This window comes from Amborella trichopoda, chromosome 11 (genome assembly GCF_054954075.1).
Source record: "Amborella trichopoda isolate Santa Cruz 75 chromosome 11, AtrichopodaSantaCruz75HAP2 v2.0, whole genome shotgun sequence".
In the NCBI taxonomy this organism is placed as follows: domain Eukaryota; kingdom Viridiplantae; phylum Streptophyta; class Magnoliopsida; order Amborellales; family Amborellaceae; genus Amborella; species Amborella trichopoda.
The window spans coordinates 547410-686955 of record NC_142346.1 but is presented as its reverse complement, the minus strand read 5'-3'; the positions used below and the strand labels follow the sequence as shown (position 1 = coordinate 686955).

Below are 139546 nucleotides of genomic sequence, written 5' to 3'. Positions count from 1 at the left end.
TTTTTAAATTTGGAATCCCAATTTTTTTTTCACAACCATAATGTCCAAGCCGAGATGATCGATTTAAAGGATTTCCAGCCCTTCGATTAGAATTTTTGATGAGTTATGCGGTAAGACTTTACTTATTTTGATAGGGTAGCTGTTGGAAATGTGGCCCATTAGGCCCTTTTATCTCGGGAATTTTTTTTTTTAATAATGGTACAAAAGCCATATTGAATAGTATATGTAAAATCCCATGTAGTGACATGAGGCAATGTCATATACTAGGATCCATTTTGGAGCGTTTATAGGATGTTGCACTGGAAGGAAAACCTAGTGATGTGTTTGAATTCTTTTTAAGAATTATTATTTTTATATTATAGATGTACAAAATTATTTAATTTCTAAATATCTTTTATCGTGTTGCAGGAATTCTTGGATGATATTCTATTATGACAGTCATTAGTGCACTAATGACATGTTTAGCTCATTGTATATGATTAATAATTTAATGACAACTTGTTAATCCTAATTGGTTACACTTGAGGAAATTAAGACATGAATTATATTTGGATCTCAACTCCAATAGACTATAAATATGAGAGTTACAAAATATGGTTATCTATAAAAAGAGGTTAAGAATATTTTGTTTAGATTATATATATTATATATATATATATATATATAATGATGTATTAGATTGAATTATCATATTGGTGATAGTTGTTCATTATATAGTGTAGTGTATGACCACTCTGGTAAGATATATGAGAAATCTCATATAGGTAGCATGAGGCAATGTCATATACAAAACCATTGAGGCCAGAGAAATCTAAGTGTGGTGTATGACCACATTGGTAAGGTATATGAGAAATCTCATGTAAGTAGCATAAAGCAATGCTATATACAAAACCATAGAGGCAAAAAAATCCAAGTGTAGTGTTTGACCACATTGGCAGAGTATATGTGAAATCACGTGCAAATAGCATGAGGCAATGCCATATACAAAGTTATTGATGTCAGGAAATCTAAGTGTGGTGTATGACTACTCTAGTAAGGTATATGAGAAATCTCATGAAGGTAGCATGAGGAAATGCCATATATAAAACCATTGAGGCTATGACATCCAAGTGTGATGTTTGACCACATTGGCAAGGTCGATGGAAATCTCATGTAGAAAACGTGAGGCAATGCCATATATAAGACGTCAAAGAGCCTTTAGGTTGGGTATATAGAAATCCCATGTAGAAAGCATGAGGCAATGCCATGTATAAGAAGTTAAAGGGTATTCAGGCCAAGTGGAAGATGTTGAAAATATGGCCTATTAGGCCCTTTTATCGCGGGATTTTTTTTTTTTTCCAATAATATTTTTGAATAGTATACATGAAATCCCATGTGGTGACATGAGGCAATGCCATATACAATGATCTATTTTGGAGCTTTTATAGGATGTTACACTGGAGGGAAAACCTAGTGATGTGCTTGAATTCTTATAAGAATTAATTTTTTATATTATAGATGTACAAAATTATTTGATTTTTAAATATCTTTTATCAAGTTACAAGAATGCTTAGATGACATCTTATTATGAATCATTAGTGCACTAACGACAGATTTAGTTCATTGCATAGCATTAACAGTTTGATGACAACTTGTTAATCATAATTGGCTGCACGTAAAGAAATTAATGCAGGAGTTATAATTGGATCTCAATTCCTATAGACCACGAATGTGAGAGTTACAAAATATGGTTATCTATAAAAAGAGGTTAAGAATATTTTGTTTAGATTATATATATATATATATATATATATATATATATATATATATATATATATATAATGATGTATTAGATTGAATTATCATATTGGTGATAGTTGTTCATTATATAGTGTAGTGTATGACCACTCTGGTAAGATATATGAGAAATCTCATATAGGTAGCATGAGGCAATGTCATATACAAAACCATTGAGGCCAGAGAAATCTAAGTGTGGTGTATTGGTAAGGTATATGAGAAATCTCATGTAAGTAGCATAAAGCAATGCTATATACAAAACCATAGAGGCAAAAAAATCCAAGTGTAGTGTTTGACCACATTGGCAGAGTATATGTGAAATCACATGCAAATAGCATGAGGCAATGCCATATACAAAGTTATTGATGTCAGGAAATCTAAGTGTGGTGTATGACTACTCTAGCAAGGTATATGAGAAATCTCATGAAGGTAGCATGAGGAAATGCCATATATAAAACCATTGAGGCTATGACATCCAAGTGTGATGTTTGACCACATTGGCAAGGTCGATGGAAATCTCATGTAGAAAACGTGAGGCAATGCCATATATAAGACGTCAAAGAGCCTTTAGGTTGGGTATATAGAAATCCCATGTAGAAAGCATGAGGCAATGCCATGTATAAGAAGTTAAAGGGTATTCAGGCCAAGTGGAAGATGTTGAAAATATGGCCTATTAAGCCCTTTTATCGCGGGAATTTTTTTTTTTCCAATAATATTACAAAAGACAATTTTGAATAGTATACATGAAATCCCATGTGGTGACATGAGGCAATGCCATATACAATGATCTATTTTGGAGCTTTTATAGGATGTTACACTGGAGGGAAAACCTAGTGATGTGCTTGAATTCTTATAAGAATTAATTTTTTATATTATAGATGTACAAAATTATTTGATTTTTAAATATCTTTTATCAAGTTACAAGAATGTTTAGATGACATCTTATTATGAATCATTAGTGCACTAACGACAGGTTTAGTTCATTGTATAGCATTAACAGTTTGATGACAACTTGTTAATCATAATTGGCTGCACATAAAGAAATTAACGCAGGAGTTATAATTGGATCTCAATTCCTATAGACCACGAATGTGAGAGTTACAAAATAGGGTTATCTATAAAAAGACGTTAACCCCTTAAGTAAAATAAGGAAGGATAGAAAAGAGGTGAAGAAGATTCCAAGATGACTCTCAAAGTAGCTTGTCACCGGATGGTTTGGACTATAAGTTGTGATATAGAACTTTAAGTCTTTCATGTGATTTAAAGATAAATCCGAGTAAATTATTCATTTATTTATTAATTTTTATCGTTGAGACTAATAACAATATCCCAATCAAACCATTTTCCAACCTTGAAAAGGTCGTCCCTCATGGTTATGGGGCTATGGTAGAAGGTTACCCTTGGATATATAGGTAAGATTGATAGGTATTTTATATATGGTCTCCAAATAATCGGGCCAGTCCGCAGTCTGGTTGGGCCAGTCTGGTTTCAGAGTTCACATCGAACCTGGTTTTACCATACTTCATAGACATACATCGAACCTGGTCCTTCTCTCTGTCTCTCCTGATTTATGAGACCAACACTGCATAGTGCATACACATCTTGTGAGGAATTTCAGAGTTCGAAGATCAATGAGAAGATGACTACCAATGAAGAAAAAGTGAAGGACCTTGACGCAGGGGCACTTTTTGTTCTCAAATCAGAAGGTACCTTCCCTCTCAATATTCAACACTGTCTCTCTCAATAATCAACTCTCTCTCTCTCTCTCTTGCTGAGACCCGCACCTTAAAAACTGCTATCGGTCTGTCTCTCTCTCTTACTGAGACCCGCACCTTAAAAACTGCTATCGGTCTGTCTCTCTCTTGCTGAGACCTTAAAAACTGCTATCGGCTGTCTTCCTAATTAAATTACCAAAAAAAAAAAAAAAAAATCGTTTCAAAAAAAGGTTGGGTCGTGGTGGTAGCACCCTCACACCTAATTACCCCGTTGCGGTTTACAATCTTACGGTATCACCACCCATTAATACCTTTAAAAAAGCCAACTCTCTAATTAATATGAAAAAAAACTAACTCCTTAATCTATATAAAAAAACGGATAGGGCCTCTCTTCCCCCCTAAATTACCCAAAAAATAAAATTAAACAAAAATAAAATAAAAACCCCTTGCCTTACCTTTTGTTTGGTTCTCTCTGTCTCTAACAGGTTCATGGATTCATTGTGGGTACCACCTAACGACCTCCATTGTTGCCCCTGCTCTATTGAGCCTGCCTTTTGCACTTGCTTCTCTTGGTTGGGTGCTCGGGCTTTTGTGCTTGACAATTGGGGCTTTGGTCACTTTTTATTCATACAACCTTCTCTCTCTAGTGCTAGAGCACCATGCACAGCAAGGCCAGCGCCACCTAAGGTTCAGGGACATGGCCCATCATATTCTAGGTAATCATTTTCTCTCTCTAAGTTCAAATGGCTTGGACAACGGCGGTACGATCTTTGATCGGCCGGCGGAGAGTCGAGCACCACCAATTTAATCAATGTCGTATTTAATGTGTGATGTTACGGTTGACTTATTCTATGCTGTCCGATTAAGATTAGGTGTTTGTTGTTCTCCAAATATATTTGTCTCATCTTTAATCGGATAGGTAGGATTAAGGCAACAAAAATCCCACACACTAATGTTATTGAGTTTGTTGTTCTATACGTACTAGAATTAACATATGCGACCTTTGTCGATCTGCCCTTAGCAGTATTGTAAAAATAGATGACCGTCGGTTTCCAGACACAAATAATATATATGTTAGTAGAAAGTTTGCCACTAGTTTTAGGCCCTTTTGGAAATTTGGTTACCGAGACCTGAAACAAGTTATGGACCAAAGGTTTTGGGGATTATAGCCATAGATCAATTTGATAGCTCTTAATTGTGGTCTTGGGTTGGAACCCAGCTGGTATGTCCTTAAAATAATTGAAGTTTTGGTGCAATATTTTTTCAGCCTTCATGTACAAAATATTAAAAAAAATTACAGGTATTTTCAATCTAAGAATAAAAAGTTTGAAATTTCATGACTAAATTTGTGGGATTCAGTTTTGTAAAACCATAGAGGCTTTTCTTCTTCAGTGAGCACTTGTTTATGGCAAAAATCTGATTTTGCTGGGTTATTTGACCCATGATGGTCAAAAAGGGGGGCGGTAACTTTGAATTTTTAAGATAGGCCTGCAATTTAAGAAAGAGAGAGGGGGCCAGGGATTGAAAACTTGTCTTTTTGTTTTTTTTTTTTTTTTTGTTTTTTTACAAATTCAATGGAGATGTAAGGTCCCTATCTGTTTTTTTTTTTTTTTTTAAAATAGTCAGTGGTGTTCAAAGCTAAGCTGGAGTGTACTACCACTGTAACCTCAACCCATTTTCCAAAAAAAAAAAAACTGCTATCTTTTAATGACCAAAATTAAAAAATGCTATTTTTGAGGGGAGAGATCGAAAACGAATGAGAGAAATTAAGACTAAAAGCGAATGAGAGAGAATAAAAACTTCTATTTTTTAACCAGAGAGGGTAAAGAGACTGAGCAGAGAGGAGAGGAAGAGAGGGTAAAGAGACTGAGCAGAGAGCAGGAGGGATAAAAAACATGTATTGAGAGAGAGAGAGAGAGAGAGGGTGTCTGAAAACTTGTGTGACGTGAATTTGCAGGACCTAGATGGGCTCGATATTTTGTGGGTCCAATTCAATTTGCGGTTTGTTATGGTGCGGTCGTTGGTTGTACCTTGCTCGGAGGCCAAAGCATGAAGGTGCCTCTCTCTCTCTCTGTACCTTATTTTATTTACATAATATAGCTCTAACCTCTTTCCTCTCTATTTAATTTTATTCTATAAGAAGTATCTAATTGATTAATTTTTATAAAGAGAATCGTCAAAGTCTTTTCTTAACTAATTAGAGTCAGAAAATAATTTTTTATTATGTATATTGCTCTCTCTCTACCCCCTTGCCCTCGTTTTCGCCCCCCAAATTTATTTATTCTATAAGTACTCTCTCTCACGAATCCCCTCTCGAAAGATTACATATCTTTAAAAGTTTGGTCTGAAAGTCAATATGAAAAATAAATTTTTAGGCATCTACTCATTTCAACTTGGACTCATAGAAACCATATCCTTAAAAAAATGAAGAGACATCAACTTGGACTCATAGAAACCATGTCCTTAAAAAAATGAAGAGACATCAACTTGGACTCATAGAAACCATGTCCTTAAAAAACATGAAGAGACATCAACTTGGACTCATAGAAACCATGTCCTTAAAAAAAATGGAGAGACATATATCATTTGATGAGTCGGCCATCTTTGGGAGTAGACTTCTATAGAAGATCTCCTTGGATGAAGGAGAAAAAACAAAATAAGTCAGGGGAGGGAGAGAGTTATTTCTTGTCCTTTTCTCCCTTTATTAATGGAAGAAAATGAGGGAACAATAATGCCGTTCGGCTAAAAATTTTGGTTTCATGGTTAATGAGAATTTGAGAGGGGGACCCGTTTGCCCAAAATAGTTACATTTAGTTCATGTTTTATAAGATTGGAAAGGCGTAATATGAGGTAAAAATATGAAAAAGTATACACAAAGATTTTAATTTAGGTGGTTGTAAGTATGTCGTTGAATATATTCAAACTTAAAATAAAAATTTTCGATTTTCACCCAAGCTTTATCCTGGTCATGCTTTATCTTGATCATGGATAGATCACCTAGGTTCGGATCCATATGTAGTGACAATTGCCTTATGAAGACTTGCTTTCGCTACGGCTTCAATGGGTTCTCTTAACCAAGCTATTGCCTATGAGTCGTTGGCTCATTCTTCAATAGCCATGCAGCCAGAGATCAAATTCTCCTCCCACTGCTTGGAAGCTCATAATTTCATGTTTTATTTCACTCCCTGATGAAGGTTCTTTGCACCTTTCTCTCACGGTACTACTTTGCTATCGGTTACTCAGGAGCATTTAGCCTTATAAGGTGGTCATTGCTGATTCACACGGGGTTCCACGCGCCCCATGCTACTTGGGTCAGAGCGTAAGCAAATAAGGCTTTCGGCTATTAGACTCTTGCCATCTAGGGTGCAGTACAGTAATGCTTGTATTGCTTTCCCACAACCCTATTTTCACGGTTTAGGCTGCTCCCATTTCGCTCGTTGCTACTACGGGAATCACTTTTGCTTTCTAAGATCATGGTACATCCCAAGCCATTAAATTTGACATCTAATGACTAAGAGTGATTGTAATCTTTTGTAACAATAATAAATGTTCTTATAATGTACAATCCCAAAAAATCATTTGGGTTTAATCCTCCATATTTTTCTAAGGGAAAAAAAGTGCCACATTTTTTAAAGGGATTCTCTACAAAGAAACCATTTATCTTTTGTATATAAAAGTCACAATCATTCTTGTCCCTTAAATTTCAAAATGGGTGGTTGTAAGAATGACATTGAATACACACAAAGTTCAAAACATAAATAAAATTACCAGACTTCATGACTCATCCCAAGCCATCCATTTTGACATCTAATGAATGATAATAGTTGTAACCTCCATACACAAAAGATAAATGTCTCTTTGTAGACAATCTATTTTTTAAAGCCCAAGCTTATAAGTTCTTGACAAAAGATTGATGGAATGGTCTGATTGGTTGTATCGTAGTCATTAAGACTAGATCAAAACACTAGTTTGACCATCCAGACCATTAGATAGTGCTTTGGCCTGCCGATTCATAGCAAAAATCGGATTTAATAAAAAATTAGTCAAAATAAATGTTTGACTAGGTTTGGTAGATTGGACCTACCAATTTTCAAGAGTCATACTAGTTAAATAAAGTTGGGCATTGGTTTTTATAAGGGATTGAATACAATAAGACCATTTACTTTTGATACAAGATGGTCATAATTATTTACAACTATTTGATGTGAAATTTGATAGCTTGCATGTGTCACAAAGTTCGATAAAATTTCTTTTGAAGTCTCAGCTTAGTCAATGGAATAATTGCACCCACCCAATTTCACATCCAATGGTCAAGATTAATGTGACATACTTGTATTACATGTAAATGATCTCATTCTATACTTTCCCTTTTATAATATAATTTATTTTTTAAATTGTTATTCTATTTTTTTCAAATCAAATCAGCAATTGAACCGCTTTTAACTAGACCGGTTCGGTGGCCAATCCAATCCTAACAAGAGTGGTCCATATATACTTCGTAGCTTAGGTTTTCCACTGCTGATGTTAAATGGACCAAATTCTAGAAAAATAATTTGGTGATTGAAAAGTTAAAATAGATCTCTTCTATATTGATATGATATAACTTTGAGAAAATTTTGCAGTCCATATACTTAATCAACCATCCAAACGGGGGAATGAAGCTATTCGAATTCGTAATGATATTTGGATGCCTCATGTTGGTGTTGGCTCAAGTTCCCTCCTTCCATGCCTTGAGACACATAAATTTGGTTTCCCTAATTCTCGCTCTTGGTTATAGTGCATGTGCCACTGCTGGATCCATCCATGTTGGTAAGCATCTTTGCTCATTATCGATCGGGATTTTAACAAAACGGATCGGTGACTCGGGTCGCTTATCCAAATAGCCAATATGGATCAACAGATTGGTGGTCTGAATAAGTGAAATGGCCAAGTGAATCAGCCACTAAAAGAACAAAAAAAAGTAGAATAAAATAAAAAATTGAAAAAGTAATAAAAAATAAAAGATGTGGCTGACTTGACTGGTCCCTGACAGAATTGAGAATCGGGCGGTTTTTATCGAGAACCAAACAATTCCTGATACATGGTGGAAATCGGACTTGTCCCACTAATAACCAATTCAGATCGGGCAATTCTGATCCGAATCAGCATTTTTTTAATATGATGTTTTCAGTGGATACTACAAGAGGCCCATGGGACAAACATTTCTACTATAATTTCCAAGATGTAAAAATGTCTAAAAAGTTATTTTTTAAAGATATTTTAAAATTCGGGGATTAGAGCTTGGGCTTTCGATGAAAGTAATAATCCTCAAAGCATGAGAGAATTTTTTAGAATTGACAAATATGGGGTGTTTATAGAGGGAGGATTTGCTTCTCCAATTTGAATCCCTGTTACATGCATGTCACTAATTAAATTTCTATTTTGTGTTTATCATTGGAAAAAATAGATATTAAATTGGAGTAGGAAGCAAGTTACCTTAAATTTTCATCATAGGGTCATTATTTTTCCAAAATTACTTTTACAAGCTCAAAACTATTGCTACAAGATAAAAAAAAATCCACATATGTTGTTGATAACAATCTTAATATTTGTGTATGTAATTATCAACATATGAGGACAAGTATTTGCTTGGTTGTGAGGTAACATTACTACAATGTTTAATCAATAGGAAATTCGAGTGATGCTCATAAAGACTATTCTCTCAATGGAGACACTGCAAGTCGCATGTTTGCAGGATTCAATGCCATGGCCATCATAGCAACCACCTATGGGAATGGTATCATCCCAGAAATACAGGTTTGGAAGATTTCACATTTTCTCTCTCTAGAAAGAAAACTCATTTTCTCTCTCTAAAAAGAAAACTCAAATTTGCGTGATATTGTTTGGGACACTTTTTTATGTCTCCGACCGCATATATGATATGAAATACAGATCATGGAGTGGCACAACAGTTTGATTTTGATCGGATGGGTAGGAATGAACTGCCAACAATGTCAAAAGATAATGACAATTATTGTGTTAAGTTATAGTTAATATATAACATTATTGTTGGCTTACTCTCATCTACCTAGTCAAGATCCGATGGCATCTTATGTATGTGTATCTCTAAACAACAAGAAATATATGTGATAGAGATATGAACAAAGCTTGCCCATACTTGCAACTTGTTCCTTTTATTTACAAGCCATGCTTTTGGTTGATTCACATGCATGATTTATATGTATTTAGGGAAAAAAATGGATGGCTAGGAGTGAATTAGCGACAATGTCAAGCATTAGTTATGATTGACAAACACATCTAGTAAATATCGTTGTTATCTTTCTTAGAGCAGTCCCATCAAGATCTAACAGTTGTGGGTCTCCACACGCATAACTTATGTGTCTAGAGACAACAACTGTTAGACTTTAATATTGCAGCACGCCACACATTAATTATTACGACATATCACTAGCCTATTATATTTTTGTCAGCTCACTCCTAGCCATCTAATTTATATCAGATAGTCGCGAGTTCCCCTTTTATACATAAAGCCTATATTTCGGGAACATAAAACACTAATAAAAACATTTCATAAGGCTTTCATATTACATTTGTTTTTTCTTTTTCAGGCAACATTGGCACCACCAGTGAAAGGGAAAATGTTTAAGGGACTATTAGTTTGTTACAGTGTGGTCTTTGTTACATTCTTTAGTGTTGCCATTTCTGGGTATTGGGCATTTGGAAACAAGGCAGGGGGTACAATCCTGGCCAATTTCTTTGTTGATGGAAAAGCCCTTGTCCCCAAGTGGCTCCTCGTCCTCTCTAACCTTTTTGCACTCCTTCAAGTATCAGCTGTTGGTGTGGTAAGTTAATTTTTTTCCAACATTTATCTCTCTTTTTAAAAATCACTTTGTTCAGATACTTCTTTAAAAGCTTTGTTAAAAATTATTTAGTCTGTCTTTGTTATGAGTTTCTAACTATGACCAAATAGAAGAAGTATTGTCGTAATCGAATAACTTAAATACCCCTCTTTGCTGTGGGCTCGAAATCGAGTTTTTTTTTTTTTTTTTTTTTTGTTTTTAGAAAAACTTATTTTATGAGTTGAACTTAGAACAATGCTATATAAACTTAACCCACTTAAGTCATTTGAACCACAAGAAAAGATGCAAGGAGTTCTTCGAGTACAAAATTTGAAATCCAAAATGAGGACGAGTTAGACATTTTTTAGTGTCATGGTTGGAGAGGTATGCATTCACGTAATTTAATAATTTTTGAGGTGGTTTTACTGTTATTTTTGTTTCTTTCATTTCCATCGGGCATATTGATTTTTGAGAAATTGATCAAAAAGCGTACGAAATATCAACTATTTAATATATAGACGCGGTTATCATGCGGTCAAACCTGCGCATGTAGAAGTGTGGGCCCATAATAAATTTAATTTTGAAATAGAATTTGCTCTTAATTTTTAGAAAATATGTAATCTTTAACATGGAGATCATGAATATGAGAAAATAAATAAAATTTGAAAACTACAATTAATAATTCTACTAAGGAAACATTTGGACAGTTAGTTTCAATTGTTTTTAGATGGACCACCAATTTGCATCCATCTTTAAGATGAATGCTTCATACCTCATGACCGCATATTGTACAAATGCAGTCCAACCTTCATGAAACAATTGTTCTTAATATTTTCCCCATTTTCAATTATTCGAACTCACGATCATGTGTTTTATTATAGGTTGTTTAAAGTGGGATAAAAATAAACTATTAAATAGTTCTCTTAAGTGCATTTCTATAAGTTTCTCTCATTTTTTATCTTTTGATATTTAATTAATATTTCTTTCTTTCTTTTGATTAGCAAGAGAAAGGGTCCCTAGTTTTACGTATTAATGAAGTTTTTATAAGCCCTAGGCTTTAGGGAAACAAAAGAAAGACTCACCTCAAATCATCGTCCGGATAACACTTTCGGTAATAAAAAATACCATGATAGCTCTAAAAACAATCTCCAACACCGACAATAAAATTTGACATTCAAATAATGGTATAGATCTTGTGAATCTATAAACACTTATTTTTAAGATGAAATGGACGGTTTAGATAATCTGTTATAAGATGAACTATTTTTAGAGCTTCAAATCTTTTTTTTTTTGACATCCATAACGTTCAAAACGAGATGATCGATATAAAAAATTTTCAATGCTTGGAATTGTAATTTTCAATGAGTTATGAGGTGAGGCTTTATTACTTTACATGTATTGAGGGAATAATTCATTTTGGCAGGTGTACTTGCAACCCACGAATGAAGTTTTGGAAAGAAAATTCGGCGATGCTATGAGCGCCGAATTCTCGCCCCGAAATGTTATTCCCAGGTTAATATTGCGGTCAATTTCGGTGGCATTGGCCACCTTGTTGGCCGCAATGCTACCCTTCTTCGGAGATATCAACGCATTGATTGGGGCTTTTGGATTTATCCCCTTGGACTTTGTTTTGCCGGTTGTTTTCTATAATACCACATTTGCCCCATCAAAGAAGAGCTTCCTCTTTTGGGGAAATACCACAATTGCCCTTGTTTTCTCAGCCGTTGGATTGATCGGGGCAGTGTCTGCAGTTCGTCAGATCTATTTGGATGCCGATAACTATAGATTGTTTGCTAATGTGTAAATAATAATCCGATTGTTATATATATATATATATATATATATATATATATATATATATATATTCTATTTTGTACTGTACTTTAGGGTACAAAAAAAACAAGAGGTAAACTTAAAAAGAGATGGTTAGAAGTAGTATAGAGAGATCAGATTGACATATCAAGATTCATGTAGCCGACCAATTAGTTAGAAAAAAGCTTTGATGATAATGATGATAAATATAATTTGGGGGCATGCCAAAACCCTTGGACATGAAATTGACTTCCTAATTATCCAAATGAAGTGTATGTATATTTATTTGAGAAGTAGAGAGAAAAGTTATAAGAATTCCATGGAACATAGGATTTCCAATTGGAGATAAATTTATTTGAGTGAATATTTGATAACTTCTTTTGAATAAGATTTTCTCGTGGTATATTTTTCATATAAAATTGTAAAAGCAAGAGAAACATAAAGAGATTACACATGAGATGTTTGCATCTCTCCAAAAAGTTTCTTTCTTTATAACTAAAAGCTCCCCTCTCTCTCTCTACTCTCTCTCTTTCCTGATTTGCTCTCTATAGGAGCCTAAGAATTAAAACTCGATCCAAGAGCTCTAAAGCCTTCTATCGAACACTTTGGATTTGCAATGTATATAAAATAATGTCGATTCTAGTAATCGGTTGTCAGCTTTGAGAAGAGAGTATCAAACTCTCGAACCGGAGTACACCCATGTAAATAAGCATATTAGGGTAGCTTTAAAAAATATTTTTGTCCCTATTAAAAAATTTTAAAATTTAAAAAATGGTTCTAATTAAGTAGATCAAAAAACACTCAAAAATATTGAATTGCAGCGATATTTTTTCATTGGATTTTGCGACAAACATCGCTTGGGGATTGGAATTTTCTATGAGCAATTTTATTCTAGAGTGATTTACGTACGGACTTTAAAATTTTAGGTAAAATACAAAATGTTTCACTTAGAAGTGGATATTACAAAGAAGGTCGGATGACTGGGGTTTATTTTTATTTTATTTTTTCAAAATTTCCCCTCAATCAACCCGAATTTTATTTTATTTTTTAGTTTTTTTTTATTTTTTTCTTTAGTAGGGAAGTGCCCCAAACTTTAAGGCATTGTCCCATTAACGAAAAAGCTAAAAATGATTAAAAAACTCGGGATGACCGAAGAGAAATTTTGATCAAAATAAAAAAAAAGTCACTGACTTCCTTTGTAATTTTCGTACATAAGGGGGAGCATTTCGTATTTTACCTAAAATTTTAAGATCCGTACATAAATCACTCTTTCGTCTAAAATAATTTACTAAATAGTGTTGCTGTGATTTACATACTTATACTGTAGTAATTTAAAATTCCAGTTTCTATATACATATATCATGTGATTTAGATTGCAGCCCAATTTTACCACTTGCGCCTATTCAAGGAGTATTATCACTTACAATACAAATTCACTAATTTCAATGTTAGATTGGAACTATTCATACATGGAAACAAAGAAAGATTATGGATATATAAGTTGGGGAGAAAAACAAAAAACATAGGAACCGGATCAGACCAGTAAGATCGATCAACCAGACCATCAATTGGTATATTGGCCAGTTTGGTCTAAAGTAAAAAACTTGGTTTTGTAAAAAATTTGTCAAAAATAGTTTGATCAGTTTTGGCTGATCGAACCATCACGTTTTGACTTATTCAACCACCTAAATGAAGTTAAAATAATTTTTTCTAGTATATTTAATATTTTAAATTATTATTCACATTCTAGTTATATTTTTTTAAAATATGATCCAACAAGTTTGATGGGCGATCGAACTAGTTTACTGCACACCCTACCCGAAAAAAAAAAAAAAAAAGGAAAAAAAAGAAAAAAAGAAGAAGAAAGAAAGCATGTCCATATCATGATCCGTGAAGTTTTAAAATTTTAATGATTAAGAGATGTTTTACTACAACAATAAATGCAGCTTATAGTAGTAATTCACTTTAAAGTGTGAAACCTCTCATGAACAAACAACCCCACGCAAAAGGGGTTAAGAACCAAAACTGCACCAGAATTGATACTCTCACTTACCAAGCAAACTATGTATATGAAACCCACATACAAGAGTTTTTAAGAACCCTATAAATAGGGTCCCCTGCCTCCCCTCAGCACAGAGCAAAAGAAACTCTTCACATAAAATCATAGATAGAGAGAAGATTCAGGATGAGCTCAAACAGAGTCTCTCCTTTTCTTCTGATGACCCTGTGCATGCTCGGCCTGTTGGCTGCAGCACGCGTGCATGCAGAGGATGAGAACGACAAGGCTGCGGGGCCTGTCACCGCGGAAGGGCTCGGTGCGGTGCCCCCCTATGTGATTGCCATCTACAAAATGTGTTGGGAAGCTATGATTGACTTCAACAACGAGTTAAATGCGATTTTTGTTGATGGTGTCGCTCCTAGCAATGCATTCTGCGTGGCCTTTGAGAAGCTTGATCCCTCTTGCTTCTTCTCTATGTTCAATTTCTTCGGCTTTAATGTTGAGCAAGGCAAACGGCTCAAGGCTTATTGTGATGTTTCTGCCCATTAACTGGGCTCTTAACCATATTTGGTGCTACTTCTCTTATATTTTATGTTAGTTTTGTTTTTCTTTTTTTCCTTTTTTTTTTTTTAATTTTTTTAACTTGTTATTTGTTAACGGTAACCCACAAGTACTACTATACTTTGTATTAATATAAGAAGGAAAACGTTTATATAAGGATGCTACCTTACCTTATAACGTAGAACTACGGATGCCCCTCAAAAAACCATCAGAAAAAAGGTAGTTTTAATTTTGAAAAACCCTTTGATTAATTATCTCGACATCGAGATGTATGACTATGAAAAATAAAAAGATTTTAAGTCTAAAAAATAGTGCATTTTACAGCATATTATCTACACCGTCCATTTTCAAGATTTTCATATATTTATAGATCTACTTGATTTAACCATTTTTTAAATTAAAAATTTATAATTAGATATAAAAATAGATTTTGAGATTATCCTAAAAACATTTTACATCAAAATTATATACCATGATAAAATTTGAAGGTACACCTTACCTCTACACCTACAAATGCATTCGTATGCAAACTGCACCCTTATAAGAATGATAGAATACCAACCCAATTAGTTGGAAAAAGGCTTTGAAGATGATGGTGACAAGCATGATAAAATAAGGCAAGGTAGGTGCCGGGTCTCTATGTGTTTGTGCCCCCTTTCAAGTTGGAGTTGCCTGTTTATTGATTTAGGAAGAAAAAGCTGCTCTTCTTTTGGGGAAAAAAATGTGTTATCATCCGTAAGGATCGGGCTTGAGCTTGAGTGGTTATTTGTTGTTGTTAGCAACACTACATCTCAAGTTTGATTCATTTGAACTACTCAAAAAAAAAAAAAAAAATGATGGATGCTCTATAAAAGAAAGATTGACCAACCTAAATTGGGATGGCCCAAGTGGCGCATCATTACTCTATCCATCACCGTCCATCTGTTGATTCGATGGTGATTGACACTTATGACCACAGCTTCTCCATGTGTGTATGGATCATGGTATACTACTGCAAAAAAAAAAGAAGAAAAACCCAAATAGAAGATCGCTTCTTTGGAGTTGGTAACACTCAATTTTCATTAAAAAATAAAATTAATATTTGGGAAGGCATTTCATAATCCTCATACCCACAATGGATATGTGATAACTGTTAAAGGGGTCATTACTGCCAGATGAATCGGTTGGAGGGTGATCGAGAGAATGTATGATGCAGAGAAATTATTATTATTGTTAGGAATTTTGAGTTTATCTTTAACTTAAGAATAAGAGGTGTGTAGGGATAATTAAGTGGGAGTTTATTTTGTACGTGAATGAATTGATATTAATCAATTGGGTGGTTAGTTTAGGAGTATAAATAGGATAAGTTAAAGGGAAAATATCTAAATAGGATAAGTTAAAGGGAAAATATCCTATTATCTCCTATTTTTAACTTATATATTTCATTAGACTCAAGAATTGAAAATATTACTTGTAAGCAAAAGGACTCTATCTTCCAAACCCCTAAATCCTTTTGACGATGTATTATTGACCCCAACAACTTATGAAATGACTCTATCTCTCTCTCTCTCTTTAAAACTCCATCTCTCCCTCACGTCATCGTCTCTCTCTCTCAAAACTCCATCTCTCTCTAAAACCCAAACTCCATATCTCTCTCACTTCATCGTCTATCTCTCTCTCACTTCATCGTCTATCTCTCTCCCTAAAACTGAAACTTCATCTCTCCCTTTAAAACTCCATCTCTCTCTAAAACCCAAACTCCATCTCTCTCTCTCTCTCTAAAAATCCATCTCTCTTTTACACATAAGAAGTCGTGCTCATGTTCGAGCTCAAGCTAAACCCCTTGGCTGGTAAACTCATCGAGAAGCGACGAGAGAGAGAGATGGAGTTTTAGATTGAGAGATATGGAGTTTGAATATGGTGTCATTTTAATGCTTGTTTGAGTAAAAAATTTATGGTCAAAGGGGTCCAGGGGGTTGTAAGATAAAAAAGATAGAGACATTTTACTTATATGTAATATTTTCAATTCTTGGATCTCATGAGATATGGAAGTTAAAAATAGATGATAATGAGATATTTCCCTAAGTTAAATTTAAGAGGTTTATCTTTTCGCAACGTGGCTATCTATTGAAGATGGTAGGCTATGGGTAAAACGTGGCCATCTATTAAAGGAGAAGGCTTGGGATAAAACGTGACGATTTTAAGAGAGAGAATATAGGGGGAGAGATAAAATAGGAAAGTCCACATATATTTTTCTTTTTTAATTTTTTTTCGTCTATTTAAAGGGATATATCCCTTCACTGTAAAGAGGTGAATGAGTTAATAAAATTTGATCTCGATTTTGGGGTAGATTCTATCACAAACATTGAAAGAAGGTATATTCTCTCAACTTTTTTTTCTTTTTATTTTTCCTGTGTTATTTTCTCCCTACGTCAATTGGTATCAGAGCAAGTTAGATCTATAGAGAGCAAGATAAATATAAGCAAGTGAGATCTACTTAGATCTACAGAAGTTCCTGCTATGGATGATCGTTGGATACAAGCTTTAGAAAATTTGACTAAAGCTGTAGAGGAATTCCGAACTGAATTACGTGACATGAATCAGGAAAGGAATCAAATGATGCATTGGTTAGATCACAGGTTGCAACAGTTGGAGAACAAATTTTCTTGTGAAGAAGGTACTCACAACCACATTCATCTTGCACCAGTAATTCCACGACAAATCCAGAATGTTGATTTCAAACGTAATGAAGAAATTTACAGGCCAGATCCGCTTCCTATAAAGTGACCATGAGATTTAGTATTAAAATCAATCTCCCAAAATTTTATGGTCAAGGGTGTTCATTAATTAAATATGGTGCTTCTTTGGCGGTGGACCTATTCTTAGTTAGGAATAGTCATAATCAGCCCAAGCTTGTATTCAACAATTACTCTTGGAAGGCAGTCGTAGGCAAAAAGTCTTACATTAATCTTGAAGAAATTGAAGAAAATGTGCTGAGGAGCACAGTGGGATTACATCACCAATTAGCAGACGGTGATTGGCTTCAAGCTTGAAGTCGAGCTTCTCCCAACCCCAGGAGAATGATGCAGAGAAAAAAATTTAATTTATCTTATTAATAAGATTTTTGAGTTTATCTTTAACTTAAGAATAGGAAGTGTGTAGTGATAATTAAGTGGGAGTTTATTTTGTACATGAATGAATTGACATTTATCAATTGGGTGGTTAGTTCAAGAGTATAAATATGATAAGTTAAATTTAGAGGGTTTATCTTTTAGCAACGTGGCTATCTATTGAAGACGGTAGGCTATGGGTAAAATGTGGCTATCTATTGAAGGGGAAGGCTTGGGATAAAACGTGGCTATTTTAAGAGAGAGAAAATAGGGGGAGCGATAAAATAGGAAAATCCATTGTTTATCTTCTTTTTTAATATTTTTAGTCTATTTAAAGGGATATTTTCCTTCATTGTAAAAACGTGAATGGGTTAATAAAATTTGGTCTCATGAAGATATTATTTTGGGGTGGATTCCTTTACAGACTTTAAGAGATGGCATATTCTCTCAGCCTTTCTTTTTTATTGTTTTTTTTTTTTTTTTTTTATTTTCTCTCTGCATCAATGTGCCTAACATCATAGTCATGACATGTATTCTCGAGGCTATCAGCCATCGTCTTGATTGGATGGTGATTAACCTCGTGCCCACATGTCCCTATGTTCATGAGGATTACAGTTTCTACTTTCACATGAACGAACTCACCCTGTCTGCTATACAGGAACTAGGACAAAATTTATTACAAGTGAAAATGGTTCTTTTCAAAAAATTAAAATGGGCAACTTCATTCCTCTTCTTTAGGAAAAATGATGTCCATGCCATAAATAAAATAGAGAATTATGTGGACTTGTAAAGTTTTGCAAATTTTATGAGGAGTTAGTTTTCTTTATAGTTTCGTCCCTTTGTTCAATGTTTCAAACATCTAATTATTTGTTTTTTTTTTTTTTTTTTTTTTTTTTTGATGCACAAAGACCATTCTGATATCTAGATCTTTAACCCTCTGGGCTTTTGTGAGGATTGTGCAAACCTAGCGCGATGAGGTTCCAAACCTTGGACGGCTTGGCTTCTACAATATTCACGCAGGTTAAGCAGTACAAGGATTGGAACCTGTGCCTAAAATTCAAAAAAAAGAAAGAAAGAAGTGGTTCCATATTTGAAAACATCAGATAGAGGGGTAAAATTGGAAAAAAAAAAAGATAAAAAAAAATAGCGGTCCGATGTTTAGAACATTGGACCGATGGACATCATCCTAGGTTGTTATAAATTATGGACCTCCGCATAATTATAATATTTAAATATGGTACTTTGGACGTACTTTTTTTCTCTTTTAGTACCAGGGTTGAAAGATTGAAAATATCATTTATACTTGCCAAAATTTGTGACTCCGTAATGCCGAAATTAGTTTACATTAATAAGAGATAAGGAACTCAAATCCAGACTAAAATTGACACCTTATATAAACTTTTTCCTTTATAGTGAGGTCAAAATTTTGGGTTTATTTCTTTCCCATTTTACCATCGCACCCGTTTGAATGGTTGTAAACACAAAAAACTCTAGGGACCATTTGAAGGTTGAACTTTCGAAGTTGCCTAAACCCAAAGAAAAGAAATAAAAAAAAAAACTGGGGCAACTGTTCAAACCACCTTCAACTCTTAAAAAACATATGTTTCAATGGTTCAAAAGCCCAACTTTTGTACCACTCTAAACCCAAAAAAAACATATATTTGATGTTGACAATTATAGAAACCATATATTGAGTTTCCTATATTCAGTTTAGTAGCCAAATATTGAGTTTTTTATATTCAGTTATTTTGTGGGATTACTATTGTAATGTGATTTATTTCTTAAAAGGCAAGAGTTGTAATTCTATAAATCTCTGGTAATCTAGAGTAATTCCTATAAATGAGATACTGGTTTGTCCTTCGTGAACGTAGATACTATTGCCGAACCACATACATGACTTATTGATCTTTCTTTCTCATCGCTATTTCCTTATTGCAAACTCTACATGGTATCAAAACAAGCTGATCCATCACTATCAATTGCAACTCCTCGAGTTGTTGCCGATATTTTTTCTTGCACGAGCTTTGTGCACCATTGCTATTATTGCACTCATGAAAAGTCCTCACCGATATTGTTTCTTGCACAAGCCTTGTGCACTCCGTTGATTGCTTCATCTCTTAAAGTTTATTGATCAAATTTTATTACTGCTTTTTTTTCCTCACCAAACGGTGAAGATCGGAGTAGCATTCCTCATGAGAGTTTTGTGCGAGGTCAACGTATACTTGCTGTGATGAAGACAACAATGTTGCTGCTTGCTATTTAAGGGAGGCATACCTTGTTGGGTTTATGTGGCCTTTAAAGGTCTTATGAGGGTTTGTATGAGCATTTTATATAGTGGAACGTAAACTCAGTGGGAGTGTGGTTCTTTTGTGGACCATACTAGGCAAATGATTTTTGCTGATACTCGGACTAAACTCGACGAGCTAGGCCAGCCGAGGTTTGGAAAAACCCAAGATACCTGGGCATAGGGATCTACCGAGAAAGGTTTTTGTGGGTTATCCCTTGATGAGGTCGGAGTATGCCCAGATAAGAGCCAAAGGACTTTGTGGCCCTTGCGTATGATGAATATCATTTAAAGATAAGGCTAAAATATCATCGTTATATCATCACATGACATGTACATAGATAGCTATTTTTAGATTCACCAATGAGGGTGAGACGTGTACATGTGCGAGTGATTACCCTTATGCACCATAAAGTCATAGTTGCATCATGGTCTGGAGGATCATGATTTTTATCTCTAGGGGAGAACCTGAAATCCATAAATTGGGATTGCATCCATTAGTCTATTGGCTGACTTTAGTGGTCAAATCATGAACCCCTGCAATAGATTGTGGGTCATAGGAACTGCTGAATCAGTTTGAGAAAGCTAGGCGGATCGTGATTGACATTTGAAGGTGGAGTGCTCCCATATATTGTTAATTTTTTAGATCTAACAGATCTGATTCCCATCAAAATTAATTAACTTTACGTTATGTGATTTTTAGAATGCTTATTTGAATTTTTGTGAATATTCAGATATTTTATTTTTTTCATTTGAATTTATAAATTACGAAAAATTAAATTTTCGATGTTTTAAATAAAAAATAAAAATTAAATCTGAAGTAAAATACTTTCTAAAATATTTGAGACCTCTATAAAATATGGGGCCCAAAATTTAAAAGGATGTGGATTAGGTGGGGACACCAAATGGATGGCATGCCTCCACCCATTCTCGTTTTGTTGGCTTATCTTTTTAGGTATAGCTAACTTATGTGATAAGGTTGAACATTGAGATATTTACTAATTCTTTGAATCAAGATCGATCAAATAATTAAGGATTTGATATATTAAAATATAAGTTTTTCTTATTTGGTGGGAATAGATTGAGGAAAAGGAGGATAAGGCTCCAGCTCATCAAATCTTGATAGTGGATCAAAGAGATGGATGACTCAAATCTCTCACCCCACAAATCTTTTTAGATCGATGGTTGAGATTTGACCCTACGAATTGAGGCAAAATCTATAAAAAGAAGTGTTCCTTATAAAATGATATACTTATCCTCTTCTCTCTTTTTAACCATTCTCTCTCCCTAACCAAAATTCGCCTCTCTTTCAAAGGGGAGGCATGCCCTAATTTTATCTCTCTCTAAGTTGCACTATGTTTTGGTGGCATGCACCACTTTTGTTCTCTGTGGGTAGCAAAGGGGTGAAACCCCTTGCTAGTGGATTTCTCCTTCTCTCTTCATATTCATCTCTCATCTCTCTAAAATCAAGCTAAGAGGCTTGATGAAGATTAAGTCATCTCCCTCTCTCTTCATATTCATCTCTCATCTCTCTAAAATCAAGTTAAACGAGATTAAGTCATTGAGTGGATTTTTTCCATAGTAGGAAAATCAACATATCGATCATAGGTCCCGAACACCATCAGAAAGAGGAGACTCGGCGTGGGGTGTATTAAGCCCGGTTGAGGTAATATCCGGCAATTTTACCTTTTTAAATATTTACTTCTCTTCCCATAAAGCAATAAGTTCTAGTTTTATTTATTGAATAAAAAATTGTATTTCAAGAGGTAGCAATTGTGAACCGATTTTATTTTTATTTTATTTATTTTAAGAGTGGTTTGATTATAATTGGACATTGTAAGTGATCTTGCCGGTGTAGGGGTAAATAATTTTTTAAATACATATAGATCATGCTTTATCATAAAGTCCTTTCATACCCCTCTCCAATTTCCATTTTATGTGCAAGGACTCGGAAAATTAGAGAATTTGTTTCAATTCTCCTCTCTCTTAACGGCATAATGGGCTGACATTGTGACATGTGATTTATGCACACATAGGTTATTGTTTCTAATTGAGGCATCTTCTACCATTTAATTACCTTTTACTGATCATGTCATTTTTTTGGCTCTTTTTCTCTCGTCATAATAGTAGATTTAGAACCTAATTCCAACGTGAAACTTACTTTTGTTCATTTGAATGAATTTAATTATTTTGCTTGGTCGAAAGCTGTTTCTCTTTCTTTCTTTGAAAAATCTAAACTTGGATACATAACCAGGAAGAAAATCGTGAATCTTGATTTCAAACCCTCTAAAGAAAGTGTTAAGAATGAGAAATATAAAACAAAAATGCCTCAAAATAGCGGTAGTAGGACAACAAATAGATCTATAGCTCAGTCTGCAACCACTCAAACCCATCACTGCAGTTGTGATCATTATCAGTAATCAAGTAACAATGATCGTTCTTCCGCTACACAATATCCTTATTTATTCCCATATACATCTTATGCTTCCATGTCTTTCTTTGACATTTTTTCTTGGATAATAAACTCATGCGCCACATGTCATATGACTGGTAATTTACAGTGTCTATCTAACTTCAAAAATAATGAAAATATGAACCCCATGTCTGTTACTATGGTTCTTTGATTCATGTCCATAGTATTAGTAAGACTAATTTCTTATCAAAGTCACAAACCTCGAATGTTTTTTTTATGCCATCATTTTCTTCGAACTTGATATCTGTTAGTAAAATTACTTAAAGCATAAATTGCAATGTTATTTTTTCTCCCAACTCTATGACTTTTCAAAACCGGGCCACAGGGAGGAAGATTGGTGAAGGAAGACTGCCTCATTTGCTATATTTATTCAATCAGGAGAATAATGCTTTGATTGTTAGTCAAGATAATTATGATATTAACCAATTATGGTATTGAAGATTTTGACACCCTTCATATAAAGTTTTTAAAAATCTTAATATCATCTCTATCTTTAAACTCTCATTCTTGTGAAGTTTGTAAATTCTCAAAACAGACAAAACTTCTTTTTCAGTCTTCTATACATATTTCAAAGGAACCATTTTACTTGATACATTCTGATGTGTGAAAACTAGCCCTAGTTGATTCTTATGCCGACTTTAAATATTTTGTTACTTTTATTGATGATTGGTCTCGTGCTATTTGGGTATATTTATTGAAATAAAAAATAGAAGTTTTTCCTATGTTTAAAGAATTTTCCAAACTGCTTTCCACTCAATACGATGGTGAGATTAGAACTATGTGGACTGATAATGACACAGAGTATATGCACAAAGCTTTTTTTGACCATTTATTGAATCTTGGTATTATACACTAAACATCGTGTGTTTGAACACCTCAGCAGAATGAGGTTGGTGAAAGAAAAAATAGACATTTGTTGGAAGGTACAAGATCTTTGATGTTTTAGATGCATGTCCCAAAAATTTATTGGTCTGAAGCTGTTTTAATTGTTTGCTATTTGATTAACACACTTCCAAGTAAAATTTTTAAAAATAAATCTCCCCTTGAAATTTTGAAAAATAGAAAAATTGATTTGTCTTATTTGCGAGTATTTGGATGTATATCTTATGTTCATGTGGTTGGGTACAACCAGGATAAACTTGATAAGCATTCCAGTAAATGTATCCTTGTTGAATACTCATCTACTAAAAAAGGATACAAATGTTATGATCCCACAACTAGAAAAATGCATATTTCCTAAGATACTCAATTTGTTGAAACAAAGTCCAATTTTCATGATACATTGGAGAGTAGCTTGGAAAATAGGACTCAAGAGAAGTGTTCAAGAGGTCGTTTTCCTTTGCTAATATTAGTACTAGTGATATGTCAAACACACCCGAAACAAGTCATGATGATAAAGTTGAAGCTAGAGATACCTCTGAAACTCACCAAACTGATTTAGAAGAAGAAGACCCCGCCATGGCCGTGGCCCCACCTAATCCCCCATTACGCAGGTCTTCTCGTCTCTCTCAACCTTCTTCTGGACTTCAAGATTTTTATACTTATCATGTTGTTCCTTATCATGTTCAAAATCATATTTCCTATGAAAATATCTCTTTTGACTATTTTGTTTTTTTGAGTTCTAATTCTAATAATTATAAACCAACCAATTTTCAAAATGTTATTTCTCAACTTGTGTGGAGGAAGGCCATGAACGAGGAACTTCAAGCTCTTGACGAGAACCATATGTGGGACATTGTCAAGCTACCTAAAGGGAAGAAAGCAGTTGGATGTAGATGGATTTATAAAGTTAAATATAATAGTGATGGGGCTGTTGATAGACATAAGGCCAGATTGGTGGCCAAAGGATTTGCCCAAACTTATAGAGTCAACTATAAAGAGATTTTTGCATCAGTTGCCAAGATGAATATTGTTCCTGTCATTTTGTCTATCGTAGTTAATTGTGGGTAGTCTCTGCATCAGATAGATGTTAAAAATGCCTTCTTACATGGTGACCTTGAAGAATAAGTCTATATGGGTCTTCCTCCAAGCCATTCTAAAGAAAAAGATAAAGGTTTTGTATGCAAGTTAAATAAGGTTTTGTATGAATTTAAAGAATCACCTTGCGCATGGTATGCCAAACTCAGCACAACCTTAATAAGTGTTGGGTTTCTTAGAAGTTCAGTTGATTATTTGATGTTCACAAAAATGGGAACTTTAGGTACAACAGTTGTACTGATTTATATTGACGATATTTTCATTACAGGTAATGATAAAAAAAGCATCACGAAGTATAAAAGTTATCTTCACAAGAAATTTGACATCAAGGATATTGGTCAACTAAAGTATTTTCTCGACATTGAAGTAGCACATTAAAAAAAATGACTCTTCATTTCTTACAGGAAATATATATTAGATATGTTGAAAGAAACCGGGAGTCAAACCCTTTGACACTCCTGTTGATATTAATTGCAAGCTTAATTCAACAAATGGAAAACCTCTTGAAGATATGGGCCGCTTTCAAAGACTTTTGAACATATTGATTTATTTAACTGTGACACAACTAGATATAATGTATGTGGTTAGCCTTGTGAACCAATTTATGCATGCTCCTAAATCATGTCATATGGAGGCTGTCGATAGGATTCTCAGATATCTTAAGTTGTCACCTGACATAGGCGTTTGGTTGAAATCGAATAATCACACAAATATTATTGGTTATTTTGATGCTGACTGGGCAAGTAGTCCAATTGACAGGAGATCAACTACCGGCTATTGTATATTGGTCAGAGGAAACTTAGTTACTTGGAAAAGCAAGAAATAAAATGTAGTTCCTTGATCTAGTGCAGAAACTGAATATACAGCTATGGCTTTAACTACAAGTGAATTGATGTGATTAAAATATCTACTTCAAGATATGGCGTTCCTAACGGTCAAGCAAATGAAGATATTCTATGATAATCAAGTAGCTGTGCATATAGCCTCTGGTCAAGCAAATGAAGATATTCTATGATAATCAAGTAGCTGTGCATATAGCCTCTAATCTAGTTTTTCATGAAAGAATCAAGCACATAGAAGTTAATTGTTACTTTGTGAGAGAAAATGTTCAGTAAAAAATTATTAGTACTCGTTATATTCGAAATGAATACCAACTTGCAGACATGTTTACCAAAGCTATTGTAAAGACAAAAGTTCCATCATATACTATCCAAGTTGGGCTCCATTGATATCTACGCACCAACTTGAGGGGGAGTCTTGACAATTATAGAAATCATATATTGAGTTTCCTATATTCGGTTTAGTAGCCAAATATTGAGTTTCTTATATTCAGTTATTTTGTGGGATTATTATTGTAATGAGATTTGTTTCCTAAAAGGCAAGAGTTGTAATTACAAATCTCCGATAAACCAGAGTAATCCTTATGAATGAGATACTAGTTTACCCTCCGTGGACATAGGCATGATTGCCAAACCACGTATATATATCGTTAATCTTTCTCTCTCATCGCTATTTCCTTATTGCAAACTCTACATTTGAGCATGTCAATTCAAGCTGCCCACAGCTTCTCTTGTGTTTAGAGTGTTTTGAAAGTTGAACCATCGAACCAGGTTGAAAGGTGTTGAAAATGTGGGGGGGCTAAAAAATTTGTTTATGAGATTATTCAAGAAGTTTAATGACATATAAGTGGATATTTCTATTTTTACTCATGCTAAGGCACTATTGCCAAACAAAATTTATCCTCTACTGATTCAAATCACGTGTAGATAAACGAGCAAACCAGTCCTCTAGATACATAAAAATAGAAGGTCACAATAATCTCATGGACTTAATCCAATAAAATGGCGATCTTTCAAAGCACCACAATTTCCTTTAATTTAGAGAAAAAAAGTAAGGAAATTTTATATAGAGAAAGTAAGTAGGAGTGCAAAAAATAAGAAATAAAAAGTGTTTTAAAAGTGATAGAACTCCTTCTATTTATAGAGTTAGGAAGTGACATTTGAGTAAAGAGATGTGACTATTCACTGGGTAATTATGGTAGTTCAGCTACCCAACAACTGTTAATGCTAGAACACCCAACAATTACCTCCCAACAACTAATAATATAATCACTAACCCATTGGCGCGCCGTCAGATGTGACTTGGAAAATGAGTCTACGTTGCGACTTGTAAAAAGAGGGCGAGCCATGAGTTCGTAAAGTGCATCTCAAGCACCCTTGTACCCCAATAAGAATTCCCCTTTGTTCCACCAACATTAAGCTAGAAAATGTTTCCATATAAATTACTTTCTTTTATCTTTTCTTGAATATAGGACTAAAGGGAAAGGTTTCTAAGATTTTGATGCAGATCAAGATTTGGTTGTTCAATATTTTAATTTTATTTTTAGTAGAATTTTTATTTTTATTTTTATTAAGGTTAATTTGTTAGAGATAGGATTAGTCTAGAATTCTTTGGGTTAATTGATAAAGTCCATCTTAATAGATTGAGTCCATGCGTTTTTTGGCAAGACAATCTTTAGTTTGATAAAGTCAATCTAAAGTTTGATAAGTGGTTATATCGATTGTAATAAATCTTGTAGTAAATCTTTGGATCAGTTTTAGAATTAGCTTTAAGATTAACATGGGTAGGAAAGTAGGTTTCTCTTTAGTAAGCAAATATTTAGGAACATAAAGATTTATTTTAAAATTTTTTTAGAAAGAATATAAAATAGATTTAGTTTAGTTATTTATTTAGTTTTTTAAGAAGATAAACAAGTCCATCTAATTTGATGGAAAAAAGAGGTACGTACAATGCAAGGTGGATAAGTTTTGTTTCTTAGGAAGTATGATCTTAGTAAATAATGGTATTGCTTAATTATTAGAAGATAAATACATGATAAGAGAAATCTTTGTAAAAGCAAGTTACGTGAATAGGAGAGTCTTAGGAACTGTAAATGTGTTTTTTGTTTATACCTTTTATATTTGCTCCTATCTTGAGATGGAGGCATGGAAATAGGAAGTTATGGTTTATCTTTTAGACCTAATAGATAATAGTTTTTAGTAATTATCTTTAGGGGGTTGTGAATGCAAACTCCATTAAAAAGAAGCGCATGAATTGTAATTGGAGATGGAGTTTTGATTAAATGAAAAATAAGTGATCTTTACAGATCGTATAGAGATAGAAGCCCATTTGTGAATGTTGTTTATTCTCTTGTGTTTATGGGCCTGTACCGAAATACTCGTATCTGCGCTTTTTGTTCTTCTTACTTGTGATTTCCTTCACGACTTTTATTTCTTTCTTAAATGCGATTGTTTTTATTGGCGTTGTTTGCCGATAAACTTTATACTGCGTCAGGTGGTATCAGATTGTAGATTCTTGTGTGATCGCGTGCTCTTGACAAGGCATCATGGTTCGTAGACGTCCTTGACAACAAGGTGCCGAGAATGAGCCGATCCAGCGAGAGTGGGACCTTCGTGAGAAAGAGTTCAAAATTTTGAGAAGGCAAGCAGATGAACTGACTCAACACTTGGCGCAAAATCCAGCTCTGACATACTATGATGACAGTGGTGAGTCGAAAGCTGCTTTCGAATACTCATTCCATGCACATGCTCCGTGTTAGGAGCCCCATGTTCGGGATAATAGATCTTTGGATCTAGGTATTAAAGTTGATATTCTATAATTTGCAGGAGAATTGCAAGCGGAAGAATTTATTGATTGGATTGATTCTATCAAATGCATCTGCGAATACAAAAATTTGCCCGATACGATTACCCTCTAATCAATCATCTCGACATCAGGATCTATGAATATGAAAAAAAAAGTTTTTGAATCTTAGAAATAGTGCATCTTGCGACACATTATCTAACCGTCCATTTTCAAGATTTTTATATATTTATTGATGTACTTGATTTTAACCAATTTTGAAATTTAAAATTTTATAATTAGGTATGGAAATAGATTTTAAGATAATACTAAGAATTTTTTACATCAAAATTATATAAAACTTTAAGCTGCGCCTTAATTGGATTGTATAAAGGTGCAACCTTGAAACCAAACCCTTTCAATAATTATTGGCCTCATTTATGCAGTGCATATTCATATAAGATAAAAAAGCAAAGTGGATAATTATTCATGGATCTCATATAAGATAAAAAGCAAAGTGGATAATTATTCAGGGATCTTAAGTTCATCAAACAAATTTTGGAAAGTTTATGATTTTTTCAAGAACAGGAGACAAGTTTAGATTGTGCATACTTAAATATGCAAATAAAAGCCATTTAATCAAAAATTAATCGCAGACCTAAAAATACCATAGGGTTTAGGTTTTTTTTTTTTTTTTTCTTTTTGTAATTATAGGGTTTTGGTAATTATAGGGTTTATAGAAAAAGGCAGAAGAAGCTTAAATTATAATTCTACCCCTGAAAGAAAAGTAATATCACAATCATCGCTCTAGTAATTAGAACTGAGGTCAGTGGTATTTTAGTCATATTCATTCATCAATCCCACGCAGTGGCTACCATCATCTAAGCAAAAAGAAAAGCTTATTTTAAGGGCTCTATAAAGGAGAAAAATAAGTTGCAATCCTAAACCCTAAATGGACAACTAATATCAGAAGAACCCCTTGGCAATTTTGGGAAGCCTATTTTAAGGTTTTATAAAAGAGAGAAATGAATTACCATCAGAACCCTAACTAATATGAGAGGAAAAAGTTTACCTAAGGTGTCACCATCATAACCCTACCTAATATGAGAGGAAAAAGTTTATGTAAGGTATCAAACTGTATGAGTAAAGTCCATCTAGAAAATCCACTAGAGGAAGTTGTTTTTATGCTGGAAAACTCTTAATTCGATCATCTCGACCTCTACAGTTATAGACATGAAAAAAAAATGATTTCTAGTCTTGGAAATAGTTCATCTTCTAACACATTATCTGAATCGTCTATTTTTAAGATTTTTAAGTGTTTATAGATCTGTTTGATCACTGTCATTTATGAAACTTTAAATTTTATAACTGGGGCCAACAATAAATTATATCATCGCAAGGCTTAGCGGCACCAAAACTACATTTTCAACATTGTTTTGAGGTACATCAAAACTACATTTTTAGTATACTTTAAGGGTGCAGTTTGCATATGGATGCCTTCGTACATGTAGAGGTAAGATGCCCTTCAAATTTATCATGGTATATAATTTTAATGTAAAATGTCATTAGGATTATCTCAATGTCTATTTTTATATCTAATTATCAAATTTTAAATTTCAAAAATACTTAAAATCAAGGAGATCTATAAACACATGAAAATCTTGAAAATGGATGGTATAGATAATATGTTGTAAAATACACTATTTTTGAGATTTAAAATCTTTTTATTTTTCATAGTCATACATCTCGATGTCGATGTCGAGCTGATCTATCAAGGGGTTTTTCAACATTAAAACTACTTTTTCCGATGAATTTTTGAGGGACATCCATAGTGCTACATTATAAAGTAGCATCTTTATATAAACTTTTTCCATACTTCAATAATACACGATCTACACGTCATACGAATCACAACCAGAAGCACATATTAGCGATTCAGGGAGCGCATTAGGGGTATATTAATAATTTTTAATTTTCATCATTTTCCCGTAATTCATCTTACTGTAAAAACTCGTAAAAGTAATAAAAACCCGATTTTCTTTGTTAAATCTCTCCCTCTCTCTCTAGAAAAGCAAGGGAGAGCTCTCTCCTCTCTCTCTCTAAAAAAAGTCCACAAGGGGAGCTCTCTCTGTCTCTCTCCTTGGAAAAAAAACAATCAATCAGAGGGGAGAACTCTCTCTCTCTCTCTCTCTGAATAAGAGGCGAGCAGCAGGAGAAGAGGCTCTCTCTTATAAGGTATGGTCCGAAACTCCATGTCTTTCTTAAGGATTGTTTTTTTATTTTTCCTGTTCTTCTCTCTCTATATTTCTCGCTCTAAATAATGTCTTATTTGGAACTATTGTTAGGTTAGGATGCTTAGCTGCTGAGCCATACGAACAAGGACAAAAAAATGCCCAGTAAATATGTAATGTATATAACTTAGGAGTTAACAAATACACGGATTATGTATAAAAGTATCTGTAGTTTGTACAGAGCCGACGCTCTGAACAATCAAAATAAAGCCCACCTTAAAATAGTGTCAAGAAATATGGTTTCAATACTGGAAATCTTTGTGATAGCTTTAAAATATATTTTTATTTTTAATTTTAAAATTTAAAACTTTAAAAATAATGTAGATTATTTATTTAAAAATAATCCTTTATCAACAGTGTGTGTATCATTTTCTTTTCTCTCTCTCAAATCTCCTTCTTATAATTTGACTTTCTTTATAACAAACCAAATCCTCTCTCTAAACATTACCTTTCTTATAATTTTAGATTTCAAATTTGTATAGAGAAAGAAATGAATAAACTTTATTGACATGTTGATTTTTTTTTTGTAACTCACAAAATCATATTTCAAGATTATATTTCTTATATTGATTTTTTTTTTGAAACTAACAAAATCGCATTTAAAGATTATATTTCTTATATTGATATTTTTTGGTGACTAACAAAATCGCCTATAAATATTAAATTTCTTATAATTTTGGTTTCTTAATTTTTTAAAAAACAATAAAGGAAATTGATCTCTATCCCTAACATTCTCTTCTAAAAATCTCCTACTTGTTAATTTTTTTTCCATATATTTCTCTATCTCATATCTCTCTCATCCACCTATTTCTCTCTCTCCTCTAAAAATGGAATTCTCTTAAATTTTAGGAGTTTCAAACTCTCTCTCATCCATTTATCTCTATCTCTTCCCCTAAAGATGGGTACTAATCTCTATATCACTTTCTCTCTCTAAAGATCTCATACTATTTCTCTCCCCCCAATTTAGGAGTTTCAAACTTTTTTTCTCTCTCATCCACGTATCTCTCCCTCTTATCTCTCTCTCTCTATCTCTCTCTAAAGATCTCATACTCTTTCTCTCCGCAAACTCTCTCTCATCCACGTATCTCTCCTCTCCCTCTCTCTCTTACCCTTAAAGATAGGTACTTATCTCTCTCTCTCTAAAATTCTCATACTATTTATCTCTCCTCCGAATCTCTCTCTCTCTCTCAAATTCTCGTACTATTTATCTCTCCTCCGAATCTCTCTCTCTCTAAAATTCTCATACTATTTATCTCTCCTCCGAATCTCTCTCTCTCTCAAATTCTCGTACTATTTATCTCTCCTTCGAATCTCTCTCTCTCTCTAAAATTCTCGTACTACTTATCTCTCCTCCGAATCTCTCTCTCTAAAAGTGGGTATCTTATTTATCCCCAAGAAAAAGGGTTCAAGAGAAAGAAGAGATGGACTAGGATTCAAATTTAAAAATATATAAATCATTTAAGAGATAGGATCTATTTATATCCAACAAAGGATTAGAACAAAAAAAAATCTTTTATTAGGACATAAAAAGCAGTAAATATATATAGATATACACGCACTTTGTTGTAGGCCTATCATTTTGTTTCATTTTAATTTCATCAAGAGTTGTTTGCACCTTGCAAGAAGGTGCTTAGGTTTTTTTCTTCAGAGATTTCATCAAGTTTATAGAGTTTCAGAGATTTCAGGAAGTTTATAGAGTTGGTATGTGCTTCTTGAAACCCTGATCCTTTCTTTTCTTTTTTATTTCATTAATTCTTCTTTTTGTCTTTGCTAGTTCTTTTCTTGATCTTAAAGATCCAAATTCTTTTGCTCTGAATTGTTTTTCGTTTTTTTTTAAACGGTTCTTGTAACGAATTGTTTATAAGTAAGATTATTAGTTCATTGTATTCATTAATTCTTCTTTTTATCTTTGTAATTTCTTTTCTTGATCTCAAAGATCCGAATTCTTTTGCCCTTCATGTACTGAATTTTTATTTTATTTTATTTATTTTTTTATTTTTATTTTTTTGTGAACGGTGCATGTAACTTATTGTTAATAAGTACGATTATTAGTTCATTGCATTTCTAAGGAACTTGTTATCAGGGATAACATTAACGGCCAAGATTTCTTATCTTCCAAGGGCCTACGAAAGGTGGAAAGCTGAGGAACTTGTGATTATTGTTAAGTATAGATATACAAGTACAGATATAGACTACTAGTTTTAAAAAAATCCAAAAATTTTAAGCATTATTTTCTATTTATCCCATTTCAATTTCTTCTCTCTGATGTATATTTAATTAAAAAACTAAATTTTAATATGCTATAAATAAGGCAAAATTTTAAGGAGCTTTTTATTTCTTTATTTAAAGATTTCTATAATGAAATGCAGGTTCATATTTACCTAGTTCTTATTAATAGCAATCGCTTTTACCTGCTTCTTTTAACATCGTTTCTTATTCAAATCATCAGGTTTCATCTGCGATGAAGATACTGGAAGTTATATTGACATTGAAGTCCTCTAAAGAACACCATGAAACACGATGGCCAAACAAGTTTTATGCAGTTCTCTCAGTCCAGCAGGCAAAGCTGAAAACGAAGATGATCAAGACAAATCAAGATGATTTCGCATGGAAAGGGAAGTTCGTCTTCCAGGTCGAAGAAAATTTTCTCATAAAACCGGATGCATTCCTGAATCTCAAAATCTACCGCCCGCGCCGACTGCTCGGCAATGAGCTTTTGGGTTATGCAAGAACCCCAGCGAGCGGCGTGATGGGATTCGAGGGTTGGGGTTTCTCATCCTTGCCTGTGAGCGGCCGGTCCGACATGCCTCTAGGCCTCGTCAACTTCGGTCTGGTTCTGTGGCCTGCACGACACGCTACGATGGAGTTTTTGAAGGAAAAGGGAGGGATGGAGATCTATGGATTATAGGTAGTCCACAAGAGGGATGGATGGATCTTGAAGGGGAGGAGAGAGATGGAGCTCTATGGATTATAGGTAGTCCACAAGAGGGATGGATCACATGAAAGAGCTAGTAGTTATTATCTTCTCTAATAGTTTGTGACAAAGTTCCTGTAAATCTTCTCTAATAGTTTGGGACAAAGTTCCTGTAAATCTCTAATAGTTTGGAAAGACGATCTTTAGTTTGATAAGTCAATCTAAAGTTTGATAAGTGGTTACATCAATTGTAATAAATCTTTGGATAGTTAGCTTGAAGATTAACAGATTTTGGAAAGAATCTAATATAGATTTAGTTTAGTTATTTCTTAATTTTTTTTAGGAAGATAAACAAGCCTATCTAAGTGTATGGAAAAAGAAGTATGTACAATGCAAGGTGGATAAGTTTTGTTTTATAGGAAGCATGATCTTAGTTAATAAATGGTATTGTTTAATTATTAGAAGATAAATACATGGTAAGAGAAATCTTTGTAAAGGCAAGTTATGTGAATAGGAGAGACTTAGGAACCGTAAATGTGTTTTTTATTTCTCTGTTTCCGATTTTTATTTCTCTCTTAAACACGGTTATTTTTATCGGTGTTGTTTGCCGGTAAATTTTACATTGCATCAGCTTCTCCTATAGTATAAAAGATATATACTTCCCCCTTATATAGCCGTCCAATTTAGATCAAGTGAGTCAATAAGCCGTCCATTTAGAATGGATGGTTGGATAGGGGGAAGTATAGAAGTTTTATGTTATAGGGGAAGCATAGAAAGCTTGCCCAGGACTAACACATAACCTCTCTCTCTTTACAAAATAATTTGGAAATACTAAATTGGAAGTATTATTTTGAAGTACAACATGGTATTTCTCAAACCAAAATACTAACAAAATGGGAATACAGAACCAAAAAATTTAGGACTACATTGTAAATTTCCCATTATATGCACCAATTCATAAGAGAAAATTTTATTTTGGCTCCCCTTATTATTAGTCTTTTAATGCGCCAAATCTTAAAGATGGATGCAAATAGGTGGTTCATCTAAAAACGGATGCAAATAGGTGGTTCATCTAAAAACAATTGTAACTAACAGACAAATGTTTTTTTCATATAATTATTTTTCTAATTTTCAAAATTTATTTGTTTTTCATATTTATGATCGGTTAAAGGTTATATATTCTCTAAAAATTAGAATCAAATTATATTTAAAAATGTATTTATTGCCAAGCCTGCATTTCTACAAATGCGGACTGGCCACATGCTAACTGCGTCCTCTTGAAAACAATAAAAATAAAATACAAACAATATCCATACATGCTGCCTATCAAATCAGCCTAGATTCGATTTGAGTATTGGGTTGATATTGTTACCTTAACTAATATGTTTTTCCAAGCGTGCATTCATACATATAATACTTAAAATACCTATGAGCGAATTTTTACAGTAATTCACTCGTAGCTCATCTCTATCCAAATTCCATTGGATTACCACAATTGTCTATAAAATTTAAAACTCTGTATTTTGTTTACAAATCATATTCACCTAAAATTAGTTTTTGTGGACATAAGTTAGATGCACCTAAAACAACATAAATGGGTATTTGATCATTTTAAATATTTAATATTTTCTTGATGTGTGGTGGTGAGAAGTACATTAACCCCAAATTTGAGATGAATTCCATTTACATAATTATAAAAATCCAAACATTATCAAGTGATTATGGCTATCAAATCATGTTTGGATAGTTGGGTCAGAAGTGAGCTATAGAAATTTATGTCAATAAGAAAGGGCTTGGTCGTGGTGGTAGCACCCTCATACTTAGCCACCACATTGTGGTTTTCAATCCTACTGACACCATCCACTTACACCTTAAAAAAAAACTAACTCCCTAATCTATCCATAAAATATTCTTACAGAAAAGTAAACTAACTCCCTAATCTATCTGGAAAAAATAGGTAGGGGCCTATCTTCCCTATTAATGACCCAAAAAGAAAAAAGAAATTTTGGATTAAAAAGAAAAAAGAAATTTTGGATAGCCACATCTGTGGTTTTGTATTATTGGCATGGAATCACATTCTTTCAACATGATAAAATTTTGGAGTAGTATGCTTTTATTGTGATAAATTTTTATTTTTCTTTTTTCTTTTTTAGTTAGTCTCTTTACATAACTTCTAGCTAATTTGTGAGACAACTCCAAAAACCAAAAACAGCTAATTTGTTTTTGGAGTAGGATGCTTTTATTGTGAGGAACTTTTATTTTTATTTTTTCCTTTTTAGTTAGTATCTTTACATAACTTCTAGCTAATTTGTGAGACAACTCCAAAAACCAAAAAAAGTTGGATAAAGTTTTGCCAGTAAACTAAAAGGTGGGCGATAGTCGAGGATAAACATATTCAGCCATCGGAGGAGACCAGGAGGTATATCAATCGGAGTATTAGTTTCTTATCAATTATACTATATAATTTTTATGATAACTATATTTGTTACTTTTTTATGGATTAATCTTTTTAATCTTTTTCTTTTTGCATTCTCCGTAGAAAATTTAGAGCTCATCATAATCTCTCGAAAATAGAAGTCAATAATTACTTTGGATTTACAGTGATTGTCCTTTCGCTAGAAATTTATATTACAATAAGTTTAATTTATTAACTCAACAGGGCCAGACATTTCAAAAGATTTAATTTCATAGCTTGGGTTTCTATTAATCTCTTCTTCTTTTTTTTGCTATTTTTTTAATTTTATATTTTCTTTTGATGCTTAAATTTTAATTTCTATTTAACTATTATAAATAAAGAGAGAGGAGGCCCCTCTTTATTTTTGACATATTTTTTTGTTCTCGATATTATCCTTTTTATTATATATTATATCCAATTAATATTGGGAAAAGTTTATATAGAGTTGAGGTTCTAAACAATCAAATTGAGCCTACCTCAAAAATTTCACAAGAAGATGTTATTTAGATGCCCAAATATCCTCAAATTGACCATCTCAACATCAAGATGGATGGACATGAGAAAAAAAAATGGATTTCAAGTTTTGGAAAAAGTGCATCTTCTAACATATTTCAAGTTTTCATAGATATGTGGATTTACACTATTTTTGAAGCTTTAAACTTTATAAATAAAGATAAATAGATATTTTAAGACTATCACAAAGATTTTCAATATTGAAACCAGGTTTCTTGACACTATTTGAAGGTAGGCTCTAATTTGATTCTTTAGAGCTAGGCTCAATACAAATCCCACCCATTAATATTATACCCAATTATGAGCTTCTTTTTTTTTTTTTTTGTTCTCTTTCGTCTGGTCTTTGCCTTAGTTTGACTAATTTTTTGGATGCTTGCTATCTTAGATGTTTATCTATTTGCTATCTTAGATTTGAATCTATTCTTTTGCTTTATGGATATCATATGTATTTAAGATTCATTATTTTACTGTTGCCCTATTTTATCAGTATTTAAGATTCCTATGAGTTTTCTTTCTTTACTTACCGCTTGCACTACTTTTTGATGAATTACATAGATTATTGGCTTTAAATGCAATAATCTACTTTTTGATTAATTACATAGATTATTGGTTTTAGATTTTGATGAATTACATAGATTATTGGCTTTAGATGCGGATTATTGCATCTCATGTTGATGGATTTCATTTTGGCTTCAGATGTATCTAAAGTTGATTCATCGATTATTATTGCATCTTAGGTTGATTATTGAATCGATTATTATTGATTCATGGATTTCATTTTGGCTTCAGATGTATATGAATAGAGATTTATGGATTTCATTTTGCTTAAGATACAGCAGGTTGATTCATCGATTATTATTAATAATCTCATTTTGGCTTCAGATGTATAGATTCATAGATTCATCGATTATTATTCCATCTCATATCATTTTGGCTTGAGATGTATAGATTCATGGATTAGGTTGATCTCATATTGGCTTTATAGATTCATGGATTAGGTTGATTCATCGATTATTATTCCTCATTTTGGCTTCAGACGTATAGATTCATGGATTAGGTTGATCTCATTTTGGCTTTATAGATTCATGGATTAGGTTGATTCATCGATTATTAGTCCTCATTTGCTTCAGATGTATATTCATGGATTTCATTTTGCTTCAGATATATATATCAGTAGAGATTCATAGATTTCATTTTCCTTCAGATATATATCACTACAGCCTCTAAGATTCATCGATTATTATTACATCTCATGGATTTCATTTTGCTTCTATATCAGTACAACTTCTAAGGTTGATTCATTGATTATTATTACATCTCATGTTGATTAATGGATTTTATTGGCTTCAAATGTATATCATGTTGATTCATGGGTGTCATTTTTGCTGTGTATCAGTACAGCCTCTAAGGTTGAGAGGTTGGTTCATCAATTATTATTGCATTTCATGTTGATTCATCGATTATTATTGCATCTAATATTGATTCATGGATTTGGATTTGGATTTCATTTTGGCTTCAGATGTATATACAGTCGATTCATCGATTATTATTGTATCGTGTTTATACAGGTTGATTCTTGAATTTCATTTGGGTCAGCCAAATATTTTATTTGGGTTACTGAACGTTTTTATTTATCATCTACTCTAATCTTCTGATTACCCATCATGTTTATACAAGTTGATTCATCGATTTCATTTGGGTTACTGAATATTTCATTTGGACTACTGTTTTCTATTTATCATTTATTCTAATCTTCTGATTATCCATCATGTTTATACAGGTTGATTCATCAATTTCATTTGGGTTACCAAATATTTCATTTGGATTGGTGAACATTTTCTATTTATCATCTACACTAATGTTCTGTGATTGATATTCAATATTTAAGATTACTATATGAGTTGTTTTATATGATACTTGTAGTCATGGATTTCATTTGGGTTACCAAATATTTCATTTGGGTTAGTGAACGTTTTCTATTTATCATCTACTCTAATGCTCTGAGATTGATAATCAATATTTAAGATTATTATATGAGTTGTTTTTACTTATAGGTTGTTGATCCATCAATTTCATTTGGGTTACCAAATATTTTATATTTGGGTTACTAAATGTTTGCTATTTATCATCTCCTCTAACATCTACTCTAATATTATGAGATTGGTAATCAATATTTAATATTACTATATGAGTGGTTTTTACTTAAAGGTTCTATCGTGTTTATACGGGTTGATTCATCAATTTCATTTAAGTTACCAAATATTTTATATTTGGGTTACTGAACGGTTTGCTATTTATCATCTCCTCTAATCGTCTGAAATTGATAATTAGGTTACTGAACGTTTGCTATTTATCATCTCGTCTAATTGTCTGACTTTAACTCCAACTCACCATTCTCACTTTCTTACCCGAGCTCACCACTCTCTCTCTCTAAATTTTTCAAAAGGCGAATCCTTTTTTCAGATGGACAGGGTAATTTGGAAATTCGAATGAGTTCGTGGGGTATGTTAAAGACGAACAAAGAATTTCCAGATAATTCTATACCACTCTATAACACGTGTCCGTGCGTCGGTACAAGTGTCGATACTACCAACAAGCAGCTTGGTTTTCTATTAGAAAAATTGATTTCTGCCGGCCCGCATGACTACATATGCAGTCTAAAAAGGGTAAAACATCTGTCTTAAAGATGAATGCGTGTTTTATATAAAAACAATAGAAACTAACCACTTAAAACGTTTTTTTTTTAGAATTATTAATTTTTTTAAAAAAATTATTTACATTTTCATATTCATGATCTCATGTTAGAGATTATATGCCATTAAAAATTAAGTTAAAAAATCTTTCTTAAAAATAAATTTATTAATAGACCTGCATTTCTTGACCGTATAGAATCCAGATCCTTTTTATTATTTTTGGGCTTTTAAATAAAAAATAAAATTTATAAATTGGACACTTTAAAATGTAGGATCAAGTTGCACCTCTAAAATCTTTTGATAAAGGTTGTTGTGATGTTGAAAAGTTATCCTACTAATCATCTTGACATAGAGATTTTAAGGGCACAAAAAATATTAAATTTTTTTTTTTTTTTTTAAAAAAAAATGAGAGTTTTAAGGGGAACCGAAGTATAGTTGAGTCTTCACTATTGGATGCTTGGAAATTCATTACTAAATAGATACAGTTTTAAATAGAATTTTTTGAAAATTGTAACGCATTTTAATAACTGGGGTTTCACATCCAATGACTATGACTAATTTTAACCTCGTACAAAAAAAATAAATGGCCATATAGTATAAATCCGACTAATTTTGACCTTGTACAAAATAAATAAATGGTCATATAGTATAAATCCCTACATGCCACTTAGAAAAATAGAGGTTATTCGATTCTGAATTTTTTCGTACATGTAGATTCTATCCTGGCGATCAAAATAAATTAAAAAAAAAAGTTTAAACTCCTTCAAAAAATTGATTATTTGTTTTTCAAGTACTCAAAATTCTTTTTTACAAGATTATTTGTTTTTCAAGTCAAATATGATGCGCAAAATTTTAACACGAAATTATCCCTAGCAATATATTATGAAGCTAAGCTTATACTATAGCTATAAGCATGCTTAACTTTTAAAAATTATGCCTGTATTTTCTAAAGGCTAATCAAAATAGCACGGAAAATAGGGTTGGGAACGAGTCAGGCCGGGTTCAAAGCCTACCGGACCCAAAGTCACCGGACCCGGTCTTGAAAAGTTAATGTGGGATCTAGATTGGGATCTAGACCTAAATCTGAAAATATAATGTGGGACCCAAATCAAGACCTGAACCCGGACCCGAATAATATTCGGGTCCAAGATTTGGAGTTAGACCCGACCGGCTAAGTCTCTTCTTTTTTTTTTACCCATACGTGGACCCAGGTCGGGTCTAGGCCGAGGTCCATTGCCATTAATAGAAGGAGATTAATATGGCATATGCAAAGGGAAACTATCATATCAAAGACTCAAAATTAGAACAGCTCAAAAGTCCCATTAAAACATCATCCAAATTCAACTAAACTTTACAGCTCCCTATCAAATGTGTATGTGTTAGTCACCCTAACCATACATCAATTCTTCTTTAAGTTAGACTAAGACGAATGAAAATGTTAGGATAACTGAAGCATAATGAAAAAGAAAGGGGAAAACCCAACAACTTCTCCTATGCCACCTGTCTCTCTTTATTCACCAGGTAAACACATGTTGATATCGGTAGAAAGCATAGGATCTACCCTTGTAGATTGAGAGCCTGACCAAGCAGTTGGTGAATGTAAAGAAGTTAAGCTTGGCTTTGTAATATTTGCCTGATTGTTAGCAGTTGGGCTGGGCATTGACTTATTGGTGGTGGTGGTGTGAGTTTCCTCAGCTGATGGTGGTGGTGGTGTCATGTGAGACAGGGGGACAGCTGGTGTTATGCCACCTTGAAGAAGGGGAGAAGGGGTGGAGGATTCCATCATATGCTTCCTTTTCTGATCCTTTTGACTGTTTGGTGTGAAACTTCCCACCACAACCTGGTATCATCATCATAAGTGTATTAGAATGGAAAATTGTAGTTTATGCTTATTGAGAGAGAGAGAGATGAATGCCCTAGCAGGCCTATGGATTATGAAGTTCATGTGCATTCATGGAGAGAGAAAGAGATGAAAGCCTATGTAAATATGTGGATTGCGATTGCGAAGTGCATGTGTACGCATGGAGAGAGAGAGATGAAAAGCCCATGTAAATATGTGCATTGTGAATGTAAATGCATGTGTATTCATGAAGGGACCCGATTTCTTTGCAGCCAAGCCCATATACATATATGGAGAAATGCATGCCTATTAATAAATCTATTTTTGAGATAGAGTTTTGGACTTAATTTTTAAGAACATGTGATCTCTACCATGGAGATCATAAATATGAAAAAATAAATAAATTTTAAACTTAAATATTTTAGACCGTTAATTTCTATTATTTTATAAAAAAAACACCTACTTACATCCATCTTTAAGATGGATGCTTCACACTTTTTTGACCTCATATTTGATCATGGGGTGCAGCCCGTGTGAAACAATTTTCCTTCATGGAGAGAGAGATGAAAAGGAGACGTAATTATGTGGATTGTGATTGTGAAGGACGATTATTTATGGAGAGAGAAAGAGATGTTAAATTGAAGAGTGTGCATGCATGGGATATGCACTGATGAGAATGAATTGGACTGTGATCAAGGGAAAATTGTCCCACCAGCATGTCAGTGACTTAGCAGTCACCGCCCAAACCATCAATTGGATTACGATGACTCCCATGAATATACTGTTACCATGATACTAGATGCCGTACAAACACCAAGGCGATATACTCCGTGACCCTAACGCATCAAAATCACTCTGACCCCGTCGGGCGCCGGGTTCAGATCTAAAACTTTGAGACTCAGATGAGTCTCATCGGGTCACGGACCTTCTTACGTGATTTTTATAAGGAAAATTGTAGATACCTCCCTTGACCCTGGCTTGCTTGGCATCCCCCATCTATAATACTTTGCATGCAACACTACTAACTCTAAAACATATTCTTTTTGCACCCGCTCCAAGTAAAAGAGTACTTTTTTTTAGGATAAATATGCCTCCTTATAATGTATGTTTTTCTTACCCATCTTGCTTTTTTTTAAATGATGTATGTCCAGTATGATGTGTGTCAAACCAGCTTCACACTAGAAGTCGGTTTGGCATATTATGCATTGGGCCAATATTATTTTAAACTATGTGGAGGTCCAAAACACAATGTGTCAAATTGGTTTCATTTTAAAAAAATGTATGGGTCTGACACACATTACGGAGGACTTTAAAAAATAAAGCCACTCCAAAACAATTTAATTTTTTTTCTTTGAGAAAAATTTCGTTGGAAGGGGGTATGTTTATCATAAATAAAACTACTTTTTTTTACTTAGGAAATGGATGAAAAAATTAACAGTTTCAAAGTTAGTGGTGCAGTTTACAATTTATTTGGGGGGATGGGGGGAGGGCAAAGGCCTAGAAATTAGGGTCAAGCGGGTATCTGTAATTTGTTCTTTTCCAGACTCGCTCAAGTCTCACAACTTCAGGGACCCTCTTATGCAATTTTCATAGAGATTGCTGACTCAAGCTCAGGACCTGGCAAGTCCTGAGCCAGTCCAAGAGAAGAACCACTCAGTCTTACTTGTATTGGACTAGCAGCAAGTAGCAGACCAGCAACTCCACCACCGATGACACGGCCATCAGGGCCAGCTAATGAGATACTGATCCCACCTGTTCGGGTCCTTGAACCCCCATTATCAGCAAGCGTGAATGAACCAGACAACGACAATATCTCGAACCGGCCCTGCAAAAATATAGAAATAAAAATATTGTAACTTTGAGCTTTAAATGAAGTAAAGATGGGGAGGTATGTTAGCTTTTGCAAATCGTTCCGTATTCCTATTAAAGTTGCAGCTTAATGCTATCTTTTGGCAAAGTTGACTCCAGCTTTGAAGAAAAAACAGGGTTCCACTATGGAGTAATGATGGCTAAGCAACCTGCTTTTAAAGTTGTCTGCTGACGAAAAGAGTAAGCCAGTTGGAAAGAAATTACCGACTCAATTGTTTTAAAAAACGAAATATAATGAATAAAGAAAAAGAAACTAAGACCTTACAACGACATCAATAATTAAGAAAAAAGGTTTATATTAGTATCAAAATATATTGTCTCAGCACCAAAAATCTCTATAATGGGTTAAAAATTTATTTTCATCTCTAACCATAAAATTTCTAGATTAAAAAGTAGTGTATCAAAACAGATATATGAACACTTAAAATTCTTTAAAATTGCCAGGATACTTAATGAAAGGTAAATGAAGTAATTAGAAAACATTGCACGTCATGTCCCTACTGATGACGGGTGAGATAAGGAACCCACAACTATGGGTGCCAGTCTAGCAAAGAGTGGTTGCATATGAAAACTCATCCGAGTCCACTTGGACGCGGCCCCTTGCCAATCCGAGTACTCGGATATTGGGTAAAATAAAATAGAAAAAATTATAAAAACCCCCCCAAATATACTATCTATGCAACTTAGCTCCCAGCTAACTTTTTTTTACGTTTTTTCCCACAACCACCTTTCTTCGCAAATACCCACCCAATCCAAACAAAAAAAACTAAACTACCCCTCGCTCGTGGCTTTTACCCACGACTCTCTCCCTGTCCGTTTTACCCGCACGCTCCAGCAATGGAGAGACTCGCTCCAACAATGAAGACACATGCTCCAACAATGCAGAGGGTCACTCCGGCAATGAAAACACGCGCTGCAGCAATGCAGAGGGTCGCTCCGACAATAAAGATACACGCTCCAACAATACAGAGGACCGCTCCAGCAATGAAGACACACGCTCCAGCAATGCAAGGACTGGCTCCGGCAGTACACTTTCTGGAGCCACCAACACTCCGACGGTTGAATAGGTCGCTCCGACAATGAAGACAAGCGCTCCGGCAGTACAAAGACACGCTCTGACGGTTGAACTGGTCGCTCCAACAATACGTTACTTGGGATCGCCAATTGATGTTTTTTTGTATGGGAAGGGCATTTTCGTTCAAAAAATAGGGGGTTTTGCTAAGAAATGTGATTGTGGGGAAAAAAATGAGAGGAAAGGTTAGCCGGGGGTAAGTTGCATAGATAGTATACTTTGGGGGGTTTGTAATTTTTCAAATAAATATTCATAAAAAAATCAAAAAAAAAAAAAATTGTTTGTTTTTTTTTTTTGCAAAATCAATGTATAAATATTGTATATGTGATTTTGATTATTTTATGTGCCAATTTGTCGGTGTTTCTTGTCACGTACCTTATTTTTATTTTTTCCCTTTGTCTAGATCTATTTGAAATATCACTCGACTTTTCTTAAAGATAAAGTATATAATGAGACCATTTACCTTTGGTCAAGATGGTCATAATTAATCTTGACCAATCGATGTGAAATTGGGTGGCTACAGTAATTTTATTGACCAAGCTCAAAATTCAAAAGAAATTTTCTCAAACTTTGTAATACGCCTAAGTTATCAGATTTCACATCGGATGACTATAAGTAATTGTGATCTCTCTATACCACAGATAAATGTTATCTTGTAGTTTAGTTTGCCTTTTACTTTCTTAAATCTATCTTCTATACATTTTTTTATTTTTCTATCTTATCCAGACTTTTTATATTATTTATAGTTTAGTTGGCCTTTTACTATTTTTTAAACAAATTTTTTTGTTTTATTTTTTATTTTTTGGCACTTTTTGGGCCCGAACACTACTCGGGCGAGTTCACTGGGATTCACATAGTAACTCAGCTCAAGCAAGGCCCAAGTCCCGATCCCCAGACGAATTTTCAAACCTTGTGATGCAGGGATAAAATAAAATTGGAACAATAAAAATCAATTAAAAAAAATCGTTGATAGAATAAATCGTCTCTCAAAGTCTGCAAGAAAATCCACCCCCAAAAACAAAAGTCTACAAGAGAATTCACCCTAAAAAAACAAAGTCCGCAAAAGAATCGACTCCAAGATCTTATCACAAGATCTCAACTTTATTCCACTTTCATCATTCTCTGATCTCTTTACAATGAGGTACCTCTTCCCCTTTAACTAAACTTCAAAAAAATAAACAAATAAAAAAAACAAAAAACCTCTTTAACTTGTCGAAACCCTTTCCTTTATTTCTCTCCTTTACCTCACGTGCCACCTCTCTTCCCCCTATTTTCTCTCTCATAAAAATTAGGCACCATATTTGTCCATCTTTATCTTCCCCATATCTAACTCCTTTATCTTTCTCCTATTTAAATACACCTTTAAATCTCTCACTAAATCTTTTAAGCAACTTTTAAAATAAGATAACTTAAAACGAAAACTAACTCACGCCACCTTTCCCAAAAACCATTCCTAAAAATCTACATCACCTTGGGTCCAAGTATGAGCATTATTTTCAACCATATTTGAACAAGTCTTAATGATGTATTTCATGTTTTCACAGCATAGTCCTCTCCACAGGAGCATTTCAAAATGGTGGATTGTTCTTTTAAGATGTAATGCATAATAGAGTATACCATAGTAAATATGTAGCAAACCAGTGTTTGAGAAGGCAGCGCTTTCAGGGGTGCCAAGGCCGGGTCTGAGCCTAAAGGTAACCACCTAGCTCCTTGGCCTAAAGCGGCCCAGGGGAGGTCAAGGTGCTGCCTAGGTAGCCAAGACACCCAACACTAACCCGACATCAAATACCACTGACCATTACAAAATCATAAAACAGATTAAATTCTTTCTGATATGCATTGCCTGTTCTTCTTGGAGTAATCTCTCACCAAACTACTAGTCAATGAAGATCTATAATTAATGAAAAATTGCAACGAAAAATCAAGACGTTTCGTTTTGGTCTTGGTAGAACATATAAAGCATACTTTGAGAGCATTAAACAACACACAAAAAAAGGCCTTGGCAATTCTAAAGCCAAAAATGCAAACTACCATGACATACCTCATACGTCAAAGTCCCACCAGATGAACCAGGTTGACGAAGTGTGACATTGGAAATCGCTCCATTTGCAGATAGAATGCAAATAGATCGAGGGCCTTTCTGTGAGAATGACAATATCTTCGTCGCAACATCCTAAATAGTCAATTACCCAAAAAGAAAAAACATCCTAAATAGTCAGAAAAACACAAAAAAGAGGTTCATAGAACAAAAAACTACATGTCCATTCAATTCTCTGGTGAAGAAATAAGTAGGAGAAGTATCAACAGAGATCCCCTATATCTTTAGCTATTCTAACTGGTGGCATATAATGACAGTAGGGGCTTTATGTAGATAACAATCAGTAGCAAGTACTAACAGAAAACACATGCTTGCCCCATGCATATCTTCATAAAAAAGATTCATAGAATAAAATGTTCTGCACTTTCATTTGTTATGAATTGGATAACATCCATGGATAATTTTATGTGAAAACAAATCTATAAAAATTTACTACTTCTATAAGCAATTATCCAATTCATCTTAAAAAGAATAGCCTACTAGAAGAGACATAATTGCATACTACGCAAGAAAACCCATGACAGCACATCAATTCACAAAGAAAAAACAAGTGACGAAGTAGGGCAGTCAGTTAAAAATAGGGAAGCAATATAATAAGCACCGAATTGATCAAATAACCTGCAGGGATTAAACAACTGTATTGCAGGAACCTGTATATATATATATAGTAACCAATGAAGACCACTTTTTGTTGAGCAATATTTGCACATAATTGTATTTTTATTGGGTATATACTATTACTTTTGTGTGTTTCCATCAACCAATTATGAGCACTTTTTTTTTTCTTTTTCTTTTTTGTTCTTGGTATTTAGGTTAGTCATTTCATTATACTTAGTAAGCCAATTCGTTAAGGAAGATTGTTCAATCTATTTTGAAGTAAAGAATAATTGCTTTTGAAACCAGATTACCTACGAAAAATCAAACACTCATAGCAAGCTAGCATAGCAAGCTAGCAAATTCATTGGTATAAAAACAGTGGAAGATAAGCAGCAACATGGCACAAAAGCAACATTCTAGAGAAGTATTAGAGAGGTTATACTGCCAAGTAACCAACAGAAACTTCGAAATAAGCTAAATTAAAAGTTGCAGGAAGAAGAAGGGAAAGAGCTAACGATCACATGAATATGTTTTGAATAGTGATCGGTATTTCAATAAAGTTAACTATTGCAAATCCTGGAATATCATGTGTAGAGATTGATGGTCAACTTATGGAAGCTCCCCTCACACATCCACTTGGACACTACAACAGAATCCTTTAGCGCATTACAGCTCGTGTGATTTGAGGTTGTTTTACAGTAAGAATCCAAAGTCCATGCTTAATGGTTATGCAGATGTTGATTGTCATACCATGATGTAGCAGAAAAAAGCAACTAACAGTGATCCTATTGAGCATGAATGAGGAGTACAAAGCATATATATGTACAAAAACAAGAAAGAATGTATCCAGATTTCTCAATGGAGATGGATTTGAAGTTTAGGCCAGTGAAATATACTTTCAGTCAAATAACCATAGCACAATCTATTCAGCATCAAACGCACTTTCCTACATGAGGACAGTTAATAAATAAGTCTTAACACCAATTAGTTCAGGAATGGTTCATTGAAAACAGGGGATATCTTGTCGGCAAAAGCACACAAAATTAGGTGTTATTTTGCCCAAGAACATGTTTGCCCAAGTTGAAAGAGGCAATAATGGAATAATGACCTTTCAAAACAAAACATTGCAATAGAGAAGTGCAAGCAGAAACTAAGGGGCATATTTGAAAACTAGTGCCTTGTTAGGATAGAAGATAACAAAATAATGTCATTTTAAAAGATAACATCTCTAGATAGTCTAGATCTATGCAGTAAACTCTTGAGTTATTAACTCAAAATTTGAAGAACTTGTTGATGGATTTAGGAATCTATGAAGTACATGGCAGAGCTCAAAAGCCATACAAGAGTAAATGTATCATGAATAAAGCCCCAAAGCAAATAAAAAGCCTTCGAGAATACTACAAACACTAAAGACTCAACATTTTGTATCTTCATTATAGAATAGTTTTGGATGCCCATAAAAGCTGTAGAATAATAAATTGACAAGAATGACTAAATTCTCCAGATGCTAGAATATGATCTCAATTCTTCCAAAGAGTTTATGTATACACAACTTATTATTCTCAAGGAGAGTGTAAGAGGATGGGGCTGAAAGCTTGAGTAGAAGCCCTAATTGGCTGTGGTTGTTGATTTCTTGTGTTGGCTCTCAGGTTTCTTCGGAATCAATTCAACAAAATCTCCACTACACCCAAGTCATTTTAAGCTTTGAATTTGATAGGCGTTGGGTCTGACTTTTAGTGTAGCTGACATCCAATCTGGCTAACATCCAATCTAGCTGACCTAGCTCGTCAATCCAGTAGTTCGAAAAGAGCCCGAGATTTCAATATCGGAGAGATAGAAGGAGAAAGACCTAAATAAAATAGTGATTTGAACTCCATCTATAACTGATTGAATCATCACTCTTCAAGGAACTTAGAGGCACGAGATAGTCACACTTCTTTTAAAGTGTTCAACCCACTTGACTTAGTAAAAATAGAAAGGTACAACAGGGTTTTGGCAAGCAACTCCCGGGATACAATCAGCCTCATGAATCACAGATAAGTCTCCAAGGTGCACTCTCAAGAAACTGCTGAAATCACAACCTATGTTTGCGCTCTTGATCTCAGTTTAACAGAGTCACCCCGAAGCTGAAGTCTAAACTTGACTTGAAATTCTCAAGTTTCAGGATTTCTGGTTCTGCCTAATAGGCCGAGGTCTCTATACCATAGTACTGAGATAGATACTTGTCAATCCACTTTTGCCAAAGGCTGAGGTTTAGATACCAGAGTAACAGATAAAGGCGAAAGTCTAGATACCAAAGTAAGAGACTGTAGTCAGAAGGCTGACCCAAGATGTAATGTCACTTTAAAATTATCAGAATTCTAAAAAAACATCCTCCAAAATGAGCAGAGAGGTGGGGGCTTATATAGAGAAAAATAAGAATGAGGGGGCACATCAAGGTGACACATGGCACATGTATGGACCACGATGTCTACATTCATAAGTCCATATTGGTCCACACTCAAAAATTGTGGTCCAATGAACTATGTTAATAAAATAGGTGTCATGGTCCCGAGACCGCAGAAAGATCCACAATCCAACAGTATGGTCCCTATCAAGAAAACCAACCAAAATTGTCCGAACAAATCTCTAAAAGGCAACTTTTGTTTTGAAATATCAGTTTCCAAAAAATGACATCTTGCATTAACTCCTTACTCCTTAGAGTATGGGCGATATATTTCCTATATTTGGATGCCTCGCTAAAGGGATGGATCTTAATAGAGCAGAATGACAGACCAAGATTTATGTAGCCGACCCCAATTAGTTGGGAAAGGCTCTGATCATGATGGATGCAGACTTTGGTCGATGTTGATTTGGGTGTAACGTCTAGTGTAACTTAGAACAATGGTGAAGTATTGAGAGAGCCTATACCTACTTAGAGACTGTAGAGAGTTCACATAATAGCACTCTAATCCGATCCAATCCCCTTGAGCAATACACACCATGCATAGATTGGAAGCCTGAATATCAATATTCCTGTTCAATATAGTTGACAGCCATATGTGACACAGATGAATAATTTTGGACCAAGATTCCCTCTGAACAAATTAAAAAGGAGAACAAGAATAAAACCTTATTTTACTATCACCGAGAGATTATGAAGTTCATTAGTAAGGAGTAATGAACGTGGTTATAGCTTAAGACAAGACAATGATTTAAACAAGCATGATTTTGTTTCAACCTTGAGCTGATGCCATGCTATGCAGGTACTGTGCAAGCTAATTCATCTAGGAATTTGGGCATGGAAGTCAAGCCCATGATGTTTTGTAATGATGCTAGCATTTCCACCAAAAGTTTCCGATAAAATTAGGAAGTCCTTTCTTAGAAGACAAGAACCTTATGTTGCACCAAGAAAATTAATAAATCTTTTAAGTAATTTTGCTTGAACCCACAATCATGATTCCTCCCCCAACCCCGACAAAAAAAAAAAAAAGAACTCTGCAACCAGTCCATTATATTGAACAAACCATAGTGACCCACAGACCACCACAAAGAGAACACAACACAGTGTGCATATAGAAACTTTCAACATGCCATTAACCAGGCCTTTGCCTAAAGTGGGAAAATCATTTCACAGGGGAAAGGTGTCCAGGTTTTAAACCTACCTCATTTAAACCAAGCTCGCCTTTAGAAAATATAAATAAATAAATACAAATCAATGCATCAGGAAGAACTTGGCCACAACAGTTCCTAAGTGAGAGTATTCTCCGAAACTAAACACTGCCTTTATACAGTTTAGTAGACAGGTGTAGAATGTAGACAACATGTCTACAATTATTACCTTCTCTCAAACTTTTTTAACGAGGGTAAAAATATTCTCACAACGATGATTATAAGCTAAGGTACTAGGATGAGACAGAGAAAACAATTTACATGATCAAACTATAAAAATGATAATAATAAGATCAAACAATTCTTGAGAGACCATTTGGAATGCAAGTAATCTTCAACATGAGTTAGCAATAGAGGAAAAAATGAATATGGAAACTTGTATAGTTATATAAAATCAACAGAGTACCTCCCCTGTTGAAATGGTGATGACATGAGGTGTGAAGTTCCCTCCGGCTGAGTTAGCAACCCACTCTCCTGCAAACAAGATGTAATATCAGCAAGAATGAACCACTATGCCCACTACTAATACCACTAAATTAACCTTACAAAAATGAAGTACAAAAAACACTACTGTTCCCAATAATGAATGGGGGGTAACAATCATTTTCCAGTCCAACAAAAAGGCAAACAGACTAAACATAAAAAAAATGGCAAGAAAATAGTGGTTAATAGCAAAAAGGCCACATGTTTGCGTATATCAAAACATATAAAAAGTTCAATTGTTTGGGTTTGGACACACACACACACCTTGCCTTGCTAAGTAACAATGAATCCATATGATATGGAGTACATAATAAAGATAGCAATACATCAATGTGGAAAAAAGAACCCAAAAGAAAGCACACACTTCACAGCCATATGTATAATAAAAGATGCAAATCAGCTTTCATCAGATCAATTGTCTAAGAGAATACATAAGGCAACCCTTATATCCAATGAGGGCCTAAACATCTCAGCTTTTCCAGAAAGCCCGAGTTCAGGGCAAGAGCACTGTGCTCTAGCAGAGGTCAGACAGAGAAGACCCAAAAGCTTAGAGGGAGATTACAGGTCAAATAGAAGAGAAAATGAAGAGATTAAGCAAAACTATGGTTTGAAGTTGCAATTGATAAAAGTTAAAAACCTTTCAACTTTCTCTAAGAAGTAAAGACAGGGGGCAAGAGAAATATTCTAAAGAAAGCTGGATCTAATTGCACACATCCATTGACTACAAACCATGATGCACAGATTCATGAAAAATAAGTAGGTGCAAATCTTGAATTATTAGAGGAAAAGGCTCCATGAACTCACCATAAAGAGTAGGGAAACCACCTTGATTGTTAATTTGGAAAAATTTTATATAAAGGTGAGGCCCTAAACAATCAAATTAAGGTGCACCTCAAAATTCACTAGAAGACGTTTCGATGCCCAAAAATCCTCAAATCGATCATCTTGATGTCAAGATGTATGGATATGAGAAAAAATGGATTTCAAGTCTTGGAAATAGTGCATCTTATAATGCATTTTCTACACCATCAATTTTCAAGATTTTCAAGTGTTCATAGATCCGCTCATTTTAAATCTTATAATTAGAGATGAAAATAAATTTTCAGGCTATCACAAAAATTTTCCATACTGAAACGACATCTTTCGATACCATTTGAATGTGCACCTTTCTTTGATTGTTTAGGCCCTCAGCCTTAATACAAACCACACCCTTTTAATTTATCAGTTTAACAATCGGTGTGGTTGTTAAGAAATTCAATGAACTCCCTGGTTAGTACACTTAATTTATAAAATAATGGATCTGAGTTTTATTTTTATCCATGAAACAGCCAAAAGACCACCATTTTATTTTCCAAGGATGCTATGTAAGCACTGAGATTTTTAACACATTTAACTCACATTTTCCTTATGTTATTAGTAATTCTCTCCTTTTCTCTGCTATTTTAAGGAGATGATCATGCCACAAAAAAAGTAGAAAAGAGAAATAAGCTCCACAATGCAGCAGAAAGCCCAGATAATCACAAATCACCAATCATCCAAAAACAATCTAAAATGAAGTGAATATCACTTCAGGTAACCATGACACATAATTCTAGAAAAACCAGGCACTAATTTCCTGAAATGAAGAAGAACAAAGAGAAAGAGCGAGAGGAGAGTTGATTGTAAGAAGAAGAGAGAGAGAGAGATTATTTCAAGGAGAGGGACAGATAATTTTACAAGGAAGACGAAGAGACAGATAAAAAATTGATTTTATGAAGAGAATTGTCATTTTATGAAGAGAGATATGATTTTATGAAGAACAAGTAAGAGAGATAAGAAGATAAGGAGGACGAAGGGGAAGAAGAAGAGAGAGAGATGATTTGGAGAAGAAGAGCAACGGAGGGAGATAGATGATTTGAAGAAGAAGAATAAGGAGAGACTGAGATAGATAGAAAGAGATGATTTAAAGAAGAAGAATAAGGAGAGATTGAGAGAGAGAGAGATGACTAAAAGAAAAAAGAAGAAGAGAGAGAGAGAGGGGTGGGGGGAGGGAGGGAGATGATTTTAGGAAGAGAAAGGGAGAGAGAGAGAGAGAGAGAGAGAGAGAGATGGTGACGATGATTAAGAGAGAATGAGAGAAATCGATCGAAACAACGAGTGAGAAAAGAGACACAGAAGGAGGGAGGGAGGGAGAGAGAGAGGACCATGGATTTTACACAGTACCTAGAGTAGCAAGGAGTTGCCTCTTTCCAGATCCAGGTGGCCGCCCTCTACCCCGCTTTGAAGAGAAGAGAAAAGGAGAGGAAGGTAGGCTAAGCTCATTGTTATCCTCTGGTGTCAAAGCCAGAGCCAAACTCCCATCTGGTGCGTACTTCCTGGGCCTTCCCCTCTTCTTCTTCACTGAATCCGACGAAGAAGAGCCCAAGTTCCTCTCTATGCTCATGCTTATCGCCATATTCATCACCTGAGGTAAAACCTTACTAGCGGGTGACTCCATTAAGCTACTAGGGTTTTGATCGATTCCACTCTTCGCTGTTGGTCGCTGAGGTCCTGCAAACGAAGAAACCGCTCTTTCTCTCTCTTCCATGCATGAAAGGAATCACAATGGAGGTGAGGATGAAGAAGTAGAGAGAGAATGTCTTACGCCATGCCTGGAACTTGGGAGAGAGAGGGTTAGAGAGAGAAAGGCGCCATGGATTGAGATTCATTCTCCATTTTTTTTCCCTTTTTTGAAGGTGGAAATGGCGCCACAGCTCCCCTCTCTCTCTCTCGCTCGCTTGCTCGCTTACTCACTTTTGTAGCGCTCAAAACCTTTCTCTCTCTTCACTCTTTGTCCAAAACTCCAACTGCTTTTCTCTCTCTAAAATTGTCCCCTTTCTCTCTCTTCGGTCTGTGGTCCATGCCCTTTTCTCTCACTAAAATTGTCCGAAACCCCCTCTCTCTCTCTCACACTTTCTCTCCTTTCTCTCACTAACTTATGCGGCCTCTCTCTCTCTTACGATATATTCATCTTTTCTTAAACATCTATATGCCCTTCAAAACTATCAAATAACCACTATACCCTCGAGCGGGAATTTGGACATGGTTCAATGACTCGCGAGTCAAACTGTAAATGCAGTCATGTTTCTATTTTCTCATTCGAATATAACCCGTGTTATATTTTCTCGCTCATACTTTTTTATTAGGAAAAAGTTTATATAAAGGTGAAGCCCTAAACAATCAAATTAAGGCGCACTTTATAAATTCATTAGAAGAAGTTTTTCAAATGCTGAAAAACTCTCAAATTCAATCATCTTTGTCTTAAGATGTATGGACATAAGAAAAAATAGATTTCAAATTTTAAAAATTTGCATCTTATAATATATTATCTTGACCGACAATTTATTAGATCTTCAAGTATTCATAGATCAGTTCAATCTACACTATTTGTTTAATCATTAAACTTAATAATTAGAGATGAAGATAAATTTTGAGGCTATTATAAAGATTTATGATACTGAAACAACAGATTTTGGCCTTATTTTGAAGGTGCACTTTACTTTGATTGTTTAGGGCCTCGTCCTTGTACAAACCACACTCTTTTCCTTATAGATGGGAATTTTGCTTATTGATTAGTTAGTTCATAGAAAATTCTTATATGGTTTTACCTCATATTTATAAATTCCTATTTTTTGATGTTTTATTAGGAAACACAATTTTCAAAGTTGTTTCATTTGTACTGTATACACTATACACCAATTTATCTATTGTATAAGAAGCTCATAATCAACCCTAATTTACATACCAAATTTGTTTATAAGTGGTGCAACCCAAAGCTTGAGAAAAAGATTTCAGATTTTGAACCCATTCGAATCCTTGGCAAATGCCTGTTTGTGCATCTAATTACTATAAATAACTTTCATATATACCACGAGCAACGTATTAATTTCATTAAATCATAAATGGCTTATAAACATAAGTTTGTAAATAAAATTTCACCAAATAAAATCTTCATGCAAGACTTATTCAAGCCGAGTCGAGTCCCAATTTTTGAATTTCACAAAATAAATAAATGCCTAGAATCTTCTACCATGTGTCGAGCCCCAGTTTTTTAATTAGGTGACTTGAGGCTGCCCTAATTTCTGAACTATGGCTCCAGACATCTGTATGAAGCACCCATAAGGCTCTAGTGCATGCACTGTGATCGGGTACTCGACGACACTAGGATATCTTGGACAGCATCATGCCAGAAGCTGCTTTTAATGTTGCAGGACCTCCATTTTGCCAAGCATCTCATATAGGCACCAACTAAGACAATACAACGTATTCAAATTGGACCTAAATATCGCTATGAATCCAAAAAAATAATAACAATATATATTTGTAATAAATGTGAAAAATATAAATTGATTTGGGTGAATATAGAAAATCTCTCCGCAATCATCATCAAATACATGGATCAATAGAAACAGAGATTGAGCTAGAAAGAGGAAAAGGAACCTTCTAGAACTAATGCTCATTCTGGCTCTAGCTCCATCACCACTCATCAATTTACTCAGTGGTGATGGACTTGGAATCATTCAAGTTTATACATTTCCTATGATCACATGGATCACCATATACCTTCCCTCCAATTGCATCTCCTTTGTTGGAATCATTATGTTCAAGGTGGTTTTGTGATATTTTGCAAAGAAATTCAAGAAAATGAGGGGGGATTGAAAAATTCTTGGGTGAAGGGTAGCAATGCAATTTTGTGGTGAATGGGGAAATTTGTACTTATGGGCATTGATGTAATTTGTCCTGAAAATGATTTATTTCTATTCTTTTTCCTTTAGGTCAACTGTGAATGTGCTGTAAAAGAGCCAAAAAGTTGTTTTAGGAAACAGCTCGAAAATAAATGAAATATTAAATTAAGGGGAGTCCAAATCCCGAAACCTAAAATTTTGAAAAAATTAATTGGAGTTTTAAATAAAAGCATTTCTGCCAAAGCAAAAACATTTTTTTAAAGGTGTCCGAAGACCGTTGACGCCCCCCCCGTATGACCTAACCCTAAAATTTCTACCTCCCTCACTAACCCCTCATAAAACAAAGGCCTTTCAAAAAAGAAATTTTGATTGAATCATCAAACCACCTAAAATCGATATTTAAAGGATGAAGTTTCTATCCGTTATAGGCTTTACGAAAACAAAATAAAGCGTCACCTTAAATCCGCATCCAGAAAGTACTTCAGGTATTAGTAATTTTCATAATGTCTTTAAAATCAAATTTTAACATCGATAATCGACTTTGAAACTCAAAAACGAGCATAGATCTTGTGGATACGTGAATACTTATTCATAGGGTGAAATGGATGATCTAAATGATTTGTTGGACTATACGGTATTTTTACAATTTAAAATCTTATTTTTTTCGATAACTATAACGTTCAAGCTGAGACGGTTGATATAAAGGCATTTCAACACTCTAATTACAATTTTTTATGAGTTATGAAGTAAGACTTTACTTATTTTGAAAGTACTGCAGCCCTATTAAACCAAATTTTTTTTATAGTTAAATCAACTAATTGCCAAAATGTGCGGTGGCTCTTTAAATATCATTTAGACTTAGTAGTTCAAACTATTTCTTATATTTACCAAAACTAACATCGAGGAACAGTGATGGCATTTTGGTCATTTGGCCACTAGGTTAAATGTGCCTACACATTTTTTTCATGGGTGCCATTTATATTGACCCGAGGCTCTAAACAATCAAAGTAGAGTACACCTTCAAATAATATTGAGAAATATGGTTTTAATATTGAAAATTTTTATGATAGTTTTAAAATATATTTTTATCTTTCATTATAAAATTTAAAGCTTAAAAAATAATGTAGATCGAGCAGATCTATGAAAACTTGAAAATTCTGAAAATTGACGGTCCAAAAATACGCTACAAGATGTGCTATTTCTAAATCTTGAAATCCATTTTTTTCTATGTCATTGCATCTTAATGTCGAGATGATCAATTTACGGATATTTGGGCATCAAAACAACCTCTTTTAATAAATTTTTGAGCTGAGCTTGAATTTGATTGTTTAGAGTCTTGGCTCTCCATAAACTTTTTTTCCTTTCTTCATTGGGATTCTTGTTATGGCTTTGGAACCTAAAAAATCTAGGTATTTTTGTGTTTTGGCTTGTGATAAGAGTAAAGCCAACATAGTAAACTTATTGAGTTTAAATGAAAAGAAAAAAAAATGTTGGCATATAATCCGAGACTTAAATCATTTATGGGTATGTTTGGTACACGTGAAAGTATTTTCATGAAATATTTTTAGATAAAAAAAACTCCTTCATAGGATTAGGTATGGGTTTTTGTTACAGAAATTGATTCCAATATATTTTTCCATACCAATTGGCGGCCAATAGATGTGAAAAAACTCTCATACCTAACTACATAAGAGAGTTTTTTTACATTAAAATATTTTCATGAAAGTATTTTCACACGTACCAAACGTACCCCTAGTTCAAGAGAAAGGAATAAGTCAAATTACTATAATAACACTTGTTTACGAGTATCAATCCATAACAAGGGGAATTTTGGGCAATTTTTAGCTACATTCTCTAAGATGTACTCAAATGGAAGGAATTTTATAAATCAAATATTATATTGAGCAAATGGCTTATTTAATCACCTCATTTATTTGTCAAGTGGTTTAACCATTTTAATGACATTCGCGCACTCCCTCACCCTAAAATAATCAACATTAAATCAAATCAAAATCACATCAAATTTCTTTTGGCTGGTTTTAAGATGTGCTTTTTTTACTAATTAAGAATAGTTATAGTTTGGTGTGACTATTTTGGCTGCGGTATATCTAGGTGGGAATTTAATCTATTTGAGGCCAGACCAATTTTAGCAAGACAAGCATGTTTAGGTCCAATCCTAACCTACCTATCCATAAGAGAATCTTGTTTTGTTTGGAATAATGGCCATATTTTGTAGAAATGTGTAGGATTTTGCTTGAAAATGGATTAAACTAGTCATGCATTCTTAGCCTAATTTCACATCTAGAAAGTGTGGATTCTTCCCCTAGCCTAGAGGAATAATTTTTTGGCTGTCATTCTCTACTTTGTAAACTCAAGGGATCTTTAATATATGAAAGAATTTGGAGAATATCAAATGGTGTACTTTGTCAAAATAAAAAAAAAAGGAATATGAGAATATCACAACATAACTGAATAGCACCATGTAGAAGAACATCGGATGGTTATATAAATGGAAAAAAAATAGATTTCTTGCACTAGTGGGAGCATAATGTCTATTAGTCACTTGAGTAAAACCCAATCACTCCCTATGCACTTCAAGAAAAATAATAACTGGATTGGATAGAAACTAGGGAAAATTGCAAAAAAAACCCTTTTAAAATAGAATTTTTACGCGCTTTACTTCCACCCAACTTTTCCTAGCAAAATACCTCCTTACAAAAGTTTTTTTTTTTTTAACAAAAATAACCTTCCCTCACCTAACAAATTATTTTCATTGGAGAGGGCAGTCCGGTGTTTCATGGAGGCGGTCCAACGATTATTTTTTGTTGGAATGGGTGGTCAGGCATTTTGAAATTGCGGTCCGTCATTTTGAAGGGGCAATCCGGCATTTTGATATGGCGGTCCAGCATTTTAAAGGGGAGTCCGGCGTTTTGAAGTAGCAGTCCGACGTTATGAAGTAAGCAGTCCGGCGTTGTACAAGTGCAGTCCGACATTTTTTTTTATTAGAATCCGAAAATGATTTGTTACATGATGGAAAGGTATTTCATCAAAAAAAAAAATACTTTTGTAGAGGGGGTATCTGCTAGGAAAGATGTTTTTTTTATGGGAAGTTGCTAGGAAAAGTTAGGTGGGGGGTTTTGCAATTTTCCTTGGAAACTATCTAATTTTTTGAAGGAATACTACACAATAAGTTGATTTACTTTTGATATAAAAAGTTCAATGTTATTATTGATCATAAGTTGTACAATTAAGTGACTGGGATGTGTCATTGATTGGGCAGGAAGTCTAAATTAAAATTTCTCAATTGGTATGACACTTCAATATGTCGAATTTCATATCCAATTGAAAGAGTAATTGTGACTCCTTGTACCAAAGTTAAGGTCTTATAGTATAAAATCCATCTTTTAAAGGTAATATCAACTTGTTAGGAAACTTAAAAATCATATTTTCTTTCTTTAAAGTAATTGTTTGGTGATTCTTTAGTAGTTCCCAAATTTTTATATTCAAAAGTTTTCTCAAGTAGGTTCCGACCAAGGAGTAGTTGGATACTATGCCTCTTGGGAAGCATAAGTGCTCATATATATATATATATATATATGAAAAAGTTTTCCTAACGCCTATAAGCGAAAATGAATAGTAATTTCGCCGACCCCTTATCACCATCCAAGTTTCATCGCACGGTCACAATTGTCTAATAGTGTTTTATTTTTTATTTTTTTTATAAATCAAAATAACCTGAAATTTGAAGGGTTGTACATATTACTGAGGCGCATCTAATAAAAATATAAAAAAAATTATCCGCAAAAAATAATTTGACCAAAATACCTCCAAAAATTTTGGGGGTATTTTGGTCAATGTTTTTCATGTAAAATATTTTTTTTATATTTTTTGAAGATTTTTATTTTTTTGATGAATACACGCTCCAAATTTTAGGTCATTCTAATTTGTAAATAAAAAGTAAAAAATAAAACACTACCGGACAATCGTGACCGCACGATGAACTTTGGAGGGTGATGGGGATAGGCATAATCACTATTTATTTTCACCTATAGGCGTCGCGTAGTGTTTTTCTATATATATATATATTGCAGTTTGTATAGAGCCTATGCTCTAAAAATCAAATTAGCACCTTCTTTCAAATAGTGTCGAGAAATGTGGTCTCAATATCGAAAATCTTTGTGATAGCCTTAAAATATATTTCATATTTATTTATAAAGTTTTAAACTTCAAAAATAGTATAGATTTACATATCTATGAAAACTTGGATATCTTAAAAATTGACGGTCTAAAAATGAGTTACAAAATACACTCTTTTTAAAACTTGCAATTCATTTTATTCTCATGTCTATACATCTTGATGTCGAGATGATCAATTTGAAAATATTTGAGAATCAAAACAAGCAAGGCACAAGTAAGGCACGCCGCTAAATTTTGCTAAAAGATATAGTTCTAGTGTAAGAAATCTTATTATGGCTTGAAAGTCTATATTCAAACTTAATTATGAAATTTAAAATCCCAAAAACTGCGTAGGTCGATTAGAATTATAAACACTTAAAAATCTTGAAAATAGACGGTCCAGGTAACTTATTACAATAAACATATTTGAAGGACTGTATTTTTTTTCTTTTTCTTTGTGCCCATATATCACGATGTTGAGATGATTAATTGGAAGGTTCTCTAACTCCAAAATACTATTTTCTATTGGATTTTTTAGGTGCACCTTACTTCTATAAAATAAGGGTGCAACCTCATATAAACGTTTTCATATATATAAATAAGCACCTTTTTGTCATTTGGGCAAAAGACCCACTTATGAGAATTTTCTTGACTTGAAATTCCAGGATCCACTTTAAATTATTTGTTTCCCAAAAAAGGAAGAGTTCTTAGACACCTAGATTTGACAATAGTGGATTATGTATATGCAATCCTTATAATGCTTCTAGCTAGGGTTTTAGATGAGGTATCATGCACATATTTTATTTTATTTTTTTTTTATTTTTTTTTTTTGGGGTCAATCAATGGGGATTTGGGCTCTTACCTACTTTTCATTAAAAGGGAAAGAAAAAATAAGAATACAAAGATTATGTTACAATTTTTTCCATAATTAGTCTCGGCTGAATCAGAAGAGATGAGAGAAAAGAAAAAATCGGTTGGCCAGGCTCGCCAAATTGTGGCCTTAAAGAGATTTGCACCTCTTTTGGGCCAACCATGTTCGCTTCATGATAGATATGTATAATACTCCAAGGGCAGCCAACAAGGTGGTAAGCGCAGTTAGATGCAAACGGACAAAGATTCCAATAAGATTTATGGCGGGTTTGGAGGGAACAGAATTGGAATTGGAGGGAGTACCAAAATCTGCAAGTTGCTTTTGATGAGCAAAGGAAAACATTGCATCACAATAGCCAGTTGAATACATTTTTTAAGGGTGCAACATTATTTGTTGTATATCTCAAGGAAATAGCAAAAACAACAAGAAATCCTCCATTATCACTCCTAATAATTCAACTTCAGCCAGCTGCTTCAAAATTGTCTGGGAATGAGCCATGAATGTTGATTTTATAGTAGCCAGCCAGAGGAGGAGACCATGATGGAAGCTTTGGGTTGCACAGGACACCATTAAATTTTGATATTTCAACAATATTATTTGGTGGGAATATATGATCTTTTTCTGGATTTTGAAGGTCGGTAAATTGTGATTTTTAGAGTTTCTAAAGAATGTTCAAAAAAAGATTTCTAGGGTTTCTAAAGTACAACTGTATATCACCACTATGATTGGGCTATGTGGTGTGGAGTAGCTCACTTATTGAAAGAAGTGCTGCAAACCAATTTAATAATTTAATAAAGAGTCACTTGTGTCCAAATAATAATACAAATTTATGATATGTAATGTCACCTTCTTATATTTAATAGACCGAATTCCAAAGCACTGGATAATATAATTCAGGAAAGGAAAGTAAAATTAAAATAGGGGGGCAAAAGCAAGGCTGCCTATTGAATAGAATCCTTAACTTACTTTTTAGGGCAACAATAAAAATAAAAATAAACCCTAATTATTTTAGCTTCTTGTGTGTTTTCTGTCGAGATACATGTGAACCTGGGGTTTCTTTAGATTCTTGCACAATTTAATGAAAGTTTGCGGAATTTTATAAGAAAATTTTGTTGAAAATGGAGTGGGGAGTTGATTGAGGGGTTATGATGTGGGATAATATTCAATTAAAAAAATGTAAAACGACTGCAAATGAAAAATAAAAAATATTCATTGGTTAGGTAGAGACCATTTAACGAATGAATAGACAGAGTGAGAAACCATTTCGGGCTGGCAATGGGCCAGGCAAGCTGGGGCCCTGAACCTCATAGGGCCGGCCCGGCCAACCGTAATGGGCCATGCCCCTAACCCCCACCTAGCCCTATCAAGGCTGAGCTAGGCCACATGAAAAACAAATGAAAAATAAAAAATAAAAGTAACAAAAAGGCTGATTCGGGTCGAATTGGGCGGGTTCTTTGCCCTAATCAAGGCCTGGCCCAAACCGACCCTGGCCAGCCGTTGGGCTACATTTTGTACGTAAGCCTTAATTTTTTAGGGCTGGGCTAGGCGAGGCTACCGGTCCAAAAAACAAAGAATAAAAATATTTAGAATGATGTTCACAATCGGTGGTTAGGGGGCAGATGTCTCAATATAACGTCCCACCTTCCATCCCCCCCGTTAATGTATAAAAACAAATATTTTATTTATTTATTATTTACCATTTTGAGAGCCCCAGCTCCATGTTAATCTGGTGGAGAGAGAGGGTTCACGTGGTTGAGAGATGTAAAAATAGTTAAAAGGGTGTGTGCTTGAGAGATGTAAAAACATGGTTCACGTGGTTGAGACATGTAAAAATAGTTAAAGAGTGTGGTTTTTATAAAGTTGCAACTTTAAACAATTCAATTAAAGCATACTTCAAATTTTATCTTATGTAATTTTGGTGTTAAAGAGTTTTTAAGATTATTTGAAAATCTATTTTCATATCTAATTATAAAATTTTGAACTCTAAAAATGGTTAAATTCTAGTAAATCTATGAACATATGAAAATCATGAAAATGAACGATTTAGTAAGTTTGTTGCAAGATGTACCATTTTTGGGACTCAAAATTAATTTTTTTTCGTGTTCATACATCATGATGTCGAGATAATCAATTAGAGAGTTTTTCAATATTAAAATAACCTTTCCCGATGGATTTCTGATATGTATCTGTAATTCTGCATTTTAAGGCTGCAACCTTATATAAACTTTTTCCATAGTCAAATAGTCTAATTAATTTCCTAAAGCAATAGTAAAATGGTGCGATTTGTATAGTCAAATAGTCTAATTAATTTCCTAAAGCAATAGTAAAATGGTGCGATTTGTATAGAGCCAAGGTTCTAAACTATCAAAGTAGAGTGCACCATCAAATAGTGTCGAGAAATGTGGTTTCAATAAGGGGAAATCTTTGTGGTAGCCTTAAGATATATTTTCATCTCTAATTATAAAAATTAAATATTAAAAAATGGTGTAGGTTGAGCTCATCTATAAAAACTTGAAATTTTTGAAAATTGGCGATCCAAAAATACGTTACAAGGTACACTATTTCTAAAACTTGAAATCCATGTTTTTCTCATGTCCATGTATCTTGATGCCGAGATAATCAATTTGAGGATATTTGGACATCAAAACAACCTCTTCTAATGAAATTTTTGAGGTGGGCTCTAATTTGATTGTGTGGAGCCTTGGCTCTATATAAACTTTTTGTATAGTAAAAGAAATACCCAAACCATGAGTTGAAACTTGAAATATATGTAGCTTGTTTGCTAGATTCGAACCGGTAAAAAGCAAGAGCACTTGAGAACATACCATATGACACTAGACATTCACATAGGTCATTCATATGGCATATACAACAAGGATAAAAGACAAAGTACTGAAAAAATTATTTATTTCACTTTCACCTCTTTAAGAGACACTGTTATATGGTGAAAGTGTTATAACTACATAACAAAAAATTAACTCCAAAATTGTTTGGCATGGTTCTGAATAAATCCGGGTCAGAGATCCAGGTCAGAACTAAAAACTGTATATGTGTGTGTAATGGGGGGAGGGGGTGAAAACACGGCATTCATATCACGATACTTCAACGGTGCATATTTACTATGCCAATCTAGATTAGAAGAAAAGAAAATAGACAATTGCAATTACATACAAATATTTTAATATTAAGTTTTTGATTAATTTTAAATTTTACATGTTTAAACATCTTAATCAGGCACACCTTAAATAATATTCAATAAGGTACTAAAAAATTTGATCAAAATACCTCAACAAAATATCAATTTAGGTTTTTCGAATTATTTTTTATATTTGTTTTTGTGCGTTAGTTCTAGTGCACTAACCTACTCATGGGAATCCAATGTGTGTAAAAAAGTTCAATCTGTAAAAAAGTTCAACATTACCATCTATTTTTTTCTCTTTTAATCTAATATCGTTATATTTTTTTAAAAAAAAAATTTAATATCATTAGAACGTTTTTAGGTAACTTTTGAGCATCCACATTATGAAAATGCCATGTGTGTATTCAAGTCAACCCCAATCCGGACCTGAAACGAGCTGGATAAGTTTGAGTAGGCCCTAGGCCTTTCAGTTGGACCCAAATCCAATCACGTCCACGGGACTCAGACAGGCCCCGTCAATTCCACTTGGCCGCCCGGACCTTGACCGCAACCAAGTGCCAGCAAGGTCGGCCCGACTGGATTTGTGCCCCAGTTCTAAGATTTTGGTGGCAAAACCAAATAAAAGTTTAATTTTTTTTACTAAATTACAGCCAAATTCGGTGGAAACCAAAATTGGCAAAATACGAATCATAATTACTCCAAATTTAATTCAAAATCAAGTCCAAGTAATGCATACCCACCCCAAAAAGAAAAAGATATTTATTATAAAGATTGGTATTTAATGCGCAGCATGTGCCAAGGCAATAAAGTTAAATGGAATCAATTATATCGCTATAACATTTTATAGTACAAAATGCTTTTTTGCCTTTGTCCCCATTCGTCCTCTCTTATGGCACAAGGAGTCTAGAGGATCCTCTTAGGAAAATGGTTTGATAGGGCTACCGCCCTATTAAAATAAGTAAAACATCACTCCCTAACTCATCGAAAACCACAATCGAAGCATTGAAAAACATTTACATTGATCATCTAGGTATGAGCATTATAGTTGTGGAAAAAATATAGGATTTTAAATTTTATATAGTATATATTATAACAAATTATCTAGACCGTTCATTTTACCCTAAAAATAAATATTTATAGATCTACAAGATCTGTTTTATTTTTTAAGTTTTAAATTTTATTGTCGGTGTTGGAAATTGATTTTAGAATCTCCTGGAGATTTCTATTGCCCAAAGTGCTTTTGGGACAAGGATTTAATGTTAGGGTTTATTTTGTTTTCACAAGGCCTAGGCCTTATAGAAACTTCATCCATCATCATATAATCAAAGGTCGCAAAATTTGAAACCCCAGCTTATGAAAAAGTAAATCAATGATTAAAGTGCTCATATCCTTGTTCCAAGTATCTAAGCAACTCTTTAAAAATGCAAATTATATTCTTCATGCCCAAAAACCCCGCATTCAGACATGAATAAAGAGGGATTCGTTGAGTGTCAAGCATGATTTTAATTTACAAAAACTACCTATCAATCACTATTGGACTCATACTCACAGCATGACTATTTATCATCGATCTCATAGAATCTTGACCCTGACCTTTTTTTCTTACTTTTTTTTTTTTTTTTTCTAGCAAATTTATCAAATTATCCATTAAAGATGAATAATCTAGCACTTTAACTATATCTTAAGATTTTATTACCAAATATCATAGAAAAACACATGCCTTGAGTTCCAAAAGTTACAAATAGGCAAAACATTAAGGGATTGTATATTATAAGACCATTTATTATTAGTATAAGGAGGTCGCAATTATTTTGGTCATAAGATGTAAAATCCAATACATGAAATTGTGTCATAATACTCGAGAAATTTTGTTTTGGATTTGGTGCATAAACAATGACACATCATCAATCATCCAATTTTAAATCTAAAGATCAATGATGATTGTGACCGCTACGTATCAAAAGTAAATGGTTTCATTGTATATATTTACAAATATAAAATACTCCATCTCTAATGCGTATTTTGAATATAGGAAAGGATACAATGAGATCATTTACCTTTAATATAACGTGGTCACATTTAATCTTGACCATTAGATGTGAAATTGTGCAGCTATATTTATTCTATTGACCAAGTTCAAAGTTCAAAAAAAAAATAAAAAAAAATCTCTAACTTTAATCCCACATAGACTGTTACAAATAATAATAAGTCAGTTAACCTTATCATCAAAGTCTAAACAGCTCTAATCCCACATAGAAATGAAGGTGTAATCATATTCTAAACAGCTCTAATCCCTCACAGAAATGCAGGTGTTATCAAATTCTAAACAGCTCTTGTCCCTCATAAAAATGCAGATGCCATATAGGAGATTTTGACAGGAGTAATAGGGTATGGTTATTCCAAATCAGAGGATCTAAAACCCCCTACACTCTGGTTAGTGCCTAATTAAGATCAAATTCTTAAAAAAGAGAAAGTAGAGGTTGTGTTCCACTCAAATTGTGGTCCAAGTATTCTATAATATTGAGCCAAATTTATCCTGGTTGGATGAGTTTTAGAAGGTCTATAGTGCTTGGACTCTTAAATATGGTTGGTTTCAAGGCTTTTTAGTGTTAGGCTGGTGCACAATGTAGTTTTATAAGACTACCAGGGTTGAGAGGGCCTAGGATGACTAACATAAGGTGTTTCATAGGTTTATATCCTATGGGTTTAGGGTATAGGCCCATGGAAGTTCCCTTGGATGTCTACAATTGTCCCTCTTGAGCACTCATTCACATATCTTGGGTAGGATATGTGCCTAAGAATACGGTTATAAATGGGTCAGTTTGGGTCTGGGTCAAACCCGACCTAGACCCTGGTCGGGTCCAAGTCATTGGACTCAAACCTAACATGTCAGGTTGGGTTAGATTTGGTTTGGTCTAAGTTAAAAATATTAAATTTTTATTATCTTATTTATAATATGTAAAATTATTAGTATCTATATGTTATAAAAAAATATTGCCTTGGGTTGTATCGGATCGACCTTGACTTGGAACCCAAATCAACCCAATAAACTCTTGGATAGGGGTGGCAATGTGCCGAGTGTCTTGGCCCGGCCCTACAAAACTAGGGCCTGGTCTGGCCCAGCTCTCGGGGGAATATGGCCAGCCTTGGGTTGCCAGCCCTACTCTTGAATGGACCCAAACCCAACCCTCCGAATCCAAACCCGGACCCAAGTTGGGTCGACCCGACATGATTGCCACCCCTTGCAAATAAAAAAACACCGAAAAATAGGGAATGGTGCTTGAAACATAGAGAAAAGAAGTTGAATCCCTAGTATCAAGTGGTTAGAAGGCGTTGATTCAAGGGCACTTGGAACATCAACTTAGGCCCACCACTAAGGCCCACTCATTGAGACATCATTGCACGGCTTATGGGGGCATCATACACCCGATCCTAGGTGTTCAAGGTAGAAACAAAAGCAGAGATTTGAATTCCCCTTATTAGATGCTCAAAGGACACTGACTTCTTGATGAAGCATCCTTGTTACATATGGAGACCCTGCCATGACTAGGGGTGGCAATGGACCCGGACCCGTCTCGGGACTAGAAGTCCATATCTAACTTGGGTTTGGGTATGGGTTCAAGAATTTGACCCGGTAGGTCGGTCCGAGTCCAGGTGGACCTAACCCAGACCCAATCCAAGTAGTGTTATTATATAAATAATATTTAATGTATAATATTTTGATAATATTTTATTAATATTGAAATAAATATAATATATATTTTTAATTATAATATTTAAATAATATATACATCCGTTGAACATAATATCCAAGATAACCTCATACTTTGAAAAAATTTTAAAAAAAAAAATTATCAAACCAAAGCTCATAAGGGGAATTATCATACTTTTTATAAGGCATTCTATTCAAAATAAATCATGCAACTAATAAAGCTTCACTCCACAAATTCAATGGCAAAGAAGAAAAAGTAAGCATTGCATTTACTATTTCTACTAATGTTATATTTTTCATTCATGCTAGTCTATTTTGTTGAGAGGTATAAGGAGCAGTTACTTGATGAATAATGTCATTTGATAAATATTCTCCTCCTCTATTACTTCTAACAATTTTGATTTACTTACTAGATTGATTTTCAATTTCCGCTTTGAAAACTTTAAATTTTTCAAAAGCCTCATCTTTATGTCTAAGCGAATAAACATAAGAAAATCTAGAAAAATCATCAATAAATATAATAAAATATCTTTCACCACCTGTAGTTAGAATATTATTTAATCACATACATCACTATGTGTAAGTCCTAGCAATTTACTATTCTTTCAATCCTAGGAAATGGTTTTCTAGTAATTTTAGTTTGTACACATATTTCATATTTTTTTTAAGTTAATTCATAAAAATTAGAAATTAATCATAATCTAACCAAAGATTTAATAGAAGTATAATTAACATGTCTCAATCTATCATGCCATATATTACAAGAAGTCACAATATAAGCATAAGACTTATTCATTTTATTAACAAGATCAAACTTAAACATCCCATCACAAGAGTATCCGTTGCCAACAAATACACCATTTTTAGTCAAGATGAGTTTGTCAAGCCCAATGACCATTTTAAATCCCTTCTTATTCAAGATACATCTCGAAACAAGGTTTCTTCTCATGTTCGCTATGTAGTAGACAGTTTTTAAGGTGAGTACCTTGCCTGAACTAAACTTTGGTTCCACCGCAACCTTTCCAAGCATGTTTGTCATAGCTTGGGTTCCAAGTTGAATTGAATTACTACCACCAACTGGTTCAAAAGTCTTAAATATGTCTCGATTGTTAAACAGATGAATAGTAGTGCCGATACCATCCATTGTCTTTATCGATCATGTTTACTTCGGTGATCATTTCTACAAATTTTTTTTCAGTAGTCAAGTTCACTTGGTTCTAGGCCTTTTGAGCTCTTTCCAGTATCGGCACTCTCTTGAATAGTGTCACGGTTTTCCACATGCATAACAATTAGCTTTCTTTTTGTTGCCAATGGACTTTAGGTCCTTGTAATTTTTATTATGGACATTGGGAAAGAAACGCTTATTGTTAAATTCAGCAAGGTCTGTCTTAAATTGAACATTAATTTATTCATCTTTTTTTTCCCTAAGTCTATTCTCTTCTTCAATTGGAAGAGATCTTTGAAGTTAAACTAAATCAAAATCAACTTTCTTGTGTTTCATGTTCTTTTGGTACTCTATCCAAGATGGGGGTAACTTATGAATATAGAGCCTACTAGGAAATATTCATCAAAAGAAATACCACAATCTTTAAGTCATTGACTACAAGTTGCAACTCATATACTTGAGAGATAATAAGCTTGTTTTCAATGAATTTAAAATCTAAAAAGTTAGAGATAAAAAATCTTTTGTTACCAGACACTTCTGTGTACTTGGCTTCAAGTAGTTTCCGTTGCTCTCTTGTCGTGCCAATGGAAGCATACATATCATAGATCAGGTCCGCCAAGGCATTTAAGATATAACTCGTGCATATATAGTCGTCCTCCATCTATCTTGTATGATTGAGTCACTCGTCGATGGAGTCATCCGATAGTGGCAGCGGTGCAGCCATTGACTCGGTGACTATGTAAGCCACTTTGAGAGTGGTACGCAAAAAGAAACATTTTACTACTATCTCTTGAAATTCAGCCCATTGAAACGTTCAAGTTGAGTAAAATCGTGATTTATGACTTTCAAATAAGTCATGGCAGTCTCCTTTCTTTTACTCATAAAGTATTGTCTTGAATTGTTGGAGTTTGGTTAGGTGAAATGGGGGCAAAAAATTGTACAATTTAAAAAATTGGGAACTAGAACTATTCTTGTTTTGGGGGGCATGTAGGAGCGCTATCTCAAGATAATATTTGCCTCCTTTAGATATAGTATTTAATGTGCATAAAAAGGACAATTCGTCCTCAGGATATAGGAAAACAAAAAGGTCTTTTACAATATTCTTAAGCTCTATGCACTTGAGCTTGGAACCCACACACTCGACACTAGAGTCTTGATGTATTAGAGAGAGAAGTAGAGAAATTCAAGTAGAGAGCGAGAGTTCAATCCACTAGTTTGCTTATTGAAATTGCAGAGAATAGTCTATTGAGAGAGATGCAAGGGATGTGAAAGTGTGTATCTCGTATGGCAAAAAGACACATTTATGTAGAGCTACAAGGTGGCACATTTACTGTAGCAGTGGTGCCTGTGAAAGTGTGTATCTCGTATAGCACAAGGACACTTTTATATAGAGATACAAGGTGGCACGTTTACTGTAGCAGTGGTGCACCAATAGCTAAAACTTACATGCAGCCCCTTAAACTCACTTGATGGCTCTATATGACCCTTGGGTGACTTCCCATATATCAATGGGCTCTATATCAACGGTTATATGACCCTCGGGTGACACACATGAGCTGTGGGCTGGCTCTGTATGACCCTTGGGTGACTTCCTATATGTCAATGGGCCCTATATCAACGGTTATATGACCCTCAGGTGACACAAACGAGCTGGGCTCACAAAACGTTGCCCACGCGCGTGGGTGTGCAAGCACCTTCTTTCTCCTTTGTATTAGAAGTGTATTGTATGGGAATGTATGCTCTTAAATACAGCTCAAAAAACTCTGTCTTCTTCAATGTGGGACTCAAAGCCACATCTTTCTCTCTACAAAGGCAATTTAAGAAAAAACAATAAAACAAAAGTTATTTTGAAATACACTTAAATATTTTTCAAACCAAAAATACTAACATTTTCTAGAGCCCAAGGATTGGATATAGATTTAGAACAGGAGGTTTCGTTTGGAAGGTTTCAATCATGATGTTCTCTCATGATCAGGTTCTCAGTTCAACCAATTCTCCGAACTTTGATTTTGGCCTTGTATGAATGATGACACATCATTATTTATCCGCGGTTGATCCAACTCCTTCGATGAAAATCATTTTTTGAGAAATGGTCTTGAAAATGGGGAGATTTCTCAGAAACACAGACTGATATGATTTTATATTTTAAAAAGAAAATTAAAGTTTTTGTAAAAGTCAATTTTTAGGAGTGCATGTAGAAATGAGTCACCTTTTAAAAACCTATTTTTGAATTGGATTTTTGGACTTAATTTTTAAGAATATGTAATCTCTAACATGGAGATCATGAATATGAATAAATAAATAAAATTTTAAAATTATATATAATAATTATATTAATAAAAAAATTTAACCATTAGTTTCAATTGTTTTTAGATGGACCACCTATTTGCATCTATCTTTAGAATGGATGTTTTATATCTCAGGAACCGCAAATGTAGAAATGCCCTACTGCAAACAATTTTCCTTTTGAAAATGACCAATAGAGAGTTTCAAAACCAAATCAAGGTTGACAAAATGGAATTTGAAAAATAGAAAAGCTGAAGTTTTAAAACTTATAATTTTTTAAAAGTGAGATGAGCCCTATAGTTTTGCCCAACTGTGGCCCCTTTAGTGGAGACATAAGTTGAAATTTTTGTGGAGCTTAGTCTTCCCAAACTTTTGGTAAAATTTTATTTTTGAAATCGACATTGTCCAATATTTTTATAAAAAAGTGATGCAAATAAAATAGTGCTTTTTATTTTTTTATTTTCTATTTTTTAGGACTTAGAAAATATGTTATTTGGATTTTTAGTTCTCTTTAAGGGTATTTTTGTTTTTTTTTAACTCTAGAGATTTAAAGGGTAGAAATAAAACTTTAGCTTTTTTTTTAAAAAAGATAGATATAAATAGAGGTTAGCATTATTGGGTTGGTTAGGATAGGTTAGACTTATTTTTAAGAGATGAGAGAGAGAGAGAGAGAGAGAGAGAGAGAGAGAGAGAGAGAGAGAGAGAGAGAGAGAGAGAGAGAGAGAGAGAGAGTTTAATTTTTTTATTATTATTATTATTTTATTTAATTTGTATTTAAAGTGAAGAGCTTCCTTCTTTGAAAAGAGAGGTGATTGGAGAATAAAGAAAGAATTTGATCTTATGAAAATATCTTGGGATTGACTCCTTTGTAGACCTAGAGAGGGTATAATCTCTCAATCTATTTTTATTTTAATTTATTTTTCTGTTTATTTTTCTCTTTGCCTCAATTGGTATCAGAGCAAAAATGATCAAGTCGTTATAATGCCACTAAAATCAGCTATGGATGATCACATAGGATAAATTTTGGAAAATCTAACCGTCATAGAAGATGTTCGAAGTGAAGCTCGTGAAATGAATCATCAGTTGCATTAGTTAGAGAGTATTATTCTTCAAGAAGATGGAGCTCACAATCACATAGATCTGACACCAACTTTTACTTTAGAGACAAAACTACCTCCACAATCGATTCCAAATGCCGATCACAAAGCACATAATGATGCAAGAACCACGATATGATGAACATCTACATGATCTTGACATTCAGCTTGATCTTTCTCAATTTTATGAGGAACTTGAAAAAGAAATCGAGATTAAACTCGAGATCCCATTGTTCTACTTTAAGATGCATACAAAGCATTTGATGAAATGATATATTGAATACAAAGTACCAAGGAGAATGATAGGACTTCATCGTCAATTATTCGATTGGCCTCTGAAAGATGTGAGCTCGAACTTGAGTTTCTCTCAACCCCAAAAGAATGATGCAAATAAAAAAATTAACTTTTATTGCATCATTCACTCAAGAAAGCATTGAAAGTCATCCAAAATCATAAAATTTGGGTCCAAGGCCGGGTTGGGTTTGGGTCAAGGTCAACCAACCCAAGAAACATGGAAAATATGTCATATTTATGTACACAATATTTATATATTAGAATAATAAATTTGTATCTATTAAATTAATTTCAACCTAAACCTGACCAAGTAGGTTAATTTCAACCTAAACCTGACCAAGTAGGTTAAATCCAAGGCTATTTGACAACCAAGGCAAACTCTAACACAAACCCAGCCCATTTACAACCCACACCTCGACCTCCAACCTCATTGGTATAAAGACAAAGAATTCATGCTTTTAAAATAGTTCATCATATGGCACCTTTGGACCACATCCATCCATTTCAAAGTTACTTTAGATCTGTATGCAGTATTTTTAAAACTTCCAAATTCCTTAGTAAAGAGCAAAAGTAGATCTTGCAAGCCCTTGTAGCGATTTAAATTGAGGTAGTCTTTACGAAATTTCATAAATCCAAAGCCACAAAAAAACGATCGTCTATAAAGGACCATTGACCTTTTGCACGCGGATGTCAATCATTTTTATCCTTTAAATTTCTAAATAGGTGCCATTGAATCGACGTAGGTCCCAAAAATATTCTCAAATGTCGTGACTCAACCAAAGCCATCCAATTTAATATGTAATAAATATAAATAAATATAATCCCCTTATAATAAATAAAGATAAAGACAAGTATACAAAGAGACCATTTACTTTTCATACAAAAATGTTACAACTATTCTTGTACGTTAGATTTCAAATCCGATAATTGTAAGAGTGTTCTTGTCTATTAGATTTCAAATCCGATGGTTGTAAGAGTGTTGTTGATGAGACTAAAAGTTCAAAAAAAAAAATTCTTAAACTTTACAGCACACCCCAAGCCAATCCAATATGATATTTAATAACTACAAACCATATATTCCCTAGTAAAAAATTATAAATTTCATGTATAAACTCTATTTCCCTTATTTGAGAAAGTATATAATGAGACCATTCACTTTGATTTGGAAACAATTTCAATTTTGATACTAAATTCAGGGCAAAATGGTCAAGTGAAAATTTGGAATAAGGCATCTCTTTTGATAGCTAATCCCCACACTCATATCATTAGATTGTAGTCTCTTCCTCTTTCAACATGAAATTAAAGAAAACATGAATGTCCTCGAAACACAATTTCTTCTAATACATTTCCTAGCAACCTAAGAACTACTACTTAAACCTCTGAAACAAAACAAGTAAAGTGAACAAAAGAAAAATAGTGAAAGTGATTGAAATGGAAGTTCAGAATCCACATAGAGACAAAACCATGGAAAACAAATAGGGTTAAATATCTCAAAACTGCAGTTTACCACATGCCTCTGCTTCATACTTTGATGGCATATTTCCTTTGGGGGAAATATTTCTCTCTCTTAATCTCCCTCTCGGTCTTCAAGGAAGCCTGCACAGAAGGAACCATACAAAGTTGGAAACAATGCTCTTTGCAAAAATAAAGTTAATACAATTACACCCCCCCTTATCACAAGCTTAATATCATGGAAACCAACATTAACATATACAAAAATTTCTACTGTTAAAAAGGGCCAGAGTGCAACAAAATGTTTGAATAACAATAAGGTGTCTGTTGTTTCGGAATATGATCCTTGCTATCCTTCTCTATTCACCCACCGCCTAATAGAAAAGCAACTTCCCAAGCTTGTCACGACAAGCTAAACTTTAAATGTTGTTATACACAACAAAGCCAGGAATGTTGCACGTTATCCCAGGAAACAAATAGAGTGAGAGTATTACCCTCAGTACAAAAGGTACGATTTCCAGGAGCTCGGTGAGTCTAGGACTCATGAAATTCTAGTTTGTATCACGTTCTCAATGGGTTCAAAGACCACAATCTCTCATTCAAGACTATATTTGTCATCATCTATAACTTGACAACTTTTATGAGCTACATTCAAGACTATATTTGTCATCATCTATAACTTGACAAAAACTTCTATGAGCTGGCAATAGAGAAGGCCAGCAGTGGATTGCCATTCAATATATATATATATATATATATATATATATGGACAACGATTTCATGCAACCGTTGTATAGAAATATGATGCAACAACCTTAAAAAACCATCTTATGGCCATTTTGAAAATATACACTCTTTTCATTCTAATGAACAATCACAAAAAAAGAAAAAATTGAAAACACAACCTATAAAGTATTTTTTTAGCCCAATTAACATAGGCCGTTCATTTTGGAAGATGTTTAGATCTAGGCTTTAGAAGGATTTTTTCATTTCCAATTTTTTTGGATGGCTTTATTATCATTAGGCTAACAATGTTAAAAATGAAAAAAATGATTTCGAGTTTATAAAGGCTAAGATCTTGAAATTCACAAAATGAATGGTCTAGATTCGTTTTTGAAGGGGACTCATTTTGACCATATCTAGGGTTCAAATTGAACTATATTTTTGGGAGGGATTGATTACTGAGATGAAGAGAGTGTGTGCAAAATTTGGATTCATACAAATACCACATACATGGTTTTCTAGAAGTGTCGTTGCATTATACTACAATACAACCGTTGCATTGGATCACTGCTCTATATATATAGTGTCCGTTGGTAAGGAAGAGTGCAACTCTAGGCAGTTTATGCAAAATAATAAATACTACAGATTCTTCATTCCAAATGAGTACCATGAGATTTGTGCCTATAATAACTGTAGCACCATGTGCAGCCAAGTTCGAATGTGACAAAAAGCTTGGTAATTTGTCATATAAGGATTCATCAGAATACATGAATGGAGTCTGAGTGTACCAGAGGAGAGTGTCAAGTGTCAAGTGCCTAATGCCTAAGGGCGGTCACAGTATACATCCATTGGAAACCGAGCAAGTGAGTATTAAATGTAGATTTCCAGCAGTGTTTTAAAAACATCAGACTGGTAAGTTAAACCGGTCACCAGTCAGTTCCAAGTCGGGTCAAAAACCACATCAAAATAAAAAATTAAATTTAGAAAATTTTCTGGTACATACAACTGCCCCAAAACCCCAAACTGTTGGGGTTTCAATATGATCTCATTTTGTTTAACATGTTAATAACAAAATATTGATTCAAAATAATTCAAATCAATAGAGATTTATTTATTAAATTTGAATGAAAACAGATGTATTCAAATAAAAATTCATACAATGAAAGTTCAAAAATCAAAACCCATTTGAGATCCAAAAAAATTGTGCAAAAAACATTTGAATATGATTCTTTTATACCAAGCTTGAATTAAGAATTTCAGAACCCTGGATATCGAACATTTTTTTTTTGTATAAATCATTTAAAACTTAAAAGCTCAAAGCCTCAAAACCCTAGTTTTCCACCACAGATCAAAGTTGAAATCAATGATTCATTTATTTCAGCCGTAAATATAGGGCTATTGAAGACCATGAGTGGAACATTTTCTAACAAATTTGAATCAATTTGGTGAAATAATGAGAGTATCGTGAAATAAGATTCCGGGGGTTGCTTTTAAAACACTGCTTTCAAGTAATGATTAAGCACTCTCATTAGAATATTATCTCAAGATTTAGGGTCCATCACAAATAACACTTGAGCAACACATAAACTGAACAATTAAAAAACCAATAGCACCACGTAACCCTTCCAAAGAGACCCCAAATGCTTCTAATTAATACCAAAATATCCATAGTTAATAATTTATTCTGCAAAAATACATTCACCTTTTCATAAGCACATATAGTCTCATACAAAAATAAGAATCCCACTTAGAACAGGGAAATGAATTTCTACTAGCCAGATGAACCATACAACATGTATAAATCATTTGCAGTAAATCATATCACTTGCACCAGTTGAGAGCAAGCCATCAACATTGAATCCATAAAAACGAAACTAAGGAAAAACCAAGATAAACAAATGACACGAGGAAGAAGAGACTCTGCCAACCAAGAAAGAAAAATACCTGATGTTTAGTGAGACGGCGTCGAATTGCACGAGTCTTCTTCGGGCGGAGATCCAAAGGAAGGAACTTTTTCTTCTGGTAGGCATCTCTCAACGCTGCTTTCTGCTTCTGAGATATAACAGTGAGAACCTGGGCAATTGAGAGACGTACCACCTTACTGCAATGAAACCCAGAAAGAGTTAGAATCTTGAGAGAACAATTACAAGGTGAATTTTTATTTGGGCATTGCTAATGCTATACGAATCTTAGTCACAAGTCACTTGCTGATAAAGAACAGAAAACAGTTGGAAGAAAAAACAAATAAAAGAAAACTACATTGACACTTTCATATAACAATTGGATTAGGATAACCCACATTTTGGAGAGCTTGTTGGGAGCACCCCCAGTAACCTTGGCAACTCTGAGCAATGCAAGCTCAGCCTTAAGCTCCTTCAATTGATTAAGAAGCTCTGTCTTCGTCTTAGTCCGTAACTCATGGACCTTGATTCTTGCTGCATCATCGCAGAACACACAACTAAGAGTTTTAAAGAGAAATAGAAAATTAGAAAAGAAAAAAGAAACATATAGATATGTAATAACAGAAGCCCAACATCCTTTGCCCAATCTTATTAACATTTAACATTGAATGTACATGATATTGAAGAGAGAAACTAGGTTAAAGATTCTTAGGTAATAATCTGAAGCACAAATTCAAAAAAGCTGGGGTAGAAGTGAAGCGAAAAGAATCAAGGTGGATCGTGGAGATGATACGCTTAAGCAAACTTCCTCCGGGTACCTTTTAAACTCAGTCACCCCAGAGTGTTAGAATAAATGATTAAACCCCAGTATAAGTATCTCAACTAGAGAATTAACTCCAGATAAACATGACTCAAAAACTCCAGCCTAGGTAAGAACTGCTCAAGTTTCTAGACAAGAATGATGAGCGCGCATGTTGGATCTTGAATTGAATCCAGGAACTATGATCCCAAAGGGATAATGCAAATTAAACCCAGTACCATCTTTTCCACTGGTTCTACAAACCATCGTAAAAATAATGAAAGCGTAATGCAAGACAAAATTATTCTAATTTTTAATTTTTGTTTAATTTCAAGAGATGTATATTTTAATTTTAGTTTTAGGTTTCATTTTTAGGATTTTTAAGTTTTCTAGGGATTTTAGGATATTTTTACATTTTTTATTTTTCATTAACTGTTCATGCATTTCTTTTCACAGGGGTATTTCTGGAATTTTAGTATTTCTTAGAGGTATTTTAGAGTCTTAAATGTGCAGTTGGGTATCAAGTTAATTTTAGGATTGCATAAGCTTATAAAATGTTGAATGTCACATTTTAGGAGGCTTATATTATTGGAATGATTTTTAGTATATGAAAGAATAAAGTTCTTCACTTGACTTGATTTACAGCTATGTCCTTTCTCCATTATTGCTAATTTTACTTGTTTACGGTTCAGAAAAATGGTGAATTTAATTTCTCACCTTTCCTTCCTGAATCAAGTGGCGTTGGAGCATGGTTCAAAGATGGTTAGTGATTGCAATGGCTGGTCGTGGAGGTCTTAGCCACAGGGATCTCAATCTAATCTAACTACACAAGAAAATCAACAAGTTGACGAAGAGGATTGCAGAGCTATTGTTGCGCAAACAAGACAAGCAATAGTGTGCCCTACACGAAGAGGAATCTAAACAAATAGATCCAAATCAAGAGGGTTTTATGAAGAATGGCATAAATCAGAGTCCGACTCAACCTGGGAGCCGAATGACGACGTGTGAAGTTCCATAGATGCGTTCGATGCGTAATGGCATCGACAAGAGCAATATTTTGAAGGAGAACAAGTAGGTTCAGATCCTAAATTGGAATCATCATTCCTTGAGGGCAAGGGTGACCGCATCGTTGATGGTGATCCTATTTTTGATAAAAAAAACAATATGAAATAAAAGAAGTTGGCCTTGAGGCAGCAAGGACATCTAACTTCCTCATGAATGGAGAGATGGAATAGCAAAGCATTGACCTGAACCAAGAGGAGTTCGAACCTAAGGAGATTTCAGAGGAAGAAAGAAATAAGTTGAGGAAGGAGGGACAAAGCGGGAAAGCTAGAAATACAACATATGAGGATTTTGAGAATATGATAAAAGAATTATAAGAAACACATGATGATGAAGATGCATCTTATTTCATTGATAAAAAGATTAATGGTGAACACCTATCCAATAGAGTGGTTGTGTACCTAGAAATGGAAAAGTATGATTATTGTTCTAAAAATTGTGACAATGCCTTCTAGGTTGAAGAAGATCATGGGTGGATCCATCTGAGCTCATTTCAAAACTCAAAGGCGAGTTTCGTCCAACCAAGGGAGAATGAATCAAGACAAAATTATTCCAATAACATAATTTTTATTTAATTTCAAGAGATATATATTTTAATTTTAGTTTTAGGATCTATTTTTAGGGTTTTTAAGTTTTCTAGGAATTCATTATTCTATATGTTACTATTTTTATTTACTGGTCACGAGTAGTATTCATGGGAATAGTTCACATGTTATTGTTCATGCATTACTGTTCATATGAGTATTTTGGAATTTTGGTATTGTTTAGATGAGTATTACTGTTTTATTTATAAAAGGTTGGATGTCACATTTTGGGAGGCTTATGTTATTGGTATTAACTTTATTTCATGAAAGAAGAAAGTTCTTCTCTGGGCTTGATTTACAGCCATGGTCTTTCTCCATTATTGCTATTTTACTTGTTTAAGGTTCAGAAAATGGGTGGATTTAATTTTCCACCTCTCCTTCCAGCAACAAAGCCCAACAAAATTGATCATATATTATCAAAGCAGTCATTCTAGAGGAGTTCCATAAAAAAATCTGATGATCTGCAGATTAAAGAAACATTCTGCAATCACTAGTAAGTTTCTTTTTTTGAACAAATTGTTATTCATGACAGGTTTTTTGGGGAAATTCAAAATTAAAACATGCAACACATGGTAAAGCTTAAAAGGATCTAGGGTAAATCAATCCATTGATGCCAAATGAAGAATATCTATAACTCCTCTTAAATATGGCCTACGGAGGATACCTAAACAATGGAAAGGAAAATGGACCAAATCATTGTTCCCCTTTTTCCACTAGATCAACATCCATTTATAATCTGGAAATGTCCCAAACCCACAACATTGTAGTATATCTAAACAGACAGCAAGCACAAAAAGACCACAATGCTCATAACATAATAAAACCAAAGAAGATCAAAAAAGAAAGAAAAGTTAACTCAGTCATTAATGACTGTACAAACAAGTAGAACGCAAAGTTTTCACTAGAGGTCAATTGGAGACTTTAGAAGTCCATAGAAATTATATGGGTGTGCAGTAGTAAGAGCACTGAGAGTTTCATATATTAGACGATGAGCTGGAAACATTGAATCAAATCCACACAAGAAAATAAACCAAAAGAATAGCAGAAAAAACCAATGAAGTAAATTGCTAAAATCATTCAGATTAATATTTTGAATACAATTTAAAGGGAAATGCCGGAATCAAACGAGCAGATAAACCTAAATAGTTGCAAAAATCTAAAGCTCAAGATAGATAGAGAGAATTTCACATGTTCTGAAGGTATTTGAACAGAAATAGATAGAGGAATAGAGAAAACAGCATGTCCATCACTAACTCACAAAAAAAAATTCAGCTAAACACCATATCTTCTGTTTCAAATTAGTACCAACCCCTAGAAGTCCACAAAAAACTGTATTCATTTCATACGAACGCCAAAAACCAATAAGAAAAATGTAAATCCCGATAAAGTATCATAGCGAGTAGATCTCAACCATGAAACCAAGTTCGCCTTTGCGCATGAATGGGTAAAGCCCTAATAGCCAATAGAATCCCCAAAAACCTAAACACCTCTAAAAAATGGTGCTAGAGTTCGCAGAAACATGAGATGGGAACTAACATAGATATAAAGACCCCAAAAAATTTGCAGCTTCACAAGAATGAGAAGCACCATTGCATTAGAAAGAAAACCCTAATCCTAGAAAGTGGTAGTAAGATTGAGATCTCACCCATGACGCCCTAGGGTTTCTGATGAGGAAAGCTAGCTGATAACCGAGGGTGGAAAAGCCTTTGCTCTAGGGCCTCTTATAACTAGGGTTTTGACCCACTTTGTAGTTTTGTAGAAGGGGAGACTAATTTCGATAATACGGTCATGCAATCCAGGAATACATGCCATTCTCCACCGTCTATTTCCATTCCAAACGACGGAGATTGACTTTTCTCGCTGATACTCCGTTGGGAATTTTTATTAGGTCTAGGTTTTATGAAAACAAATCGTCATTTGAAAAGTACTTTAAGCAATAGAAATCTCCATGATGGCTTTAAAATCAATTTTTAACATTAACAATAAATTTTTTAAATTAAAAAATAGTATAGATCTTGCTAATATATGAACATTTATTTTATGGTGAAATAGACGGTATATATAATTTGTTATAATATATACTATTTTTAGAGCTTAAAATCACTTTTTTTTTTAACAACGATAATGTCCAAGCCGAGATAATCAATGTAACGGCTTTTCAAAACTTGAATTACAAGTTTATATGAGTTATGAGGTGAGCCTTTAATTATTTTGATCAGGTTGCAGCTCTATGAAATTATTTTCCATTTATTATAGAAAAAGAAAAAGTTTATATAAGATTACAACCTTATAATGTAAGAGCTACGGATGCATCTCAAAAATTCATCGAAAAAGATAGTTTTAATGTTGAAAAACCGTTTGATTGATCATCTCGACATCAAGATGTATCACCGTGAAAAATAAAAAGATTGTAAGTCTCTGAAATAGTGTATTTTACAACATATCATCTACACCGTCCATTTTTAAGATTTTCATATGTTTACATATCTACTTGATTTTAACCATTTTTAAAATTTAAAATTTTATAATTAGATATAAACATAGATTTTGAGATAATCCTAATAACATTTTACATCAAAATTATATACCATGATAAAATTTGAAGGCGCACCTTACCTCTACAACTACGGATGCATCTGTATGCCAACTACACCCTATAGAAAAATGGTTTAATAGGGCAGCATCCTATCAAAATAAGCAAATCCTTACCTTATAACACATTGAAAATTGTAATTCAATTATCGAAAAACCTTTACATTGATCATCTTGGTTTCAACATAATGGTTGTGAAAAAAAAAAAAATTAACCTCTAAGAATAGTGTATATTTTAACAAATTATCTAGACCATCCATTTCGCCCTAAATATAAATGTTCCACATTTTTTTTTGTTGGGTGCAGTTGGCATACAGATACATCCGTAGCTGTAGAGATAAGGTGCACCTTCAAATTTTATCATGGTATATAATTTTGATGTAAAATGTTCTTAGGATTATCTCAAAATCTATTTTCATATCTAATTATAACATTTTAAATTTAAAAATTGGTTAAAGTCAAGTAGATCGATAAACATATGAAAATCTTGAAAATGGACGGTGTAGATAATATGTTGTAAACTGCACTATTTATGAGACTTAAAATCTTTTTATTTTTCATGGTCATACATCTTGATATTGAGAGGATCAATCAAAGGGTTTTTCAACATTAAAACTACCTTTTTCGATGGATTTTTGAAGTGCATCCGTAGTTCTACATTATAAGGTTGCATTTTTATATAAACTTTTTCCTTTTTTATCTTAAATTTTATTGTCAGTGTTGAAAATTGATTTTAGAGCCATAATGGAGATTTATGTTGCGAAATATACTTTCTAAATGAGGATTTGAGGTGAAGCTTTATTACGTTTTCCATAAAACCTAGGCCTTATAGAAACTTCATCATTTATTATAAGGTTTTAAAACCTCATTTAATTTCGACAAATGTTGCTTCAGTATTGGTTTGTGATGACCTGAAAACTTGTTTTCATCTCTAATTATGAAATTTAAAGCTTAAAAAATAGTGTAGCTCGAGCAAATCTATGAACACTTGAAAATCTTAAAACTGACAGTCCAAGATATGCATTTTAAGATGCAATATTTTATAGACTTGAAATCTATTTTTTCTCATATCTATACACCTTGATGTTGAGATGATCGATTTGAAGATTTTTTAGCATCAAAACAACCTCTTGTAGTGAATTTTTGAGGTGCAAGGGCATCACCCTTATATAAACTTATTCCTTTAAAAATCTCACTATTTAACATTTTATTTGTTTAATGTAATTTAGAAGTCTCATCAAAACACAACATTATGAAGTGCATTAGCAGAAAATATGCTTAATAGCTGATGAATAAAAATGTTCTTTAACAAAATGTACAACAATATAAATATATTTTAGATGTTTCATGGTAAGTTAAGCATCTATATGACGTATGTAATCTACATCGTTCTTCATCACAAATACACAGTGGATGTCCATGGCAAGTTATTTATGCAAGTACTACCCTTCTCTAGGTAAACAATTAAGGGAAATTTATCGAAGTCTACATCCTCGCGAACACAAATCCATAATATTGGTTTTTTATGATTTCTGCAGATGCGTTTCCTTCGCAATCTAGCGGAATGCTATAGGTGTTCAGATGTCATTTTCGGTAGGGGTGGCAATGGGTTAGGTGACCCAGCTTGGCTCTAAAAAAATTAGGGCTTGAGCTACAAAATATGGCCTGAAGGCGGGGGCAGGGGCAACTTAGCCGTATCATCTAGTTCGTTGGATCCATGGCTACTGTCAAGAGATGGACTTGAAGATCCAATGGTGTGTTTGTTGTCCCTGGAATTCCATCCAAGTGGCATGTTTGAACTTAACATCGATGGCTCGCATGTTCAGAATCCTAGTGCAACTGGTTGTGGAGGCATACTTAGAGATGATGGTGGCAGATTCATAGCTGCATTCGCATCACCACTTGGCTTAGCTTCAAATAATATGGCTGAATTCAAGGCTTTCGATATAGGCATTGGCCTTGAAACCCAGATGACTCTCAAATCATGATAGAAACACTGCAAGGTCAATTTAGGTCCTTGTGGAGACTACATACCCTCAACGCACAAATTGCCTCTTCAGATTGTATACCCATGTTGGTCAGGCAAATCTCGCACATATTTCGTGAAGTTAATATGGTGGCTAATTAAATTTAGCTAAAAAAGTTGTTACCAGAAGCTACTATATGAAGGGCTTGATCCCTGGATTTTCTACTTTCATTTCTTTTATATGATTATCAATTATACCCTATGAAAGGGTTGTAAATGATTGCACTTGATAATTTTTTTATTGTTCTAATGAAAAATAGATAAAGCCCCAATCCCCACTGATTTGCCAAAAAATAAAATAAAATTGGATGGGCTGTGAAAATTTCGGCTCCCTACATTTAAATGCTTGTGCACAAAATTCAATTTCATTTGATAACAAAAACTTTGAGAAAAAATTCCAGGAAGTTAGTTATCCCCTTAATCCTTTAGAAAGTTTTATTATCCAAGGTACATCTTAAATCTCTACAAATCCTTTTTCACCCCAAATCCATGAATTTGGAGCTTCAAAAACATTGCATTATCTCATAAAAAAATGAAATGTCTGGTCTAAAAACAATCTCAAGATGCACAAATTTTTAAAGATTAAATTTTACCCAGATTCATAATCATGGCGATAGAGATGATAAAACTGCAAAGACTTTTGATATCTCCAAGAAGAATTTTGGAAGGATAGACTTGCCAATGAAAAGCACCTAAACCCCACTCGTTAATTCTCTTATGCATGTGTACTTTTCCCATTTCTTGCAATTAACTTGGAAAAAATAACCAACTAAAATTGCAAAACTTGGCTTATTTTTGTAAATCAATATTTCCCCATAGTTTTTCTTTTTCCTTGTTCTTTTTTTAAATAAATCAATATGTTTGCTCAATGTTTCACCGAGATTTGTGGGGTGTATGGTCCACCCCACAGTTTTGTGTCAGATCATCGAATAGTCGATCTAAATTTGAAATAGGGGCTCATGGGGTGGAAAAGTAGGGGTTTAGAGGGTGGGGGACGTTTTGCGAATCTGGTCGGTATAGATACCTTCTAAAAATTAGTTCAGTTTCAGCCAATTCCCGGTTCTAATCGGATCTCCGAACTGGAATTGCCAATTAAAACCGGGAATCGGCAGAGGCTAAACTGGTTTTGGGAAGGTATATGCCCCAGCCTGGTTCGCAAAGCGTCCACCCCCTAAACCTCTACTTTTCAGCACCCTACTTTAGGGGGTGGGGGGCACTTGCAAACCAGGCTAGGACAAATATCTTTCCAAAATCAGTTTGGTCTCAGCAGATTCCCGGTTCGGGATCTCCAAGTTTTCAAACAATATAATTGCTTTCAAATTCAATTTTTAAACCAAAACAACCATATCATATTTAAGCAAATTGACGATAGGTAGAAGATCCGAATCCCCAATAGATGGATCAGAACCAGCTGCACACTTTTGATTCTCTTTATAAAGCAAATAAGCCAAAACATTTAGCCATCTCCCGTTAGAAAGCTAAACTAGATTCGGAAAAGTGCTAAAGAGCAAATTTGGTATGGGCTTCCCTTCAATAGCTATTATGCCCATACTCATCTTATTTTAAAGATCATAAATTGATCCTATTTTAGCCAAATTTTGAGCCGTCAATTCAACCACAGAAGGCCATTCGAAATACATAATTACGCAATTATGTTTGAAATACATAAAATTTTATCATAGTTACAAGATCAAATTGGATCAACTGATGCCTGGGCTGGTTTGATCCAAAATAAAACTAAATGCAACTGATGCCCTTCTAATCTTTAGGAAAAATGACTTCGACTTCGTATGTCTACTTATATCCAACATCCACTATCCATTGGTACCTACATGGGAAATGAGTTATCTGCTTTTATTTTCCCTGGTTTCTGAGGGCAGACAACTGTTAATCTCCATGATCCAGGCATAAACTATGGAAAGAGGGAGATCGTTGCAATCTATGACATGAGGAACAAGGGAAAGTGTCCTACGCTTTGTATGAGCATAGTTTTGGGTACTTAAAAATGCAACATCCTACGTTTGCTTTGATGTCCCCTCATTTTTAAGCGGGACGTATTGCGGATCTCCACATTCAAGAACAGCAGGCCTAGCGCTGAGAATGGGATACGAAAAGTATATATGGGATTTGGATCCAGATTCAGATCCGATTGAATCCAAAATATTCGAATCTCGATCAGAATCTCAAAAGTATACATAGGATTCAGATCCAAATCCGGACCCGATCGAATCCAAAAAAATTATTTTTAATATTATTTTTCTATAAAATATTATAAAATAATATACAACAAAAAATACTACATAACATGTATGTATATATATAATATAATATATAATATATTAGTAACTAGGTTAGATCCAGATCATATCGACTTGTAGCCAGATCCGATGAATTATTATTTGGATTCAAATTTCAGATCCATATCCAATCACCTATTGGATCCATACCCGGATCCGAATAAGATCCAAAATTCGAGTTTCGAATCCAAACCGGGTAAATTCTCAGCCCTAAGGAGGCAACAGAATTTTGTGATCCATAAATATGAGGTGGAAGGAAGAATATCCTATACCTTGTACGAGTATAGTGTTGGGTAGTTAGACCTGATATCCATCTTTTGCACTTGTCAACAAACATAGGGAGGAGAATCATCCACTTTCATGTCCCTTTGTTTTTCAAGTGGGAAAATGTGCTACTCTCCGGTAACTGGAGATATGCAACATAGTTGTACCACACAGTACAACAAAAACAAGAAAAAAGAGCACCCCATACAATTCATTTATACTGTTTTGCCACACATACTGTGTTGTATATGGCACCCTCTCATATTCGAAATAGAATGGATCCAAATGAACTGTTTTGTTTACTCACTGCCTCTTTGTTTGCTAAGTCCATGGGTCTATGAGGACACAATTTGTTTGTCTATATTGGTTTTACACTCAAAATACTGGGCTTTAATGACTACAATTTGCCATGTACAAATTGTCCATAACACCAACTCATTAGCAGGCAAGGAGCCCCTAGGGCTGAGAATTTACCCATTTTGGATCAGAATCCTGAATTTCAAACCCTATCCAGATCCAAGATTTGGATCCAAATAGTAATCCAAATATTATGGATCCAATCGGATCTGTATCCAGATCCCATGTAGACTTTTCAAATCCAAATCCAGATCCCCGTGGATCCGACTCAATCCGACCCATTATTTATCTTTGGTATAAAGAGGTCTCAACTATTCACACTCATTAGATGTCAAATTGAATAGTTTAGGATGAGTTATGAAGTTCGAGAATTTTTTTTTATTTCTTTTTCTATTCAATGATGCTCTTACAACCATCCATTTTGATATTTAAGGAACAAGAATGATTGTGACCTCCTTATACAAAAGATAAACAGTCTCTTTGTAAACAATCCCTCAACAATATCACCCCTTCAAACAGATATTCAAGGAGGCATCATAAATAAAATCCTAGTGAGTGAAACCCTTTAACATACTTAAATTCAAAAAAATCATCGATATTTTTAGATAAAGGAAAAGTTTATATAAGGTCGCAACCTTAAGTTGTAAAATTTCAAATGCACCGCAAAAATCCATGGGAAAATGTTGTTTTAATATTTAAATAATCGATCATCTCGATATCAAGATGTATAAATATATTAAAAAAAAAAAAAAAGATTTTGAGTCCCAAAAATAATGCATCTTGCAATACATTATCTAGACCGTTCATTTTCAAGATTTTCATATGTTCATAGATCTACTTGATTTTAACCATTTTTAGAGTTTCAAATTTTATAATTAAAGATGAAAATAAATTTTAAGATAATCCTACAATATTTTTACACCAAAACTACATGTTTATGATAAAATTTGGAGGTGCACCTTAATTGGATTGTTTAAAGTTGCAACCTTATAGAAACCAATAAATAGGTCTCCTAAAGCACCAATGGTTAAAGGTGGTACTTGCAACACCATGTCGCAAATTCGAATCCTGTCTATGGATCACCGTAAAAGAAATATTACAACAAAATCCGTCCATATTTAATAACCCTTAAGAAAAAGTACTAGAAATTTTTGGTCTGCACATTGGTTGTAATAGGTCAAGGGCATGTTTGGTTCGTATGAAAATAATTTCGTAAAATTTTTTTTCACATAAACAAACTTCCTCAGGAAATATTTTCACACCAATTGGTTTTAAAAATATAAATATATACCCAATCGAGCAGGGAGTTCTTTAAAATGTTCACACAAAAAATTTCTTACAAACCAAACTTGCTCTAGATGCCTACAAACCAAACTTGCTCTAAATGTGCTACAAAATATCCAAATCAACAAAGGTACACAACATACTTAATGGAAGTTAAAATGGCAAGAAATGACTTAAGTTTAATGGGTATGAGTAAATTTAGAGAAAAAAAAAAGATTGATTTAAAAGAAAACTTTCTATAGCTCCACATACACATAATTCATACATGCCTAGGGAATGTCAATCGTCCGATTTTAATCGGACACTTAACAATGTGTCAACAACAATATCACACATCAATTGCAGCCCGATAAGAACAATTTGTAACATTATTGTTGGTCCCCTGCCGATCGTCAATCAAATATCAAAATCACATACTTGTCCAGCTCCAAACACTATTAATCTACTAATTTACTAATTTTTTTGTGCATGGGAAACCAAATAAAGCTCATCCTTAATTGAATAATGGAAAACAACAAAGATGCCGTCCATCAAGGCCTACATGATATGAAGAAAAGAGCACAATCACAAGGATCCATTTAGGAAGTAACAAGACTCTGCAATAGCTTTTTTCTATATGCTCCATTCAGTAGTGCTTAATATTTTGACTTTCTATATTTAACACCTAACTGGGACCTTCGTACTGTTTACCATACCATAAAATAAAAAAATAAAAAAAGTAATATTGATCTCCAAAGAGTTGACCTTGCAGAGAACAACATCCCAACGCCCCAACCACCCCTGCTCTTCTCTCTCACTCACTGTAAACAACACCCCAACCCCCAACTCTCTCTCACACACAATAAAACAAGAGAAAGGTTTCTATACTTCCCCTACAGCATAGAAGATCTATCTCTTCCCCCACCATCCAACTGTCTAATTTTGATCAAGAGAGCCACTCATTGTTTGATCTTAGATCCAACGACTCAAAATACTTTATTTTAAATTTTTTTTATACAAAATATATCAATATAAAATTTGGTACATGCCAACTTCTCATTGGGGCACACCTATTAAAAATATTTAAAATAATTTTTCGATAAAATATAATTACCAAAATACCCCTTGAAACTTTCAAGGGTATTTTGATCATTTTATTTTATTGGAAACATTTTTTCATACTTTTCACTAATGCGAATTTAATAGAGGATTGGATGTACAAAATTTGGCATTAAAATAGTTTGTAGAAAAAAAAATTAAAAATAAAATAATGTAAAGATATGACATTGTGATTGGGGCGATCTTATCCCTCCATTCAGAATGGAGGGTTGGATAAGAGGAAGTATATAAGTTAGAGGAAGCATAGAAAGCTTTCCCATAAAATAATACCCACCCCCATCTCTCTCTCAATAAAATAATACCCACCCCCATCTCTCTCCCACTCTCACTCAGTAAATAATACCCCATCTCTCTCCCCCCTCCAAACATAAACAAACACACAAAAAACAATAGCCCAAGCCCCACTTCTCTCTCTTTCCTGGGTGGTGGAAGTGCAAAATTCTTCTAAATTTTGGTAAAAGAATTTTTTTCAGACCCTTCATTTTTCCTCAGGCCAAACTATCCAAAATAGACATCAGAAAAACGTTGGAACATGAAACGATTGCCCGGATGGCCGGATCCATTCCAACTTCCAAGAAAAAGCAATAAAACTTCAAACACAACTCCCCTTTAAAAAATAAATAATGTAACACTCTCTCTCTCTCTCTCTCTCTCTCTCTCTCTCTCTCTCTCTGAGAAGAAGAAGAAGAATTATTGTTATCATAAATGGGTCTCTCTCTCTCTCTCTCTCTCTCTCTCTCTCTCTCTCTCTCTCTCTCAGAGAAGAAGAAGAAGAAGAATTATTGTTATCATAAATGAGGAGAGGTGCTTTACACACACACACACCCTTGCATGACTGTCAATATACAATAAATAAATACGTTTGAGGTGGTTGGCAACCTGCCATGCAATCTTCCAAAAACAGGTTGCATTTTGGTAGAAAGTAGGAACCCAGATGAAACCCATGACAGGATATGATTGTTACTCCCTTTTTAGCCATATTCCAAAGAGAAAACACCTCAAAGTTCCTGGGAAATTTTATGCTCACTTTCTCTCTCATCCCAAGAGACAAGAGCTGTCCCTTTATACATTTTTGGCAGATCTCTTTGTAAAAACCATAGTTTGGACTCCATTCTCAAAACATCAATTTCTCAGTCTTAGATGAGAGCCGTACCACTTCAAATAGATGTATCCCAACACAAGCCATGACCAGCCCAAGCTTTGTATATGTAACCCCAAGCTTTTCTTTTCTTTTCTTTTTTTTACAAGCTTTTGGCTACTGATTTACTCCTTGGATACTTTCCCTCTTTCCATGAGATCCCCTCTAATATAGAGACCAAAGTAACATATGGGGACTCCCTCCAAATGTGGAGACCAAAATAACTTAGGGAATCCCTCCAAATCTAGAGACCAAACTAAGATAAAGAGTTTCTTCGTCCAAGTTGGCAAGGACAGTGACCAAGTCATAGTTCAGAGCTACTGCAAGATCCTACCCATTTTCTGCTATATTTGGCAGACCTCTTTTTAATACAGATGACAGCTTAAGGCTTAATTTCTTAAACCTTAAACCCTTCATGTAGGACTATTAACTCAGCACCACTTTCCTTTACATGGGTCAATGATGAAATTCGGCCCAAGCCATCTCTCAATCTGATTGACAATGCCACAAAACCGCTCCTTACTAATCACCTGCTGTTCTCATAACTACAAGAGGAGGAATCCTCGAAATCATCCATCCCCACTCTTCATAGATAGCATTTGCATCCTGTGCCTCTTTTCAAGGAACTGATCTCAATTTGCAAATAATTTTTTTTCTATATTCTACAAGAAAATTTTCCAGGTTTTGATCTTTTCTATGACAGATCTCCAGAGAGATGGGCTTGAGCAGCCAGAACCACCATGGGCATCTCTTTTCCACGAGCTTCAGGTACAATAATGAGTCTCTGGTACAATAATGAGTCTCTCGCAAATGGATCATACGCCTCAACCTAGAATAATAATAATAATAGTATTGTGATGATGATGAATACAGATGATCTGGGATGAAGTGGGGAAGCCACGCAATGATAGGGAAAAGACATTAGGGGAAATTGAGCAAGAGTGTCTAGAGGTTTATAGAAAGAAGGTTGATCATGAAAATTGTTTCAGAGCTCAGCTACGCCAAACCACTGCAGATGCGCAAGCAGAGCTTGCTTCCATATGCGCTGCAATGGGAGAACGGCCAACCCTTCAAATTCAGGTATTAGTGGTTCATAGTTATGATCATGGTAGTTTACAGTTAGCAATAAGAAAAGTTTCCCCCCCTTTCCTGGGCTAGATCGGTAAGAAAGTTCTACTTCCACTTTTCCAAATGTTCTTGCAAAACTAGTGGCCATGCACAAAGACATGGAAAAAATGAAAATCTAATTACCATTGTTTCAAATTTTGTGAAAAGAAAAGCAACTGGACAACAGTGAAGATGAACTCTGGCTGAACTTCAAGCAGGAAATTCATATAACCCATTAGTGCCGAGATATCACTAAGATCTAAAGCTATCTTGCACAAACTCTCAAAAACCTGTGAGGACTTCGTAAAAAGCTAGTCTTACTTTTTTTATTATTTTGGTCCTTGACTGATTTTCTTCTTACCACACTAACAATGTGAAGACTTCATTTCCAGCCTGAACAGAAGCTGGGTGGCTTATTGGAAGATCTGAATTGTACTTTATCCCAGTTAGATGAAATGCGGATGAGGAAAAGCAACAGAGTGCAGAAATTCATGGATATTATGGCACAGATACAGATGCTTTCAGATGAAATAAATGACTCTGTAAAATGTGATCACCCAATGGTTTCAGTGGATGAGAAAGATCTCTCTCTCAGGAAACTTGACGACTGCATTAGAAAACTAGAAACACTACGAAAGGAAAAGGTCAGTGTACTTTACCAACGCACGAATAGTACTTGGTCCTTTCTAATTCAAGGTAACTAAAAGACCCAGCTTTATTGCAGAGCGATCGCGTAAAACTGGTTCTGGGGTATTTGAGCACCTTAAAATCAACATGTTCGGTACTTGGCATAGATTTCCTGCATACAGTTCGAGAGGTATATCCATCTCTGAATGACTCTGCAGGATCAACATGCATTAACCATGATACAATAGAGAAACTGGGTACATTGACAGACAGGCTACAAAAAGTAAAAAGGCAGAGGATGAAAAAGGTACTAATTTGCTAACACAATCATTATAAATAACCCACTTATCAATTATTAATTATCCATTCCATATCCAGTCCCTCTCAATGACCCCAATTATCAATTAAATAATCCAATTATTGAAAGGATTATTAGTAAATCTAGCAACCACATCCAAAATTCAGAAATCATAATAAGTTCTACAATTTGAAACTTAGATTCAAATACCTCAAGAACTTGCACTAACCATATAACGTCAGCTTCAAGACTATGCGACAACAATGCTGCAACTCTGGAATCTCTTGGATACACCAATTGAGGAGCAACAACCATTCCAGGATACTACCAGCAACATAGCTGCTTCAGAACATGAAATGATTGAACCCAACTCCTTGTCAAAAGATTCTATCCATCAGGTGTGCTCTGTCTTACACCAAGGACATTTAAGATAATTGTTTCTACTACTTTCCCGAAAGGCTGAATTCAATCACCAAGTTACCAGATAATCTCCTGCCACACAGGTTGAGTCAGAGGTTATAAGACTGGAAGAGCTGAAAGGGAGCAGGATGAAAGAACTTGCACTTAAGAAGCAATTGGATTTGGAAGAAATTTATCAGAAGTCACACATGTTGGCAGAAACAGATATTGAAAGCGAATTTTCCGTTGCTTCAATAGAATCCGGTACGTAACTCTTAGGAACAAGGGTATGGGCTATGGAAAAATCATGGTCCACCAGGTGAATCACTGTCCTTTGAATGATGAACAGTGATGAAGGGAGATCGGGACCCCAACCATGGATTCATGTCCGTTTCTGGTGGTTTCCTCTCTCCCCACTATTCATCATTTCAACAATGGCAATGACCTAATGCAATGTCGTTTCTCCTAAGTCTCCCTTGGAATGTATTCTGCTGTAATGTTTTTTCATGTAGAGTAACTCATTCCAACAATTGTTCTCTTTAGGAATGGTCAATCCCTCTGCTCTTCTAGATATCATGGAAGACCGAATTGCCAATGCTAAAGAGGAAGCTCTTAGCAGGAAAGAGATAATTGAATTGGTCGAAAAATGGCACGCTGCACGTGTGGAGGAAAGCTGGCTTGAGGCTTACAATAAGGTTAATAAGACTTTCATGTTGTGATCAGTTGGATATCGAGTAAGCAATTCAAATTTTTTATCCTCTTTATAGTTTAGTGCTCCTCCCGTATTGCAGGATGAGAAGCGGTACAATACTGGCAAGGGTATGCATCTGACGCTGAAGCATGCAGAGCGAGCACGCATAATAGTTTCTAAACTTCCTGGTAACCTCTTATTAACACCAGATTAAATCCTAGCATAATTAGACATTGACATATTTATTGGAGACTATGAAGCAAAGACAGTAGGGAAATTTGAAACCCCTAGAAATGCTTCCTCCACACTTTCTTTAGGAAAAACAAACATGAATGATCTAATTCAACCCACTTGATTGTTAATTGTTTGGCTATGAAGCAGGTATGGTTGATTCATTGATAGCCAAGACCTCAGTCTGGGAGAGAGAAAGAGGAAAAGAATTTATGTACGATGGGGTAAGTAGGCAATAGTTGCTTTCTTTTTCTGTTACCTTTTAAGTCCACAGTTCATATTTTACATCCACAACACCATCCAAAAAAAATTGACCTTTTTTTTCTTTTTCTTTTTGTAATATTAACTATTAGTAGTGTGTTAGCAATTTTTTAAACCATTAATAGTTTTTGAAGGGGCTTAACATTGGTAGGAATGGAAACCGAGACAGGAGGCTGAGTCACAGGTGGTGCTACCACCTTGACCTCAATCCCATTCCTAAATTGACATTGAATTTGAATACAGATCCAAACAAATTGAATGTATTATAGAATGAGCTGATGCCAGCAGTCATTCAAAGTGACAATTGTCTGCTGAATAAATAGCCTAAAAAGCAGATAATCAACTGTACAGGTTCCTCTCATCACTGTGATGGAAGAATATCGTATTATGAAGCAGGAAAAAGAACAAGAACAACGAAGAAAGAAGGTTTGCCATCAATTTTCTACAACAGAGAACAATGCTACTTATAATACAAGCAACAGATTAAAGCCAATGATGTGGTCACCTATCTATTGATAAACAGGAGCAAAAAAGACGTCAAGGGCAGCAGACGAAAGAGCAGGAGGTCCTATTTGGTTCAAAACCAAGCCTAGTAAAGCCACAATCTGCAAGAGACACACCCAATAAGCATAGACCCAATTCAACGACTCCAAATGGAAGGCTCTCTCTTGGAGTAACCTCGTCAAACAATCCAATACCCGGAGGTTTACAATCCCCAAAGGCAACAACGGTGGCCTCAACTCATGGTGTAACACCCAGAAGTGAAGGAAGAAAACTCCCTAAAATTGATGATATCTCTACAAGCAATCAAATCTATCAATGCTTGGCAGCCCAAGGAAATGGAAGCTCGACACAGTTGTCCCGAAGGCCATTTTCACCCAGACTAAAAAAACCCCCAGACGATTTCAAAAGAACTGATCACACAAGCCCAAAAGATACAGCTTCAACTAAGTTTCCAGCTTCCAAAGTCTCTAAACAAAACAATACCAGTAAAGAGGAGCTCAGAAGCCCAAACTTGAAGTCTAACACCACGTCAACAAACTCTGCTTCGGTAGTTTGCATACACATGCAGACTCAGAAGACTGTAGCCCCTTTCCAAATCTCATCTCAGATGACCACTTCACAAATGCAAACACAGACAGCATCTGCCAATCTTTTCAGTGGAACCAATATGGTGGCAAGTTCGCCCAAGGTGCCGCATGTTGAGTACTCATTCGAAGAAATAAGAGCTGGTTTTGTCTTACCAGACTTGCATGTGAGCACAGTATAGACTTGAAAAGAATTCAACCAAATAAGCAAAGAACACAACTATGCTACTAGCATGAGAAGCTTATTTCTAACAGCTTTGTTGTAAAAGATAAGGTAACCAGTGCTTATATAGAAGGTAAATTTATTTTATCTTCATTAATGTTCAACATCAGTGATCATACAGACCAAAGTTTATACTGACCACAAAACATGAAAGTACTCGTCACTGCTGACATGGTGAACGCAGAATTATGAAGTGTATGAAGAGAGACGGTATAAGTGCCGGTCGGCATGTCAGAACATATTCAATATAATAAGCTTTATAGTAATACTTTTGAAATCATTACAGTCTTCATAGCAGGAGACAGGTACTTCATTCTGAGCCACAAGATTCCTCTGAATGAAATGTAGCTCTGTTCATGTTGAGCATACCCAAAACAAAAATAAAAGCCAGATAATCACATCTCTCTTGAATTGTTGTTTAGTAACCTATGCAAAAGAAATATGAGAATTTGAATGATAAAAATTTCTACACTATAAGATAAAGATCCAAATCTTTGTTCTCAGTTTGTTTCAAGGTCTGGCACCTGGGACATGGGCACCATTCTTTGCAACCATGCTTTTAAGACCAGTGAGTCCATGACATTGGTGAGAATGTATAGTTCCTGCTTCTAGAGTGGCTACCCAAACAAGCCATATAACCACATAAAATCTACAAATAATCAAATAACAAGAAGGTCAACTTCAACAACAACATTCACTTCTCTCATGCCAATCTCTCAGATGGCTCCGTCATTAAACCTCACAAGTCTTTCCTCCATTGTACAGAAGCTACACGTGAAGTGGCGATACGAGAAAGAATGGGATGGAATTGGCAGCAATGTTCCATACAACAACATGTATATAATAATCTGTAGGCTGGAGAGAGTGTTGGTGTGCAACCCATTTTTGAAAAACTAACAAATGTTATGTCACATCCATTAATTTACTGTAAAACACTACAGGGGAGAGAGACACTCCAGGATTATCCAAATGGAGATTCACATGCTGTAGAAACTAGAAAATAGTTCAGGGATTTGAGGACAGCAAATCAAAAGTTGTCCAGTGTAAATCTCCCTCCATTGTGCTCGACCTGGCCCCACATGGACTTATTTCAAGCAACAGCAGACATGGGGCAACAAGGACTGCAAATAAAAATGTATACCAAGGTGTCAAAGCTAAGCAAAGATTTGAACCTGGGGTACCTCTGCACCGCCTGGGATGCCGGGCCTTACTAAGTTATAATGGTCCTCATGTTAACTGAGGTATTTGTAAACCACATGCAGAATATGCAAACTCTCTGCATCAAACAACATCAAACATTTCATGGAGCACAGACCAAAACAACAGACAGAAAAATCATGAGAATATGCAGCAATAAAACACAGATTATTTGTGAACCATCAAAGCAGATAATTCGTTTTTCAAATTTGAACCCAGTGTCAAACAAATCCTAATAAAAAATAAGAGTTATCCGAACTGCATCTTTGCTTTTCCGTGCAACATCTCGGTTTCATTATAAACTCGAGTGCCTGAGCAAGATAAACAATCATTCGGAGATACTGAAGAAAAGTTATGGAGGTCATCAAGACACCCAGTGTGAAAACAAAACATTGGTAATTTGAATATTTTAGGAACACCAGTGTAGGTTCTATGATTTGTAACACAGTCATATAACAGATCAACAATTTCGAAAGAAGTGAAGAACATAATTATGAAGTTTTTTCTTACCAGTACAGTTAAATAGTTACTAGTTCTCCAATTTTACATCATAAGCAAATATTCTAAAAATTCATGAAGCAAAATGTATATAAATAAATACATTAAGTAAAAGATTCTCCTAATTTCAACCAAATTACCATAAACCACTATAAGAAATATATGTATATCTATAGGATGGTTATCCACTATTAACAACCCTTATGAGCTACACTATGAAGGCGTGGGAGAGAGTAATTGCACAACGACTAAGGCATGAAATGAGTTTATCAGAAAACTAATTCGGTTTTATACCAGGGAGATCAACAACTGAAGCTATTTTCCTACTTAGAAAACTGATTGAGAAGTTTAGAGCGAAGGGAAAAGACCTCCACATGGTATTTATTGATCTAGAGAAAGCTTAGGATAGAGTACCTCGCGATTTGGTTTGGTGGGTGTTGGAACATAAATGAGTATTTAGACACTACATCGACTTAATGAGAGATATGTATGAGGGAGCGCTAACTAATGTACAAACAACTAGTGGAGAGACGAGTGAGTTTTCAGTGACAATAAGTCTACATCAAAGGTCAGCATTGAGCTTATACCTCTTTGTCTTAGTTATGGAGGACTTAACTAAGCACCAACAAGATGAGGTACCGTGGTCAGGCGGTTCACAGACAACATGGTTTTGATTGATGAGACCCGAAATGGCGTCAACACAAAGTAAGAACTTTGGAAGGATACTCTAGAATCTATAGGTTTTAAAATTAGCCAGACTAAGTACATAGAATGCAAGTTTAGTAATAATAGAAGTAGAGATGAAGAAGTAGCTAAGATTGACGGCCAAGATTATACCAAAGAGAGCACACTTTCGATATCTTGGGTCGATAATCCAAGAAAATAGAGAGAATGAGAAAAATGTCGCATATAGAATCAAAGTTGAGTAGGTAAAGTGGAGCAACCAGAGTTTTATGTGATCAACACATACCAATGAAGCAGAAGGGCAAGTTTTATAAGACAATTGTGAGACCGACTTTGCTTTATAGGGCGGAATATTGGGCAGTCAAGAAACAGCATACCTATAGAATGAGTATAACTGAGATGAGGATGTTGAGATGGATGAGTGGCAAGACAGAATGGATAAAATTCGAAATGAATAAAAAAGGGTCGTAACGCAGAGTTGGTCCCGCTTATATAAGGTCCTGGGAGGGGTGAGATGAAAACGGTCCTAACCTTTGGCTTTTTATGCACAAAGTGGCCGCTCTCAAGACTCGAACCCGCACTCTTGCACTGGCTACCCAAGCATTTTACCGTCACACCAAGTGAAAATGAATCCATTCAAGAAAATTTAGGTGTGGCACCAATAGGCGATAAGGTGAGAGAAAATAGACTTAGGTGGGCTGACATGTGCTGCACAGATTTATTACACCTGTTAGAAGGTGAGAGTTAGTTCAAGTAGAAGGCTAAAAAAGGACAAAAGGTAGGATCAAAAGGGCATGGTTGGAAGTAGTGAGAAAAGATACGGGGACTTATGGTCTCACTGAGGGTATGGCCCTTGACAGAGCAGAATGGTAGACCATGATCCATGTAGCCGACCCCAATTAGTTAGGAAGAGGCTCTGACGATGATGATCATGATCCAATATTAACAACCCTTCAAAATACAAAAATTAAGGTTGTAAATGCGGGATATACCGAATATGAGTTTCATTTTTCCTTCTAACTAAATTTGTTTTTTTATGGGCAACTTGGTAATCAAATAAGGGTACATGCACCATTATCTCTAAAAGAACACAAGTCCTTTTGTCATCTTTATAAGGAAAAGAATATTTATATTAATAATTTTCCAAAACAAGGATATGTTTGTATTAATACTTTTCCAGAACAAGGGAAAGCTAGGGAGTAACGAATGGAAAGGGCTTCGCCTTACTCGTTCAGCTGCCTCACTAGCTCAAGAAAGAAAAGATTGACTACAATGCCATTGTAGTTTTGTGAAAGTTTTATATATGTCCCCTTACTTAAAGGTTGCGGTTTGTATAGAATTGAGGCTCTAAACAATCAAAGTAGAGCGCACCTTCGAATAGTGTCGAGAAATGTGGTTTCAATACTGGAAATCTGTGATAGCCTTAAATATATTTTCATCTTGATTATAAAATTTGAAGCTTCAAAAATAGTGCAGATCGAGCCCATCTATGAAAACTTGACAATATTGAAAATTGACGGTCCAAAAATGCATTACAAGATGCACTATTTTCGAAACTTGAAATCCATTTTTTTATCATGTTCATGCATCTTAATGTTGAGATGATCAATTTGAGGATATTTGGGTATCAAAACAACCTCTTCTAGTGAAAGTTTTGAGGTGCACTCTAATTTGATTGTTTAAAGCCTCGGCTCTATATAAACTTTTTCCTCACTTAAATAATTAATTCATTTTTAAAAAACTTTTTTACTTAAATGATTAAAGTTACCTATGAAAAACAATTTTTTTACCAAAAGGCAATGACTTTTTAGTAAGAACACCCACCACAATCCATTATAAACTTAACCTTTATCTTTGAGGGGATGTTAAGTATGTACAAACCCCATTCTAGCTTTAAGCATTAAAAAAAATAACAAATGGGAACAATCTCCCATGCAAAACCACAGTACATTCATATATTACATTTAGGAACATGGGAAAGTCTATATCTTTTACAGCAAGATTTTAGACACAAATCATTAAAATGTTATTGACCACAAATGCCTTACTCACCTCAGCACAAAAAGAATGCCAGCACAGAAGCAACCACGTACATCAACTCAATCTCATTGCGAAAATAAATGATATGAAGGATGTACAAAATTCATCATGTGAACAGCATTTTCAATTCCTCTATACGTGCAGTCCGAACCTCTTGATCAGTCAGAGCCCCAGAAATCATTCGCTGCTTTCGGGCCTGAACTGCTTCCATTCTTTCTTCCACCGTACCCTGCAAGACAGTCCAAAATAACAATTACCATAGCGAGTAGAAACAGAAATGCAAAGAGATTCTCGTAGCTTGGCAGCCATGCCAGGCAAGTTGTCCAATCAATCCACAAACATAAGAATGTTGAGATATTCCTTTTGGGAAGAGAAATCTTCAGAATTTAAAACATAAAGGAGACAAAACAGAAATAATTACGCTTCATTATTTCTTTTTATTTAATCTTTTTCTGTACAATATTTAATGACCCATAAACGGCATAATTGAACTTGCGAAAGGGGAATAACTTTTTGATATAATCCAATTTGAACTATGCCAATTAAAAGAATTCACAGCTCAAGCATGTGTAGTTTCTTCAAACACCATTCTGCACGAAATGGACAACCTTAACGATAAACCTCTTGATTGCAACTCTTTTAGTCTGCCCAATACGATGAACACGCATCACAGCCTGCTCCTCAACAGCCGGATTCCACCAAGGATCCTGAATGAAAGAAATAGTTTATACAAATAATAACAGTTGTGCTATTTATACAACAAAAACAGTATTTTATTAGCCCATCATGCAAAGAGGAGAATCATAAAGGAAATTTAATGAGTTAAGTGATGAAGTAAATTATTTGTTTGAATAATACAAGGCCATTTCATACTACAATGACCATAACATAAGCTGAATAGGAAGGTTTGTAGCCCCAGTCTCATGCTCTGCAAGAACATATACTCATCATAGATTCCAAGGCACCGAGAAGAATGGGAATTGCAAAGCTCACATATTTAGATAACTATGGAGGGCATTTTGAAAATAATCACCCTAGTTTATATGTACAGTACCACATGAAGAAGCACATTTAAGACGAATCATTTTTAGGGGCTTTGACTTTAAGAATCATTCCTGACCAGGAATCCCCCTTAACTAAAAAGAACAAAAGTTGGTAAGGAATAAAAACTTTCGAGAAGAAAAGGGAATATTTGTAATTTCAACATTCAAATATTTCATTGTCTATTATGGAATACTGAAAGATGAAGCACTGAATTTTAATCGACCATAGAGGGAGTGGAGGAAGGAGATTATTCTTTTAAGTGAACGAATATTATAAAGATTATGTTAAAGTAAAACTCAATTGAGCCTAACCTCAGATCTTGGCATCACTTTTACATGTAAAATTACTAGAGATGCAACAATCAAAAAGTGAAAAAAAAAGGAAAACATTTTTGAGTTTTCTCTCCATGCAGAAAATGTGCTTACAGTACACACCAATAGAAAGGCAGCAGATGCTGCTGTGAGGTTAATTCCGACACCCCCAGCTTTCAAGGACAGCAACATTACCTGTACAAATTTTACAAAATAAGCAGGGGTTTTCTACTATAATGCAAAGGAAATAGCAAGGGTAAAAGGCATACCAAAACACCAGTATCCTCCGTGAAATTCCTGATTACTTTTTCACGTTGTTGCTGGTTCAGAGTTCCATCAAGGCGGACAAACTTGATATTCTTCCTGCATGAATATAAGAGACTTTGAAGAACACCGATACTAGATATGACATTCACAAGGAAATACAGCTGGGAAAAGATGGACAACTCTTCTAGCATAAAGGATGACTATCAGGACTTCATAGAACGGAAATAAACTACTTGACATTTCGAAAGGAAAATCTAGCAATATGATTCTTAATATTTGTGCATTGTACATTGGCATAGCTGAGATATTAGCTGTTTATTCCTGCAATATTACAGGGTATGTAATATTGCATGTACATCAAGGATGAAACTATAGAAGAGTGAAATACTCTTAATACAGTTGTGTGTGTGTTTATAAAATGGGTCCACAGATAACAGTGCAGCTAGAGAACCACACTCCTCCATGCGTCTCCTTTACTTCCTCTTCTTCAATACGTAACATTTTCACATGGTATTAGAGCAGAGGATCAAGATCCCAAGGTCGATCCATTCCTACTCATGATAAACTACTTACAAAACCCTTTCCCTTTATTTTCTTCCTTTTATCCTCCATTCCGAGACTGATGTCATTTCCTCCCCTCTCTAAAATCTGATTCCACCTTTCCATCTCTCAAACCCTAATTTTCTCTCTCGGAATATATATATATATATATATATATAAAGGATAAAATTTATATAGAATCGAAGCTCTAAACTCTCCAATTAGAGACCACCACAAAAATTTCACTAGAAGAGGTTGTTTTGATGCCCAAATATCCTCAAATTGATCATCTCTACATCAAGATGCATGGACATGAGAAAAAAATGGATTTCAAGCTTTGGAAATAGTGTATCTTGTAACGCATTTTGGATTGTCAATTTTCAAGATTTTCAAGTTTTCATAGATGTACGCGATCTACACTATTTTTGAAGCTCTAAATTTTATAATTAAAGATGAAAATATATTTTAAGGCTATCACAACGATTTCCAGTATTAAAACTACATTTCTCGACACTATTTGAAGGTGGGCTTTACTTTGATTGTTTAGAGCCTCGGCTCTATACAAACCACACTCATATATAAATTCCCATATCTTAATACCTTCTTTCTCTCTAGACCCTAATATTTCTTTCCCTTTCTTTCAAACTCGACTCCACCCAAATCTCTTTCTTTCAAACTCAACTCCACCCCAAATCTCCATATTTCATTCTCTCTTAATCCTAGTACCTCCCTCACGTGCTTCTCTCTAAATCCTAATATCCCCTTCATGTGCATATCCCGTCCTAATATCTATATTTCTCTTTGGCTATAAACCCTAATATCTCTCTGAAAATGGGGGGAGGTTCATCACATCCATCTCAGGAAAAAAAAAGAGAGGAACCCTAGCTGAAACATAGGCAGTCCTCCCTCTCTCTCTCTCTCTCTCTCTCTCTCTCTCTCTCTCTCTCTTCAAATATATATATATATATATATATATATAAAGAAGTGGCTGACATTCCCCTATCAAAAAGAACAAAAAAAAAAGTATATATTCTTCTAAAAAAAAAAGCAAAAATCAAATTGTAAAAAAAGAAAAAAAAAAAAAAAAACAGCCGAGATTTTTCTCTCCAAAAAAAAGTAGGAGAAAACCTAGCCACAATAATCAAAGAGAGAGAGAAGAAATCTCCACTCATGGTCAGATCTACATCTTCCTCCATTCTCATCCATATCACTTAACTTCATTCCAAAAAATTTCTTCTATCGAAACACCAAATAACCTCCTTCATTCATGGTCAATATCTCATGGGACACCTTGATGCGACTAATCCAATGCCTCCAAAACATATTTTCAAGGAACAAATAGATGATGCAGGGAATCTGAAAACTTATTTTGTCTCCAAATTCTACATTCACAACACAAAACTCTTACGACACAAGCTTAGTCTCTGGAATCCCACCTCATCATCTCAAGATATATTCTTTCTTATGGAATATTCATCTCAACACATCTTTTATTCCCCACATTTGCAATGATCAAATGTATGCATTCTCGAACTTTGAATGGCATGACAGCAAGTCGGAAGAGATTCTTCATCTGTTACCAATTTCTTAAATAAGATCGAGTCCCCCCTCTCTCTCTCTCTCTCTCTCTCTCTCTCTCTCTCTCTCTCTCTCTCTCTCTATATATATATATATATATATATATATATATATATATATATATGATTCCTCTTTCCAATCTATCATTCAAAAAGGATATTCTCGACCGGCTGACTGAACGACGACTGATCAGGGGGAAGAAGTTGTTGATCTATCCTCTTATGAGTCATCCATCCCAGCCGCTAACAAAGAAGCAAGGGAACCCATAAAGAGATGAGTTTGCCCCGAGATGAAGGAGCTTACAAAAGGAACATGCTCCCGCCAGAATTAGGTCATGAATGGAATTCGAGATACCCCACCTTTCCTCCAAATCCTTCTCATTTACCTCAATCTCCAGATCGAGCAACTATTAAAAGGCATTCCTCATGCCATCCTAAATGAGGTAGGAGGGATAACTAACCTATATATATATATATATATATATATATATATATATATATATATATATATATATATATATATATATATATATATATAGGGTTATTCTATGGTTAACACCCATTAAAACCCATTGGTGACGTTTAGAATAGGGTGTGAACATCAAATGATTTAAAATACCCTCATAAAGAATTTGTATCTATCAACACTTAAGGGCAAAATAGTCTTTTAAAAAATTCAGTTTTTGGAACAAAAATATCAATTTTGGAGCCAAAACACATAACACGCTATTTTTTTAACGGGGGATTAGGATTACTTTCTCTCTCAAGCTCAAAATTTCCAGCCAATCTCTGTTGCCAATCTCAGTTAGGAACCATGCCTAACAGGAACCCTGGCGTGATTACCCAAGACTGGGAACCATTAATCATTCACAAAACGAAGAAAAAGGCAAGTGAGCTTAAAGACTCTAAGGCAGTGAATGCAGCCATGAGAACAGGTGCTCAGGTCCAAACCGTGAAGTAATTCGATGCAGGGTCCAACAAGAAGGGCACAAATGCACCGTCAGTGAACGCCCCGCAAGCTCGACGAGGAGACAGAGCTTGCAGCTCTAGAGAGGGTTAAAGCAAGATGTTAGGGCTCAAATTCAAAAGACGGGGATGGATAAGAAGATGAGTCAAGCTAAGCTCACTAAGCTTATCAATGAGAGGCCACAGGTTATTCAGGAATACGAGAGAGAAAAGGCGGTTCCAACCAGATGGTTTTGCCAAGATGGAGAAGGTTTTGGGTGTCAAGCTTAGGGGGAAGATCAAGTGAGGGGGCCTCTCTCTCTCTCTCTCTCTCTCTCTCTCTCTCTCTCTCTCTCTGAGTGCATGTGTGTGTAGGTAACTCTGTGTATGGTGTCCTCAAGCTTAGGGGAAAATCAAGTGAGAGAGGAGTTTGGGGTCTTCTCTCTCCTTCTTGGCTTCTTTATCGCTCTCTATAACTCTGTGTTTGTTCTCTCTCTTTGTCTCTCTCTATAACTCTTTGTTTGGTGTCCGTGTCCTCTTTTTCTTTCCTCTTGGTGTGGAAGAATTTGAATGAATGGCCATTCTCTTATACATCTCTCTTTCTTCCCCTTTTTGTTTTCTTTCGAGCAGTGAGGGATAAAGGTGATCGCTCCAAAAACTGAAAATTTTGAAAAAGACTATTTTGCCCTTAAATCTTGATAGATATAAATTTTTTATTAGGCCATTTTAAGTCATTTTGATGTTCACACCCTATCCTAAACGTCACCAATGGGTTTTTATGGGTATTAACCATAGAATAACCCATATATATAATGGAAAAATCTAAAAAATACATATAGGCAGAGTGTTATAGTGTTTCGCCACCGCCACGGACATATGTCCGTGGCAGTTCATGGACCCGCAACAAAAGACACGTGGTTCGTTGCGGTTCCGCGTGATTTTTTGACCATCATAGACCTAGCATGTATCACCACGGACATGCTAGGTCCATGGAGGTCGAAAAATGCATGCAATCAGATTTTTTCAAACAGCGATGAGCCTATGGGCGAAAACACTATTTACTTTCGCCCATAGGCGTTGCATAGTCTCTCTCTCTATATATATAGTTGAAATCCCCTCTCAAAATAAATAAATAAATAAATAAAACAAACAAGATCTCTCTCTCCCAAAAAAAGTGGGCCCCAACCAAAAAAGAGAAACCCTAGCAGAAATCTTACCCCCCTCCCTCCAAAAAATAAAGAAAACAATTCTTTCCCCATGGCCAAATCTTCTTCTTCATCCATTCTCCTCCATATTACTAAACTTGACTCCATAAGTTTTCTTTTGTGCAAACACCAAATAACTCCCTTCCTTCATGGCAAATTCTCATATGCCACCTTGATGGGATTGATTCAATGCCTCCAAAGCATGTTTTAACTAATCAAATAGATGACGAATCGAGAAGCTTATTTTGACTCCTGATTCTGCATTCCGTATATGGAACTCCTTCGACCGGACCTTATTCTCTTGGACTACAGTCACTTTATCTCAAGAAATCTTGCTTCAAGTCTCTGACGATAGCACCTAGAAAGACTTGTGGGACACTCTCCATTCCTCATATTCACAAGCATAGAGTGTATGCAATCTTGAACTCTAAACAGTGCTACAAGCCTACAACAAGCTTGGGAAGATTCTTCATTTGTTACTGATTTCTTGAAAAAGATCAAAACCCAGTCCGACCAACTGGCAGCCTTTAAAAACCCAGCTTTTGATTTTGACAGTGTTACGTACATCCTGGCTGGCTAGGAAACGAGCACAAAATTTTTGTTGCTTCCATTATGACATGGACTTCCATTACCTATCTTTTTGAGCTAGTACATTTTGATTTCTTGGGCCCTCTCCCAAAGAATCCAGTTCTTATACCAAATAATAAGTTAAATTTATCGACCATTACAGTTGATACACTTGGATTTTTCTCAAGCAAAAAATCAGGAGTGTTCATTGTTTAGGGTCAATTCATATCCTTTGTTGAGATCCTTCCCTAAAATCATTCATTTCAGAAATGATGGCGGAGCATAATTCACATTCAAAGAGTTCACCAAGTTCTTCTTAGACAATAAAATACATCATCAAAAGTCATGCCTGCATATGCTGGAGGAAAATGGCATAGCTGAAAGCAAGCACCGTCACTTCGAAGAAATTACACTCCATATGATGCATATGAGTAGGGTCCGTGTTGATCTTTGGAGTGAGCCATTTCATACAATCGTTTATCCTATAAATCGACTGCCAATGAAGGTGCTTGGTGGACTATCACCTCATTATTTTATGTACAAACATCATCTAGATTATGGTCTCTCAAAAACTTTTGGTTGCATATGTTATGATCATGTTTCAGAACATCTTGAGGAATAAATTTTCGCCACAGGCTGGAGCATATTGATTTGTACTCTATTCCAATGATTGTAAAGGTATCATTGTTTTAATCCCAAAATTGACATATATATCTATCATGTCATAATTGTTGGGATATGGATATCTTGGATTCATATTGATATACATCACTAGTGATGTATATGTATATATCTCTTGATAAGGTTAGGTATCAAGTTATCATACCATAATTATCTCTTCTAATTGTGTGATTGTACTACATAGAGGTACTTCTTGATGTAAAGATTCATCCAAAATAGTAAATATGTAGCCAGTTGGGCTTTGGATCCGTGGACGTAAGGCTTCGGCCTGAACCACGTAAATATTGTGTTCTCTCTTCTTCTCTCTCCATTCTATACTCCCACAAATTCTAACATGGTATCAAAGCAACTAACGTGTTTTCCCTTATCAATATCAGTCGATCGCCCACTTCAGACGATTCATCTCCTGGGAAACTTTCGAAGCTATGCAAGAGGAGAAAGATCAATAGTGAAGAAGTTAAATTTGATGAAACTACGGATTCTAATGACGCTTTCGAAGTTTTGAGAGGAAGCGAATTAATGTGTGCTGAACCCTGGTATAAAACTGCTTGTTTGCACCAATGGGGTATTTCAATGATCAATGTGGTTTTAGTATCGAGCCCCTCAGGCATGCTTGGTTTGCCCTTCCTAACACACGACAAGAGGTTCTCGGGCAAGGTTTATGGCAACAATGCCTGTTGCAAAGCTTGGACAATTAATGATGGAGGAGTTTGTTTCAATGCATGAAGAGTTCAAGCAACATTATGGCCCCCAGGAACCTGGTTGCCCTCATTGGATTTGTCGTGAGGGACTTGATTTACTACCTAAAGCATTGAAGAGATTGTCCATACCGAAGCACTTCCTTGACCAGTTCTCCAAAAGTCTCTTCGTTTTGGGGTTGTTATAAAATAAAATAAAAGGGGTCATATTTTTTTACGATGTGCACTATTGTCTAGAAGCTCAATTTCATTGACATTTTTTTGATATGATTGTACTCAAAAGAGAAAAAAAAAAAAAAAATTATATTTTGCAAGTTGGGTGTTATTTCGCATCCACACCCAACTTAAGGGGGAGAGTATAGGAGATATGGAGATGAGAAGAATAGAGATGAAGTCAATATCTCTAATGTAACCGCTAAAGAAAATCCAGATTCTGGCTCAGTCCAACTATTATGCAAAGGGAAGTTATGGTCATATTGATTCCAGAGTTCCAGTCTCCAGATGAGGAGATGAAGATGATCGAATTTCTCGATCGAAGTCGATGATCAAAAGTTCCATATCCAAATGAGGAGATGAAGATGATCAAATTTCTCAATCCTGATTGATGATCAAGTATTTCGTTCCTTGATCTTGTTTGATGATGGAGTTTTCCGTTGCTCCATCCTGTGTGATGATCGTCGATTTTTTCGTTACTCAATCTCAGATGTTCCGAAGAGAGAGAAAGAAAAATCCTTTTCTTTTAGAGAGAGAAAACCTTTAGAAAAAAAAGACGCCTATGAAGAGAGAGATCTTCAGAGAAGCCTCTGAAGAAAGAAGATCTTCAGAGAAGAAAGTAAAGAGCCCAAGAAAGGTTGTTTTTTGGAAGACCCTAGAGAGAGAAAGTCTCGAGCCTCTAAAGAAAGACATCTTCAGAGAAGCCTCTGAAGAGAGAGATCTTCAGAGAAGCCTCTCAAGAGAGAAGATCTTCAGATAAGAAAGTAGAGAGCCCAAGAAAGGTTGTTTTTTGGAAGACCCTAGAGAGAGAAAGTCTCGAGCCCAAGAAACTCTCTCTCTAGCCCAAGAAAGGTTGTTTCTTGGAAGACCATGGTAACATGTGATTTTTATTTTATTTTTAGCAACTTAGTATTGTTCAAACTCGAGCTGCTTTGTATCAAAGCATCTTGAGTTTGAGGGGGAGTGTTGGGATATGGACATCTTGGGTTCATATTGATATACATCACTAGGGATGTATATGTATATATCTTTTGATAAGGTTAGGTATCTAGAAGATAGAGACCAAGTTATTTGGTCAACAAGTTATCATACCATAATTATCTCTTCTAATTGTGTGATTGTCCTCTATATATAGAGGTACTTATTGATGTAAAGATTCATCCAAAATAGTAAATATGTAGCCAGTTGGCCTTTGAATCCGTGAACGTAAGGCTTCGGCCTGAACCACGTAAATGTTGTGTTCTCTTCTTCTCTCTCCATTCTATGCTCCCACAAATTCTAACAATAATTGCCAAGAGATGCTTTGCTATGCATTCTGGACTGTCTAATCATGGTGCGCAAGCTGTTGGAATTCCCAATCAGCAAGGTACTTCTATGTTGCAGGAGTTCATTTCTATTGCCTGTGGCGATGAAGGACAATCATGTGGCAGCAACCCTACCTCAAATTGCACACCTTTCTGTACTCACCTTGATAATAATGCTAGCAAAAATCACTCCAATTCAAACACCATTGAAGGCATTGTCAGTGATGATAATCACGATGGTCAGAGCAACCATGCATGCGCATTAATGACAAGAACAGGTGTTTTAGCAGCAGTTATGATGGCGTGATTGATGCTAGTGGGAACAAAGAAAATATCTGTAATAATGGTGGCAGTAGTAATCTTTCTCGCTGCATGATTGCAAGAGTGATGGTAATCATCTGCCAACTCCTCACAACATGCATAAAATAGTGACAGCAGTGGTCCGTCTGCCTGTTAGGTTGATCCTGCCATTACATATTGACACAGGCATCACCTCACTGAAGTTCAGTCGCAGCCCATGCACAGCACAGCAGCTCACGAATTCCAACCAAGCATGTATCAGCCACCTCTCACTTCAACACATGTTCCAGTTCAAAGATCTATGGGTGTGAGGCACCCAATAAATAAATGGGTAAGCTATGATAGTTTTTTTTGTCCAGCACCAAATCTTCTCGATAGAAATTCAGAAACATGCGGACCCTTCCAGTTTCAAAATTGCAAGAATGAATTTGCTGGGTTGAAGCAATGAAAGGAGACAAGAGCGTAACATGAGTGACTCCCCTGGGATATTGTCATAGATCCTCAAATAAGAATATGATAGGCTGTAACTAGGTCCATAAATCAAGTACAAGGCTGGTGGTAGCATTGAGCACTTTAAAACTCGCTTGATGGTAAGAAGGTATACTCAATAAGAGGGCTTGGATTATGATGGAACATTCAACCTAGTAGGTAAAATGGGAACAATTTGCACTGTGCCACTTCTATCTCCTTAACAATCACTCAAGGTTGAGATTGTCAGCAACTGGACATTAAAAATGCATTCCTTTTGGGGATCCTGGGTACAGCGTAGACAACCCAAAACTCAAGGTATCCCGACTAGCAAGGCAATTTTATGGCCTTAAGCAGACATCCCCAGCGCAGTTTGAGAGTTTTGCAAGGAAATAATATATATCATGGTTTTAAACATTTTCAAGTGGACTATCCATTGTCCATCGGTACCAGTACCAGTGAGCATGGATTCACAAGTTTGCTTCTCTGTGCCAATGACATTGTTAAGTCAAAAGATTTCATGCTCCTGAGAGAGCACACTGTCTATTTACTCCTGAGTAAATCTTAGTACAGTGAGTATTTTTAGGACCCCAAATTTAGGGATGTATCTTCTTCAAACTGGCAACCAACGTCAAGAAAAAAAAAAATTTAAACCCACCCTCTGTAAATGACGTCTTAAAATTCAATGTAGACTTTCCAGTACACATTCCAGCGTCCAATACATGGAAAGCCTGATCTAAGCATTGAAGAACTCAAAGATTCAACTTCTACTTTTGAAAATAATCATCCTCTCGTGATTCTTAAGTGGATTCCAAAATTTTAAATCAAAAAATCATCCCTCGTAGCTCTTTCACCCGAGCAAGTAAAAAGTATGCTCCCAGGGGAACAAAGTACACACTCCATATTGTACTTACTGGCAGCTTGCATGATCACATCCAAACCATAAAAGAGTTATTAAACTCAAATTTTCCAAAGAAACATTTGGGTTACTAAAGTGTATTTCCTTGGTGTTGAAGCGAAGAACATGGTGTTGAAGCGGAGAAAACTGTTGATGAACTTTTCCCAGCATAAGTATGCACACACTGGCTTTCTCACTGTGACATGAAGAATTGAAAACCCGACATGTCTGCACCTATTTATCAGAGACTTGAAGAAAAAGAGGATGAACCCATTTCTGCTCCGCCACAATAATGCATTGTTGTTGGTGCTCTCCAGTACGTGACATTCACGCATTGTACATTGATTTTGTATTGAATCACGTCTCCTAGTTTATGCATGCACCATATTCTACTCATTTGGATGCATTGCATACCTCAATATATTAAGGCAACTACTATGTATGGCCTTAGTATATGCCCGAGGAGACACTTCCTTTAATCCTCTCATTGTCATTGCCTACTCTAAAGCAGATCAGAACTCTTTATAGTGTGTTTTTGGGATGGAATTTGGTTTCACAGAGTACGGACAACAATGAACCGTACCTAGATCAAGTCTATGGCAGCAGTTACTGCTAAAGTTTCATGGATTCAATCCATCTGCTAACTGCACGTGGCCAGAACATCTCTAGATCATTGTTTCATTGTGAAAACTGCAGTGCCATTCTGATTTCTTTTGATTAGGTAAATCATGGGAAGATGAAGCAAATTGAGATTGATCAGCACTTTATGAGAGAAAAAAACTCAAGACGAAGATCTCGAAGCAAGATCCATCGGTATAAGCCACGACACAGCTTGTGGGGGGCACTATTAACAGTGTGACTTAATATTTGTGTTTTATACATTGGCATAGTTGTAATATTTTGTTGTTTATTTCGTCTAATGCGCACGCATTGTTATATCTCATGTACGTTAAGTAAGATTAAAGTACTCTTGACTCTAATATATATATATATATATATGTGCGTGTGGGTGTGTGTGTGTGTGTGTACATGTATATGTACATACATATACATATTCATATGTATATGTATTAACTACATGTATATTTACATGTATATCTACAAGTGTATGTATATGTATGTATATAATGGGGCCACACATAAGAGTGTGGCTGGATAAGCAAACTTCTTCATCCAGTCTCACCCTCCTTCCTCTTCTTCTCCATCGTGTAACATTTTCATAGAGAGAGACTAGTTAAATGAATCTAAAGAAAGCCCACATCCAAATGCTCGATATCTTCTTGAAGAAGTCAAGATTTAGAAAAAGCATCAATACCATAAGCAAGTTGATGATAATAGTACCTAGAAAGAGGAATCTGCAGAAGATCCAGGAATGCCGTCCATTGACTGATAACAATGCTCTTGGAGCCCAATGAGCGCAAGATTTCCAGTTGCTGGAGAAGAACAGAAACCTTGGATGATTCTACCCAGTTTTTATCAACATCAATCTGAAATCGACTCTCAGATGGAACAGTGATAAGATCCTGCCTGCTTAGAATTTTCCTGCATTTGTGAAGAACATATTTCTTTGAGCCAATTGTTGCATTCAAAAACCAATGTGCACAAATATTTCAGGAACTATTATAATCTTTTATATAATGGGAAAAGGAAAGGAATGAAAACTACCAACACTACCTGCATACAGGACAAATACCAGAGTTAGCATTTCGCCAGCTTGCAAGGAGGCATTCCCGGCACAAACGATGAGCACAAGGAGTTAAAACTGAATCTTCAAAAACTTCTAGACAAATTGGGCATTCTCCCTTTTCGCCCTTACGCAGATCTTCTACAACCTCTTGAATATACGCTCTTGAAGGTGCCACATCGTTTTCCCCAATTAAAGCATCCTGACCGACTTTAAGGAAGCGCTTCGCAAGCTTATTCAGATCAGAGTATTCTTGCGTATCACCACGACTGTAGAGGTCAGTAAGTGGCAAAAAATTAGTTTTTCTTGCATAATGGAGAGAGAACATTTATTATACTTCAAAAAAGGGCAAGGAATTAATTCCTCATAAAAAAGTGATATCTAGCGTATGTTAATAGAAAGGCCAAGAATTATCACGATCACTCTTATTTATTCCACAGAAGCACAGATCCATAAAGTGCTCAATAATTGTTGATCAGACAAATAAAACAGAGCGCTATAGAATGTTTCTCAATTCAATCATTACAACGTGCAATTTAAGTATTACATCAAACACATTGTTAGTTTATTATGCTTGAATGAGTTTTTTATAAACATTTGATTGACAAAATTTCACATAAATTATGGGCCCTTAGGGTGGGACAACACCCACTAACAAACATTTACATTACAAGTATGCAGAAATGTAGGGTATTATGTCAATTAGCAATCCCAGACTCAGATACAGAGGCTCCCCACAACATTTTTCTGTCAATCAAACATAGAACACAGAGTTGCTAGTTGTCTATATCTTATTTTCTGAATAAGAAATAAATAGCTGTCTTCTCATGTAGAATGCAAAATTAGCCGTAGGTAGAATGCTATTTCAAAGAGCATTGGAATTTAAAAGGGACCTGAAATGAAGAAATCAATTGAACAATGCATCCAAAGGATGTGAAGAAGAACCATGAATTACGCTGAGCTGGAGGCAGATACCCAGAAGGACTAGCAAAGTCCCAGTTGGCTAGCACCACAAACCTTCCAAAAACTGATTCACAAATAGCTAGCCCGAGGTTCAGTCTTGAACTACCTCCAAAATTGAGTTTCTTCTTCCCGTCTGACAAAGGAATCCCCCTCTCCAATACTGGGGGCTGGGGGCAGAAATTTTCGAAGTCCATCCACTGATTGAACCTTATCATGGCATACTATATATACTATATATATATATATATATATATATATATATATATATATACTTGCATTGACACCCTTAGATGGGGCAATGAAGAAACTACCCTTCCACAATAGGCTTTAACATATAACCATCAATGCTCCCAAAGTTTGCAAATTTCAAGAATACCTTAGCCTATAAAGAACCACTAAAAGACAAATGGATCAAGGCATTCTCTTGGAATATGGTATTAGTGCAGGAATTTCGAGAGGAATTTTGAGTACAGACTCTCCCATATATTTGAGTATTTAGTACTTCTCTAGTACTCAAATATATTGGAAGTTCTTTAGTTGTCTTCATAATCATTAGACAAAACTCGGATCAAAGGATCAAATCTCAATAATCAAAGTTCCAACTATCCAGCATCTAGAAAGAAAATCTAGTTTCGACCACAAAACATCCCAAAACATATGCCTAAAAAAATTAAACCCCAAGAAACACACGATGGAAGAAAACCTCATCACAAGAAAGGGATGATCACAACATTGGCGAAGTCGTAATAGCAACTCCAGAATGGAAGCATAGTTGTGCAACACTCTTCCTTGCTCCACAAACTGGTCAAACTTGACCTGCAAAATCAGGAACAAACTCATAGTTATGAAACAGGTAATTATATTCATAAGAGCAACCCAATAAACTACACAGGAATCAATGAAAAGAAACCTTTGATCGTTTAAATAAAGCCTCATAAAAATCCTTCTCAGCTTCCGTGAGCTCGCAATAAATTACTTCAACATCAGCTGGGGGAAGAACAAGCATCGGCCTACAAAACACTAGCAAGTATAAGGAATGAAACTAACTAATGCCAAAAGAAGATATTATTGTAATCACATGCTGACCTTCCCTCTTTGTCAGTGCTGGATTTGGTTCTCCTCAACATTATTGGCCTTAAGATAGTCTGCACAATCTTCAAACCACGTTCATCACCCTCCTCAAAAGGCTTCTGAATAAGTTTGTGCCATCTTCACAAATGAAAACACAACTTAACTGCCAACTAATAAACAGAACATTGCAATTTTCACAAAAACCAATTACATTTCTAAAGACCAATCAAAAGTTTGAAATATTTACAAACAAAATGCGCTCAAAAAAAAGAAAAAGCAGTGGTAGTGGCGCCAATTGTACATTCATAACTTGAAAGCTCATAAAGAAGGAGATCAGTATAGACACCTAAGCTTGGCGAATCAATGTTTTCCACTTCTTTATACAGATGACAGAAATTAAATTAACATTAGAAGCCAATAACAAAATTATAACCCTAAAAAGTATAAACGGTTATGTATATGACAAGTTCCATTTAGCCAAGACTGAGACAACATAGAGCATCTTGGAGAATTAATGATAAAGATGCTTCAGAATCTCATACTATATATCATCATCATCATAGCCTTTCCCAATTAGTTAGTATCATACAATATAAGATACTACTTAATTACTTCACTTTTTCACCAATTTTCAGCTATTTTTAGTTATTTGTGGTTAAAAACATGTGATTTTCAGCAAACAACTTTGAAAAAAGTAAAAACAGCTTTCAAAAAGATCAACTAAGCTGTAAAACTTTCCATAAGTATATCTCAAATAATTTTATCAGCGACACTATGGAACAACAAATACGGGCCCTAAAATTTTAGGTAAAATACGAAATGCTCCTCCACTTATCAGCGGAAATTACAAAGAATGTCGGTCAACCCACTTTTTCTTTTCTTGTTTATTTCAAAATTGCCTCGGTCAACCCGAATTTTGATTATTAATTTTTTTTTTCCGTTAGTAGGGCGGTGCCCCAAGCTAAACAACTTTGAAAAAAGTAAAAACAGCTTTCAAAAAGATCAAATAATCTATAAAACTTCCTATAGGTATATCTCAAATAAATTTATCAGGGACACTATAGAACAAACAGATAACTCAGTATCAGGATTTATTTTATTAAAACAGTGAATTACCAATGATAACAAGTATGTCTAAAAAAGCCCTCATAATATAGAGTTAGGCATCATGATACGATCTCCTGTACTCATGCTCACAGTGGGACTATAAACTATATAATTTATAGACTTGAGGCTAATCTAAACACTTTTGAATATTAATACAAGGGAGGGGTTCCCATACAAACCCCCACCAGCTTAGCCAAAAAATAATCTGAACGTCTACTAGACTCCTACTTTTATGCACCTTGGATCTATGTTTCATGCAACTAACAAAACCCCCCTATTTATTTGTTTCAATAAGAAAAAAAGAAGAAAAACAAACATTCATTGAGACAAAGGCAAACAGTTTGCAGAGAAAATTGAAGGCCTGAAGCACCATGCCAGCAGTTTCAATGCAGCAGAAGATTTCATTAGATAGGATCAACAGCAAGAATCAAAAGAAAACTTACAAACCCCAATTGCTCCAAGGCTCAACCCTCAAAAATCGAAGGAGACTATATATGTCCTCCAAATTGTTCTGCCACAGTAGATTAGCAGTTAAAAATTTTGGTAACAGTTAGTGCAATCAGATATCACTACCTATAACCTCGATCATTTTAGCTAGCTTGAAAAATGTCAATTGGCCAAAGCCTATGAGCAAAATAACAGAAACGGCAATAATTAAATTATTTTCAATTTGCATGTTGACAAATAACACATGAACTACAGAGTACAAACAAGATAGCACATCAGTTTACATGAAAACAAAAAATGACTGCCCAAATTGGAACTGTAATAAATTGATTGAAGTTCAAACTTCAAGCATGTGTAAAATAGGCAAAACAAACATGCATGAATAGTGCATAATCCACATTTTGCATGTTCAAAGATGAAATACTCTTAAACAAAGGTTAGAGGGTGCATGTATCAAGACCCACAACTGTATATAGAAACCATGCTTGTGAATCATGGTTCTATATACTGCTGAGAGCGAGGTGATGACAGTCTCCTTTCCAATTAACATCAACCTCTTTAATTGTACCTTCTAGCCAGCCAAATTACCAATATATGAGAATTATTCTGCCGCCCCATATCAAAGAGAAGTATGGAACACTGAAGGTTTGAAATCCAATAGGAATATCCCTTACTTAGATGTTATTAGAATGATAATAAAACATATATATGAAAAGAAGTCAACAACAAAATTCTGGAAACCATGTATGAAGACTGGAAAAAATATGCCATGTCAATGTAATTGACTCAAGTTCTAGTCACTGAATTGTTACTTTCAGTAGGCATCTGTTATATTCTCTTGATTTCAGAAATTATGGGAGGATAAAACTAGTAATGTAGAATTGCATGAGACAATCAACGATAGCTAAATATAAGTGGGACTGGCAACAAAGATGTGGGGCGTCAGTAGAATACCACGCAAAAGACCTATATGTCAATTGCTTGATAGTGCTAGAGCCGCAAAAAAAGAAAAGGAAAACATGACGGCAAATGTCAATCATCTTTGGAAGATCAAGTTGGTCACGACAAATTACTCGCACGGCATTCTAATCAGAAACGACTTAAAGCAGGCCACAGACAAAGTAAAAACATAATACCATGAGATCCTAGACTAAACAGGAGCTTATGGGATAATGTAATGTGGTACAGTGGTACTTAACATTACAAACTCATACATATACACTCGCACATAACTATGTGCGCATATGCACGAATGCCCACAGACCACCTGCACATGTACGTCCACACATCTGGAATGTTTCCATGACAGACACCACAGCAATTGCTATACAAAACACCCTGCCCTTTCAATTTGTTAGCGAAAACCAAAATAAATAAATGAGACCATCAGAAAGTCAGAGGTAGGTCTCTCCAAAAAGGTGCAATCCTTGGGAAATGAAGTATGCACCTCATATACAACATTTCAAGAGACGCATGAGCAGGATTTGTTTGTACCAACTGAAAAAGCACCTCGGCTCCCAAAAGATTGGAACTCCCACGGAGAACAATCAAAGGAGTTCTACTCAATTATGCCAAACAATGGAAATCCGAACTAACTAACAAAGTCTCACCTGAATAGGTGTACCAGTCAAGCACCACCTCCGATCAGCAGTGAGTGCAGCTGCAGCCATCGAAGTTTGGCTCTTCGTAGATTTTATTGTATGTGCCTCATCAAGTACAACCCTAAACCATCGGACAGAATAAAGTCCCCCATTATCTTCAGCATTCTGTAAAAAAGTGAAAAAAGAGGCAGTTTCCCACTTTTACTTTTTCTTATCCAATATTGGAAACAAGTCTATAGATATCTTGGAAACAAGTCTATAGATATCTTCAGTAATTCGCAATTTTCCACTTATACCTCGGCCTGGAATTCTGATGCTAAAACGCCATATGTTGTTAAAACAACATCATATTGTGTCAGAACTTTTGCATCCTTTGGTCTACTTTGGCCATAGTGAACATAAAGAGAAAGAGAACCAGGTTCAACATGAGCTTCAATCTCCGCCTGTCACAAAACCAATACCAAATTATTTTCGCCAAGGATCAGCGACATTCATACTTGAACAAGAAATAGGAAGTTGCTAAAATAATTCTTATGCAATTGAAACATTCGAATTCAGTGTCATCAGCTACAAGAAAGCAACCTGTGCAATGATGTGTTAACCAAGTAAGATGAATCTAGAATAGAAGTCAGGAAAAAATACCTTCCACTGCCCCAGCAGTGTCATGGGGCAAACAATGAGATTGCCACCACTAACATGTGATATTTTGCCCAACTTCACCAACTTGCTAAAGCCTGAACTAATTATGGGATCCTCAGACATATCAGGAGAGTGGTCAATGATGCTGCTAACTTCACCTGTATAACTACTATGCTGACTGACAGGGCCAGAACCCGATCCACCCTTATCAGAATGTGAAAGCAGAAGGGCTATAGTCATTATAGTTTTCCCAAGACCCATTGCATCTGCTAAAATCTTTAAGATAAAAGACCCAAGTCAAAAAGAGAATGAAGAAATATTAATGAAACAGAGATTTGATTCAAGATTAAAGTCCATAACATACTCCCCCTCTTGACATTTGCAGAGCACTGGGAAATTCTGTGGTAGCATCTCCTGAAAACGCATTAATATATACGACAAGGTCCCTCCTGAAAAAATACAAAAGCACAATAATTGGGGCCAATGTACAGTAGCAAGTGCAAGACACAATATCATATTCAGACGACAACAAATTTCCACTCTCAAATGACTTAGCAAATGAAAGTTGGAAAACCATCTCTTCTTACGGGTCAGCTAGGTGATAGGCATCCCAGCATGGATGGAGCGCAGTTCCTGCCTCATCCAGACATCTACCCTTCTCAAGCTGGACCATCCAATGAAGAGCCTGCTTTTGATAGGGCCTCAATTCACATTGCAAGGTATGAGGGGGATCCATTTCCTGCAATAAAGTGGTCCAACATCCATGCAATAAGCATCCATAGATGCCATAAACAATGAAAGAAAATTAAAAAGAGATGGAAAAAGAAAAGGAAAGAGACAATATGGGATTGAAATACCTCTAGTTCAGAGCTATCAGAGGTACCCACGAGCTTATCAACATCAGAATCGGAAATGTTTTCCTCCTGTTCATTTTCTACTCTATTGGAATCTGAAGACAACTTCCTAATCTTCTCTGGAGGCAACAATGGTACACAAACTCCTGAACTGTCCTGTTTAATTGCCATTGGCTAGTAGTTATAGAGAGTAAAACAACTTCAATGGAATATAGACAAATAAGTTCACAAGCTATACCTTCAAATCTAGGGACCTCTTCCTGCTATAAAAGTCTTCTGGCATAAATTCTGCCTGAGTAAATAATCAGAGACTGTCCTCAGAAGGGGTAGAAAGCAATCATAGATAGAAAATGAGAAGAAAAAAACAACCATGTCTAAATCATTACAAGAAGCAAATTTATGAAATGTAGCATCAGAAAATATTTCCAGTACAAACATTGGCAAATGACATCTTTATGGTAGTCAGCGAACACCAAAAACTATAATGTAAATGAGAAATCAGTAAAAAAGAAAAAAATCTCTCTGAATTTAAAGTAATGTTCACTTGTTAGAGGAAGAAGCAGAACTGGCATACACTGGCTTGCTCTTGCTTCCCCAGAAAACTAAGGCAAGTCAGAGCAAAACAAACAGGTAGGTAATTATGGGTGACGATTGACATGGAATATTGTTCCAACCATGGAATAGCATCGTATCAAGAGTGCCGCTCAATGGCATGCATCCTTCCTTTGATCCAAAACAATAGAAATAAAATATTTAAAAGCTAAGGCCATATGTAAGACGAAAGAGTTTTCAATTATAAGCAAAATTTCTTACTTTCTTAAAAGGGGTTAACCCCAATAATCTGAACAAAACTGGAAGAGGGTGAACAGTTGAGTCCTCGGGTAAACTGCGGAAAGACTTAGGAGAAGCTTGGTGCCGCTTGCGAAACATGGAACTATTTATATAAACACTGCACAGCAAAAAATGGTGGGGATTGATTCTATAAAGCAAATAAAGCGAAAAGACCAAAACATTTGAATTGAGATTTGACAGTAGCAAAAGTTGGGCATTTGTCAAATTAAACATAATGATCAGGATAATATGTAATTATACAATCACACTCTTTTACCAACAAAAATGAAAAAGATATTTACCCCAACCACACCTGACTGATAGAGTTATAGTATCCATTATACTGAGAGTATCAGGAGCACTTTTGCAAGAGCCCTCAATCTGAACCTTCCCAGCCTTCACCAATGGCAATAAACTACGAGCCCATTCAGTTGGAATACGCCCAATCTGAAACAATTTTAATTTAACCACATTAAATTGCAAAACCATGGCTACTTATCCCAAAAACATTTTACAAAACCATGGTTATTATCACAATAGAACTGTACCAACCCGCGGATTAAGAGGCCAAAAAGAAAAAACCACTTGTGAATTTAATACAAACACACTATACTATTACTACAGAGTTAGCCATTCCCTCAAAAAAATAAAATTGCATATTCATGGTTACTTCACATATAGAACTACACCAATCAATGCATTGAAGCCAAAAAAAAAACACTGTTTGAACTACCTCTCCAGAATATTTTGTGGAGAATCGCACAATTTCTGAACAAGCAGTGTTTGGCCGCCCTCTTCCAAATAGTTTACCACTAGTTTTGTGTGAAGGTGGGCTGTTCTTAAAAGGGAACGAGAATGAAACAATTTCCCCAACCTTAAGCTTCCTTCCTTTGCACGTAGATAATGCAGTAATATCAGAGCTCCCAACAAACCACCAATTGCTATTGATCGAGCCCAGACTTTCACCAGTAAATCTGGATACAGATTCATTCTTGATAGATCTATCATCCAGTTCTTTTGTTTCATCGTTCTTTATTGAACAAGCTTGGAATGTGTCATTTCTCCTATCTAACTGCATATCATCAGAGGTCTCACGGGACAAATTTGAGCTCTCTACCATTGATGACGCCCCATAAACTTCACTTTTGGGCTGCTCCCTAACTTTTTGAGAAGAAGTCTTTTCTCCGGAGCTGAACTTTGGGGTGTCGAGGATTATGTTAATGGCTCCAGTTACGTCATTGTTCGCCATATGAAGAGCTCGAATTATATCCATGTCTGAGAATCCATGGCCAAGTACTGAGCGCACAGCTTCTGTAAGCTCCTCTTTCCCCATCATGAAGAGCTGAAACCAACCAATAAATCAGACGAAACAGAAACAGTAACAGTAACTCTAGAATATACCAGCTAAAATAAAGAGTGCAGAGAGAGATAAATGAAAACCCTATAACTAACCAGTTACAGAATTCTCCGACCAATCCTAATAGGGACTGGATACAAAATTGAAACCCTGTAAAAATATGCGAGAGAGATGCAAACCCTAATACAGATTGAAGCCTTCGTAAACAACAGTCCCGTCCAAACGAGAGGAAAGAGAAATGCAACCCAAATAAATCAACACGATGAGAGAGAAATGCATGCCCTAGAATTCATCAGGCGTGCAGATGAGCCAAATAAACCCTAAATCCCACCATCCATTGATGAGATGGGAAGCTAGTACTCAGAGGAGAGAGAAGCACGTAGATTGTTTCGCAAACCCTGGCTTCCTCAAGTTCCAGAGAGAGTGGCGGAGGAGAGAGAGAGAGGTGGCGGGAGGCTTCCTCAAATTCTAGAGAGAGATTGGTGGCGGGAGGGAGAGAAGGGCGGGAAGAAGAGCGGCCCGACTTTTTGATGATTTAACGAGAAAAAAGTTTATGTAGAGCCGAGGCTCTAAATAATAGTATTAGAACCCACCTTTGAGGTTGTTTTGGTGTTCAAATATCCTCAAATTTATCATCGGAGAAAAAAATTAATTTCAAGTTTTGAACCGTTAACTTTTAAGATTTTAAAGTTATTTTTAAAAATTAAAATTTTATAATTAAATATTAAAATACATTTTAAAGATATCACAAATATTTTCAATATTAAAACCATATTTCTCGACACTATTTAAAGATACACTTTACTTTGATTGTTTAGAGCCCCGGCTCTATACAAACCTCATGTTTTAACGAATGAGTGTTTATTCTTGACACGATAAGGTAAAAAACTCTGTAAGCCGTTAGATGTATAATCTTACGGCTAAATGCTTGCATTATGAGTACCCTGAAAGTTAAAAACGTGCTTCGGACTTTTCATGGACCCGGGGACACCCCGTTTTGCATCCGACGGCCAAGAATAATAATTGCCTTCGGGTACGCAAGATAAGCAATCTGTATATTACTAATTTTACTGTCTTCCCTTGTCTATCTAACGTTCATCTCTAAGATGGGCGTCAAAAAATATTGCATCCACTAAAAGTTAAAATAGACGGTGAAGAGAGTAATTCACAAAATAACATTTATTGTTTTTAAATAAAATTTCCAAATTTAGATTGTTGTCGTGATCGAGATTATCAAATCTACAAATTTTGGATCAAAATGACATCTTTGAGATATATTTTGCAGCATAAGAATATTGTGAGTTGGCCTACTCACAAAACACTTTTCTTAATTTGAAACCATGGACTTTGGTGCTATACATAAAAATAAAATGGCATTGTAAAGGTAGATAAGTTGCACAACTACCGTTATTTGTAAAAATTAGCACGTGAGCGATTTGTCTTCGAATAGTAAAATCTTTCATAAGCGATACAAGAATATCACAATCACTTTATCTATTAGATATAAAGTTGGGTGGCATGGGGTGTGTCATTGATCTCATTTAAAATTTTATAAAATATTTATGTAAACTTGTGAGGAGAAATAACATATTCCTAGCCATTCAACTTTACATCACACAACACTGGATGTTTACAACTTTCTTGAAATAAAATAGGGTATGTTTACTGTTATTAAATATTATTTAAACGTCTACTCGCTATCTTCTTCATTTTTAATGCTAACGGTGACTTCATTGAGTAAATGAAAGATTACACAACAAGAGAGAAACATAGAAGAAATAAATAGGGAGAAAGAGAAGATAGACAATAAAAGAATAAGAAGAGGGAAGGAAGAAGAACAAGAATGGCACATAGGAGAAGAAAAAGAGGTGAAAAGGTGTGGCAACAGAGACTAAAGTGTAGCCATTTCTCCATACTTCTCCCTGTTAATGTGGTTGAAGATGACCTCTGTGACCTATAGGTTTAACATTATTTCATTCAAGATGGTTGTACAATACAACCAGATCAAAACTCTTTTATTTATGTTTTGAAATATGAATAACCACAACTTTTCCGTTGTTTCTTTCCTATCCCTATCTTGTACATGCCAAACTAAAAAATGATTAGTCAATTTGTTTGATTTCCTGTGATAAATCTAGATTTGGGGTTCCCAAAAAATTGTCAGTTCCCATACAGAAAACTAGACAGTGGTAAGTTGGTTTGTTTGGTTTCTTGAAGGAAAGCAATGTTCAGATTTGAAAATGTATAAAACCTATAGAGAGAAAGAGGTGATTTAGGGCTTATGTGATCTTTTATTGACATCATCATCACTCGAGCGTAGCAGAGATGAAGATGTTGAGATTGATGAGTGGTAAGACAATAAGGGATAGAATTCGAAATGAATATATTCGAAAAAATTTAAGTGTAGCTCCAATATATAATAAGCTGAGAGATAGGCGACTTAGGTGGGCTGGCTATATGTGGCACATATGCAATACAACATTTGATTCGAGGTACGAGTTAATTCAAGTGGAAAGCTATAAAATAGCAAGGGGAATGTCCAAAAGGACATGGTTGAAAGTAGTGATAAAAGATATAGGAACTTATGGCCTCACCGAGGTTATGACTCTTAATAAAGCAGAATGGCGGATCAATATTCGATTAGCTAACCCTAATTAGTCGGGAAAATATTTTGACGATGATGACCATCACTCGAGCATCATTCCAACTATTTGAGGTAAACTATATGAATCTTGTTATGTCATTCCGCTCCCAATGGTCATACTCTTAATCAGACTATATGTCATTACATCTCTTCTCACAATTTTAATGTTAATCTTCTGTTTATTTACAATATTAACCATGCACTTAACCCAATGTTGCAGTTTAAGCCCCTCTAAATCAATTGTGCTTTTTCAATATTGGTAGGAGTGGCAGTGTGTCTGGTCAGGTCCGATATTTGGACTTAGACCCAAACCGTCAGGTCCAATTTTTGAACCCATACGGAGACCCGGATCGTGTCTACCTCTCGAGTCCCGGGTCGAGTCGGATCCAAGTACATTAGCACTACTAAATATTTGGCGATACAAACTCTCGCGTCTGTGTTGGTTTGCTGAATACAAGTTTTGACCCTCCGCCTCCATCTCTATAAGGAGGTGAAGTGCATGTGTCTCTTTAAAAAAACATTGTATTTACTATTTTTTCAAATCTATTTTGATTTTGCATAAAGCGATAAACCATGGACAACCACTAAGAAGCAAATATATTGGCGATCACTAAGAAGCACATATATTGGTGATAACTTAACGCTCGAAAAGTGTCCACCTAATGGTGGACGGATGTAGTGGTAAGTCATCCCCTAGTTTGGGGCCTAATAGGGCGAACCACCCTCCATATTGGATTTGTTGTTCATTAAAAAAATATAATATAAATATTTGATGATTTGTTTTTGAAGTTAGTGATTGCAATAGGTCAATTCAATGGACGGCCATTATAAGTGCCATTGCAATTAACAATTTTAAAGTTTGGACATAAGCTCCAAGCTCAAGCCGCAGTAAGTTTGACTGGAGCCTGTTTAAATTATGAAAATGTATATGATGAGGTCACTCACCAATATTTTTTTTTGGGGGGTGAATAATATGACAATTTATTTTTGATATAAGAAGGTCATAATCATTGTCAACCGTTGGATGTGAAATCGGATGGGTCGTGATGATCACTAATTGAGCACAAAATCTGAAATAAAATTTATCGAAAATAACGACACATTTGAATATGTTAAATTTCACATCCAATGACTAAATAAAATTGTGAACCTCTTGTACCAAAAATAAATTGCCTCGTAACATACAATCCTTTGAAATATATGCATTATAAGAAATATACCATATGCATTATACTGTAACATATTAAGCTCACCCCCACAGGAAACTCAATTTAAAATATTAGCGAGTGTGTATTGGTGGGGTTTGTATAGGGTTTCCAACCTTAAAAATCAAGGTCGGGTACACCTCTGAATCTTGTTAAAGGATACAATTATGGTGATGGAGACTCTTATATTGGCTTGAAAATCTATTTTCAACCCCTCACTTTGAACTTTGAAGCTCAATAAATGTTGTAAATCAAGCATTGTCTATAATCACTAAAAATTTGGAAATCAAATGTCTAAACAATGCCTTGCAATATGCATTATTTTTAGAACTTTTAATCTTTTTTTTTTCACTCCGCACATCTCGATATCAAGATGATCAATTATAGGGTTTTCAAAACCAAAACAACATTTTCATAATGGATTTTTGAGGCACATAGCTATATATCTAGTCAGCTTTTGAAATGGCATGCCCTTTCTCTCGACTAAATTGTTGTTTATAATGAGAAACCTATGCTTTAACATTTTGTATCCATTTATATATCTATTTGTCATAATCTCTCCTCAACAAATTTGATAAAGTTTATTTTTTTATCCTATGCCCTTTCGTAAAAGTCATTCATAAGTCAGTGGAGGCAAGAGCCGGCTGACTCACTAACGTCTAAAAACTCACAGGGCTAAATGAATTCAGACGATGTAGAAATTTGATGTAAAAAAATCGCATTTTAAATATTGCAAATTTTATTTTACTTTTCATATTCATGATCATCTTACTCTAGAGCACGAATCCTTGAAATTTTAGATTAAAAAACTATTTTTAAGATAGGTTTAAGTGAATGCCGGCATGTGCACAGTATGAGTCGCCTTACTCATGGATACCCCATCCTTTTCTTTTAAAAATATAGTTGAACTAGACTCAGCATTTAAGTTTGAAAAAAGTTTATATAGGTTTGCAACTTTACAAAGCAGAATTAAAGATGCACCTAGAAATTCCATTGAAAAATAGTTGTTTTAATGTCGAAAAAACCTCTAATTTATTATCTCAATATCGAGATGGTTGATTTTAATCATTTTTGGAGTCTAAAATTTTATAATTAGATATAACAATAGGTATTTAGATAATTCTAATAATTTTTTGCACTAAAATTACATGTTATGAAATTTTTTGGTGGTGCGCCTTAACTAGATTTTTTAACGTTGCAACTTTATAAAAACCACATCGTTATTTATCTGTATCTTTTTTGTAAATTTGAGGGGATTCATCATAGATTTTCAATGTCCACAGATAGTACTGGAATCCAATTAGCAATTTTCTAAGGGGGTGGTTCGCATAAGGTTGCAATCTTAAACATTTCAATTAAGGTGCACCTCCAAATTTCATCACCAATGTAATTTTGATATAAAATTTTACTAGGATAGCTTGAGAATCTATTTTCATATATAATTATATAATTATAATTTCTAAAAATTGTTCAAATCAAGTAGATCTATAAACATGTGAAAAATATTGAAAATTGACGGTCCAAATAATGTGTTGTAGTATACATTATTTTGCGAACTGGAAATATTTTTGTCTTTTTATATTTATATATCTCAATGTCAAGATGATCAATTAGAAGGTTTTCCAACATCCAAACAACCTTTTATGATGGATTTTTTAGATGCACCTATGATTCTACATTTTAAGGTTGAAACCTCATATAAACTTTTTCCATTATCTAATGTTGTAAAGAGTGACCATAAGGGACGAACTTCTTAAGCCAATAAAAATAAAAAAGTTACTGAACAAGGAAATTCATAATTTGGATTTTCTTTTTTGGCACGAGTATTTGTGAAGCCGCACGACACACGGAATACCAATGCCCTAAAACTTACAAATTCGTCATTGTCACCTTGACGATTATTAATAAGAGGAAAAAGCTTATACAAGTGTAAGGCTCTAAATAATTAAATTAGGGTGCACCTCAAAATTTTAACTGAAAAAGGTTGTTTTGGTGCCCAAATATCTTCAAATTGATCATATCGCCCTCAAGTTGCATGGACATGAAAAAAAAAAAGGATTTCAAGTTTTGGAAGTAGTGTATCTTGTAATGTATTTTTTTACGGGCAATTTTCAAGATTTCCATAGATATTATTGATCTACACTATTTTAAGCTTTATATTTTATAATTAGAGATGAAAATATATTTGAAGGTTATCACAAAATTTTCCAGTATTGGAACTACATTTCTTGACACTATTTAATTTTGATTGTTCAGAGCATCGGGCTTATACAAACTGCACCCTTAATCTAAATGTAGAAATTAAAGAAAAATAATCAATAGTGATAATGTCTCAAGCATGGTCATCAAGGCCGGACCAAACCAATGGTCTGATTAGTCAAGCTGTTGACTGCTGCCTTGTCGATCTGATAAAAAATAATCGAAATTGAATTTAGTAAAAAATTGGACAAAACTAGTGTCTGGCTAGCTCGACCAGTCAATTTTGACCAGTTTAACTGGCCAAACAAAACAATTTATTTCTAATATATTATATGTTTTGGATTATTCATAATTTTTCCGAGGGTGTTGTTTGTACAAGGATGAGGCCCTAAACAATCAAAGTAAGTAACACCTTGAAATAGTGTTGACAAATGTTATTTAAGTTATGGAAATCTTTGTGATTGAAGTGAATACGCGCGTACATCGTTTAGCCGGCTGTGCTTTCGTTCATTCGTTAGGGTGTGTCAGGCCTGGGCGAGCGAGGTAGGGCGGCGAGGGAGGGGGACTGCGAACATCCGTCCCATTCAGCGCCAGGGAACCATTCATTCCTCCCGGGCTCTTGCGTGTCCTGACCCTCTCATCTCGGAAACACCAAGTGGACCATATTAGAGCATTCGATACGCTGGTCTTGGCAGTAGGGATAGGAAACACGCATACGACTACTGAGCTGCTGGAAGTCGCTCAAAGCTGTTAAAACTATGATACGATATAATATAGTATATAACAGCTGGATGAACAACTTGGTGGGGCTCCGCAACTGTAACAAATTATTTCCATCTCCAATTATAAAATTTAGAGCTTAAAAAGTAGTATCAAGCAGTTTTATAAATGCTCAATAATCTAAAAAATTGACGGTCCAAAAAATGCATTATTTTCAAGACCTGATGTCCAAAATTTATGTCCATACATCTTGAGGATGAGATGATCAATTTGGAGTTTTCTTGGGCATCAAAACATCTTCTAGTTAATTTTCAAGGTGCACCTTGATTTGATTGTTTAGGGCCTCAATTTTATATATAAAAAAGAATTATATATTTTTTATATCTAATTATAGTGAGACCGGTTTTGACTATATTAGACCTCTCACTAGTACACTGATGACGTTGATCTTGATAACGATGATTTTAAGCTTGAAAATGTCGTAACACTTTTTCAAAAGGGTGAGGTTTGTGTAGAGCCTAGGCTCCAAACAATCAAATTAGAGCCTACCTTCAAATAGTATCGAGAGATGTGGTTTCACAACTGAAAATCTTTGTGATAGCCTTAAAATATGTTTTTATATTTATTTATAAAGTTTAAAGCTTAAAAAATAGTGCAGATCGACCGATCTATGAAAACTTGAAAATCTTGAAAATTGACGGTAAAAAAATGCGTAACAAAATACACTATTTTCAAAACTTGAAATCCAATTTTTCCTCATGTCCATGCATCTTGATATCGAGATGATCAATTTGAAGATATTTGGGCATCAAAACAACATCTTTTAATGAAAATTTTGAGGTAAGCTCAAATTTGATTGTTTAGAGACTCAGCTCTATATAAACTTTTCTCTTTTAAAAATAATCTATTTTAACTATTCACCTGGGATTTGAAGGCCATCATAAACACCAATTTTTTATGCCATCCCTTCCAATTTGGCAAACCCGCAACCATACCAAAAACCCATCCATAACATTGACATTTTGCTAATACCGTGGAGTGAGGTCCATTAAGTGGCAAGAAAGGGATGGTTGTGGCCGACCGAGTCGGTTGGATGGTTCGATTGTCAATGGTCAATCACTTGTCCTCGCCACTGAACGGGGCACTAAATGATTGCACTCCATATTCTTGCACCTCAAATATTATCTTTTCCCACTTGTTTTTACTTTGGAATTTGTAGAACCTATGGTTGAGAGACACGTACTCTCGATCCAATCCAAATGCCAAGGGACTGGGTTTGGGCTTCAATATCAGTAGCATGGGTGGCAATGGACCGGGGTCCCGACATTCAGACCTGACCCGGTTCGAGTGTAGGTTAAAAAATTGAATCTAATGGGTCAAGTTTGGGTCTAAGTCTGATACCTTTGAGTCACGTCGGGCTTGGGGCTAGGTATGGGTCCAGATCCGACTTGTTGCCACCTCTACTAAATAATTAGTAGTGTTACATCTCGAGTGCAATTCTCATCATTGAATTGTGCATTTCTATCTTCATCACAATTTTATCTCATCTATTTGGAGTCAGTTAGCCCTAGCCATATCACAAGTGAGCATATCTACTTTCATTACTTCTATTTATATCCGTTTGGACGGTCCCCTTGCTCCATTACAGCCCTCTACAACATTCAATTTGAACCAAGTCGGCCCTTTTAAACCTTTAATGTTCTAGGTTGACACTGCACATAGCCAAAACACTATGTCTACTTTTCTAGTCCTATCGCCTATTAGAGCCCCCTTAAGTTCTATTAGATGCATTCAAGTTGAATTATATCATTTCCTTAGCTTGTCATTCGTCTATTTCAACATCATCGTCTTAACTACATTTATTTTATGTATATTGTTGTTTATTAATTGCTCAACATTATGTCCTATAAAATCACTATTGGTCTTACCGCTGCCATATAAAACTTCCCTTTCAATAATATGCAACGATCACATAAGGCTCCGAAAGCATATTTGTACTTAGTCCACCCAACATTAATTCTATACACATTTGGTGACCCTAGTTTGGCTCTTGAGTAACATTTTATAAAACCCTAATTTTTCAACACGGCCTCCGGGCCCATTGCTGGCCCAAAATAAAGGAATTAAAACGGTACTTAAACATTTAGTGGCATAGGACAATGGGCATCCAAGAAAATGGCAAGAACAGGTATATGGAAATTATTTATATTAAGAAGGGCATAACGGATATTCAGTAAAGTATTATGCCCCTCTTCCATTTTTATTCCCTAGGCAAATCCGTACTGTGACGTGGATGACGTAAACTTTTCCGCACTTGCACTTTCACGGAAGTACTTGGCTACACGTCTCTGATTCATATTAAAAACATATTGGGCGTGGAGCTACTATGACCGTTGATCAGGGGGAGGGGCGGTGGCATCCATTGAATCGGTCATCGACGCGGCGTTTTACCGTTTAGTGTATCTCTGTAATGTTCTCCAAAGAGCATGCATGTGTAGTTTATTATTTCTCCAAAATTCAATTATTAAAAGGTGCGGTTTGTATAGAGCCGATGCTCTAACAATAAAAAAAATAGAACGCACTTTTAAATAGTATCGATAAATGTGGTTTTAATATTGAGAATCTTTGTAATGGTCTTAAAATATATTTTTATATTTAATTATAAAATTTAAAACTTCAAAATGGTTTATTTTGAGCATATCTATGAAAACTTTAAATATTGAAATTGACGACCAAAAAATGAGTTACAAGATGCACTGTTTTCAAATTTTGAAATCTATTTTTTTTTTTATGTCCATGCATCTTGCTGTCGAAATGATAAATTTGAGGATATATGAGCATCAAAATAATATTTTCTAATGAAAATTTTGTGGTGGGCTCTAATTTAATTGTTTAGAGCCTCGGCTCTATATAAAATTTGTCCATTATTAAATTTTGATTTCTATTTTTTTCAATTTGGCTATTATTTAAATATGTATTTTTTTTCAAAATGGCTATTATTTAAATTTTCATACTTTGTTATCACGATAATATCATTTAACTCTCACAATGAAGAGAAAATTACACATACCCCTTACTCAAAGTTTTATGCATGCCACCCCCCAATATTTTTTAAGCCACGTCGTTATCCCACAAACTAATTTTTTCATTACAACACCTACGTATAAAAGTAAAATTTTAATGAAAATACCCATTTTATAAGTGCATGTTTATCTTTTCTTCGTTTTTTTATCGGCTCGTCTCTTTCAAAGCTAGTCCAACTTTTTTTTTTTTTTTTTTAACTGGCTTGTCTCTTTCAAAGCTAATCTAACTTGTCCCTGTTGAAATTGGCCCAGTACATATTGTGTCAAACTAGTTTTAATAAAAAATGAGCAAATGTCGTATTGGCTTTAATAAGAACAAAAAAACAAAGTGAAACGTGCATTTGGATAAGGGTATTTTTATCAAAATAGTTACTTTTTACTTGGGGGTTGATGTAAAAAAATATATTGAGGTTAGCGATGTATTTTAAGAAGTATTCGATAATAAGATGCCTAAAAAGCTAGGCCTATGGGTTCTCATCATTTGCCATAAACAACATAGATTTCAATTAGAAAATAAGGGAAATTTTTCAAAGCTTATGCATCATGAAAACAAAATAAAGCCTCACCTTAAATTCTCGACAAGAGGAATTTTTGGCAATGAAAATCATCATAATGACTCTAAAATCAAGGCATATTAAAAGTTAAATCAGGTGGTCAAATCACTTCAACTAACACCAAAGTCCTAACTCATAGAATTTATTTTCACTCGAGTACCTCATTGACTATTTTGATAAGAATACTTAGATTCCCCGGTTCTAGTTGTTAGGCTTGTTTTAGTAAATTTCGTGTTTGAAATAACTCGAATACTCGTGTTTGTTTCATCTTCCAAACCTAAAACATGTATAGTTTTTTTTTTCTTCCATTTATGGATATATCATATATTTTGAGCGAAATTTGGAAACTAGCATCACTTACTCTTGTTTCTAAACTCGAAGCATGTACTTTTTAATTTAAATATATTGTTTTAAGGTTGGAGTCCTGAACAAGCAAGGACATCTTGATAATTGATGCAGATTGTGTTGGGTTAAATTAGCAAAACATTATCATTGTTTTTAGTATTTCACACCTGTCTAGTACATTTTATTCATTTTTTAGGGAAGATAGGGCAGTACCTGTTTTTTTATATAGATTAGAGAGTTAGTTACCTTGAAGGTGTTAGTGGGTGGTATCAGCGGGATTGAAATTAGATAGTTCGCTTTTTTTTAAGGTGTTAATGGATGGTGTCCGTAGGTTTGAAATTAGAGAGTTTGCTTTTCTGAAAGTGTCAGTAGGTGGTGTGTGCAATGTGGTAAGTTGGTATGAGAGTGCTACCACCATGCCCCAACCCTTTGCCTATTTTTAAGCATTTATTTAACAAGATATCTAAAAGAGCAGCGGAGTGAACTGCATTGAAGTACTCACCTTGTTTATCGAATAAGACTCGCACAGGTTAAAGTTTTCATCAACTCTAGTTGCTCTAGCAATTTTTACCACCGAAAATTGAACTTAAACTTTGGATCTCATCTTAAAATCACATCTAACCATAGATATCACACGGTTATCACCAGAGCAACACCAATATATAGTCGGTCTAGTCTAAAGTAAGAAATTAGATTTAGTTTAAAATCTATCAAATCTAATATTTGACTATCATAACGAGCTGATTGTAACTGTTACGATCTGCTAAATATAGTTGAACAACTTCTTAATATATTTAATTTGAGTAATGATCATATGAGACCTTCCCACACCCATGTGTGTAGGACCTCAAACGATCATCATTAAATTTGACACAGATTTTTTTTTAAAAAATCAATTCCCACTATTATGTGATAACTTTTTTAGAGATATGTGTCAAATTTAATGGTGATCATTTGAGATCTTACGCATATGATGCGGGAACGTTTCATATGATCATTACTTATTTAATTTTATTATTTATTTATTATATTCATTAAAATCAGCCTAATCATTTTTTATTGATAATGTGACTTATTTTGAAGAACAAATTTTTTTATTAATTATGTAACTTATCCAAGTAACACTTAAATTTTATTTGTAGTATGAAAAAACATGGGTATTTATCGCCTCACTAAAAATATGATACTTGATTAGAGGAGAATGGCAGACCACAATAAATGCGGCCGACTGCGAAAAAGTATTTCGTAGTCATGATGATCTTCCACTCAAAATTGCAACGCGGCTCCGATAGTTTCGGCGAAACGGGAAGATATCCGAAATATAGGTGTGAAAAAGGCGTTGCGGGTCCAACTTCTCGTTTGCCGTTCATCTTGGTCAAATCCTTTCTTTGCTGCGACGCACACGGTTTGAGGGGTGGTGGGCCCCACCACTCTCTGCTGGTTCATGCCCGCACGCTCGCACGCACGCTCGCTCACTGCAGCTTCTTGCACCTTTCCTCTACTCTCTCTAAATTTTTTGGCGGTTGCTTTTCTTTCTCTCTCTAAATTTTTTGGCACTTGCTTTTACTTCTCTCTCTAAATTTTTTTCTGCCACTCCCTTATATTTATCAATCCGAATTTTAGCTTTCTCCAAATTTTGCTTTGCTTCGTTATCTCTCTCTAAAATTGGCCCTTTTCCTCTCCGAATAACTGCTTGCTGTTGTTTTCTGAAACAAACCTTTCGATTCCCTCTTTCTCTCTCTAACAATCCCCTCTCTCTCTCTCTCTATCTGTCTCTTATTAACATTCCGATTTCTGAGCATCAAAGTACGATTGCTTGCTGATACGGATTCATATCTCTCTCTTCTTACAGTACCGGTAAGTTCTTCTTTCATTCTCTCTCTAACTTCAATATTCTTTTACTCATTCTTTCTCTCTCTCTTGAAGCAGTGGGTTGCCCCCTGCTCTGTAATATTAGAGCTGGGGTTGGGGATTTTGGTTTTTGTAGTGATTTATGAGGTGAAATTGCTATGGAGACATTGGTTTACGGGGTGGGGAGTGTTTTCACTGATAGCTCAAGATTATCCTTCTCCGTTGATCTTGTGTTCTCTCTCTGCTTCCGAATTGTTCAGAGGCTTGATGGGGTTTTCTCCCTCTAGAATCCCCAGAATCGACTTGCTTGATTAGGGTTTTGGGGTTTAGGGCTTCGGGTTCTAGGAATTTGCACGGCAAGATGGTGATGGAATCATGGCTGAATAGGGTTGGGAACCATGTAACCAATGCTTTTAGAACTCAATGGAAGAAGAAATCAAGTCATGAAAGAGTGGTTATTGGGGTTTTAGGTTTCGAGATCGCGAGCTTGATGTCGAAAGTGGTTCATCTATGGCAGTCGCTCAGCGATAAACAGGTTATCAGGCTTCGGAATGAGGTCATAAACCTCGATGGTGTCAGGAAACTGGTCTCAGATGACGAGGATTTCCTTTTAGGGTTGGCTTGTGCTGAAATTCTCGATAATTTGGCTTTCATTGCAAGATCGGTTGTTAGGCTCGGAAAGAAGTGCTCGGATTCGGCTTTACAAGGGTTTGAACACTTATTTGAGGAATTTGTTAAGAATGGGACTGATTCTTGCAACTGGGAATTCAATCTCAAGAAGATAGAGAGGAAGATCAAGAAAATGGAGAGGCTAATTTCTCTCACCTCCAATCTCTATCAAGAGCTTGAAGTGCTTTCGGAGCTCGAACAGACTCTGCGAAGAATGCAATCCAGCAATGATCCGAACAAGGGCAATGTCTATGAGTTTCAACAAAAAGTGGTTTGGCAAAGGCAGGAGATTAAGCATCTCCGAGATGTTTCACTTTGGAATCGGGGGTATGAGTCCACGACCCGACTTCTTGTGAGATCAGTATTCACCATATTCGGAAGAATCAAGAGAGTTTTTGGACTCTGGGCACCTCAGCTAGGGTTTGCAGGAAGAATCAATGAGTCGAGTATTCGTGATTCTTTGCCTCGAAGCATGTCTGTTTCTGCTTATTTCGCAACCCCGCCTTATCAATCTGATCCCCACTTGCCTAGGTTTTCTTCAGGTCCTCTTGGTAAGTCGATAATGAGATCGGGTCCAGTTAATGTAGGCAGGGAGATTCATGCACAGTTCATGAACGGTGGGAAGCATTTACCCCGCAAGTTCTCTGGACCAATGAAGCCTTTTAAAGGGTGGGTTAATATGGGGAACAGTTCTCCAATGTTGGAAAGCTCTCCAAACCTCAACAGTGTGAGCGAAATGCCTAACGGAGATATAAAGAAAGAACCCAACTTGGGTTTTGTCTCAAATTGTGGATGGTTTAGCAAGCCTGGTCTTTTGAGCTCAAAATCAAAGCTTTTGAATCCACCTCCTTCAACACTTGGAGCAGCCGCTCTGTCTCTTCACTATGCAAATGTCATAATTGTGATCGAGAAATTGGTCTCCTCTCCCCATTTGATTGGCCCCGATGCAAGAGATGATCTCTACAATATGTTACCATCGAGTATAAGGTCAGCTTTAAGGGTCAGGTTAAAATCATATGCTAAGAATTTGGCTTCTTCAGTTTATGACCCTGGTCTTGCATCAGAGTGGAGCGGGGCCTTGTCAAAAATATTGGATTTGTTGGGACCATTGGCTCATAACATGATAAGGTGGCATTCAGAGCGGAATTTCGGGCAACAGCACTTGGTTTCCAAGACAAACGTTCTTTTGCTACAAACTCTTTATTTTGCAAACCATGCTAAGACTGATTCAGAAATTACCGAGCTCCTCGTGGGTCTCAACTACTTGTGGAGATTTGAGAGGGAGCTCAATGCAAAGGCCCTGTTGGAATGCATGAGTAGCAATGGCTTTGACGAGTGCTTGGACCCAAAGGCCAATAATGGTTATAACGAGTGTTTTGAGTGAAAGGAATGAACTATTTTACCCGTCGATTTCTTGCAAGCTTCGATTGGAAATGGAAACTCTCAAATCCCAACACATGGTTGTTGATGGCAAAGTAACAACCAATCTCCAATCTATACACGAGACAGACTGAGGCTTGGTCAAAGGTCTCACTTTCTCTGGTTTTCGTATCTGATAGTATTTTCCTCAGGTTTATGATATTGAGAGCCAACCCCAAGTGAAGGGCCTTCTAGTGGATCCCAAGATGTGATACACTGAAGGCACATGACATTGTAGTACTCAAGGTATGGACATGTCGCTTGGCATATTTCCTGAAAAAACAAACTGCTTTCGCTTTATAATGGGGTATTTGGATGAGCAAAGTTTGCCAGGGTTTCTCGCCATTGTGACTACCTTGGCTCTTACAGAAGGTTTGTGTTTGTTGTATATTTTACGCGATAGAAATTACAGTACAATGGTATAAATTTGACAAATATCATTGCTTTAAGCCTTCTACTGTTGTCTGCTTGTGTGACTAAAGTCAGTGGTGGTTGGGAGTTTGGGAAGCATTATATTATGTGAAAGTTTACGGATTGGGGAAATTTATCAAAATATCAACGAGAGATGAACAATTTAACGTTTTACCCACAATTTTTTTTGTTTTATTTCAAAATACCCCTAAAAGAACACATGATAAAGTTGGAATAGTTGCTAATGGGTAAATTGTTAAATAATTCATTTATGGAGATTATAATATATTTATGTTCAGATTATATAGCATAGTATGGGTTACCATTGTTAGTTACAGGATTCAACCACTAATGTATGTAGGCCCTTTAACAGCTCCATTTCGTTCAGCCAATTGGCATTTTGCTTACCTTCTAATGGTGCAGACCTGTTGATATCTATAGAATGCTCATGCTGCATGAATTTCGTTATTTTAATTGCTTACTCTCCCACAAAAGTGATTATGAAATGCAAGGTGCTTTGAGGTCCTTCAGCGCAAATTTCTTCGACTGTGCCCATATAGCCATCTTGTGCTTCTTGCATATCAATAACGGTGGCAGTTAGGCTACTTGCATACTTGCTTTGAGCTCATTTGCACCATTAGATAGCATATCTAATGATATACATGAATTTTTTACATTTCCTTTATCATCTTTCTTGGTGTTGGTCTGTCAAGTATATTCAAATTTTGGCTTTCAATTAGTAGTCGGACTTGGGTTTGATTGGCTAAGCTGTTGCAGATTGCAACACTCTGTCCTAATTTCGAGTTCGATTTCTTGTGCTGAATTATGCAACCAAAACAAAAAACAAAAAGTAAAGAAAAGGTTTTCGACCACTGGCTAGTTATTTTTTTCTGCTTCCAGGTGGTCCGATTCCAATAGTGCTTTAATTTATCAGCTGTTTATTATGTAGTGCTAGCTTTTGAAAGTGGCTGATGTAGAATTGGCAGAGGCTTTTTGAAATTGTTATAGAGAACAGTAAAACTAACATGGACATGGTCCCGTGCTCATCTTTCGACCTATATGTGGGCTCATAATCTGTCTATCTAGTTAAAGGGGGCCATTCTTTGCTTGGGTAGCTAATCCTGTACCCTGGATCCCCAGAAGAGGAATCATATTTTTATATTTTTTCAGAATAATCAATTTGATTATGGGAACTGATTCGATGTTATCAGATTTGCTTCATTCCAGCTGAATCGGCAGGAGTCTTCAGTTCAGGTCCAAAGCTGACACGAAGGGAATGATCCCCATTGATTTGAATATACCATTAGAAATGTCAACAATCTCCTGATATATTTAAAATTCACAAAAATACCACAAGTCATTGTAAATTTCATAAAGAAACGCCCTCTGCATTATTCAAAATTTCAGAAAAGTACTGGTGCAATTTACAGAAAACCAGAAAAATTTAATCTTATAGCTTTAAAATTCTTGAAAATTGCTGAGGTACATAATTTTTTATATTCTTTAAATACACCCGAAAGCTACCCATGAAATTATCAAAGATCCGAAAGACTTCTTGGCCAAAATAAAGAGATCTCTGAAGTTGATTTTTCCCCCCAAGTTAGCTAGGGTTTTGGGTGGGTACCCCACCCACCAATTGGTTCGGCAACCTAGGGCCTCCCTCAATGAACATGTTTTAGGGCTTTAGTGAGTGCTTTTAATCCATTGTATTCTCCATGTTTTTATGGTGTTTTTGTGATTGGTGGAACTATGGAAGTTGCTATTCCGTGGACATAAGTAACATACCAAACTATATAAATCTTCGTGCCTCTCTTCTTTATCTTTCTGCTCTATTTTTCATTCCTTTATTTTTTTTTCCAAATCTTGGTTTTTATCCTCTACATATTGGAGTAAAATATATATTTGCTCCCTTGGGTCAATCCCCAGCACTTCTTACTATCGGCTCAGCCATTTTCATAGGTGTAAAATGCATTTTCCTGTGTTTGATGTCTAATAAACTTAAAACATTTTTTAACATTTCTTGAATTCTCACTATAGAAATATTGAATGTTGCTTAAATCCGACTTCTCCCTTTCTTTAAATGGTGCATGGAGGTGCCATGTCAAAAATGTTGATGTTGATATGATTTGAGATGTGTTCAGATCCTAGATGCCTTAAAAAACCACGCAAATACAAGAATCGGCCAACCTACCAAGAACTTTTCCTACTTTAAATTGATGAGACAATTTTCAAGTACAAGTATCCATTGCAAGAACTTCACTGCTTAGAAAAGAGCCGAGCTTAATTGGTTAGCACTTGATGATTTGCATTGCTATCTCCTAGACAATTCCTACAAAAGGTTAGGGCCTCTTCCCACTTACCCAAAAAAAAAAAAAAACTAACTACTCATTTTAGCTGCATTTTCTTGATGATGTTATGTGTGCAGTGCTCCCAAATTAACACAACCTACGATTCTTCTTCTTCACTGAGTCCCCAATCAAGGTTTTAACTCAAATTGACATCCTGAGAACTTAATAAACCCAACTTCACTATGCACAGTACAGATAATATGGTTGGTTGTAAAGCCACCAAAACGTTGTTGTTAATTGACACCATATGATATCAAGATTCTTCAGTAGTTATTTGATTCGCTCTTATATAGCCCATGATTGATGTGAAAATATATGTTGCTTCCATAGGAGCATACTGTGCATTTGCTCCCCTAGAATCTAATGACCAACCTTAAAGGAAAAAATTTAAATAAGACGTTATCAGCAAGGTTGACCAAGAGTTGTCTGGTCCAAGCTTTATTTTTCTAATGACAACCTTAAAGGAAAAAATTTAAATAAGACGTTCACTGTACCTCAAAAAAATTAAATTAACATCGTAAGGTTGACCAAGAGCTGTCTTGTCCAAGCTTTCTTGAAAATAATACTTAGATGAATTCCAAAATTTTGGATCAGTAAATATCCTCTTACTCTTTTGCCTGAGGGAGTTGTTGGACAGTATGCTTCTGAGGGAGCATGCAATACTCTCGTGATTGATTAACAATGTTGAAATATTGCCTGGCATACATTGCCCATATAGAATTAACATATTGGGCACAACTAGCATAACTCCACCGTATGAAAAAGAACTTGTGCTCCACGAGTACACCATGTTTCTGTTAAATCTTTTGACCTAAAGCTCGATTTTAAGAAAAAAATAATTTTGAGTTCTTAAAAATCTAGTTCAAATGGAGAATGTCCACATACAATTTAAGAGGAAGAAGGAGCACAATAATATGTTTTATGAAAAAATTTTACCTAAAGGTCGAATTTAAGAAAAAAATAATTTTGAAGGTCGAATTTAAGAAAAAAATAATTTTGAGTTCTTAAAAAGCTAGATCAATTGGAGAATGTCCACATACAATTTAAGAGGAAGAATTGATTTGAAGCATTTATTGAGCTTCAAATCACTTCATTTTATTGATCCCTTGTAGTTGAATAATAAATATTCATTTTATTGATCCCTTGTAGTTGAATAATAAATATTAGATGGCTTTGGGAATCCCAGATCAAACATATCTTCTTATCGTGATATCTTGCGTATAGAACACATGCATTTTGGTACTATGGAATTATGTAATTTTCCATAATTTTAATCAGATGATATAATTAAGTGATGTAATGTACTTAATTATCAGTATTACTTATGGAATTAATAATTTACAATAATGGGCCTTCATAATTTCTATATGCATGCTCAATGTTTAAAAAAATGGGTTGGTGACCCAGATTGGGTACCCAAAAAATCTTGTGGATTGGTGGATCAACGATTCGGATCAGAGAATCGGTTGGATCGGCAATCCGGATAGAAGAAATGGTTGGATCGGTCGGTTTTGGCCTAAAAAAATTCAAAAAATCACTA

The 139546-nt window shown here is 35.0% G+C and overlaps 6 protein-coding genes, 1 long non-coding RNA gene and 1 pseudogene across 37 annotated transcripts; 5 read left to right on the top strand and 3 right to left on the bottom strand.

The window, feature by feature from the left end:
• Window positions 1-3234: 3234 nt before the first annotated feature.
• Window positions 3235-12387, top strand: LOC18441459 (Transmembrane amino acid transporter family protein). Of its 2 annotated transcripts, XM_006851689.4 has the most exons (7): window positions 3235-3482; window positions 3977-4207; window positions 5449-5546; window positions 8114-8300; window positions 9160-9287; window positions 10100-10333; window positions 11754-12387. In XM_006851689.4, exons 1-7 carry the CDS (start codon window positions 3347-3349, stop codon window positions 12132-12134), a joined length of 1395 nt encoding a protein of 464 aa, XP_006851751.2. In that variant the 5' UTR covers window positions 3235-3346; the 3' UTR covers window positions 12135-12387. The 2 variants fall into 2 exon arrangements, with proteins under 2 accessions (XP_006851751.2, XP_088708023.1); XM_088851897.1 differs by lacking the exon at window positions 8114-8300.
• A 19603-nt stretch (window positions 12388-31990) lies between these two features.
• On the top strand, window positions 31991-33627 carry LOC148779656 (uncharacterized). Its single transcript, XR_016044389.1, has 2 exons — window positions 31991-32138; window positions 32887-33627. It is a non-coding gene; the product is annotated as an uncharacterized LOC148779656 (long non-coding RNA).
• A 6685-nt stretch (window positions 33628-40312) lies between these two features.
• Window positions 40313-53582, bottom strand: LOC18441462 (AT-hook motif nuclear-localized protein 1). Its single transcript, XM_006851692.4, has 5 exons — window positions 52825-53582; window positions 50546-50613; window positions 45835-45966; window positions 42516-42677; window positions 40313-40852 (listed from the first exon to the last, which is right to left on the bottom strand). Exons 1-5 carry the CDS (start codon window positions 53186-53188, stop codon window positions 40523-40525), a joined length of 1056 nt encoding a protein of 351 aa, XP_006851754.1. The 5' UTR covers window positions 53189-53582; the 3' UTR covers window positions 40313-40522.
• A 19718-nt stretch (window positions 53583-73300) lies between these two features.
• LOC18441463 (large ribosomal subunit protein uL29) lies at window positions 73301-80299 on the bottom strand. The gene is made up of 4 exons (XM_011627688.3): window positions 80232-80299; window positions 76540-76675; window positions 76185-76341; window positions 73301-73661 (listed from the first exon to the last, which is right to left on the bottom strand). The coding sequence occupies exons 1-4, from the start codon at window positions 80233-80235 to the stop codon at window positions 73587-73589; spliced, it is 372 nt and encodes a 123-aa protein (XP_011625990.1). The 5' UTR covers window positions 80236-80299; the 3' UTR covers window positions 73301-73586.
• Window positions 80300-89555: 9256 nt separating this feature from the next.
• LOC18441464 (65-kDa microtubule-associated protein 9) lies at window positions 89556-94652 on the top strand. 8 transcript variants are annotated; one of them, XM_006851694.3, is made up of 12 exons: window positions 89556-89712; window positions 90346-90410; window positions 90516-90722; window positions 91142-91393; window positions 91474-91683; window positions 91917-92072; window positions 92178-92337; window positions 92617-92768; window positions 92865-92952; window positions 93146-93219; window positions 93608-93682; window positions 93780-94652. In XM_006851694.3, the coding sequence occupies exons 1-12, from the start codon at window positions 89670-89672 to the stop codon at window positions 94524-94526; spliced, it is 2229 nt and encodes a 742-aa protein (XP_006851756.2). In that variant the 5' UTR covers window positions 89556-89669; the 3' UTR covers window positions 94527-94652. The 8 variants fall into 8 exon arrangements, with proteins under 8 accessions (XP_006851756.2, XP_020527318.1, XP_088708017.1 ...); XM_020671659.2 differs by having other exon boundaries at window positions 93143-93219; XM_088851891.1 differs by having other exon boundaries at window positions 92841-92952.
• Window positions 91707-121161, bottom strand: RAD5 (DNA/RNA helicase protein). Of its 23 annotated transcripts, none has more exons than XR_016044376.1 (23): window positions 120654-121042; window positions 119935-120543; window positions 119515-119648; window positions 119184-119319; window positions 118609-118662; window positions 118374-118544; window positions 118104-118255; window positions 117881-117965; window positions 117520-117792; window positions 117174-117320; window positions 116887-117042; window positions 115273-115340; window positions 113738-113860; window positions 113562-113661; window positions 113355-113467; window positions 111679-111957; window positions 111346-111546; window positions 100611-100704; window positions 100465-100536; window positions 99595-99693; window positions 98999-99215; window positions 95740-95843; window positions 91707-92166 (listed from the first exon to the last, which is right to left on the bottom strand). XR_016044376.1 is itself a non-coding variant. In XM_088851889.1 (21 exons), the coding sequence occupies exons 2-21, from the start codon at window positions 120535-120537 to the stop codon at window positions 99093-99095; spliced, it is 3165 nt and encodes a 1054-aa protein (XP_088708015.1). In that variant the 5' UTR covers window positions 120538-120543; window positions 120654-121161; the 3' UTR covers window positions 98880-99092. The 23 variants fall into 23 exon arrangements, 5 of the variants coding, with proteins under 5 accessions (XP_088708015.1, XP_088708013.1, XP_088708011.1 ...); XR_016044382.1 differs by having other exon boundaries at window positions 118374-118526; XR_016044385.1 differs by lacking the exon at window positions 95740-95843 and having other exon boundaries at window positions 118374-118526; window positions 120738-121062.
• On the top strand, window positions 103540-103977 carry LOC105421202 (multiprotein-bridging factor 1c pseudogene; annotated as a pseudogene).
• Window positions 121162-132516: 11355 nt separating the features above from the next.
• LOC18441466 (type-1 restriction enzyme mjaxp r protein (DUF668)) lies at window positions 132517-135682 on the top strand. The gene has a single exon (XM_006851696.4). The coding sequence runs from the start codon at window positions 133521-133523 to the stop codon at window positions 135210-135212; it is 1692 nt and encodes a 563-aa protein (XP_006851758.1). The 5' UTR covers window positions 132517-133520; the 3' UTR covers window positions 135213-135682.
• Window positions 135683-139546: the final 3864 nt, after the last annotated feature.

Excerpts from the sequence above, each read along its gene's own strand:
- LOC18441464 (XM_088851890.1), top strand. The coding sequence starts at position 89,670 with ATGTATCCCAACACAAGCCATGACCAGCCCAAGCTTTGTATAT. Across the intron at positions 91,394-91,473 it reads AAACACTACGAAAGGAAAAG|AGCGATCGCGTAAAACTGGT; the intron begins GTCAGTGTACTT and ends GCTTTATTGCAG. Across the intron at positions 92,073-92,177 it reads CAAAAGATTCTATCCATCAG|GTTGAGTCAGAGGTTATAAG; the intron begins GTGTGCTCTGTC and ends CCTGCCACACAG.
- LOC18441463 (XM_011627688.3), bottom strand. Across the intron at positions 76,342-76,539 it reads CCCAACAAGCTCTCCAAAAT|TAAGGTGGTACGTCTCTCAA; the intron begins GTGGGTTATCCT and ends GTTTCATTGCAG. Across the intron at positions 73,662-76,184 it reads GCCGTCTCACTAAACATCAG|GCTTCCTTGAAGACCGAGAG; the intron begins GTATTTTTCTTT and ends CCTTCTGTGCAG.
- LOC18441466 (XM_006851696.4), top strand. The coding sequence starts at position 133,521 with ATGGTGATGGAATCATGGCTGAATAGGGTTGGGAACCATGTAACCAAT.
- LOC18441459 (XM_006851689.4), top strand. The coding sequence starts at position 3,347 with ATGAGACCAACACTGCATAGTGCATACACATCTTGTGAGGAATTTCAG. Across the intron at positions 3,483-3,976 it reads TTTTGTTCTCAAATCAGAAG|GTTCATGGATTCATTGTGGG; the intron begins GTACCTTCCCTC and ends TGTCTCTAACAG. Across the intron at positions 9,288-10,099 it reads GTATCATCCCAGAAATACAG|GCAACATTGGCACCACCAGT; the intron begins GTTTGGAAGATT and ends TTTCTTTTTCAG.
- RAD5 (XM_088851885.1), bottom strand. The coding sequence starts at position 120,537 with ATGATGGGGAAAGAGGAGCTTACAGAAGCTGTGCGCTCAGTACTTGGC. Across the intron at positions 117,793-117,880 it reads TGCAAATGTCAAGAGGGGGA|ATTTTAGCAGATGCAATGGG; the intron begins GTATGTTATGGA and ends TTTATCTTAAAG. Across the intron at positions 113,662-113,737 it reads AGCACTGACAAAGAGGGAAG|GCCGATGCTTGTTCTTCCCC; the intron begins GTCAGCATGTGA and ends AGTGTTTTGTAG.
- LOC18441462 (XM_006851692.4), bottom strand. The coding sequence starts at position 53,188 with ATGGAAGAGAGAGAAAGAGCGGTTTCTTCGTTTGCAGGACCTCAGCGA. Across the intron at positions 50,614-52,824 it reads GCAACTCCTTGCTACTCTAG|GAGAGTGGGTTGCTAACTCA; the intron begins GTACTGTGTAAA and ends TCTTGTTTGCAG. Across the intron at positions 42,678-45,834 it reads GTGGGACTTTGACGTATGAG|GGCCGGTTCGAGATATTGTC; the intron begins GTATGTCATGGT and ends ATATTTTTGCAG.